Genomic DNA, 115470 nt, shown 5'->3' with positions numbered 1-115470 from the left:
GTATGGCCACGCCCACACAGCCCTGAGGTGAAGGCTGCTCATCAGACAGAATTCAAAACACCTGTGTGGTTTACACTGGCTGTGCAGGACCTTTACCTGGTTATGGATGTCAGCAGGACTTCCTGCTCCCGGACTCAGACAGAAAGTATCTGTGAACAGGACATGAAACTGATAATTGATCCTCAACTGAATAACAAGGCTAATAAGTTACTTTAAAACTAAGCTAAATGGAAAAAGGAGTAGATGAAGAGGATGCTCGTTAACAAGACCTGTGTCCTCTTTACTGTCTTCGTCATTTGTTAGTTTGACAGTAGCAGCTCCTCTCTTACATAAGGGTGAGGACACAGTGTAGCATTTTTATCAATACATCATCAGCACATGGTGATTTATTTCTTTGGGTTTTACATATGAAGACATTAGGATGATTTGTGTGAACAAATGAAAGCATCACCGAGATAAATCAGCCACCTCTGACTCAGACAGCAGAGCAGGGCAGATAAGCTTCTCAGTTCATTCAGTGGACACTTCATCAGCATCACCTCTAATACTGAGTCTGAGACGCCTCCCTCAGATCAGAATCAGAATCAGAATCAGAATCAGTTTTATTGCCAAGTATGTTTTCACATACAAGGAATTTTTTCTGGTGATTGGTGCAATTGATCAGCAACAGTGGGGCTCTCTAGCCTTGTTGATGAGGCTAATAGCAGATGGGAAGAAGCTATTTTTGTGGCGAGAGGTTTTGGTCCTGAAGGACCGCAGCCTCCTGCCAGAGGGGAGTGTCTCAAAGAGTTTGTGTCCAGGGTGGGAGGAGTCAGCTACAATCTTCCCTGCACGCCTCAGAGTCCTTGAGGTGTACAGGTCCTGGAGGGATGGAAGATTGCAGCCAATCACCTTCTCAGCAGAGTGGATGATACGCTGCAGTCTGTTATTGTCCCTCTCCGTGGCAGCAGCGTACCAGATGGTGATGGAGGAGGTGAGGATGGACTCGATGGTGGAGGTGTAGAAGTTCACCATCATAGTCCTTGGCAGGTTGAACTTCTTCAATTGCCTCAGGAAATACATCCTCTGCTGAGCTTTTTTGATGAGGGAGCTGATGTTTAGCTCCCATTTGAGATCCTGTGTGATGGTGGTTCCCAAGAAGCGAAAATGCTCCACGGTAGCCACGGGGGAGTCACACAGGGTGATGGGGGTGGGTGGGGCTGGGCTCTTCCTGAAGTCCACTATCATTTCCACTGTCTTCAGAGCGTTTAGCTCCAGGTTGTTCTGCCTGCACCAGGTCACCAGACGCTCAGTCTCCCACCTGTAGGCAGACTCATCGCCATCAGAGATGAGTCCAATGAGAGTGGTGTCGTCTGCAAACTTCAGGAGCTTGACAGACTGATGGCTGGAGGTGCAGGTGTTGGTGTACAGGGAGAAGAGCAGAGGAGAAAGAACGCAGCCTTGTGGGGATCCAGTGCTGATGGTCTGGGAGTCAGACACGTGCTTTCCTAGCTTCACGTGCTGCCTCCTGTCAGACAGGAAGTCGGTGATCCACCTGCAGGTGGAGTCAGGCACGCTCAGCTGGGAGAGCTTGTCCTGCAGCAGAGCCGGGATGATGGTTTCTGACTGAAGATCAGCCTGGTTTCTGACTGAACTCATGTCATGTTCATGAAACCAGTCAAAGACGAATTTTGCATCACTACCTTTATGATATCTGGTCATATTTGCTGTTTTCTTCATGTGTGTGTTTCCTGTTCAGCATTCAACAGCTGATCAGTGTTGTATCACTGAGTATAAATCAATTAGACTTCAACATGTGGTTATAAAAACAAATGCAGGAGCTTTTGGAGCAGAGGGAGCTGGTGTTGGTACTGGTCTCACTGGGAGCTGGTGTTTGACTGGACTCACTGGGAGATGTGGTCCTGAACTCACTCTGCTGATGCATAGATGATTGTGGAGCCTTTTCTCTGGATTTTTCAGCCACAGTCGTCAACAGTTCACTGCTGCCTCAGTGTTTAAACTGTGATAAAGACACCAACACATGAACTGAACAGAACAAACTGTGGTTAACTGGGGAAGGAGTTGGACATGAGATGATGACCATACATCACTTCCACACAGCCACTTATCTTGCCTTCAAGCAGCAGTTTAACAGAGAATACTTTGATGTATCGTATGGGAGACAAAGCTGGTGATGCTTTGAGGCTTGAAGCTCAGTGATGAAGACCAGCAACAATTCACTAAAGTGAGGAAGGGCTTCAGCCGCTCTTTGTAGTGAAAAAGAACATTGTTTACGAATGTGCATGGTTTAATAAGTAGGAAGTAAATGAGGCTGTTGATGCATCTGTCACCACTCTGGATACTGTAGCAGAGCTATGGAGCATTGCATGATGAGCAGATCAGGGACAGAGGGCCGACTGATTTGTTGGTGATTGTACCCAAGAGAGAGTAAGTACAGTTGTGTGTGTACCTGATTGGCCTGAAGTTTGTGTAAGAAAAGTACATTCTGCTGTCTGTAGAACAGAACCTTGAACTCTTTCCAGAGAAAAAAATGTTCATCAAACATGGGGGCAACATGGGGGTTTGATTCCACTTACATAAGAATCAGCCAAGTACACATTGATGGCACCCAGCAGATGGTTCCATCTGGGACTGGCTCAGCACCCAAACACTTTCAGTGCCCGATGGCCGAGATCACAGAGAGGCTGGATGGAGCGGTCTGCCACATCGATGACGTATTGGTGCCGTGTGGGATCAGGAATGACGCTTGACTCCACATTGTGCTACAAAGACTGGAAAACGCCAGTGTTACCCTGAATGTGGACAAGTGAGAACTCCCCATGAGCAAGGTGGTCTACTTGGGTCACATCATCACAGCTGCAGGGATCCACCCTGACCCAAGGAAGATAGAGGCTCCGCTGATGTTGGTGAGTTGAGGAGTTTTCTCTGTCAACCCTCTGGTAAACCCTCAGCGATGTAGGTCTAGGTGTAGATTAGGTTGATAAAGGAGAGTGTGTAGTTTTGGGTGGTGACTGGAACTGTTGCACTGATTTTACCTTTGACTGGACTGGAGAGGAGCCACACTCTCAGTCACCCCTTCTGTCTCATGTCTGAAGGAAAACTGACTTGGTTGATGTGAAGAGGATGAAACAAACATGGTAGCGTTAGTGTAGCCAGATTAGACTGGTTTAGTGTGTGTGGATCCTTTATTAATTAACTGTCAGTTGTGTTAGGATGTAAAACAGAAGAAAACATAAAACTCAAGCTCCAATTTTTATCTTATTTTTCTTTAATTTCACTCTTAATTTATTTACATTTATTTTCTTTAATAGGACAGGGAGAGGGAGAGCTAACGTTAGCCAGCTAGCTAATTAAGTTACCTAAGGAGACAATAAGAAACCATTAAAACAGCTGTGGTGCGATGGGACCGTTAAGTTCAAGGGATGGGACATGAGAACTCAACCATATTCCACTGGCTCCCACATTACTACCAAATGCTATCAACGCTAACAACAGCTTGTTAGCACATTTTAAATGCTAAATAGTTCAAACATAGATACTCTGGACTTACTTGCCAAATAGTGTCAAATTCCCAAAGCTCGTCGATATCAATATAAAAGGAAAATGAACAGTATATTTACACTTTGAGGGCAGGCTCAGACTGGCAATCAGCACAGGCAGACAACCAGTGAGCCACAAGGCCACAAGCAATGTGGGAAAAAATGATTGTGGGAAAAATATCCCACAATAAGTGGCTCACAGATTACACAACCCATAATGAAAGGCAGGTGCAGGACCGCCGTCACCTCCCCCAACCCATCAAACCTTTTTATATACAGTCTGTGCTTCAAACATGTAATGTCAGAGCGCAGGAGGGAAACAATCAAACAAAGACAGAAAAAGGCTAAGATAACAAATCAAAAATACAAATGAAATGGTTAAAGGTCCCAAAAAAAGCAAACATGGAATAGAAAAGGTTAAAGGAAAAAACAATGCCTTAAAATATTTTTAAATACCCAGTTTATTCAAAAATAATGTTAACATTAACAGTGTCAGTGTCAGTGATAGCTGCAGTAACATTTACTGTGCACTGGTGTCAAATGAGGAGGAGGAAAACCTCTGGACACAGGCTGAAGGAGACACTGATACCAGCCTCACAGGAACTGCTGCATGTAGTGACGGTGACAACAGAGCCAGTGGAGATCACAACTGAGCTAACAAAGAAGCTAATGACGGAGCTAATGTTAACAGGGCTGGTTCTAGTGGGAGCTGATGGTGCTACGCCAGAAAGGATTCGTGATATTGAGCCTCGTAAATTTTATCCAAGAGTGGTTTGTTTTCATAAAATGAAATTCAGTTATTTTAACCGTGCCACACTCTCACAAAGACTCAATGACAACAACAGTTGATCAGTGGGGTCAAAAGTCTTAGACCACTTTCCTGAGACTTTTGGAGCCCACTGTGAGGCCTAGGGTCCAACACCAAAAACATATTTATTTATCAGAGCACTCGCGGATGTGGCACTAACAGGGCGCTAAATATTTTTCACATTTATGAACCATTGTCACATACTCGTTGCGCGCGTCCCCTTCACATTAAACACATATTTCCATGTTTCTAAAACAACTGCAGCGCTGCCAACTTGGTATCTGTTGTTTAACCTATATTATAAACAGCCTGATACTATGGTGCGTTTGTTGGGGTAAAATCAGGCCGGTCCATATGATGAACACACACACACATACCCCTGTGATGAATCAAAACAGCAGGTCCTCAAGCCCCAGGATCTATTGTATCTGAGTGTTATTGTCATTTTAATTTTTAAATAATTGTATTGAATAAACATAATTGGCATATTTTGAAATATAAACTACAAAACAAATGTGTAATATTTAAAACTGCAGAATGAATGAGTGTCTTGAGCTGCTGTGACTATTTGTCCTGAATGTTTTATCCTCTGGTCTGCACCTTTTTACACACCTGAAACCAGACAAGCTTCATGCTCATGGCGATGTCACAGTTCGAGTGACTGGAAATACATACTTCAATATGGTATTGACAAGACAACAGTGGGAAATAATGCAATGTGTGTAATAGTATGCATAGTGGGGTTTATTGCTGAGGGGTGAATCTTTTACTTCCTTTTATTCCCCCTACAGTTTGTATATCTGTCTTTCTGTCAGGTGGTGTCCACCTCAGATAAGTACAGATGTTAGTTCATCTGCTAAAATGTGGTGAGAGCAATTCATCCTGTTCCCTCTTCCATTTATCCACATCTTCATCTAGGCTTTGATCCTCATCTCATCATCTGTCCTTCCAGTGTCTTTGCATCCTCAAGTGTTGGGTCTGTCCACTGCTGTCAGCATCACTCCTGAAACACAAAGAGGACTGAGTCCATTAAAACAGTCCAGCCTGAAAGTTTTGAGACTGACTGCAAGGTTACTGTGGTCTCAGTTCAGACAGCCTCTGGTTTGAACGTCTGTTGGTAAAAGAATTCAGAAATCTTCACACACTGTGTTTTCTCAGTGTGTTGTGGTTATTACAAGGAGCTCATCAGACTATTCAGTGATGACTTTAGAACTTGAGTATAAGTTCACATTTCTGCAGTGAAACTAAAAAGATAAAAGTCATTATATGATTGTATATCAGTGACGTTTGGTGACTATTGCAGATAGGCAAGCAGAGCCGAACAACCGATGCTGTGTGATTCAGCTGTTTACTACACCAATAAGAGAAATATGGACCACACTAAAACAAACCTTCTCATGACAGTATCAGTATAAACCTCTCTTAAACTCAGGCCCTGTCCTGTCTCATGGTTTTGTGCTGTCTGTCTTTCCTGTGCTGAAAGTCTCGTTCTCCATCTTGCTGCTCTCTGTCTGGACATCTTCACCTTTCTGCACTTTTTTGAATTCATTCTTGAACTGACACTAAACATATTAAAGTGCAGTATAGAGTAAAATATCTAAAAATCACTTCTATGTTAATCTTCAACATATTTACCATTAACTGACACTAATGCACACAACTTACCCAAACTGATCTAATCCTGAAAGGAGCTGCTCTTCTCCTGCAACAATATTCTGTCTCAAACTTAAACTTACTGTGGATCTTGGCCAGAGATGATAAATCTGTGTAATTTGCTCATTTACTTGCTACTACTGCAAGCTTAACACTTAGGAAGAAAAGACTGTGGGAGTCATTTTCTAATGCACAAGATTAGTTTCCACATCCATCTGCACATGCGCATAATGCTGCAATATCATGATCTCAGAACATTAGAAGCTGAGTCAAGGACACATTGCCTATAGCCAGTCACCCGTCAAAGATCCCAGGATTATCCTCAATGCTGCAATCGTCCTAAAAATGCTGCTCCCCTCTCCTTGACAAGTCCCAGCTTTTGTCAAGAGGTCACGCCCAGGAAAAAGACAGAAACTATAGATACTACGACTGGTCGTCGAGCTGGGAGAGATATCACTTCACTTCAGTATTGTTCTACTTGATGTCTATTTATAGCTTTAACTGGGCAAACATTGCTTCCCTTGCTTGCCCTGATGACACGTCACTGCCGTGTACTTTATTGATACTGTATGAATGGACTCAGATGACTAAAGGTTTGGAGGATATTTGTTTGTTATGAGGTAGTTAAAGGTTTGAATGTACAACCCACACACTATACTTCAACCAAAGAGAAGATGTTTTAAAGGAAAGTTAGATCAAATATCCACAAGTAATCTAAAAGTATACACTCACTCACACACACACACGTTTTTTGTTATTGTGCCTCTTTTTACCCAGATTTAAATGGGATGGACAAAATAATAGACACACTTGTCCCTACCAACTTATAATCATTCAGTTTCCAGTCAAACAGAATTTTAGCACTGATCCCATAGTTCAAACATTCAAACATATCACCAAGATTAGAGGATGTTTACTTTTTAGTTGAATTCACGTTGTTGGACCTGCTGAAGATCCTATAGTTATCTCAGTGATCCATTTAACAACCATTTCAATACCACCATCAATTATATTTGAAATAACAGCAGTTATTCTAGATAATAAAAAATTATATTTGCTGACAATTTGGGAACAAACTAGCTGCTGTTTAATCTTCATTTTGTGACATACACGTGATCCATGGTTGTGGCTTCACAATGAGCACATCACTCCAGTAGTGTCCTCTGAAGTGATGGAAACAGGGCTGTGTGTGTTTGATCACATCAGTTTGTGTAATTTTAGGTTTTATATTGCTGTGATTTTACCAAATAAAGAGACCAAAGTTTATTGGACCAAAAAAGCACTAAGCTATGGACCTGCTCTGAGCTGGTGAGGAGCAGATTCAACAAGATGCACTCATTCTTTGCACCAAGACTGCAGTACGCCGCTGGGTTGACATCTCTAACCTCTGTTGTGTTTCTCCTCTCACTGAAGCGCATGGCGAGTCACCATCGGACTCCTACTTCCTTCAAGAGCTCGACAGTGGAGCTGGCAACAAAGGGCCTTCTGCATCTGCCAGAAGGTTAGCATTGCACTGTCAGCTCAATGATAAAGGTTCACTTCATGGCCCTGGACCAGAGACCTCTGGTAGGAGTCTAGTCCCTGGCTGCATTCTTTGGGCCTATGTTTGGACAGAGAGGCAGTTATCTTGAATTCCTCCTCTTGGTGGATGACAGGTGGTCAGTATGAGGTGGTTATCAGAGGCATCTCATTGGATGTTATCCTCACGCCTTCAAGCTCACAAGCCAGGTAGCTCAGTATTTGGTTGTGATGCCACATATACCTTCCTTGTGTTATGCTGGTGTTGTAGCTCACCACTGTATCTTTGAGGGTTGTTGGACTGGCACATAAGGAACATTCTGGTGATTCTCCTCCTCGCTGCTCCATCCCACAGCTGCTTCTTCCTGTCAGTCACTCCATGACCATATCCCGATGTTTGGGTTTCTTGATTCCCTCTGTCCTATTGGACATGGCCTACAATGTCTCCACATCTGAGGGCTGATATTACATGCAGCTAGAGTCAATTTCCTTCCTGTTGAAAATGCTGAAGCGGCCCGTCTTATCATCACTTCCCAGGATTCATGTCATTTACAGTCTTACTTTGGTGCACTCCTGGGCCAGGCATGGGCCATGGCGCCGCGGATGGCTGCCTCGGTGTGTTGGTGCGCACTTTTTTGCCTTATTTTCTTTGTAAATCCAGTTTTCTGCTTTGGTTTCCGGAGCTCTTTCACCAGAGAAGAGCTCATTAACATCAGAGAAACAACTCCAGTGGATTTTTTTCCTACTTTTCTCGACTCACCTGTGGAATTATTGGACATTTTGGTCAGAGGTCACTGACCGTTGCTCTCGCAGTGAAACGCCGGAGGAGAGGAAAACGTGCCGGTGCGCTTGCGCGTCTCCGCCGGCGCGCACTCCGCACACCGCTCCCAGGTATCTTTCTCTCCAAGGTGCGTTCACTGCCCAACAAGCTGGATGAACCTCAGCTACTGGTGCAGAAGAACAGAGACTTTTCCTCATCTGCCGTCCTGTGCTTCACGGAGACGTGGCTGTGTGGATCGATTCCGAACTCTGCGCTGGAGCTGGCCGGCTTCCAACTCTTCAGAGCGGATCGCGACACAGAGCTGTCCGGCAAAACCAAAGGTGGAGGAATCTGCTTTTATGCAAACAGTGGCTGGTGCAGAGACGTGACAGTGATCCTGCAGCACTGTTCTCCTGACCTGGAGACTTTCATCATAAACTGCAGGCCCTTCTACTCCCCCCGTGAGTTCACCTCATTCATCCTGGTCGGTGTTTACATCCCACCACAGGCCACAGCAGATACTGTGTGTGGAGCGGACCAACCCGGACTCCGTAGTTATTGTCCTTGGTGACTTTAACAAAGGTGACCTCAGTCATGAACTGCCCAAATACAGACAGTTTGTTAACTGCCCGACCAGAGAGGGGAACACTCTGGACCACTGTTACACCACAATCAGTGGTGCTTATCACACCGTCCCCCGGGCTGCACTGGGCCACTCTGACCATGTGATGGTCCACCTGATTCCCACATACAGGCAGAAACTAAAACTGTGTAAACCTGTTGCGAGGACATCGAAGCAGTGGAGCAGTGAAGCCATAGAGGATCTGCGGCATGTTTGGACTGCACTGACTGGGAGGTGTTCAGGACTGCTTCCAACAGTCTGGATGAGTTCACAGAGGCTGTGACGTCATACATCAGCTTCTGTGAGGACTGCTGTATCCCATCATGCACCAGGGTGAGTTATAACAATGACAAACCCTGGTTCACAGCTAAGCTCAGTCAGCTCAGGAGGCAAAAGGAGGAAGCTTTCAGGAGTGGGGACAGGGACAGGTTTAAAGAGTCCAAGTACAGGTTTAGCAAGGCGGTGAGAGAAGCTAAACGTCTGTACTCTGAGAAACTTCAGCTCCAGTTCTCAGCCAACGACTCTGCTTCTGTCTGGAAAGGGCTCAGACAGATCACTAACTACAAACCTAAACCCCCCCACTCCACTAACGACTTCCGTCTGGCCAACGATCTGAATGAGTTCTACTGCCGCTTTGAAAGACAGTGGGACAAGCCCCCCTCCTCCCCTACCAAAGGAACGTCTCTCTCTCTATTCTGGAGAGAGATGTCAACAGGCTTTTTAAGAAGCAGAACCCCCGCAAAGCAGCCGGTCCTGACTCTGTCTCTCCATCATCCCTGAAGCACTGTGCTGATCAGCTGTCTCCAGTGTTCACGGACATCTTCAACACCTCACTGGAGACCTGCCACGTGCCAGCCTGCTTCAAATCCTCCACCATCATCCCTGTCCCCAAAAAACCAAGGCCCACAGGACTAAATGACTACAGACCCATTGCCCTGACCTCTGTGGTCATGAAATCATTTGAGCGCCTTGTCCTGTCCCATCTCAAATCCATCACTGACCCACTCCTGGACCCCCTGCAGTTCGCCTACAGAGCCAACAGGTCTGTAGACGACGCCGTCAACATGGCTCTCCACTTCATCCTCCAGCACCTGGACTCCTCAGGGACCTATGCCAGGATCCTGTTTGTGGACTTCAGCTCTGCCTTCAGCACCATCATCCCGGCTCTGCTGCAGGACAAGCTCTCCCAGCTGAGCGTGCCTGACTCCACCTGCAGGTGGATCACCGACTTCCTGTCTGACAGGAGGCAGCACGTGAAGCTAGGAAAGCACGTGTCTGACTCCCAGACCATCAGCACTGGATCCCCGCAAGGCTGCGTTCTTTCTCCTCTGCTCTTCTCCCTGTACACCAACACCTGCACCTCCAGCCATCAGTCTGTCAAGCTCCTGAAGTTTGCAGACGACACCACCCTCATTGGACTCATCTCTGATGGCGATGAGTCTGCCTACAGGTGGAAGACTGACCGTCTGGTGACCTGGTGCAGGCAGAACAACTTAGAGCTAAACGCTCTGAAGACAGTGGAAATGATAGTGGACTTCAGGAAGAGCCCAGCCCCACCCACCCCCATCACCCTGTGTGACTCCCCCGTGGCCACCGTGGAGCATTTCCACTTCTTGGGAACCACCATCACACAGGACATTAAGTGGGAGCTGAACATCAGCTCCCTCATCAAAAAAGCTCAGCAGAGGATGTATTTCCTGAGGCAGTTGAAGAAGTTCAACCTGCCAAGGACTATGATGGTGAACTTCTACACCTCCATCATTGAGTCCATCCTCACCTCCTCCATCACCATCTGGTACGCTGCAAACACGACACAAACTCTTTGTGACACTCCCCTCTGGCAGGAGGCTGCGGTCCTTCAGGACCAAAACCTCTCGCCACAAAAACAGCTTCTTCCCATCTGCTATTAGCCTTATCAACAAGGCTAGAGAGCCCCACTGTTGCTGATCCCCCTGATCCTCAATTGCACCAATCACCATAAAAAATTCCTTGTATGTGAAAACATACTTGGCAATAAAACTGATTCTGATGAAGTTGGCAATGAAAGGATTTCAAATCTATTTTACTCTATGCTGCTGAGGCATCTGGTGAAGCCTGGCCACTTCCTCACTTGTGAGCTGATGAGCCCCTCCATTGCATTAGGAAGACTTCATAGAGGATACAGGACCATGTAAGTCAGGGTAGCAGGCTGGAATGGAGACACCAGAATTTCAGTTTCCCTGGTGTGTCTTCTTTGAGTTGTACCTGCTTAGTGTCTTTAAAATTTGCATCATTCCACTTGGCTAAGGGTTTTTATTAGTTTCCCCAGGACTGTTGGCATAGACGCTTCATCAGTGTAGAACTGTTCTTGCATGAGTCTGCCCCTGATGATGGACACATTGCGGGATTTTGCTGAGATTATCCAGAGGGTGCTTGGTGCATGCTTATGTTGCTGCTATTGTGGTCATGACATCAGTGTACGCTTTAATTAGGGGAAAGTGCACCACACTGTTGAGATGTCCTTCTTCTGTTACCCAGCATGATGCTGTGATGATGAGGTCCTTGTCCCAGTGGAGGCAGTGGTGGAGGCAGAAATCTCATAGAGACATCTAAAAGCTTGGACAAATAAAACCTTAAACTTTCTGCAGAAGAAAATGTGGTGTGAGTGAGTGAAGTGACCATTTAAACAACATCAGGTGATTCATTCATTTGACTTTTAGTCAGAGACATATTCAAGAGAAAACACTGGTCAAAGTATTTTTATTTGTGTTATTAGAGTTTATGTACTGTACATTCATCATCTAACAATGTCCATCATCAGTGTAACCAACTCAACGCTGTCAGCTGTAAAGAGTCTTCAATAGGGTCTTCAATGGGATGCAAGTGAATCACATCTCAAAGCATTATGGGATAGCAGGTGGCTTAACTTTATGCAAATGAGAAAAACACCACAATGACTTGATGTAATGATGCACACTTTACCAGGGGGCAGTTCTTCCTTCCATATAGGTCACATATCTACACCATGATTGATATAAAGCACTAGACGTTATAAAGGTGGTGTTGCACAATGAACTCATTTCCAATGGGTCCTCGCTCTTTAAGGTGTGTTCAGACTGAAGCAAAGCTCATTTTATGAAGTTGCACGATTGCATGTAAAGTCAGTGGGAGACCATGAGTGTACCCAAATTCAAAAACATGTCTGTGCAAAATGCAAGTTTGAATTTGAGAAAAAAACTTTGCGCCTATCCCCAGGCTCCACTGCTCCACAGCTCCACAGCTCTAAAGGCTCCATGGCGTGGACGTATGTAGGAAAATAACAGAGAGTTACTGCCATTTGAAGATGTGTGCGTGGCTTGTAGCTAACATCTGTAGAGTCAGTACTTTGGAAGTTTGGGACAGATAATGACGGACAGTGTGACAGTGGTGTTCAGTCTGAAAACACCTTTAGAACGTAAAGGTTCACAGTTCATTCTGAATCAGCATCAGGAGCCAAGACACGAGCTAGTATTTCTTAAAGAAAAATACAACAAACAAAATCATAAGATTGACATCCAAATGTACAGATACCAGTTAGAGATGAAGTTTCCACTGTGTTTACAATGTCTACAATTGGTTGTCATCATCGTTATCATCATCATCATCGTCATGATCACCAGCTGCCACTTCTACCCCAGCGGTGGAACAGGTATAATAAAAGCATAAAACAACATCAGCCATGTTTTTCAGTTAGTCTGTTACATCTGGCTCTTTTTCCATATCACTTGTTACTGTAGTGAACTTGTTATTTTTCTCCTTATTTGTTCAACCCACTACAACAGACGAGCTGAGCGCAGCGATGCATCAATAAGAAGAGGAGATTCTGGTAACAGTGGTCTGAAAACATCACACTTCCTCTGGCATCCTCACAACCTGTCAACAAAATGAAAGCACTTTAAAATAAAGAACACCATCACCCTGGACAGACAGGCCACACGCAGATACTCAGGTATCTGGTGTTTAATTCATTCATTCATTATGTTCAATATGAAACAAAATCAAAATCATGATTTGTAACAGAACTAAGTCACCATAACTAATCTATGTCCCGCAGAGGATGAGCTTGGCTTTGTCTCCCAGGACCTCAGAACAGAGGAGAGTCTGTGGGTCCATCCTGGAGGACCCCAGGGACCCCAGTGTAACAGCACCTTATACATGAGCCACACTGTCAGGAGATTCAGACCTGGAACAACCACCAGCAAACCTATTACTGTCACCACTAATTAATTATCACTATTCAAATCCACGGGGTAGAGTCACTGTCCCTCCTGGTGCGGAGTTTACTCTGAGCTGTTTTCTCTGATAACTTCAGATCCACACGTCCGATGATTAAAATCCTTCATCTGGTTCAAATGTACAGCTGAGAAACCACCAGGTGTAAAAAAAGTGGATCTTAAAATGTGACAGATCACCAATTTAAACCGAGCATTGCTGTGATTAAAATCACAGATTTCTCTGTTTGAGAACTGATGGAAACACTTGTGATGATGTAAGAACACAACTCAACAACACGTAGAACAGAGGTCCGGTTATTTTTAGACATTTTCATGTGGACTTACTTCAAGGCAAACAGACTGAAGCCATAAGCACTTCAAAGGATTGAGTACATTGAGACAATTTTTGATTGCTGTAACTATTCAGACAGAGATCAATAACTCTTTCAGTTGTACCAATGGGCTCATAATGGAAGAGATGAGGATGCTAAACCATCAGGAATAAGTAGAAGAGACAGGGATGATGTGACTAACATGGTGTGAACATGAGCAGTTTCACTCATGTATTGAAACGATAAATCAATCACGTGTTCTGGGCCATCTAAACATGATATGTACCAAGTTTGATGAAACTTGGATCAAGGATGTAGGACAGAGAGTCAAAAGTATGTCAAGCAAAAGAATCTGAATGGTGGAAAAACTGATATAGACGTGGCCTATATCAGTTCGTTCAGCATTATCCACTGAATTCACAGAGACACATTTCTTCTTCGCCTCACAGTTGCAGAAATATGAGCCACAACATTTTGCAACATTTGTTGGCTGATTTCTGACCACATGGTGGTGCTGTCACTACAGTTTTCATGTAGGTGAGGCATTGAAAGTTATTCAGCCTTTATCATGTTCAGTCATGTTCCATCATGTTTTGCTCATTCCCCATAGAAAACCATTTTTAAAAAGTTATGAAACAATTCATATAAAATCAGCTGTTACACATATCAGCACCTAAGGACATAAACATATCTCCTGAACAAACAAGTAGAACTTTTACAGTGCCAAAAAGCACAGGAAGAAGACAGAAGACAGAAGAATAAACAGAATGAGCATCTTCACAGAAATGTGTGTGACTGCTGCTGCAGCTCTAAGCTCCTTCCTGCAGTAAAGATGAAATATCAACAGAGGTCCCTCAAAGACCACCAATGACTACCATAACACTTGTTTGTTTACAGGCAGATCTCTGTGAGGGACATGAAATGCCACCTACTGGGGGGCACCTCACGATCACAAACAGAACCTCTGGCACCCAGAAATGGACCCTTTATGGCAGATGAGTTACCAGCTGAGCCACAGACAAGAATCACTCTGAACTTCTCAGCCTCACATGAGAACATGTTTCCAAACACAGAGGAATGTGTTTTAAGTTTAAGAACTGGAACCTGAGGCGAAAGTGGGCCTGCAGTTTAGTGACCGAGAGCTGGACTGTGAGTTAGCTATCGACACAGGTTTAAACCTCAGGTGAGTTAGATGTTTACATTAGAGAGAGGGGCTTGTTGCTATGTTTTGTTACTTGCTGATGGAGATAAATATGACCAGAGACCTGCTCCTGGTCACATTTATCCACATTTATCCACTGCTCCACACTGAAATCTGCGAAAAGCTGCGTCTGTGGCTGTGGCTGAGTGACGAGTGAAGATCACTGCTGAAAGCAATCACATTATTAACATCATGTGCCAACTAGATTGTGTCTTTCCTGAAGAAAAAGCAGTGCGGTTGCTGAAAGCTCTTGCTGCTTGATGCTGCTGCAGCTTTCTTGCAGCTGTTAAAGCTGATAGCTCATAGACGCCACAGGTAAAAGACTTTTTCTTGTGCACCTCATGGAATATGATGATGAAAAATCTCAAATCAATAACTCATAAATTATAAGAGATCAACAAGCTGTTCACAAACTAATATGGCCTATGGAACCATGTTTCTAGCCATTACTGTCTGGGAGTGGTAATGATTTGTATTAAGCACTACATAGCGCCCTCTAGAGACAAAACCACATGCAACTCGGCAGTCTCTGTGTGATTACAGAGCGAAGATCACTGCTGAAAGCAATCACACAGCTAGACCCTGTCCTCCCGTCAGAAACAAGGCCACAGCTCGTCTGTCAGCAGTTTATTACAGCCCATGGTTATGTTTTATGGTAGACGCCCTCTAGTGGCCGTGGTCATTATAACAGGAACAGAGGAGGAAGTCAGATGACGCAGTGTAACGAGTGACAAAGTACTGTAGGAGGTCAGGGTGGATGGTGGGTCGACAGAACACAGGACTTTGCCTCCAAGTGTAATCAGTCGTTAACAATTACAATTACTATTATTGTAACCATGACGACAAAGGTCCTCCAACCTTACTTTAACTTTAACCCAAACCACAATCTTCACAATTCATAGATTCACAACGTTAACCACGCATTTATTACTGTTACCATGACGACAGGGGTCTGGTACACTGCTATGCTGTAATGGGTCATATCCTGGGTAGGAACACGTCACCTATGTGGTTGTTCAGGTGGGAGGACTTGGTGGCCAACAATCAAAGCTTGATTACCAACCAAGCAAACTGGGCCAATACCCAGGGGCCTCAGACCCTCAGGCGTCCTAGGGGCCCCAGGTTTACTTCATATCAAATTTGTTTGAAATTTACACAATATCAGCTGGATCAGGTCTTCCATCCTCTGTCTTGTGGTTCTGGTCTTGGAGAGGGACTCTAACATCTGGTTTTCAGACCTGAGCTGTTTTAGTTTACATTTGTTATAAAATTGTGTTTTATCACAACAAGAAATGTGAGGCTGCAACCAACAACTATTTTCATTATCAATACGCCTGAAAGTTATTTCATCAGTTATCAATCGACTTGTTGGTGAATTAAATGATGAAAATGGCCGTTAAAGCTAAAGTCTGACCAACATTAACAAACACAAAGACGTTGACATTACTGGAAACCTGCAAAGATTCACCTCTGAGAACCTAGTGCCAGAGAGGTTGTGATCATAGAGCAGGTCTAGGTTCTATATTAATACTGTGAAAGTGTCAAAGCCTCAGTCCACAGAGAAATGCACACAGCCTGTATTCAGAAACTGAGCCTTAAAACCAGCCGTCAGGACTTCTGGAACTTTGTGATGTCACAACAAAACAGTTACCGCCCTCAGCCACACCCCAAGCCCCGCCCACCCGGACCCACCAACCAACCTTGCAGCATTTAGTGTTTACCTGAAATCTGCTATATTTTTATTGGATCACTCACAAAACAGTCAGCAAATCAGAAGAGAGGCTCAGATCCTCTCTTCTGATTGGCTGACTGACCTGTTGTTACTTGAGGTCCAGAGAGAAGCCTGAGAGAGGAGATGTAAAACTACACTGAGATGGTTTTTGGTTCTTAAAACTACAAATATATCTTCTGATGGAGATCAACACTTCAGATAAAACACAGAAGAGTAAAACATGGAGCTTTAAACAATCAAAGTCATGTAGGTCACTCTGACTGCTGACAGTAATGTACGAGTCTATGTGCAGATTTAGTTTCAGTGAATACATTTCTTCCACTGCTGCTACTATGTGAGCAGTAGTGCTTGCAGATTAAACTCTTAGTGTCGACACGATTGTTAGATTGTTGAGATAAAAACATTTCCAGCTCACAGATTTACCATGTAATTGTGTGAAAGACACAAACAGCTTTCCTGATGTGACCTCAGGCTCAGTGTGGTGGAGCAAAATCACAATGAAGCAAAAAATGTCTGTTTTCCTCTGAACTGAGCGCACAGACTCAGTGGCTCTGAGAAAATAAAAAAGCATTTCGTTCCTGCCAGACCCCCCTCCACACACACACACACACACACACACACACACACACACACACACACACAAACACACACCCTCTCTCTCTCTCTGTCTTTCCACCAGCTGCTGCTGTCTGACAGGCTGATGATGACTGTGTTTTTTCCCCTCCTTGTTTCAAAGTATGTTGGAGCAGATGGCCTGGAGAGGCAGAGTGGGGGAATGTTGGAGAGACTGCTGGGGAATGTGCCAAGTGTGTGTGTGTGTGTGTGTGTGTGTGTGTGTGTGTGTGTGTGTGTGTGTGTGTGTGTGTGTGTGTGTGTGTGTGTGTGTGTGTGGTTTTAGTTCGCGTGCCTTCTCACTGCCCTCTGCCCTTCATGGCGCCAGCTCCACTTCCCCTCCACTCTAAACATCTGGTGTCTGGGACTTTGAGCACACACACACACACACACACACACACACACACACACACACACAGAGAGAGAGAGAGAGAAACAGCCAGCTAGCAGGGAAGAAGCCCTCAGCTAGTTTACATCTAAAAGAGCAGCCTGAGTGTGAAGCTGGAGCAGAGAGCTGTGAAAATCTTTTCTTACTAACTTTAAAACATTTATTTCACAACCATCACAGTGTTGAAAGTGTTGACCTGTTGTGTTGTGTTCCTGTGAGCTGTTGTCAAACTTAATAAATATATCTTGTGCGTTTCTGTGAATATTAATTCTTGATGTTCAAATTCTCATTTCCCACAGCATCACCTCTATACTAATGACATGACTCACACACACACACACACACACACACACACACACACACACACACACACACACACACACACACACAGCCCCTCCCCTCCCTGTGTCACTCACCACTTTGAAACAATCAGGTTCAGTGGTACAGAGTTAAACGGTGAACTGATTTCTCCTGCAAACAGGAGGTGATTGGCTGCTGATGCATCTATTAAACCACAGGAACAGTGAGCCATGAGCCAACAGCATCAACATATATTCACCTGGTGAGACGAGCATTAACTCTAAGTCAGGGTTTTAGATGTGTGTGGGCTGCTGTGTAAAAACCAGTAAGGACCCGCTTGTCTTTTTTCATGCAACATGTTTCCAGTGGGAATCAGAGTCCAGAGTCCTGCACTGAGCTCTCAGTCTGTTTCCTACAGACAGTCAGAGACAGTGACTTACCAGACGTCAGCACAAAACAGGGACTGTGGCTAACAAACCAAAACCTGGCTATTGTCTTTAAAAATTGAGAACCTGTGAGAGGAACCACAAGTCTGCACACACACACACACACACACACACACACACACACACACACAAGTACTTCTATCTTTGTGAGGACACTCATTGACATAATGCATTCCCTAGCCCCTTACCCTAACCTTAACCATCACAACTAAGTGCCTAACCCTGACCCTGACCCTAACCTTAACCTAAAGCTAATTCTAACCATAACTCTAAAACCAAGTCTTAACCCTCAAAATGTGATTTGAAGGTGTCTCAAAAAGTGAGGACCGGCCAAAATGTCCTCACTTTCCCAAAATGTCCTCACTCTGTTAGTAAAATACTTTTTTTGGTCCTTACTATGTAGCAAGTACAAGTACAAGTACAAGTACAAGTACAAGTACACACACACACACACACACACACACACACACACACACACACACACACACACACACACACACACACACACAACTCCTTCCTGCCACCATGGTCCTCCTCTCTCTGCCTGTATGAATCTGCTCTGCCGTTTCCTTCAATGAAACTCTAAATTTCCTGCAGATGTTTCACATTCAAAGCCTGGCTTTTAATGTGACACATCTGAGGAGGAAGTGCTAACTTTCACTGAGAGTAAGAAATGATTGGTGTTGCCAGGAGAGAGGTGAGGACAACATGACTGTGCTGTACTGACTCAACATAAAGACAACAGGTAAAAATGGAGAATGTGTTTGTGTGAACAGAAGCAGGAGGGCTCTGACGAACTATGACCTCATGTCATGATGAAGCAGGGACATTAGAAATAAAGGCCTGCGTCATGTGACTCTCTGTTTCCTCACCTTCCTCTTCTTGCTCCTGCCCTCGGCCTGCAGGGTCCTGGTGCACTGCTCCACACACTGAGAGAAGCTCAGGCTGCTGTGGTCGGAGCTATAGTCCAGCTCAGCCAACTGAGCCAGAGACAGGATGTAGTTGCAGGCGATGCGCAGTATAGCCAGCTTGGACAGCTTCTGCCCATATGAATAACATGGCACCTGGACAGAGAGGGGGGAGGGAGAGGAGGGAGATCTTTACATGTTTGACAGGCAAACTGAATAAAGTGGAGTGGAAGCGAGGAGGATGACGGAGAATCTAATCTACAAAACCTTAAGGTCACTTACAACAACCACAGAAAACTGTTAAAGTTCTGACAAATATTTCCTCCTTGATTAAAGCTTTATCGGATGTCTTCTTCACTGACGGATGTGAACTTTTAATATCAGTCCCTGCTGTTTTTGGCTCCTGCAGGATGCCGTTAGCAGGTATCTGTGTCCTGAAGCATCAGCAGTTGTTTTGTTATAGCAGCAAAAGCAAAGGTGGAATCAGTCACATTAATAACAGCTGCGTCCCATTAAGATCAGCCGGTGACTGCTCTGTTCACTGACTGGAACACTGGAACGTGGTTCTTGTTATTGGTTCCACCTGAGCTTCCTGCTGTGAGGAGAGGACACAGAGCTGTTACTGTGATCCATGTTGGACTGGAGAGTTTACCATCACAAAACATCATTATACAGGAAGTGAGAGGAAGAGTTCTGATAATCCTGGTACAGATATTACTCTGCACTGAGATGAGTGAGGACGGACGTTTTGTCTTCCTGTGTGATCGTCTGTGTAATCGTCCTCTGTCTCTGTCGTCTCTCAGTCTCACATCACTGTCACATTAAAAGTCTTTGTGCAGAGAAGAGGCTTCAGCTCAATTAATAATGAACAGTCTGAACTCTCATTAATGGCTTCAATTCATCATAAATTAAACTGGTTTAAAATCTTTAGCCACTTGAATAATACGGTTAATCATTAAGTTTTTAACTATTTTATTATTCTGTCATCTATTTAACTAATTAAAAGTATCTTATTAACCACAATTAAATGTATTATCTAATCAGTTTAATCTGTGGCAAGTAGTCTCAAACTCTGACTCTAACTGGTTGCTATGGAAACGGGGTACACATGGAGTCTGAGCTTTACAGAGGATCTGGACCTGGCTGACAGAGACACAGGATTTATTACACAAATGCCCGGTGTGGGCTACGCAGACAACTGGAGGAGCTTCTGGGGAAGACCTGTTCCAATCTGATCCAGCTCTCATCTCTAGAAGTGTCACAGTTAATCAGGAAGTCAAAGCTGTGACCAGGAGGCGGAGTTACAGCCCTGCTGCATTTTCCTTAGAGCTGTCACCCCTGTCAAACCAGCTGGTCCAGCTGCAGTTCATTATTGTATGAATTCTTCAGTTATGGCCACAGGTCAGTGTCCTTTGACCTTTAAGCACCAAAAACTTTGTGTGATTAAGATGATGATGACTGATTGACGGCTCAGTATGATGGATTTGAAACAAACACCTTGTTCATGTTTCAAAGCGTCGATGCAACGTCTGCAGAAAACCAGAGCAGCTTGTGTGTGTCTGTTTGCAGTGTTCATGTGTACAGTGTGTTTGTGTTTGTACACACTCCACTGTTTGTGTGTTTGCAGTGTGGACTGTCAGTCTGACCTGCTTCCTCAGGGCCTCGAACGCAGCACTGATGGTGTGGACGCGGGTCCTCTCCCTCGCGTTGGCGAGCAGCCTCCTGGTCTGCTGGATGGCTTTGACCTCTGGAAGACGCCCAGGTCCATCAGCACACACAGCCCGCTTCCTGGGAGACTCCTGAGAGCAGAGGACCAGAGGGGCCCAGATTATAGACCTGATCCAGTACTGAACTAAAGGGCAGCACACATCACTCAGTTCATCATTCTACCGAACCCTGGTGGATCAGCCTGAGGACCATGAAGAGGAAACACTGATTCATGCGTTTTATTGTATCCCTGTATCCAGAACACTGACAGTGACTGACCTGTCTGTGTCTCTGTCACAGAGGAGGCAGATCCTGACCACAGGAACTGATCACTTCAAACTCATCTGGGTTCAAAGCCACATCCAGCTCATAACTCAGATAGAGGCTCAGCAACAACACATTTCAAACTAACGATGATGATTCATTGATGTAAAGTGAGAGTGAACAGGTGAGTCTCATGGCAGCATTTGGACCATTTAACATACTCACCTTGGGGGACTGGACCTGGGGCTCCACGTGTTCCTGACACTGGGAGGTCTGGGAGGGTCTGGGGAGCGGCAGAGCTGCAGCCTGGTCTGACAGAGGAGGCTCCAGGGAGAAGGCCTGGTGGCTGGGTGAGTGGCTGCTGCTGGTTGAGGTGGACAGAGGGAATGTGGAGCGAAGGCCCAGTTTGAGTCTGTTGGACAGGGGCTGAGATATGGCCGTGGGCCAGTGGGAGATCTCCGGGAACTGGGACAGTTTGGAAGTGATGGCTGGCATGTTAATACCAATCCTCATGTCTATGGCACCACTCTGAGCTGGAGCCACGTTGGCTTCTGGTTGTCCTGACAGGGTCCCTGTGGTTCTAGGTGTCGCTTCCTGTGACATCATCAGCTGTCTCTGCAGTGGAGCCAACCTGCTGACATCACACGCCTCCATCTGGGTGTCATCCACTGAGTCCACATCCGACATGTCGGCCAGGGAGGTTTTCATCCTCTCAGGCTCGGGGCTGCTGAAGAGCCTTTTAGGCTCTCTGGACTTCCTCTTGAACTTCTTGTTGGTGCCCGGCACAGAGACCAGGACCGGGTCTTTGTTCATGGATCTGTTCCATGTGTCACTCAGTGGATGAGGATTCTTCATTTCTAGCCAAGAGTGTAACTAACCAGCTAAAAGAAACTTCAACAACTAACTGCAGAACAGAAGTGAGACTGAACAACCTGCATCAACAAAGAGTTTCACTCACAGTCAGAGGCAGTGTCATCTGTCTGCAGCTTCACCTGCTCACACTTTACAGCCCTGTCTTTTTGTCCCAGTCAGACTGTCCACTTTCTAACGTGCACACACTGAACCAGTGTGAATGTTGTTCAGTAATACTCCTGCCTTCCTGCCAGAGCTTCAGCTGCCAACTGTGTAACACAAGCTGTTCACTGCACTGACAGAAGTTGCACAGCCGTGTGTTACTTTAACTCCAGCAGCAGGTTTTCTGTGGCTCCACTCTGTCTGCATAGCAGCATCCTGAATAATCCACAGTAATACACAAAGCTGTGTAACATCTGCTGTTCCGTACAAGTCGTCCCCCCGGATCGAGACGTGCAGGGAGCTTTTCCTCAGCTGTGAAGGTTTCTCTGTGTGTGAGCAGAGCCAGGGTTACAGTGGAGCTGTCTGAGCGTGGCTCCAGCCAGTCTGCATAGCAGCACTGTGAATAACCCACACTGATACACACACGGAGCGGGCGGGCTGCAGAGGAGCCGCAGCTACTGGACAGACTGAGGGGAACAGCACATGAACAGGATGTCAGCTCTTCACGCTGACACACACAGACACACACTGACACAGAGCAGCTGTGAAACAGCCTCACAAAACCTGTGAGCGTCAACACATCCCACACACACACACACACACACACACACGCTCCACTAAACCTCGGGGTTCGGGTGACAGTGGTGCGGGGAGATCTGGCGCTGGTCGCGACTAGTCCAAGTTCACAATGTCCCCTTCACGCCGCCTCGGTACCGGGACATCCCCCCGGGAGAAAGCTCCGGTATCGCGCTGCCACTTGAGGGTGTGCAGCGGGAGGTCTGGCTCCACGGCGCTGGGTGGCTACAGTAAGTCACTTGTTATGAACATACGGTATCAGCTGATGAGTCCAGCAGCTGGTCCTCCTGAGCAGGCACGGTGGATCCTCCAGGTCCGTGTCCTCCGCGTCTGTCTCTGCTGGTCTGGAAACATTAGAGGACGGAGCAGAGGGGGCTCCCTCTCTGACTGCTGGCGTCTGACTGGCTGGGGCTGTCTCAAGCGCGCGCGCGCGCACACACACACACACACACACACACACACACACACTCCGCAGCGTCACGTCCTGGCCTACAACAGGAACTCACATGCTCGATTGAATTTGTCCAATTACAGATTTTCACAGTTGTGAGCCTCATGTCTCTGAGCGCCTCACTCTTTGCTCGACTCTTCATCTAACGTCCAACATGCTCTGAAAGAACCTAAGACTTGATCCAGATCTCAGGATCGAGTCTGGGACCAGGGTCTCTCAATAAAAGGACCCTGTCCTTCAGAACACAGAGGCAACGGGCTGCATCACAACATGGTCACTAGCTGCTTTGCAGCTGCTTTGATTCATTTGATTTGATTTTTATATGAACCAAGATTTAATTAGCTGAAGAAGAAGCAGAGGAGCAGCTCCGCAGCCTCACAGTGTTTGTTTCAGCATCAATCAGATGCTGAAACAGCTTCAGATTTTCCTAAAATCAGTCCAGTTATGCAACACAAACTACACTGACCAGAAATATAAACAAAACACTTTTGTTTTTGTTTCAATTTTTCATGAGTTGAAATAAAAGATGTAAGATTTTTTCTAGAGGTTTATGTCTCTCCAGTTTTCTTCACAAATGTGTTTAAATCCATGTTAGCAAGCACTTCTCCTTTGTCTGGATCCTCCCTCTACCTGACAGGTGTGATCCTGTCACTGATTACACAGCATCATTATCACACAGGTGTGCCTCACAATAAAAGGCCACTTTAAAATGTGCAGTTTTATTTTGATAAAAGACATTTATTATGCAGTCAACAGTGGATTTTGGGGAGAAGGGAGAATCTGGTGTGACCACCATTTGCCTCACGCAGTGCAACACATCTATGTACAGAGCTGATCAGGGTGTTGACTTTGGCCCAGTCTCCTCAAGGGCTGTGTGAAGCTGCAGGATATTGACAGGAAGTGGAACATGCTGTCGTACATGCAGATCCAGAGCATCTCAGATACGTTCAGTCACATGGTGTGTGTGCAGGCGATGCCAGAACTGGGATGTTTTCAACTTCAAGGAACACAACAGAGCTGCTCATCCTCTGTCCTCTCCACAGTCCACCTGGATCCGTCCTCACGGTCTCCTGAGGACGGATCCACACATCAAGCATTATTGTGTCCAACAGGGACGTCTGATCTCAGTCTGTCCACCTCCATGAGGGGACGAGGACCCTCTGTGAGGTCCCTGTGTCTGTCTGGGTCAAGGCAGACACAGAGGGTCAAAGTAAAGTGATCCACAGTCACAGAGATGCTGCTGTGAAGGAACAATGGCTGCTACCGTAAAATAAAACTGTAAACATACAGTACAACATAATAAAACCTCATGGTCCATAATCACAGAAGTGTCCCACATCCTTTTTATACTAAAAACAAGGTCCTACAGCCCAGGAAGGTCTCTGCTCAGCTCAGGGTGAGTTTTCTGTGTCCATCCAGACACTGAGGGACGTGGAGCAGACATGCTGTCGTCGCTCATGTAGTTACACTTGGTGCAGTTACAGTCCTGCTGCCTCCAGACCTGTGATGCTGAATGGGACTGACGAGGACTGAGAGGAGAGACAGCAGAGAACATGGGAAGACCTTATAAATACATCTGAACTTGGTACTGTCCCCATGTACGTCACCTGGTCGGCAACAGCGCCCTCAAGTGATGACATCAGGTAACAGCAAGACACGTTGAGGCATCCGATCATCAGGAATAAATAAGAAACAGAAGAAAACAGATCAATAAATGAATTGATTTGGTTATAGCGACATGTGAAATCTAAATCTAACCTTTATCATCATGAAGTATTGTATAATATTTACTATGAAGGTGAAAATGTTTGATTGTGATAATAAAAACTTAGACAGGTTGTTAGTTGGAAAACTGACATTGGGATAGAACATTTCAGACCACCCGGGTTGGATTTAATTACAGAGACTGTGCTGTCAATACAGTTTCATTCATAATATTCCAGTCAAAAAACGGTTCATATCTGGTTTTCTACAGACCTGACTCTGAGAACTGAGACCAAACAGTTCAGTCCTGGTTTCATCAGACCAGAGAATCTGGTTCCTCTCAGTCTCAAGAGTGCAGAGACTACATCAGTGGAGCTGCAGTGATGGTCGTCCTTCTGGAGGGTTCTCTGAAGCTCAGAGACCATCAGGTTCTTGGTCTCCTCTCTTCTCCTTGATGTCTCAGTTAGTCCATGTCCAGGTCTTGATGAGTCCTTTTGTTCCAGACTTCTTCATGTCAGAATGATGGAAACCACTGAGCTCTTGAACCTTCCCTGAGCTTCGACACAATCCTGTGTCTGAGCTCTGCAGCAGCTCCTTCCTCCTCATGGTTTCTGCTCTGATCTGCATCATATATAGACAGGTGTGTGTCCAATCAGCTGATCGACCACAGGTGGACTCCAGTCCAGGTGTAGAAACATCTCAGAGATGATCGGATAGATGGAGGAACCTGAGCTGAAGTGTCTGAAAACTTCTGTCAATGTGATGTTTTTTACTTTATAATAAATTGTTTTCACTTATTTGCAGACTGACGAGGGGGAAACGATTTTAAATGATTTTAACATGAGACTATAATATAATGGAAATGTGAAAAAACTGAAGGGTCTGACGACTTTATGAATATTTCCCTTATCTCTCCATCTTTATCTCTCTGTCAGGGTTCTGGTCTCCCTCTCCTCTTCCTCCTCCAGCTCCTTCATTCAGATCGTTGTCTGGTTTGTCTGCTGCATGTTGTCCTCACTTCTGTTTCTCTTTTAATAAAAATGAAGTTCTAAGTTACAGCTTGTGTGTAACTGCGGGACGTGTGTGTTAGCTTTAGCTTTTGGACCAACATGTACATTACTACTGCTGTGAACTGTGTAGTTGTATCATAATGGATGTGACTTTAAATGTAGCAAAGTTCATTTAAAATACAATTAAAATGACTGATTTAAAAAAATACTCAAATGTACACAGCAGAAGCTTTTCCTTCGTTACAGGAGGGAGAGTAAATGTAATTAGTCACTTCCACCACTGTTTATTTTATCCTTTTGATTTAATGAGCCTTTAATGGGTGAACCCTGTTCACTGCTCTGTGTGCATTTCATTCATCCACTGAGGCCTTTACCTGCTTCAATATCAGTTGTTATAAAACTCAAACTTTCCCTCCTCACACCTCATTTCACCTGCAGAAGAAAAAAACAGGAGACCAACAGAAGAAACACACCTCCTCCTGTAGAGGAGGTCTGACTGGAGGTTCTCCTCACTGCCAGAGGTCAGGTGGAGAACACAGGCATTGTCAGGCCTGGGGGGCTTCAGCCCCGGATCTCAAAGATTTATTCATTTAATACAAAAATAAGAAAAAATAAAAAGTTGCCTCAAATCTACTCATTAGTCATTATGATCATGCTTTAAAATACTGTTGTTGATCAAAAACACAGGTAGGCTAGGTTTAGGATCCTCTGTCATTCAAGCAGCAGATCTACTTGACACTACTAGGCAGTGTTAGAGCGAGAGAGAGAGACAGAGAGAGAGACAGAGAGAGAGAGCACAGCGGTTACAGGGCTGTTGTTGTTGGCAGCTAACGAGCTGAGTCTGTTGATATAAACAAGGAGGATGAGGAGGCGACAAGGTGCAGGTGAAGCTGAGGAGGTGGAGGTAGAGTCACCTGTTGCTGTAGCAGCAGGTGTGTCAGGATGTCAGAATGACACTGACTCACCCAAAAGCTCAGGTTGGTGAAGAAGAGGGCCCCCCCCCACCCCTCAGGTTAAGCCCCCCATGTTTCAAGATCCTAACAATGCCTCTGGCCTAAAATACAATTCCATCACATTCACTATATCTAAAAACCACTGGAATCAGAAACACCAGAGGATCTACCGTGTTGTTTTTAGTAGAAACATTTACTAAACTTGGTAAAACCTCCAAAATGCACAGAGATAAAAACAGCTGCTCTGTGTCTTCACACACAGCAGGATGACAACACAACACAATGCCACACAGGTCTGAAACACTTGTTTATTTCTGGGTAAGTGTTACTGCTCTACTTATAATTCTATGTTCTTGCCCTTCACACACGGACAGAGGACAGGAATGAGCTGAAAGTTACGGTTAAGCACCTTAAACGTTGATAAATTACAGTTAGTTTTGGACATTTCAGATCAGGGTAAAGAATCAGCAGCTCCACAGGTCAGACTGGAGGCAGAATGAAATCATCAGCAAAGCGTGTGTGAGTGTCAGAGGTGACCTGGAACCTAAACCTCAGGCAAATACAACACAGAGGATATGCTTCATAGCTTACTGGGGTTTCCTGCGTCAGCCAGAGGGAGGGAGCAACAGGACGACCCCGTCATACTCTACTATCAGCAAGTCATCTCTACTGGACAGATCGGTTAAGGTAAGGTCCTACAAAAACCTCCAGCTCCGAATATCCCTTCATTACTCTGGATACACTGAGAAATCATTGTTAAATATGAGCAGCAGACAGAGGTGAGAGCGGCTCGGCCCCAGCTCAGAGGGAAAAGTCATGTGTGTGAAAGTCATTTTAAAAAGAGGTTTGTTTCTTTTATTGAGACTTTTAGAGTTAAAAGGGTCCAGTCAACAGAGGGTTTCTCTTTTCTGCTCTGTCCCGCTGAGCATCAGTGTGGACCCTGATCAGGACAATGACACATGATCACAACTGAAAGCTGCCTGTGAGCAAGGCATCAGACCCCCGGCGAACTCGTGCTGCAGCAGGAGCCTGAAGGTCAAACTGGAGGTTCATGAAGGAGAAATAAAAGCATGCACGCAGAGCACAGGCTCTGTGACTGAGGAGGGGTGATCCACCTTCATACATGATACCCACCATAAAACTCACACATGTCCATTCTTGGTAAAGGCAAGGGTCAGGCAATAACAGCCACCATGACACACACCTCCTGATGAGTCTCCGTCTGTTAGCTCTGTGTTTGGTCTCCACCAGCTGCTCTGTCTGTCTGTCTGTCTGTCTGTCTGCTGCTGAGCAGGACGAGGACAGAGGCTCTGTCCTCAGCTGTGAGAGGAGGATGATGAGGGCAGAGATGAAATTAAAGATGCTGTGAGGAGCTGCTGAGGTGGAGGTCAGTGTTCATCCTCTGACTCACTGTTAATATAAAGTACTGATTAGAGTGTTGTACTTAGATTTGGTTTAGTGATGTTAGCTGCAGCTGATCCCAGTCACATAAACAGGATGATTTAATGTAAATGTGACCTCAGGCTGGTGGGGGAGGTCATATACATGATGAGAGCTCCCTGGTTACAGTATGGACCCCCTCTGTGGGTTTCTGTGGGAGCTCACTGGTACCATAACCACACTGTGATGACCAGGCTTCACCCTGCATCATCATCTGCATGTGTTTAGGTGCTGAGTGATGAATTACAGCTGAGGTGCTGCTCTGAGATGTGATTAGTCAGAATTAAAGTAGAAGCTAATGACAGTGGTGGGAAAGAATCAAAATAAAGAGCTGTGTAAAGATGAAGGTAGTGAGGAGGAGGAGTCAGGTCAACACCTTCAGAAGCAGAGGGATGAGAGTCTGTAGAGTTGGTGTTGGTGCTGTGCTGACCGACAGTGTGAGGGGTCAACAGGAGCTTTCCACTTCGCTCCAGTCTTCAACCAAATGCTAATTACACTGCAAACACACACATCATGGAGGTTTTTTGCATCAGTGGTGAGTCATGATCCAGGACGGAGAGGACCAGGTGACCACTCTACCGTCCTCTCCGTCCTGCAAACACTCAAACAGGAAGTAGGTTTTTATTGCACTATGTAGTTTAACCATGACTACCCCTGCGGTTGGTGTGTGACTGTGGCGTCTCTATGGTGACCGGCCTCTCATGACCAGTATGTTGCCTTCAACAGGAATGGAAAGAGGCTGATTGATGGTTCATGACAACCGTAGCCCTGATCACACCCTGTGATGATGACCAACACAGAGCCTGGTGCCTGTGAGCAGTGAAAGCAGAGCAGAGCTGTGGGGATGAGGATGAGGATGAAGAGGGCTCAGTCAGACCTGTCCATCAGTCCTGCAGGGTGGTGTCAGCGGCGCTGCTCTGTGCTCCTCTCTGTGTCTTCTTCTTGTAGCTGGGCCAGCGACACACGGGGCAGCAGTGTCTGCCCGCTGCCAGCCACACCACGATGCACTGCTGGTGGAAGGCGTGGCCACAGGGCAGACCCATCAGCAGCTCCTCGCTCACAAAGTTCTCCAGACACACCACACACTCTGAGCACTGAAGCACGCCCCAGGGCCACGCCGACCAATCACTGTGCTGCCGGGCAGAGACGCCCTCAGGTGTGAGGCGGCCATCCTCCATTGCCAAGTCAGCTGATGGTGAGCTTCCGTTCCCATGACAACAGCAGAAGGATGCAGCAGCAGCAGCAGCAGCAGCAGCACACTCACAGGTGCTGGGGTCCATGCTGCTGGACACACTCAGCTGTGTGCTGCTGTCCTCACTGCACACACACCTCCGGTGCCATCTGCAGCTGTGTGGAGGTGAGCTGGGACCTGAACCCCCTTGGTCCCTGCTCTCTGTGTCTGAATGTGAACTCTCTGTTTCTTCAGCAGCGGGTCCACCAGAGCTGCCCCCCCTGCTCTGACCCAAAGCTCTGAACCTCCAGGTCGGCAGGGCTTTGATGTAGTCCACATTTACCAGCGGGCGAAGCCAGAGGTCAGGGAAAGCCAAACGCTCAAACAAGAGGTTGGGATCATCCTCCCAGTCCGACTGGTCCGACGGGACCTGCTGCAGTGACGCGATTGGGTGGAGCAGATAGGAAGTGTACCAGTCCCACAGACTGGCCAGCCACTCAAGGTTGGTGGTGCTGTCCTCTCTGCTCCTGATGCCACAGCGGCGCTTCTTCTCAAAGTAGTCGACCAGCAGACCGTGGGCCAGGTAGGTGGACAGGAAGAGAGCAGGGTGGGATGAGTAGAAGGTCCAATCAGCTCTCACCAGGCTGGCCAGTGTGGTGGTGTCAGCGTAACGAAGCAGCTTCAGACTGTAGCCATACAGAGCGTCCAGATAGGGCAGCTGGAGCAGAGCCTGGAGGGAGGGAGGAGTGATCAGTGATCAGTCATGACCACTCAGTCATGATCACATTGGCCAGTGGCCACTTTATTAGGTACACCTTTGTAAACTCCTTCCTGTCTGAGCGCTCTCACTAACAGCCCTGTTCACACAGACTAACTGGAGCTGTTTGTTCACTGTTCCTTCAGGTCCTCAAACTACACCCAGTCTCCCTGCACTGAAACCTGATGAACCTCTTCATCGTGTCAGCAGGCTGCCACACGATTGGCTGATCAGATGCTAGCGTTACTGAGCAGGTGTACAGGTGTTCCTAATAAAGTGGCCAGTGAGTGTATATTTGACTTCAGAGAGCTGGACTCATTTAAATCAATCAAGGCTGAGTGTGTATCAGTATTATCTTTTCACTGCTCCCCTTTATTTTAACACTAACTTTCGTAAGAATTGACAACCATTCAGACTCATGTCATGTGGTTTCTCTGTCCTCATGAAACATTTGTGAAACTACATTTCTTAACATTTTAAAACCAGCATTGATTACTAGCTTGCGATCTTCTTCTTCTTCTTCACTGCCTTGCACTGCTGCATGTTCAGGTGCTTTAGTGCCACCTGTGGGTCAGTGGTGTGAAGTGAAACCACTGGCGAGATGTGTATTGTGTCAACTGAGTAGTGCAGGCCTGGCAAACAAAATGGGGACCCAGTCAGGAGAAAGCAGCTCCACAGGAACCTTGACCTCAACCTTCAGGATCAGGTTCAGGATTTGTTAACCCAAACCACACCGAGGTCCTGACAGGACAAAAATGTCCGCCTCAACAAACTGACATAAAAACTATTTTCCACTGTAACTTTCAATTAAATTTTTTTTTTTACCAACATCAGTCCTGATCATTAAGATCAATTATTCATTCACTCTCAGGATTTTAACCCTTTAATTCTCAGCTTGTTCACACAAAGCCACACACACACACACACACACACACACACACACACACACACACACACACCATTTTAGTTTCATACATTTATTGCACTGGCCTGCAGCGCTCCATAACAGAGCAACAGGGCCCCTTGTGGACAGGTTTTTGTCCCGAAAGCTAAATAGGGCTCCATTTCCTGGAAAATAATAAAAACTACAATTCTGGAGCCGGGACTTCAGAATAAAAGCCTAATATAATAGAATACATTACTTTATGCTGTGATGACAGAGGGATCAAAAAACAGTTTTCATGGGTTTCAACATTTTTGTCTTTAAAGGTCCTGGGTGTAACTATGATGCGTTCATAGTGTGTTAGAGACTAGCTAAAATGAAAACAACTGGGCTCCTGCAGTGACAGTGAAGGCCACTAAAGGAGACAGCTGCTTGTTCAACACAAAGAGAGTTAGTGGCTGGAGTCAGGTGTGAGTGCAGATGATCTCCTACCAGAACAGGAAGCCAGGACACCAGCAGTATGGAGTTGTAGGTTCCCAGTGTTCGGATCAGAACTACAAATCGTTTCACTGTTGCTCCCTGTTCATGACAATGAACACGTATTAAAAACAACAATTCATAAGGAACTGAGCATGCGTCTCTGTCCTCTCTCTCTCTGTGGTTAATGAAGCAGTCAGATCCTTCAGTGTATTCTAAACTTTACTTCAGAACATTATCCTCAGACTGTACTGATATCATGTTGAAGCTGGTCAGGATGGAGCTAAATGTTAATACTGCCTCTGCTGTTGGGTTGAAAATCTTGTTTAAAATCTGATCTGTTGCATGCTCCCTGCAGCGACCCATGTGAAATCTCCTCTGTGGGCGTGTGCACACAGTCTGCAACAATTCACAGTTTCACACTTGCAGAAGCTGAGCTCTCGTTTGTGTGGGAGTTACTGTTGCTCCCCATCACTGTAGTGGACCCCGCTGACACATCGACCCCAGCACATAGGAGGGACGGGTCCATTCTCATCTAAAACACTTACAGTAGAACTTTCTCAGGTCTCACATCACAGTCACATCAAGACCAGCTCAGTCCAGCTGAACAGGTCCGACTCGTTAGGAGTCCACTCTGTGGACATGGGTTAGATGGGTATCCCGGAATGCATTTCACACAAACCGGTGATGGTGGAGATTCTGAGCTGAGATGGTTTTCATCCTGCAGCTCTTTCTGTGTCACTTCATTAAATGTGGATATTATTTCAGCAGCTAACAGCTGACTCCTGATGTGACAGCCAATCTCCACTGTGGTCTCAGGAGACCAATGCTTTGGTCATTTATCACATTTCAAAAGAATCAATAAATACATATCAATGAAAATGAAGCGAGACAGTTTCTTTGCACAGGCGTTTCATCTGACTGAGTCTCGGAACAGTCCGGTGCAGGTGTGTCATCACCAGAGTCCAGCTGAGCTCCTGGTGTTCCACACTCCCTCCTGGTGTTTGAACTTGCTGTGCTCTGTATTGAGAAAGGCCTGGTCACTGTACAGCACACGTGCTGGTTGTACTCCTACTTCTACTGTTTATATGTCGGTTATGTCATTATCTGTGTGTTCTGGATGCAGGTAGAAAAGGAGGTTCCAATCATCAACTAGGAGCCTCGTGTAATGAAATCAGTCACGGGTCGGGTCATGAGGTCACTGTAAGAAGCATGCAGCCACTTTTATCACAGCTCAGTGTTCCCCTTTTGAAATGAGTGTAATGGAAGTAGAGGTGACCTGTGTGATGAAGAGGTCCATCCAGGCCAGCAGGTTGATGAGGACCAGACTGAGGACAAACAGGTCATTGACCTCTGGCTGGACCGAACGCAGGAAAGTGTCCATGGCAGCCAGAGACAGGAACTCCCCCGTACTGCAGGGAAGAGACAAAGCAGAAATCAGTGTTGTATGAAAGAACAATAACCCCTTATTATTTCCATGCTCAATCATCACCTGTTGCCATAGCGATAGATGCCCTCAGGCATCTTGAGGATGTAGGCGGGGCTCTGTGTCACACCGATCTCTGTTAGGCTGCTGTGGTTGTCCCAGTGACGCACGTCCACGAAGATGAACTCGATCCTGCCAGTGAACTTGACAGACAGCGAGGAGAAGAAGGCCGGGGGCTGGGACAGGTGGGCAAACAGAAACATCTTCACCGGGTGGGCCAGGTCAGGACGCCACTCCTCCACCAGCTGCTCAGATTGACGCAGGGTTTTGATTCGATGAGCCACATGTGAGGTCATCCAGCGGAAGATGTGCTCGGTTTCAATGCGGCGGCCGTTATATTCCTTTAGCATGACTTTCCCCTTCGATGCTGATGTCTGAGGAACAGACATGATGAGGGTGGAGTGCTGCCAGCCGCGCTTGATACATGACCTGGTGGACAGAACACAGAGGCGCCCATCAGACACGTACATCTTCTCTACAGGGTTCATCAGAGGTTAAAGAGGCTCTAGGCCTCTCCTCTGATTGGCTGACTGTTTTCTGAGTGATCTAGTAAAAATATAGCAGATTTCAGGTAAACACACAGAGAAACCAAATCCTGCAAAGTTGAATGGTGGGTACAGGTGGGCGGGGCTTGGGGTGTGGATGAGGGCAGTGACTGCTTTGTTGTGACATCACAAAGTTCCAGAAGTCCACACAGGCTGTGTGTTTCTCTGTGGACTGAGGCTTTGATACTTTCACAGTATTAATATAGAACCTAGACCTGCTTTATAATCACAAACACATGGACATCTACCTTTAGACTGGATGGAGCTTTAAACCACAGAGAATATAGAAATCTCATCAAATTGTTGTCAGGACTTCTCAGCTCTATAAAGCAATCATTCTTAGTAATCATGTGACCTGGACATAGGCCAGAGACCCCCTGACCCCTCAGGCTCCTGGTTCAGAGTGTTTGTATAACGTGACAGAAAGTCACAGAGCTAAGTTATAAAACCACACAGAAACAGAGAGGGATTACATCCACCACAAACAGCCTGTGTTTTTCTATGTACTCTGTCCCATGGTCTCAATCTCTCCATGCCTCGACCAGGATTGGTTTTTGCTGAAACTGACACTTGTCAACCATGAGTGGATCAGCTTCCTAACTGTCTCCTGCAGGATAGAAAAAATATGAAACACCTTTGTCATTCAATTCAAGACTTTTCAAGGGATGCAGGTACCCTGTGTTTAACTAGACCGTCTAGACCACCAGCACACTGTCCCCATGTGCTGCGGCACTCCGACACACTGTTCACTCGGCTCAACATTGATTTATTACCCAAAGTGAAACAGTGACATCACATCCTTCTTCAGTCTGGAGAGTGTACCTGAAACAGTGGCTGGTGCTGTTTATTGCTTGTGATGCTTTTATAAATAATTCACAGTCAATGTGGTCTAACTCTAACCCCTGTGAAGTCAGTCTGGTTTATTGACGAACATCATTTCTCAGGTTCACCACAACCTCTCAGGTTTCGTTCATCACTTGTGTCACTAAGTTGATTGTCAGCTCTCCTCAGGTTGTCCTTCTCATTTTCTACTGGCAACACTGAACATTAGACAGAGCATCACAGGAACATAAAGGCTGAATAACTTTCTGACATTGCTCCACATTCATAGGTAAACATATGTTTTAATATCTGTTGGTCAAACTGGAGCTGCAGTCAGTTCCTCCCTGACAGGAAACAGTACTTTCACTCCACAGATGCATAGTAATAAATTTATAGCAGTCTGACTGTTTTCAAACGCTTCATTAGCTGAACATGATCTATCACATGTCTGTTCCTGGACATCAGTGTCAGGCTCAGGTAGATTCAGTCACTTCATCAGGTAAATCTCACTCATTTTTGGTCACACACCTGTCTGAGCTGCCGAGCTATCATCTCCTGTCTGCATGTGAGGTGTTTAGGGGACATCTGTAAACTATAGCCACAGAAAATCCTGGGTTACACTCTCCCCCTCTGTGAGTCTCTGCATGCACATCAGTCACACACTGCACCACAAGGAGATTCTCAGCCTGTGGGAAACACTGGACCTGAATAAAAGGTGCAGGACCCCGCTGCCCACCTGTAGTCATTAGAGCAGTTGAAGGTCCCCGTTCTGATCCCAAACTGAGACACTTTCTGCACCATCTTCCCCCAGTTAGACTGACTGAGCAGAGCTTCCCGGTCCTGGGCAATGACCTGCAAGTACACACCGGGACAGGACAGGGCCAGTCAGGTAACACAGAACACATCACAGTCAATGGAGCAGAAACTCCTGACAGTGCAGGTGAAGTCACACCTTCACCCACAGGCTCTGTTGTGGTTTGTGCTCCATGTTCATATAAAAACATGCAGCGAGGATGTGAACTGCTCACTAGTCAGGTAGCTTTGCGGGTGTTTTATGAAGAAGGAAATACATTCAACACATTTATTAGAGCTCAAGGATGAATAGAAACCCCACACACCACTGCAACACCACTGTACCACTGTATAGGAAACATGACTCCCTCCATCCATATCACATCATGAGAAACCAAATAATGATGATGATGATGATGGCTTCCTCTACTGTCATGCTGCCACCTCCAAACTGACATCAAGTAATGTGAGGGTTGGCTGGCGGCTCGCTGTGGGATTCAAAAGGTATGGAATGCAGGGTTGTTTCACCTGATGTCTCAGCCTGGAGCTGCAAGTTTACACAAATGAACAAACTTTTCCTTTTAGCTCGTTCACAACAGTTCACCAGTAGCTTAACGTTAGTGCGCTGCACCTGTGTAAAACAAAGCGCGGTGGATGAGAGCAGTTGAACAGGTGGAGTGATGAAGGCTGCTGATTGGCTCTTTACTGGCAGAGGTTTTGATGACAATGGCAGAGCTAGGACTGTCAGCTCCCGTAAAAAGTCTCCACTGTCACCTCTGTGGTGTCCAGTGTGTGTGTGTGTGTGTGTGTCAGAGAGGAGAGGCTGAAGCCCGACCATAAGAACACCAGAATGCAGGAAAGAACATTAAACATAGTTTTTTCTTGGTTCATTTGGCTCAGGCGTTGTGCCCTGAAAACTCTGGAGCCTGTTCATGAAATATTTTTTTTCCAATTCATTGTGTTTCACTCAGATCAATCACAACAAGCTCATTTACAAGAGACATCAGAGTCTGGTAAAGAAAGGATGAGCATTTGACCAGGTCCACGTCAGCTGAACGTGCCCAGAACAGCTCTGATACTGATCCTCAGGAGCAGCTGCTCCTCTTCCTGTGTCAGTAAATACAGTCTGCATTAAAGAGGTTCTCCAGGGGCCCAGTGGGTCCCCGCCATGAAGCCTGGGGACTTCAGAGAAATATTAACACAACAACATCAGGACAGGAGACAGAGAGATGTCAGAGCAGGAGATATCATAGCTCGTCTCCTGAGCAACAAAGATGTTTACACTGTCACGTCCACATTCACTGTGACTCAGTGTGTTTACCTGAACCAGCCAGATCCCATCTTTAGTGTCCTCCACTAGCTCATAGAAGTGCATCTCTCCACTGAAGTGTGTGGTGCTGGAGTCTCCTGCCTCCGTCTGCTCCTTCTCCTTCTTGATGGCTGAATACAGCTCCCCTTGTGTCAGCTCTCCTGTGGGGTGGGGGGGGTGGGGGGGTTGGGTGGGGTGGGGGGTGGGGGGTGGGGGGGGGGGGGGGGGTTCCTCAAGTTTAGTTATATTTTCTACCAAAACTAAAGGGAAATGCAAACACTTCCTCACATTCACCATCCACACGGTGCCTCTATATTGTTTAAACTTTTCATTTGTGCTCATGGAAAACTGAAAAATGGAGGTAATTTGAATTCTCACTTGGTATCAGACTGAATCCTGAATATGTGGTACTGCCCACACCTTACATTTACACAACAGAGGCTTTTATCCAAAGCGTTATTTAATGATTAAATAAGCAGAAGAGCTGGTTCACGACTGTCAGCTGGAAAAGAGTGAATGAAGACCAGACCCTTGTTGGACACCAACACTGTCTGAGATTCTATTACATCTACATCGTGTGTGACACTAATGCAGGACTCATCACTGTGATCTACAAAGTGAGGCTGCCACCAAAACTTATTGTCATGATCGACTAATCTGACTGTTGACTTCTTCATCGTTGATCTGTGAAACATCAGAAAATATTAAAAAATGACTAACAGTTTCTTGCAGACCATGATGATGTCATCACATGTCAGAATGTTTCCAGATGTTCAGGTTCTTAATAATAATAAAAATAATAATAATAACAATAAATCAGTGTCATTAAGTTAAGTAAATTAACCCCTAAACATCCGATTAGTCTCATTTGTTAACATACAGAAAGTGAAACTGTCTGCTTTTCATGAGAGTTCAGATTTATATTTATATACAGTCTATGGTTCAGACATCAGAACTTTGTTTTTGTTTCTTTACATATCCCATGATGCCTTTCATAAACTGCATAGGTTTGTTCTGTGACCCCCAGGTTGGGAATCACTGACACAAAACAGTTTTTGTTTATAAACGGACAGAGTTAATTAATCGATGATTATTGGTCTGGTGATCAACTAATTGATGAACCGCTTCAGCTTCAGTCCAGGTCTGGATGAGGTTTCTGGGGCCCTGATCGTTACCTGACTTCTCCACCAACTCGCTGACGTCCTTCTTCTCGGCCAGTCCGGAGTAGCCCAGCCCCCGACACTCCAGGATGGTCTTGAGCCTCTTGTAGCTCAGAGTGACTGGATCCACCAGCTGAGTGGCGAACACACCGGTCTCGTACCAGACCACCGCCTCAAAGATCCGAGCCACCATGAACAGGACCACGAAGTACAGCAGCAGGAAGAACAGTTTGAGCCACATCTTCCAGCTGGACCGAGCTGGACCGAGTTGGACTGAGCTGGAGCTGGACTGAGCCGGGTCAGGAGAGGCTGTCAGTCTTTGTCTACTCTCTGCCTGAGTCCGTCAGACCGTCATGTTTGAGCGGGCGGTGCTGCGGACGCTCCCTGACCGTCTACCTGCGGGTTACGGTCATGGATCCTGCTGATGGTGACAGCTAGCCACTTAGCTTAGCATCGCAGGTAGGGCCGCTGCTGCTGCACCCGCCACAACACAGAGGCCTCGTGCTCAACTCGAGTGTCAGCTCCACGCGCTGCTCTTTCCCGCCGCGGGGGTCCGGGGGTCCAGGGGTCCAGGGGTCCGGGGGTCCAGATGACAGCCAGGTCTTCTTCTCACCGCTGGAAAACAACAGGGATGACGATCCGACCCGCTCCGATCAGCTGCTCTACACAGAGGCAATGACGTCACATCCGGCTCCACCTCGCACTTGTAAACAAGCTACAAAGTAAAAGTCTCTTCCTGTTCTGTCAGAACACAAACACGGCTCAGTGACAGCACAGGAGCCGTGAACACGGATCAACACACACGATACATGTGGAGAACATGTTAGCTGCAGGTGTGAAGACAGGATAAACATGTCGAGAAGAAGGAGGAGTTAGGAAGATGCACATGACCTCTGGTCCTGTAATGTAAGCGACCCTTCTTCTCCATCATTATCTTCTAAAGAAAAGACACATTTTGCTCCTGTCATTATATACAGTCAAATATACAACTAAAGACCTACCGTGGTAAGAAAAAGTCATAATGAGTTGGTTTTCTTGGTTTTCTCTCTGATCTTTATCTAAGTCACAGATGTAGAAGTGGCATATATTCACTGCTGGCTGCATTATTTTACAAATAACAGCTGCTTTATTTTGTATGTCTACAGATACTCCCATTCAGTTTAATGTGTTTTTAATTTCAGTACACACACAAGAGCAACTGGGAGTATATAATCCATGGGCTCGTGCTGCGATCTTCATTTGTCACAACATTTTTTGTAACAAAATCATGCCATGTTTCTTAAAAATGTACAAATGAGCTTCTGTTGGTGGAGGAAACTTGAAGGATGAAAGCTGCACTGGTCCAGGCCAAAACCAGCCTGGAACAGCCTGGATGCCAGTGGGAGGAGGACAGGTCCTGTCTCCTGACTGAGCAGCTGCAGGAAAGATATATGGTTGCAACATCTTATACCATCTCAAAAATGATTATATAGATATGTTTTATATATGCTCACCTACCAATTTTACCGTGTATGTTATAAACTTATATCTTCATATATATATATATATATATATATATATATATCAGGCATCAGATCCTTTTTGGACAGAAGGCTGCTCTGAGATCAGCTGTAAGGAGAGAGATCACTTCCACTTTGTTCTTTCTGATGTGTATTTTAGCTTTAACTGGTCGAGCGCTGCTCGTCTCTCCCGTCCTGACCACACTGACCTACTGAATCCACATGTGGTGCCGTAGTGGGTATTTGGGGCAGTGGACGGTGTGTGTGGGACTGAGTCAGAATAAACCACAGTTTGTGTGTTCAAGGTGATGAAGGAACATGTCACTGATTTGTTTTAACAGGTCAGCATTTTATTTTTTCCAAACTAATGATGTTAAAACCAGATACATCAGGTTGTGATACAAACACACACACACACAAACAATCAGAAATATAGAGATTTGTCTTACTCTAATTTTAAGAAGGGGCATTTTACAGATGTGAACAGCAGTGTGCTCTGGGTTCCGACATCACTTCATTAATGTAGTTAAGGTTTTAAAATCCACAGAAACCTGAGCACCTGATTTAAAAAACACAAACTATTTAGGTCCTAAAAACAACATTTTAAATCAGCAGGAGTAAAATCATTAGATTCTTACTTACAAAAATTGTACAAATGTGTAAAAAATAATCAAGCTGCTGAGACTGAATCATGTCTTTACTGGAGCTGTGGTCAAGACAGAGGGTCGGCTGTGTCAGTGGCGCAAACATCATGGAAATGGAACAACAACATGGCACAGTTAACTGGAGGATGGTTGTGGGTCCAATAACAAACAATACTGCATTTTTTTTTTTAACAAAAACAAAATCCAAACTAAACTAGAAGAGAGCAGACTTCCACCAAGGCCAATGTCAAACAACATACACCAGACTCCAAAGAAAAAACATCAAATTCAGAGTAAGTGATCTGGATCTGGCATGGGCTCTTCCCTGGTCCATGAGCCCCCCGCCCTCAGTCCAGGACTTTGGTGTAATCAGCTGACAGGTGAAAACAGAACCTGTTTGGTGGAGTGATGACAAACTGACTGAAGCTCTGTTCCAACTGGGTTTCTGTCTGTAGGGAGGAGGGGTGGTTTCCAAATGACCGGCGCTGGTCAGTGATTTTAACGCCATCACATGTGGGTCATTTGTCACCCCCACCTGTGAACTGGCTCCTCCTGTGTTTGAATCTCTCCCTGGATCTCTGGTCTGTCTGTACTACTGTGTGAACATGGAGGACGTGAGAAATGTTTGTGTTGGTCTGACAGATGGAAACATGCTCACACTGACACACAGACCTGTTTGAGACCCAACATGAACAGATGAAGCCACCAGGAGAACAAGCGCCTGTAAAAGCTCCTCAGATGGTCTGTCGTAATGTCAGCTACAGGTCGGTCCTACTCCTCTGTTTTTATGTTTATATTTGTTCACATTCAGTCAGACTGTCTTATTACAGCAGCTGACTGAGCTTTATGTGTCATGATGTTCAGACATGTGTCACTGGATCACTGTGATACTGAAGGAAACTCAAAAACAGGAGGATTCTGAATGAAGTTCTGTAGCCTCTGTTTTCTCTGGTTTCTAAGTGGATTTCTGGAGCTTTACTCTGGAGGGACATCAGAGATGATGACATCCTCAGGAAGTGAAGTCACACTGAGTCAGATCAACATGTGTTTCATGTGTGTCTTCAGGTCTGACTCAGGTAGGACTCTGAGTAGGAGGATGGTGACTTTTGACTTTCACTTACTTTAATATCTGAAACCAGCAGGGTTATTGTGTTTGTATTAATGAGCCTGAATTATTCCATTAGCATCTTTTTTTTGTAAAATATATCAACTCAAATTTCAAATCAAATTCTGATCAATATTTCATCAGTGCTGTCTCTGTGATATTAAGGAGTTTCACCTGAACCAGGTTAACTGATGAAAAGATTATCATCCACAATAACATGAAAGAACAGGAGAACAGTGTCCTGTGTACACCACAACAGCTGCTGTAGCTTTGAGCCTCTCAGTCTGTAACACTGCCTCCATCTCCATAGCAACAACATGTAGATCAATATTCAGCATTGATTTAATTATGAGTGCACAGGTTCCTAAATCTGATTACTTTTGTGCAAACGTGGATCTTACAGTGTTTCATAAATGAGGCCCCTGATCCTGTCACCACGGTTACCATGACGTCTAGATTTAGGAGTTTAATTACTGAGGACACAGTGAAGACCCCACCCCCCACCCCCCATTTGTGCAGCAGACTGTTTGTTACTGCAGGAAAATATGGTGGCCCAGAGAGCTCAACTCACTGCAGCTTAGAAAACATATGCAAACTGACAAAACACAAACACATTCAGAAAACATCTACATCAACTTAACAACACATATGCAATTCCTCACAACAACCTCAAGACGTTTTCTGAATGTGTTTTCTAAGCTGCAGTGAGTTGAGCTCTTAGGGCCACCGTAGAAGAAGCACAGGTGGAATCAACACTAATAACAGCTGCGTTCCATTTAGGCCGCGTTCAGACTGCAGGCGAATCTGATTCAAATCAGATTCCTACTCAAATCCGATTTTTAGGGCTGACTGTCCACACTGTTTTTAGCAAGTGTCCAAATCGGATATGGCTCTGTTCAGACTGTGCCACATTATTGACTGATCTGACAGGTTGCTGTAGTAACAGAGCGTCTGACGTCATATAATTGCGACAGTGACGACAACAACAACAACAACAACAACAAACATGATGGAGGCAGGTCACCTCAGTATATTGGCCTTATCACTGTCCAGTAGAGGTGCAGAACATCTCAGACGCACTAGACCAGGGGAGCCCAATACGTCGCTCGCGGCATTAGAAGTAGAATCTACTTCTTTTAATGCCGTGCGATCTACATGTTTTCCTCAACTTCATTGGGAGTTCCGTGCGATCTACCTGCACTCCTCTTGCGATCGACCAGTAGATCGCGATCGATGTATTGGGCACCCCTGCACTAGACATTTGCAACGCCGCAGGAGGCTGGTAGGATTATACACAACAGTGCTTCGTGCTGCGCTCACTGCCGGAGTTTCTGTGCAGTGACGAGTGTGGTGCCACCCGAGGAGCTATGACTGGTGGGAAAATGTAGTCCTAGGCAGTTTTGACGATGACCAATGGCTGGCGAATTTCACAATGTGCCGAGCAACGTTTAATATGCTCACTGATCGCCTACGACCACGGCTCACATGCCTGGACACGGACCTCAGGCCGGCAATAGTGGTGGAGAAACGCGTCGCAGTTGCCCTGTGGTGGTTGGCCACAGGGTCAGGGTACCGCACCGTTGTGCACCTTTTTGGCATCGGTAAGGCAACGGTGTGCGTGGTCGTCCGTGAGGTGTGTACCGCCCTGACTGCTCTGCAAAAAGAGCACATCAAGATCCCTGTGGGAGATCACCTGCAGCGCATCGTCCGGGGCTTCCTAACACACTGGGTCTGGCGTCGCGTAGAGTGACGTCACGGACAGTCAAAACCGATCTGAGTGTTTGCAGCTCTTCAGACTGAGACGCATCTGTCCAAATGCGATCTGAAACTACCTCCCCAAGGTGGTTTCGATCTGGTTTCCAAAAATCGGATTTCATGTGATTTGTGACTGTTCAGACTTCCAGTTCCAATCTGGATGGGTTAAAAATGGGATTTTGGCTGGCAGTCTGAACGCGGCCTAAGATGTGTGTGTTCACTGCCATGGCTTCATGGAAAACAGCCATCCTTATTGTTACCTGTTCCACCTGAGCTTCCTGCTGTGACAGGTCCAAATGTCTGCTGTGAAAAAGGACAATAGTTTCAGATGGTGTACAACAGCTGCAGAAAGCAGCTTCAGCAGGTTTTTACAGAACTGTCCCACTGGTGTCACACCTCTAAATCCAGTTCACTTCAACCCACTGACATGTTACATCACAGCTGACCAAACCACGCTGCTCTGTTTTAGAAATGTTGCGTAGCCACTGACTTCCATGCATTCCTGTATAGAATGAAAAAATGTGTTATGCATTCTGCACCAACTGTTGTCAGTTTGCCTGTGATCATAAGGTGATTTAGTGCAGTTATCTGCAGTTCACAGACCAAGAGTCTGACTTTTCAGAACATCTTCCAAAAACCTACAACATGTAGAGAATGCTCTGAACAATGGTCAGGAAAACGTGAAGCGTACAGTGGGGGCAAAAACCCAAAAGACTGTCTACAGATCAGGCGCTAAAAGCTGAAACTCAGTGTTGTGGTCCTGTAAAGACAAAATACATATTCTGTGAAGAAGAGCCCTGAGCAGAGTCAGGACAGAGCCGAGTCAAAGTCTACTGACTGTGTCTCTGTGACTGTCCACACCAGCCTCCACGTCGAGAGCAACCATCACTGAAAGGAAATACAATCAAAAATCTTCAGGATGATAAATTTAAGCAGGGCCACCTCCATCACTGTGAGATCTGTTAGAATCATTTATTATCATGTTTCTCTGTGGCTTTACAGTGAGTCTAACTGATGTCACATCTGTAATATTTTACAATTTTCCTTACATGTCATCATCACTGTACAAATGTGCATCACACACTGCATTCATCTGCTCTGTAGTAATGGCTCAGTGTGATGTCATGTGAGGGGAGACAGGTGAAATATTCATGACTCAGCCACATCAGGATGAATGTGTCCAGGCTGCTGGTGTGGACCAATGAAAACCACCAGTTTACCAGTGAACCTAGAGGAACCGTCACAACATTTCTGACACTGCTACAGTCGTTCATGTTTGTGTGAGGGCACCAAGGCACAGAGGCCTCCCTCTGCAGAGATACAAAGAACCAGACAGTGACTGTGCTCAGCTGACCTTTATCTAAGGAGAGCATTATGTTTCAGCAGGAGACTTCTTCACTGCCATACTTGCTGCTGATGCCTCTGGTCTGTGGACAGGCTGGTCCCAGCTAATGCGGGTTGGGATACTTGAGGCAGAATCTGTTGAATGCATCGTATATGGCCTGTCTGGAAATGAAACAGATCTGCAGTCAGCTCTGAAACGATGACACATCAGAGATGATCATGTCCAACACTGACTATAGTTTGTGAATTGACCACAAGTTAAAATCTGTTCTCCACCCACATTCATGAAAATGAAGGTAGACAGGAGACGTTGACTCAACAAAACCAAACAGAAACATCTTCATAAGTTTTATCATACAATCCAATACAAAGCGGGTTTGAAATGAAATGTACAACTTTTCATAGTTTTCAAGATTTCAAGTAGAAAGTCTGCATCCTAAACCTGAGTCTAATCACAATTCACAGAAATAATGAATCATTTCAAATATGTGGAATTATTATTTCTAAAGAGCCTCTGATGAAGACCAGTTGTTTCACCTGGTTCACGTCCACATGATGTTTTTCTATAATAAAGACATATGATGAGTGAAATAATCAGTCAACACCATGACTGAGTGTTTCCACCTTGAACTGCAGTGAACCAATGACAGTCTCATAAAAACAGATTCAGACAGCCAGGGATTCATACATCATAGAACCTAAGGAACCAATCTTGTCAACTTGTGGGGATGGGGGGCGGGGCTAAATACATCTGAAACCTTGTCAGTACAGTTAGCCAGAGTTAGCATTTGAACAACCACAAACACTGTTTCAGCCACTGCCAGTTACAAGCTAACAAACAACATAAACAACTGTTCTGATCCGTCTGCTAGTCTCACAGGCCAAGCTCATTATTGTACTGATCATTTACTCCTACAAAACAACACACCTTCAAGACTGAAAGCCTCACTACAATGGAACCAAACCCGTAGTGTGTGTCCCTGAGAACAAACAGTGTCCATTATTACCTCACACACCTGACCTCACACATGTTTTGCTCTGCTTTGAGTCAGTCTACTTACCTGAAGACGTTCTGCTTAAACAGGTACGCACTGATGTGTCCTCCGTTCAGATATCTGACTTCACACCCAGGCCAGATCTCCTGCAGACTGAGGACCCCTGTACGAGGGATGTAGGCGTCCTCTTTGGCCTGGACCACGATGATGAGACTTGTGTCTACAGGGACTGGGACAGAGCGAAGGACAGACACCATTTATCATACCTGCTGACACTGAGAAACTTCAGTCACAAACCAATGTTCAGATCCATCGATATGTGGGTCACATGCAAATTTATGTTCCATTAAAAACCAGTGAGAAAGGCAGATCTCATCAGTTTCTATCTGGTCTGTCAGAATGAAGGTGCTAGATGTCCCTGTAGATGAGGCCTGATGAAGCTCTCTGTGATGGAAGCAGTGCTGTCTGTCTGCTGAGCCAGGTTTACCTTTGTTATGACACTTATCACAAACGCTGCCTGTAAAAAACTCACCAGAGAAGTTGGCCATGTGAGTACATTCATCCATCACTCCCTTCATGAAGCCGATAGACTCTCTGTGCAGTGATGGCCGAGAGCATTTGGCTGAATCTGTCCTCTTCCTGTGCAGTGTGTTGTCTGCATGAAGGCTTCTGAGAAAACAGTGTCACTAGAGCATCAGGTAACAGCAGGTAAAAGTAGGATCATCAAAATAAAAAAAAAACAAGCAAACAAAAAACAACTACACTGTATTGTACCTTATCATAGATTTGATTGTGATAGAAAACTATTTATAAGCTTCAACATATTTTATCAAATAAGTGACAATAGTGTGGGATACACACTATTAAATTAAACATCTCACACACACACACACATACACACACACACACACACACACACACACACACAGACACACACCTTTTCTATACACACAGAAAAGGGATTTTTTTTCTGTACCATATTTGCCAAGCAGGTAATTTTTTTCAATCTTCAGTCATACAAAAAATGTGTTAACAAATTTTTATTTGTGGAAAACAAATATCTATCGGTTGTTGGTAAACAGAATTCCTTTGTCGGATGAAATTTCTGGATTGTAATTAAATGGTGTCCTGTAACATTATGTCCATAGTTGCACATTCTGGTACAGGTTTGTATGACAAACAGGTTTTAGATGACTTGATACAGTTTCTGCCACTGCAGCTACACTACATTTATTGAACTGAACCTGAACTGAGGCAATGCAAGTGAGACCTGATGATTCATACAAAGATTCAAGCAGATCACACTTTAAACCTGAGATGAGTTTGGAAAAGTTATTTTCACATATCTCATGATTTTGCAAGAGAGGCCCCACCCAGTGGTCGACTGGTGCCAGACGTTGCACAGAGCCTCAGCAGAGCATTAGAAACTACAGAGTGACTGTTGTCTTAATAGACAACACTTCCTGTTTCGACTGCAACCTGTCGGAGGGTTGTTCCTTTATAACTGACGTCTCGGCATAAATGTACCTGGTCCATATACTGAGATTAAACTAAAGTCAGGGAACACTTGCATGTGAGGTGTTTGATTGTGTAATGTATTATATGGGAGTAACCAGCTGATGTGTGCACTGTTCTATATCTTCGTTCAAAATTTCACTTGTATAACTTTGAAGGCGTATACTGCAGGAACACTTTTACCAACTAAAGAACATACCTAAATAAAAATGCCACAAGTGGCAATTATCAAGGACAAAGTAGTTAAATTGTTGCCAGAGTAGGATTTTGGTTGTCTAAGGTTTCAAACCCTTGAGGTTCTGATGCCCAGAAAAGGTGACCATCTGACTGCACAGCTGGGGAAACATGCACACACCTCACAAGTTGTCATGTGTACAAGACTGGGGTATTTTTGTCTGTTTAACATTAAAAGACGTAAAAACAGCCAACATGCATAACATTAACATGAAAAATCAGCTGGTTTCAGGAGTGTCATCAAATATTTTGATGACTTTGAATCCAGCAGTGAGCAAAAGATGTGCTCACTGTACAAATGCAAACAGTACAAATTACATCTATTTGATGAATCAATGACGATTCAGCATTTCACCAATCTCAACGCCATTTGAAAGACTTGATATCTACTTTCTAGAGACTTCTTGTGTCATTTTTGGCATTTGCATTTAGAGTTGTGGAGATATTGGTGTTAATTGATTTTGCAAGCAAATTTTCACCACTTTCATATAAACTTTTTTAAGTTTGGAAGGTGAAATGTAAGGAAATTTAAAAATGTAATAAGCCACACCCACTTGAATCAATCATTACCTAATTTTAAGCATGGACTGAGGAATGACCATATAACAGGTGAATAGAATTTAGTACAAATCCATTCAGCCAATTCCAAGATATAAACCTTTCACATTTGTGGCCCCTAGAAGCAGAACATCTTAAAACTGTGTCACAAAGCAAGCACGCAGTGTCCAAGTCCGAGTTTAGTCACAACAGCTTTAACCAATGTGGATTAATGAGCATTTATGTAAAATTGATCTTAATGACACAGGTATAAAACATTACGTGTCATTTAAAAACATATTAATATATCAAAATTCCTTTGATAACTTTTGTCAGTATTGTCCGTCGATGATATATTCTAAATTAGTGAAATCAGTGAACAGACTTGGACTAATCTGCTTTAGATTTTTTGAAAATGGCTGAAAAAATAACATTGTTAGAGCAGAAGACTAATGGAGAAAAGATGCAGATAAACTGAGAGACTAAAATGGTGAAAGACGTCTGACTCTAGGCCAAGCAATTCTTGAGATTGTTAAGAATTGTGAAATCTTAACCTTGATTATTACAGTGCAGCCCTGGGGACGATTAGGTAATTTTTTGTGCCTGAGTAGCAGGTGTTTGCAACCCACCTGCTGATTCTGGTGAGTTTTTGCTGCACTTAAAATAACTAAAAAATATATAAACTAAAAATAATGAGACCAAACAGCTTTGCTGCTTGGATATAAAGATGAAAACCTAACCCCCTGAGCCCTAACTAGGCCTGCAGGCAGGTATTAAGGGGGGCCAAGCCCCCCACACAATTGCGCCCATCGAGGTGATGCAAGTCAGACCTGCAGGCCCACAGGTGCAATGATTTTACCATGGTGTGAATATATGCAGAGGATATTGTAATTTATGTCTGTGCAAAAACCAAAGACCATGCAGCTTCCAAACTCAAACCAACAATGACAAACTGTTTCTACATGTTAAAAAGACAGTTTACACATTTTTCACAAGGACCCCCTCTGCAACTGACTGTGCTCCCAAAGCTTGTGTCAGGAGACAGTGGCACCAGCAGCCATAATCCTGTAACACACTATGTGTGCATTTTGTCATGATTTTGTTTGTTTCTTTAGCTAAAGAGGGAATCTGTTTCCTGCTTAATGCCGAGCACTACTGCACGTTTCTCTGGGTTAGGGTTAGGGTTAGCCTACTACTCAATTGGGTGTTGTTGTTTTTCAGGCCTGTAGGTTGGTCTTTGAAATGCTTGTGGTAGGCTAATTAGACTTTTATGGTGGTGTTGTGTTATAACTTAAGCACTAACACAACTTGAAAAATAAAAACAAAAAACATGACTCAGTCTCTCTCACTCTCTCTTGCTCGCTCACTTGTTCAATGTGCAGACATTTGTGCGTGTGTGGGAAATCTAACAGTAGCCTACAAGTGGACAGGTGGTTCTTATGCGTACTATGAAATATAATCCTGTGTGTAGAGATTGTTCGTCTCATGATAAATATCTTGGTATTCTTCTTGATTTCACCTTATAATTCAAAAACAAGTGAAGAAAGTATTTGCAAATAACCAAATACAACCCAGAAAATTTAAGATATCTAAGAAATTTATACACTTACACATATAATACTGTGTGACAAGCTGGAACCAGCACTGAAGCCCATTCTCTGTCTGTACAAGCAGGCTCCAGTGTTAGTCAGTCTCCATAGAAAGCCCTACACTTACCACCACTGTAAAGACATCCTGAGCTGGGCAAACATTACGAAATACAATGACATCTACCTGGTGTTTACTGAATGCTGAAGGCGAGGCTCCTCCATTGGTGGATACATTTATTCATGAGAAAAGATCTGTTCTTGGAGGGGACTGTGTAATCCCTCTGAGGTCCAGCTCCTTCAGCCAATCATCTTTTTTCTGTCAGAGCCTCTCCATCATGGAACAGCCTACCTACTAAAGTAAGGAACTGTACCTCTTACCACGCACTCACTCAGCATCTGGCTTTTTGTGTTTTACAACTCTCACGTGTTGCATGGCATGTATGTCTGGTGTATGATACCATTTCACTAACTTTTAACTGCATTTTTCAACATTTTACCAACATCAACATGTTGATTACTCAACTCAGTTTTGATTATTGCTGCTCTGCATGTCAGCATGTGAAGATGGTTGTTGTCTGTGTTTTGTTGCCACGTGCTGTATGTACCAAAATAGTGCTTGGTGTTACTGCGTTATTGTCCTAATGTTTTGCTGCTTCCAGTTGCTTTGCATGGCCTGTGTTGTTGGCGCCCGTGTAAATTTCTTGCATAAAGACGAGTTGAAAATCAGCCAGCTGGCTAACACTGACACATTTACAGTACTGTTGAATAATGTGCAATAAGGACAACAATTTATGCAGATTGTACTTCAACCTCAGAAGAGTTCAAAAAAGTAGTTTTTGCGCATTTTTTAGCTCTATGTGAGAGCGCCACCTTGTGGCCATTGTGCACCACATTTTGTACAGAAGCCCAGTGTGGCACAGCAAACTACTGGATACAACCTTCTTTTTACACCACTGGTAAATCCCACCTTGACTTTGACCCCTAATTTTAAAAAATGAAATAAAAACAAACAAACAAAAACAATGACAATAATAATGATGATAACAACAAATGTGAAAAAAATGGCGTGCAAGAAATTACTGTAACACTAGCGTCTATCAGCACAATGTGCTAGAAGCCCTAATTATAGACTATGTACATTAAATCAAACAATACATACAGTATACACATAATGACTAGGTGCTGAAACCTTACCAATGTAATGCTTAGAATGTGTTGTGTCACTGGAAGCATGTGGAACATGTCCAGAAACAAAAAAGGGAAAGTCACAGATGCATTTTTGAGAAACACATGAAGATGCTATTTGACAAAAGTGCAAATGAGACATTTCGTAGCTTCTATTCACAAGAACCTAACTTGTTTACCTTGGTAGAGAGTCCAGGCTTGTCCCACTGCTGTTCACTGATGATAATAAATGGCCCCCACCAAACAACAGGCCTTGTCCCCCTTCAGCTTCCCCCCCAGCTTTGGAGTATTGGTCCACTGATGCTCTGTCCCCCCCAGACAGACCCAGCAGATGCTCTATGGAGTCCACATTCCTTCCAAAGTCTTGACCCATCTTAAAGGAATCAGCCTGATAGATGTGGACACACAGACCAAGAGACACATACAGTATACTTACTGATGGTCATGAGAGCTTCCTCAACTATTTATCATCAGTGGACAATTCCCTGATGCACTCATCACATTACCAGAGGATAAAGATTTGTAATGTGGTCTGATTACACACAAATCATTTTTCTATCATTTTTCTTTTGATTATTAGTCAACTAATTGATTTGATAGTTCAGTACGAAGTGATTACCAATTCTTAACACCCATCTCAAATCTTATATTTAGTTGTTCCATCGTCATCTATGATGACGTGATCTGTAAAAACCGCTGCATATGATAACGTACCCCACAGTACTCCAACAGGTTAATGATCTCCTCTTCATACACTGAGTTAATGGCATACTGCTTCTCCAGCTCTGCCCAGTTCACTGCTTTACTCAGCACACCCTACACACACACACACACACACACACACACACACACACACACACACACACACACACACAGTAACATTACTGGAGGACAATAACTGATGGAGAACACATATATAAAGGACCACCAGGCTGCAGTCTTACTCATACAGAAAACTAGAATTACTGTCTCATGGTTGTCCCCCACTCAGACTAGTTTCAGATTACAAACCTGTTTATCCAGAGTCATACAAATATGAAACATTTGTGTGAAATTTTGTCATAATTGCTGTGAGAAGTGTTTTATGAGGACCTTGACCTTTGACCACCAAAATCTAATCAGTTTGTCCTTGAGTCCTACTGAATATTTGTACCAAGTTAGAAGACATTCCCTCAAGGTGTTACTGAGATACTACGTTTAAAGGGCCAGAACCACGTTTTGTGAGGTCACGACTTTACACTTGACCTTTGACCACCAAAATCTAGTCAAATCATCCTTGAGTCCAAGTTAATGTTTGTGCCAAATTTGAAGAGGTTCTGTTAAGGTGTTACTGGAATATTGAGTCCACAACAATGGGACGGAGGGACAACCTGAAAACAATACGCCAGCCCTGGCTGACGCTGAGGCAGAAAACAGAAGGAAGTCACTGCTGCATTTCAACTAATTCTTTCCCACATTAAAGGATAGGTTCACATTTCTTCAAGCCAGTCATAAAACAATACTAAGGCCCAGGTATTAAGATCCGTCCTGGCTCATCCGATCACAAAAAGTCACAGGAACTAGCTGAACCAATAAGATATTGTTCCTTCTTCTTATGACATGATTACACATACTGTAGACAGTCTGTCATTTAAACTGATAACATGAAGCCTGAGCATCAGACTCAGTGTCATTGTTTAGACTGAATTCACAAAGACCAATTCAAAGCTGTTTGATTTAAAGGCACGAGCAAGAAAACAGAAATATGGATTAGCATAAAACCACATTAAACCTGTTACAGTGTCACAGCTTCCATCAACCAGAGAGGAGGGAAAACAATTACAGCACCTCCATGACAATGTTTGGCTATAATGTCGACTTTATGCTGCTCTGGTAACAGAACGTCTTCTCACTGATCTGCTGTATGTCAGCTACAGAGAGTGTGTTACCGTGGTGAAGACACTGGAGGCAGTGGACCAGGACAAACAGGGAATCAGAGGGATGGGCTTGGGCCAGTTAGTCACTGCCAGGGATGCCATCTGGAGCAAGGACAACAGAATGTTTGGGTAGAGACAAGTACAATATTAAGCTGAACCCACCTGTATTTTTATGTGGACCTGCATGTAGTTTATTTACTTTAAAATTTATAGTATGGTGCTGGTGAGTAGGGGTGACCAGCATGTCTGATAAAGGGTGGAATGACAGACTGTGCTGTTCTGGTGACTCACATATCCTCCCATGGAGATCCCAGTCATTCCCAGGGGCCAGTATCCCTCCCCATGCAGCCAGCGGAGCAGCACCGTTGACTCCAGGATCAGAGCCCCTCCCATGACAAACAGGTCTGACACATTCTTCAGACAGGACCTCCTAAAAAAACTCACACAGAATGCCCCTGTTTACTTGACTCTGAATGAATTCCAGCTCTAAGAAGAGTCCATGAAAACCGTGGTGTGGCAGGTGGCTCTGAGCAGGTTTGTAGCTTCACAGAGGATTGGCAGCTGGAACTATCCTGAATTTATGGCATTACGGCATTTGATTCAAACCATCAAACTAAAAAACCTTCACTCTGTACACATCTATTTCCTGTCTGTCCTGGAGACAAAACAGATCCCTCCTCTGCTGCTCTTCCTGAGGTTTTACCCCTGCCTGAAGGGTTTAGGAAAGATTTTCTTTCTGACTTGAGGGTTTTCTCTGCTGCTGACCCTGGTTTCTCGTCAGCAGCAGTTGGTGGTGATGGTCACCTCACAACAGTTTCAGTCAGTGTTGTCTTTCTAAGACCAGAGATTATAACAAGTCCTCTGAGCAGCTATGGAGGCTGGAGGCTACAGGGAGGAGACAGTGAGGAGACGGGCTGGAGCTAGCTGTTAGCATGCTAACTTCAGCAGAGTTAACATTGATGTTTGTTTCCACCTCTGGAGACAGATGTTGGTGAGTAGAGGATGAAGTTTGATGCTGAACTCACGTTTCCTCTAGACTAGTGAGTAAACAGCTGCTAATGCTAATGTTAGCTATGTAGCAGTAGCAACAACTTAAAAATAGCTGCTTGAAATAAACTACTTGCAGCGGTGAGACGAGGAGCTGACAGAACAACAGTGGGGTTGTGGTTTTAGTTTTGTGGTTTGTTGTGTGGGTCTCCTTGAGGATCCACAACAAAAAGCCAGACAGCTGCTGTCCGCACACTACAAACACATCACCACGAAGACAGGGTTTTCCATCTCAATACAGTCTTGTATGGTGGCCCCTAAGGACAAAGTACATACAACAGAGGAAGCACAAACATTAAAGGAAACATGCTCTGAATCTAGAAATGCAACAAATGAATACACATATAAACAGGGAAAACACAAGTGATGGGCTCTGGGATAAACATTAACTTTACAGATATGTCCATCAGACTTCATGTACCTAACCCGAACAACTGCATAGCTTGATATGTTTTCAGACCATTTAAACTTCTAATATGTGGTCAGTTTATCAAATAACATCTGTTTGGAAATCTGCTCTGGTGTCAGGTGAGACTGGCAGTCTCCTCAGCAGCTCGCAGTCCCCCTCCAGAGATGACCGGCTGGTCTATGTGCACCTTCTCCCAGAAAGAACAGTCTCATCTCAGAGCCCTCTGGTTATTTACCACTGACTCTGTTGTCTGCAGTGATTTGAAACACAAGACCATTCAAAACCTAGAATATGGTTGGGCCAGTGGACTGGTGTCAGCTGGTTTAATCTCTTTATCTGTTTGCTTCTCTCCTCCTCTCTGTGCTCACATATGCAGTATTTTAATACACCTGAATTTTTAAAAAGTCACTAAAGGATCTGAAAAGTCAGTTAATCCATCAACAAAGGTGCCAAGTTGGCAACACTGCTTGTTTGCACCAAATCATTTTGAAAGAGTAACGACCAATGATGTAATGTCATCACTTTGTCTGTGACAGTCACATTCTGGATAAAGTTTGGTCTCAGAATTGAGGTGTATTCTTTGACCAACTCACTGTAAATTACATTTTTTAGAAGGAAATCTACCAGTGATGTTGCTGTTCATCCAAACGGAGCCCATCACTCCTCCTGGCGTCCTGGAGCATCTCCTCTGGACCAGGTCTTGTCTCATTTGTTTTCATATTTGTTTCATTTCTGGATTTGTACCACATTTCCCTTAGTGTTTGTGCTTTCTCTTTTGTACATGCTTTATTCTTAGGGGTCACCTTAGTTTTGGTACTGACTGACAAGTATTCAATACTGTCAAACGCTGAAAGCTGAAATTTACATTCATGGTTAGTAATGCAGAAATGACATGTGGGGCCAGATGCATAAAGCTCTGTGTAGATTCATGACTCCAACTATGTGAATGCACAAAACCAGAAATATTCCCACATTCCTTTGGTCAGAGTTTTAAAGGCATGTGCACATGATTCTGTTTTATAAATCTCACTCAATGAGAAATTGGATGCACATACAAATAATTTAAATAATGAGGATATAACATTAACAATGCTAAAGGAAACACTGAGTGCACAGATACAATCACATCTTTTTGTGAACTGTCAAATTGTTTTTTCTGTATAAAAAAAAATGAATGAAGCTCAGTGAAGTTGGCCCCTTTGTTTTATGTTAAATTCTGTGTCTGTTTTTCATTTTCCCTTCACTGTATCTAATATGGCTGCTCTAAAAAGACATGTGTACACATGTTCAGAAGAATGAGGTGATCACAGTCTCAACACACCACACAGTTCATGTGGGAAATGACTTACACATGGTTCCTGTGTGTCGGCATCATTTATGCATCTGTCCCCAGGTCTGACTGACAGTCATGTTCATAATTGTTTTTGATTAGGATTTTTTTTTTATTAAATGATTGAAAATTTATTTTTAATTTTTAACTATATTTTAGGAAAAGGTTTCTTCTACACTTGCTTGTCATATTTAAAAAGGGAAGCTCACTTTTATCTACTTCTGTCTGAAAATACACAACAAAGTGTCAAAATGATAATAAAATCAATAGTGTGTGACAGGAAGTTAACTTACAGTTGGTCTTTGGGTTTGCGATAGCCATGTAAAAGGTCAGTCAAGGAATAAACAGATGTTCACAGACAGCACACAACAAGTATAACACAAACATCTGACCAGAGGATGGAATTCAGTCCCTTTGTGCAGACAGAGCATTTTGTTCTTCATACCTACTGACTAATGTCCTGGTTTCATCAACACACACTCCCACACTCCTGTCGTCTTCAGGGTTTGTCTCCAACACCAGGCTAACCTGTTAGCCTGGCCTCTTCTGGGTCTACAGGAGTTTATCTGCTGCCACATGATAGGCTGGTTGGATCATTGCATGGATGAGCAGGTGCACATGTGTTCCTAACAAAATGCTTTAAGTGCATGTGTTGATCCCACATCTACATGTCTTTCATCTACAAGCCTTTTAACTGTCTTTTTACAGAAGAGTTTCATGCCGAATTCTTGAAAAGCAGAAGGATATAATACGGGTTCTCCAGAAGAAGTGAAGCCATTCCTGCCTCTTTGATCATGGGCCTGGCCATCAGGGTCCGCCGACGCCAGAAAAACTACACACATACACAAAAACCCACACACATACACAAAGGATCAGGTTGGGAGAATTTGCCTGAGTGCATGCTGATGTTGACGTTATGTTGAGGTTAAGAGGTTCAGAGCCTTACATGGTCTCCAGTACCAGCCAAGTGGATACATACTGGTCTGTTCTTCTGCCACCTCTTAGGAACGATGAACTGGAACCTGAAACAGCAGACACACTGTGAGGACCACAGTACACAAACACATCATGAGTGACCACCTGTAACTTATTTGGCTCAAACTCAACAGACACAGACAGATGTGGCTTTGAGTTATGTTCTTGTTGTTGCGCAATATATTTAATGCAACACATTTTATGACACTGTTATTTCATAAGGCTCAGTGTTTCCTATGCACTGATTTCTTTTTTACTACTTCAAATGGGTAAAATCTTATTTCATTGTAGAGCTGTAAGCATCACATTGATTTGCTCTGCCCCTCTTTGCCTTGTCATAGTCAGAGCGGCCGTTGGAGGACCAGGAGACATTATTTCTGAGCCTGAGCATCTCTTAACCGGCCCTCTCTGTGTGCCTGTCATTCAGGGTGTACAGAGCTGCTGTTTGTGTATGCCAGGCCTGGCCTCATTGGCCAATCATAATATGTATTCTGTTCAGACTGACAACTACAGGGAACATCATCATCACATGCAGTTACAGCGCACACAGACACACACAAATAGCAGGGGGGGGATATCTTCCCAGAGTCAGAGTGAGCTACTAGCTGCCGCTCAGACTGGTAAAATGCTTCTGTCTGTGATTGTGTGTTTTTACAACTTATTTCAGGGCTGCAGCTCACTCTCAGCTGAAGGTGTAGCTGCAGTGTTTCTGGTTAAACAGCACCATGTTGGGCAGGTGACAGGTGTGTCTGAAAGATGTCATACCACAGAAATAGGTGAATAGAATTATCGTGTTCAGCCAGGTGTCATGTTTACGTCACTGCTGATTGAGGATGGAGCAGATAAATACCTGTGACTGCAGCAGGGTCATTTAACCTGGAGGTGAGTGCTGATTGTTCCCTTTAGCAGGTTTTTGAACAGGGTAAAAAGTGTAAAAGGGGCTTTTGACACAAGGTGAAGCAATAGAACTGTGTATATTACATTCTTTCCTCCACCCACCATTTCACACTGTGAAGACCTGACATTCATGTTATCCTTCCATTCCTTTGTGTCTATTCTTTTGCTTGAATGTATTTTATTTGAATTTCTTTTTAATGGATTCACTGCATCAGCATACTTCCTCATATAATCCTACTTCTGGAGTAAACTCACTTTAAAATTAATATATATTTTAGTAACTGTTGCAACAATCTGTTCAGGTATTTAAAAGTCCATTTTCCTATGCTCATATTTCAGTAGAAAGAGAACGAGTCCTTCAGAGCTTCCAGAGACCACAGGGCTCATGTCACCTTCTGTGTGACCATCACATTAGCAATGTAAACAGAGTAGACAAAATCATGTTGTGTACCTGGCTTTGACAGCCTCCTGTGGCAGGATTCCAGGAACTAAGTGCTCCAGAGGAGAGATGAAGAACCCATTGTGGACCTGACAGTCAGAGTGCTCCTCTGTCTGGACACAAACACACATATCTGTGAGAACACAAAACTAAATGGTTCCTGTATACTGGTGAGGAGAGAGGACACATGGAGTACCTTGGTTATGTAAACTGGGTAGTCCTCAGGCACCAGAGACTTGCATTTCTCTCTGTCTCCAATGATTTTACGGAACTCAAAGATTCTGAAAAACAAACAAGGGTGAACATGAGTTCAACATCCACAGTCAATAACTACGTTTACCTCTTCTGCAAAACCTTCAACATTCAGACAGATCAACAAGCCACAACAGCAATGCAAATTAAGCAACAACAGAAGTGAGCAGCGGTCGGTCTATACTATTACTATAAAAATAAATATGAAAATGAAAAAGTACACTGTCCTGTCAAATAAAGGCATATAACACCCAAAAAATAACTAAATAACAATTTAAGTTGCTTAGATGTTCATGGAATTTGGTGGGACATATCATATGTATTAAGAATTTATTCTTTAATCTTTCAATTGAGTCAGAAAATTTTACTTTCAACAGTTTGATTAAAAAACAAACAAACAAAAAAAGCTGGCTCTGGAGGAGACCAGAGACCAGACCCAGGTCATGCTGGAGTGATAACATCTCCCAGGTGCACAAAGAGCACAAGTGCTCTGTTTCCTTCCTTCTTATTAAATTCTTCTGTATATGCTGACATGCTTCTCAACACCCCTGATATGTCTAACTGTCTCTTGTGTTCCCTGTTTTCTGCACCTCTTGAGGTCTTCAGGCTTTCCCCATCCCCCTATGAAGAGTTTGGTGAGGAGCAGCCGTCTGTAAAATACATCCAGTCGGCTCACACCCATGGACCAGCACCTGGCATCTACAGAGAGAGACACACTTCATTCAGAATGTGCAGAAAACACTTTCTCTAGCATCATCTATTGAAGAAGTTAGACTCAATGTGTCAGTGTGTCAGGTGTTCATTGCCTCCGCAGCATGGAAACTGAAGCAAACAAGTGGCTTACACAGAGCTCTGAGCACTGCAAGCAGCTGTACTTTTGTCAGGGCTTGTTGACAATCCCTGCAGCTAAAGAACACCCCACCTATCTGCTGGTCTATAACTTGAAATCTGGGACCAGGACCCAGGCAGAACTAAGAAATGCAGGCCTGGCTGAGAGACAAAGACTCACTGATTTCATAGCTGATTGCTAGGCTACAAGTTAATGTTAAATTTATTTCCTTCTTGCTGTGTGAAAAAGCATGGCTAGTTCACTCATTATTCAGCTTAAGTCTACTTATCGGATAACAAATGTGACTCATTTAGAATCAGCTTTGTTGCATCTAATATAATAATGATAACTTCAACTGTTTATAATAATTAAACAGGGTAACTGCAGATTAAACAAGCTAAATTCAAGACTTTTTAATACCACTTTAAATGAAATTTAAGCCCAAACCTGCAATGGATATATACACCAAAACTGAAAATATACTCCTTCCATGTAAATACCTTACTGCCTCTGATGTAGTAGTTATTCACTGGGCAACTATATGATACACTAATGTATACAGGTTTTCTGCAAACACACTGAAACACTGAGCTGACAGTTGAAAATGTACACAGTCTGGAGGCCTGTTTAGCTCCTGCTCTGAGGGGAGAAAAACACCATTTATCAGTCTGGACTGAGGGCAGAGAAGGAGAGATAAAGATGCGAGGAAATTTTAGAAATTAGAAATAGAACCCAGCCATTGGACAGTCATGTTGTGTTCCTGACCAAAACTCAATGTATTACTATGCACATTGACACTGGAGGCAACTTACCCATAATTTTTGCAATAATAGCAGCATGAGTTCACATTTCTGTGGACACAGTTGGCCGTACAGATGTTCATGCTCAGTAGGAATCCATTAGAGCTTTCAGAGAAGAGAGGCAGAAATGAGTCAACTAGTTTTCAATGCCTACTGACAGTAGAAGTGACTGGCCCGCCCATGGTCCAATGCTACATCCCCAAATGTCCACAACTGACTGCCTGACTGATAAAGTTGTACCACTGGTCAGCTGAATGTCACCTGACTGAGTGATGAAGTAACACCACTGGTCAGCCTACCCAGAGCTCTTGAAAGAGAGCGTCGTGTCATCTCCGTTCACTCCAATGGGCCATTCTTTTGCAGCAATCATGGAGCATCTCAATAGTTCCTGGAAGTTAGCAGCAAACACTAGCAGCACATCGGAGTAGCAACAGAATATGCTGTTTAGGACGCCTGTTTAAAAAGGTAAGATGCTTAAAGAAAAGCTGGATCAAGTTAACATGTGCATTAAAGCAGGTTAGTGGATTTCCCCACTAAATCAGAAGATTTAGGGACGTTAAAAGATAAGACTGAGATACTGGATATGGATAAGGTCAGCAACACACAACATTAGCCAGGAGAAGCCTATTAATTTTAAAATCAATTCTTGTAATGTCATTTCATCCAACTCTGTGGAATTAGAGTAACATGTTTCTAAATGTGATTTTTAGGGGGGTTAGTTAAATCTTAGTTAAATACATACAGTATATTAGTATAGTTAAATGGGGCCTGTGTGAATATCCATTTTGGAGAACAAGCTACTGTTAGACAATAATAAAGAAGGGAGCTACAGGGGTTGGACAATGAAACTGAAACACCTGCCAATTTAGTGTTGGAGGTTTCATGGCTAAATTTGACCAGCCTGGTGGCCAGTCTTCATTGATTGCACATTGCACCAGTAAGAGCAGAGCAGAGTGTGAAGGTTCAATTAGCAGAGTAATGGCACAGTTTTGCTCAAAATATTGCAATGCACACAACATTATGGGTGACATATCAGCGTTCAAAAGAGGACAAATTGTTGGTGCATGTCTTGCTGGCGCATCTGTGACCAAGACAGCAAGTCTTTGTGATGTATCAAAAGCCACGGTATCCAGGGTAATGTCAGCATACCACCAAGAAGGACGAACCACATCCAACAGGAGTAACTGTGGACGCAAGAGGAAGCTGTCTGAAAGGGATGTCCGGGTGCTAACCCGGATTCTATCCAAAAAACATAAAACCACAGCTGCCCAACTCACTGCAGAATTAAATGTGCACCTCAACTCTCCTGTTTCCACCAAAACTGTCCGTCGGGAGATCCACAGGGTCAATATACACGGCCGGGCTGCTATAGCCAAACCTTTGGTCACTCGTGCCAATGCCAAACGTCGGATTCAATGGTGCCAGCAGCGCAAATCTTGGGCTGTGGACAGGATCTAAATATTATTGAGCCACTTTGGGGTGTTTTGGAGGAGAGAGTCAGGAAACGTTTTCCTCCACCAGCATAACGTAGTGACCTGGCCACTATTCTGCAAGAAGAATGGCTCAAAAGTGCAGGACTTGTATCTGTCATTGCCAAGACGAATTGATGCTGCATTGGCCGCAAAAGGAGGCCCTACACCATACTAATGAATTATTGTGTCTAAAACCAGGCGTTTCAGTTTCATTGTCCAACCCCTGTATTTTTGTGATACATCATAAAACTGCATATTTGAGACTAAAAGGTAAGGAAATAAATGGAGATTTACACTTAATAAAAGTGTTATACTAACCTAATATAAAAGTAATCTTCACACATGTATTCTATTACTGTATTGTATGAGGAATCTTGTTGGTGAGTATTAGTAACTTGCTGTAGGAGCACTAGGTGTGCGTGGTGGAGGAGCAGTGATGCAGCAGGTCAGGAGTGCTGAGTGGAACACGGTGAGAGTGAAAACTAAATATGTTTCAAATAAGCCAGCAATAAGGAATCACAGTAAATGCCTATAATACTGCCATATCATACAAGGAATCAGACTTAAAATTGTGTATTAATTGATTCTATTGAGTAATCATACTGAATACAGAATGTATATTATCAGGACTCGTACTGCTGGATTCTGCATCCTGTATGTCAGGGGTGCTATGGGATGAGGAGCAGTGATGTTACAGGTCAGGAGCGGTGAGGGGACAAATGATGGATGACCACTGGATGACTGAGAATCTTCACAGATGTAGAGTTTGTTGAACCCTTTCTCTCTGCCTTTTTCTACCTCTCTTAGCACATGAACCAGAGGGGGACTCAGTGGAGCCTGAACATTTTCTGCAGTCAGACAGCACTCTCACTCAGTCTCAACTCCCTGGGTTTTACAAGCCTGTTCCTTGTTTTTAATAAACCAAACATGAAGCCAATGATATGTTCTTTGACCTCACATATTTTTTGTTGTTAGCCTCTTTAGTGATGTAAGGTAGCTCCTGCTGACCTGAGTTAAATCCTCATTGTTCTGACTGAATGTAGCATCCCCACGCAGCACAATAAACCATGGTGCAGACTTTATGTAAGACAGAAGACAGACACAAACCACTTCACATACTATTCATGTTTCTGAGTTTACTGGAGATTTATGAAATGAATATGTGATAATCATTGATATTCACCTGTCAATCTCCTGCTATCCTATCTGAAAGTCATAAAGATGACATTAGTCATCAAGATCAATTAACCCTCAGTTACCTTGGGATTACTGAAAGGAATATTAGAAAATTAAATCTGATCTGAATTTTGAAACATTCTGTTTTCCAACAGGAACACACTTTTTAACCAAGGTGAGGTTAGCCTAAAAATGTCAACAAGGTAGCTGATGCTAACTGTTATCCTCAAACATAGTCTGTATGTCCTCAAAATTTTCTTCTTAAAAAAATATAGTGATGTAACTATATACATGTGTCAGTGTGCTGTATAAATATTATAAATCTATATTTATTGTCTATTAATTACCAAAAAATGTTTAAAAATCACAGTTCTGTCTCTTCTCTCATTTGTTTTCAAATTGCCCACTAAGAGCTTCCGGGAACTATGTGAGGTCTCCATGAATCACGTGACAATCAAGCATTTTGGCCGCCCGCTGACGCACCTCTTTTTATTTCAAGAGCTCTGAGCCTCCCAAGTGTTGAAGGTTCCCTATTGGTCGTTGCTCTTTCAAAATGCAAACACTGTCTATGATGTCATTAAGGGGCAGTGCTGCCAACTTTATCGCTACATTTACCAACTTTCCAGACCCCTTTAATGAAGTACCTAACAATAAATCTAGCTTTTGCCTCAGCAACTTTCCATAAAAGAGCGTTGCCAGTTTCATTACAGCAGCGTGGCGTCTGGTTTTCCCTCCACAGTGCAGCGCAGCAGCTTGGAAATGACTTGGGAGTGACTGCTGGTTAACATGTCTTAAAGAGCCGTGTTTCAGTTGCTCTTTCAAACTTGTCTGACAACAGAAAAACACGTCAATGAGAACAGCTTTATTGTGTATTAAAATACTGTATATGTGAGCACAGAAAGGAGGAGAGAAGCAAACAGATGAAGGGCTGAGACATTAGGGAGAATGCAATGACGACATAATGATGTCATGAATATGCTTGTAGCAGGTGGCACTAAGTAGAGAAAGTGTGCCATTTAATAATATATAGGAGACAGAACTGCAGACAGAACTGATCGTTTTCTTGTATTTTAGACCCGTTTCCCTCGGGGGTTGAGGGTGTTGGTGGTCGGTAGGAAATGAGATCGATGTACCAGATATTTTTAAGTTTAGCCATGGAGTTTTAATATTAATTGGTATGCATTTTAATCTATATAAACAAATAAATGAAGTGTTTTTAAGATTTTTATGTGTTTCCCTGCAGAGCATCAGAGGTCCATTAGCAGCTCTTGCTGTGGACCTGTTATGTTTGCTTTTGGGGTTTTCTTTTTTTTTGTCTAGTCCGTCCTTGCAATTTTCTGGCAGCAGGCAAACAAATGTGGGTATTGCCCTTGGGGCAGACCAATTTCTTTTTCTCTTTTTGTTTGTTAGTTCTTTTTAGTAATCTGTTAATTTCCTCCATCAGTTGTTAAACCTTGCTCAGGCAGTCAGGGCAGGCTTAAGGTGTGACGTGGGTTGTTCCTTGAAAATCATCACATGTGTAAACTTTGGAATGTGTTCACTTAATTGAGTGTGCACAATCTAGTGATTGCAGTGTATACCGGTGCGTAGTGGAGCCTAACCCCTGCCCTGTTAGCTTTAGCTGGGAGGTAACTGTGAGGAGGTTGCGGTGGGTGAATATGAATTGTAAAGTTGAACTTCTGTAATACCTTTACTAAAAACGCTTTACTTCCTGGGTTGTCATACCTTAAGATGGTTACCTGTTGTGGGTGTAACATGCCAATTAGTAAGTAAGTCATCTTGCAACATTCGGCAACTTTTTGAGCAGAGTTTAGCTACTTTGCATCTAAAATAGTAGTTTACAGCAGATTAACAACAGTTTTCAATCATGTCAGATTAGCACAAAGTCCAGTCATAATCCAGGTTCTGATCTGGTCTTGTCACAGATGTGCAGCACACTGAGGTCATTGTATGTGTGAACGGTGCAGACGTGAAGTTCCGGGAAGCTCCAGCAGAACTAAACGACCTCACCACATTTCAAACATCACGTGAGAGGCTGACGTGACCGTTTCCCTCCCCATAATGTCCACCTCCCCCCGCTGCACCTCGCCCCTGCACCGGGACAAGACCGGAGCAGAGGCGCAGCAGTCGGCTTCACTTCGCTCACATCTCGCCCGGAAAGATTAGAAGAAGGAAGAGAGCAAAAAGCTATGAGTCATCCTTTCCAAGGATGGAGCCCCGTCAGTGGGGCTTTAGCTTGTGGTAGCAGCCAGACACAATGAAGTCAATGTGAGGACTGATACGCACTCAGCTATGTTTAGCTCCTGATGGACCATGTACACAGCTGTTAACAATGCCAGTGATCAGACTGATCCAAATGACCAAGCGACCTTTCTACCATTAACTACCATTATATTCTGACGACTCTCTCACGGTGTGTGTGGAAATATGAAAACCATGACATTACAGCACACATCGGCTCTGAGACGAGCTGTCAAACGATTACTGTCCGAAGTTCAACTTCAGTTAGCTAACGTAGCCTCGTTCATTCATCACAGACAACAGACACACAGACAGACACAGTGGTGGGCAGTGACACACACACACACACACACACACACACACACACACACACACACACACACACACACACACACACACACAGACAGACAGAAACGGTAAGCGTACTCTACCTCACACTGCACACACGCGGCTTTTAGCCTCGTTTTAGACTTGTCTGCACGGTTAGCTACCAGCTGCCGTCCTCAGAAGGTCGTTAGTCAAGTTGCTGTATCCGGTGTGTATGGACTTCCGGTGCATTCAAAATAAAACTGTTTTCTATGTGAAGGTATCGTGGAGTGATGGTGTCCTGATAAGTGTCCCCTGTGTGTGTTGTAATCTGACTTTCTCTGTTCCCTGTTTTGATAACCGGGCTGGAAATAAAGGATGTTCATGCATTTGGGTTTGACTCCCTCCCGTTGAACTGTTGGCCTTTCCCATGTTAAAACACACACGCACCACGCCTGAGTTGACTCAGTGCAGTGTGCAGCCTTCAGGTGAAAGTGAGAACTTCCAGAATTTTCTCCTCTAAAGAAACCATTATTTCATCTAAAGGGCTTCAACAAATAGAAATGAGACCCGAGCAATGTCAACTGTCCAAGGGGATTACTGGCTCAAAAACCAGTCATCTAGTGGACTGTCAAAACATCCAGAACGTTTTGGGGTTTTTTGCCAGCTCCATCAGTGTCTTTACCCACCAGCAATGTCAGGGTCTTTACTGGCTTCATCAGTGTCATTTGTGCAAAAGTTCAAGGCTGAATTTCTTCCTCAGTCCAACCATGGAGCCAATACTGCTCTGTCCTTCTGGAAATGGAGAACCCTACGAGCTGCTGATGGGCTCCAGCTTTGGTGCTCTGGTTTTCCTTCTCCTCCATGTGTAAGTAACTTAATGTCTGTTTTCACTAGTGACGATTACAGTAGCATGATGATGTTGGCTGACTTGCTGTTACTAATACCATGAATTTGTTCAGCAAATGTTGCTATCACTAACTGGCTATTTGTTAGCATTGCTGTAGAGCATATTATGGCAATACTAGCGTGGGGTTAATGAGGTTGTGAGATAGTTTTTTGTTGCCTCTGAGAGAACTAGTACAAGATAGCTATTAAACATTCAGGTAAACAAAAATCCCAAATCATTTTGGTTGAAATAACTGTTTTCAGGATGGTATTAATGTCAGTGCAGAAAGTGTCCACAGAGGGGTAACTCTAAAATATATATGAAAATGATTTGCATCTTTGTTTCCATAAGATCTCCAGTCCGTTTGATTTGAATAAGACTTCTTTTGGGCAGGGGTACAGAAATAATATCTAATGTCTTCCATGATGAGGAACTTGTTTTTACTTTTTGGGCAGAAGTAAAAAAAAAAATTGCTTGCTGAAAATGATAAATGTAATTTGAGGGTTTTGAATGATGAACAGTAGTCAGTCCACATACAATGTCAGTAGAGTTTATCAAATCAATTGACAGGTTCCATTTTTCAATTGACATCCATTTTTATTGCTTCATTTTCCAATTCACTTGCATATACATCACCTCCATCTTTCTAAATTATTATTTTTTACTTGCAACCCTCATAAACAACAGGCTACTGTAGAGAAAAGTAACAGACAAAAATACAGTATTACATGTTTTAAAGATAGTAGAGGTATTGTAGTAAAGACTGGGTCAAACTGATTTACATAATTTATAGCCAAAATATTAATACTAATACACAAACACTAACAGCATCTCACCACAATATTACATTTGTGTACCAAGTACATTTATATCTCATTTCAGCCTTAGAGGTGAACCCACTTCAACTTTCAAATTTCAACTGGTACCTACATGTACAGGTATTAAAACAAGAGTTCCTTCCACACTGAGTCACTAAGCTTCAAGTCAGAAGTTCTTGGTTCTGACATAAGTCCAACCAAAACCAAAACCAAATCACTCATTGGCCAATAAAACCTGTTAATCGCAACCCTGTGCATTGCTTTGACTAAAGGACAACCCTCTGTATCAACATCTTGAATGATGCCTAGACAAGGATCATTGTCATACAGAGTGATTTACAATTTACCTATCAGCTCCTTGTTGAGATCAGGAATTGGTTATATCCCCTTGGTCTCCTGGACTAGGAGGATGCTGATGTAGGGCTCCCATGGAGGGCTCTGATGCAGGAGCAAAGGTGGGATGAATCTGGGTTTCCGCAGATGCAGCTCAGCACCCTTCACGTATTTACCCAGAGACTGATGTGTGGATCTGAAAAAATGTGATACACTGTAAACCTTTGATGTAAATTTACAGTGTGCTATATTAGTGTCATACAGTGCATAAACTGCAATGCAACCTGGGAGGAAAAAAAACGTGATTACAGCACTTTCACAGAATGCCATTATCTACAGTAATTTACTGTCATCTTTACTGTAAACAGCTGAGCATCTTGACAAGGTGAAAAATGGGTGGATTTAAGATTTAAAAATTAACAGACAAAACAAGATTTTGCAAAAGACTTTGGGCTGTTTTTGGAGTTTGCATTTGACTTTTCTGAATTTCACCCTTGGAGCACATTCACCAACCGGTCTGTCACCACAAAGACCCAGCCTCACTACAACCTACTCAGCCTTTTGTCACTGATGTCCAGAGCTGCATTGATAAGGCAACCTCGACTGAGTAAGGTATGTCACCATTTTTATTCTGCCTCAGAGTGTCAAAATGTTAGCGAATGTCAGAACATTATTTTTTACATTATATGGTATTAAAAAATCAGTGTGAGACTTTCTCCAGTTGAATTTTCTGCCATTTAGGACAGTCTCATTTAAAAGCTTCATGCAGTTTTTTTTTAGCTTCAGCTAAAATTAACATGTCAGTATTTTGTCTCAGTTTACAATAACATTAAACAACACTGTTGCTTCTGCTGAAGGATAATTTAACTGAACTAATGTAGTGAGGCTGTAAGTCTAACCTAATGCTTAGTTTTCCACTTTGCAGAATGAGTTACACAAGACTTTATTCAGACATTTCTAGAACCACGCTCTAAGTTCACTGTTTTGTTGTTTGTGCCAAACTGTTGCAAAGATGCATTGTTGATGAAAAGAGATATTTCAAGATGAATATTTATTTTGTTCTAAATGTTTTTTCAGAACATGGTCAAAGAGAAGACAACAGCAGTGAACCTACATGTTTACACTCATCAAGAAGCTCAGTCACTTCAAGTGGGACTTTTTGATCTTTCGCGCACACACACACACACACACACACACACACACACACACACACACACACACACAAAATTGTTCTGGCCTCTGAGGTGGGAAAACCGCTGTAAAAAAAGGTAACACTCTTCTGTATTCCTCCTTTGTCCGGGTCGTTAGTCAGTCAGTCAGTTTTGAAAGGAAAGCTGGGGGTGAAAGTCGGGTGTAGTTGTAGTGTTGGCTCTGCAGAGGGCGGTAATTCTCCTTTAAGAACTGCGCTGCGGAAAAATATAAGACAAAGAAGACGGAACCCGGAAATATGACAAGATGGCGGAATGTGAAAATAGCAGCGATGTCAGACAGACACCAAGTTCAGACACAGAACCTCCTAAATTATCCGACCTGCTAGATCGTGGGTGGAAGACGTTTGAAGAGGTGGACGGTACAGACGAGGCCCTGGGCTCGAACAGCGTCCAGGTGAAGGTGAAACGCGGTATCGGTATGTTAGAAGACGCGTCCAGAATGGCGGCTCAGCTCGACCTGTTCAGTCGGAACGAGGAGCTGGAGGAGATCGCCACGGCGGACCTGAAGTACCTGCTGCTGCCCGCTCTCCTAGGAGCGCTGACCATGAAGCAGACCAGCAGAGAGAAACGGCTAGAGGTAGTCCAGACAGCCCGGGCTTACTTCATGGACTTCCTGAGGAGGTGTAAAGAGTATAACATTTCGCAGTTTGAGCTGCCGGCATCGACGGGTGAAGACACAAGTGGTCCAGACGAAGGTTCAGAAAACGGATGTGCAGCCAAGGTGAGTGGTTTAAAGGTTACACAGCATCCAGGACGGAGACCCGCTTGAGTCCGGAACCATCCCATCATGTGCAGGCAGCCAGGTTTGTGCCAGGGCAGCTGTGAGCATCACAATCAGCGGCAGCAGAGGCCTCACTGCTGTAAAAGAAACAACACATGATCTAATGAAAATATTTAACTACATGGCACATGTGTTTGGATCAAATTGCAGGAGAAAGATAATCTCCACCCAGCTCATACAGAACAATAACCCCGTGGTTATTTCTTCACTGCAGATGTGCAGCCCAACAGGAAACAGCTGAAACGGTAAAATCGTTCATACATGACTCAGGATTTCGAGCTGGTAGACATTACAAAAAGGTTGGGCCTCCAGTGGGCTCGCAGAAGATTACATGATGCGAAACAAAATGATGCTACTTGTGTCGTAATCATACTCGAGGCTTTGACTACTCACCAAAGAAAAACACATTCAGTGTTAAAATGGGAAAAAGACACAAAATCACACCCAGTATTCAGACCAGAGACGACAAGCTCTCCTCCCTGGAGTGAATTTCTCAGGGAATTGTTATTCCTTATTCCAGAGACTGCTCTGTGGAGCAGAGTTGATCCCCTGTGGCTACAGTTTGTTTTGGACTAAACTGTCTTAGTTTTGTGTTGATGTACCTGATTAACCTGGAAGAGGCTGAATGAAGGAAGAAGGACAGTTATTTGTTGAGAATACTATTAATGGTTTGTAATAAATCCTGGACAGAATGGCTGATAAAAGAAATACCCAGTGTTGATGATGGTCTGTTTTTTACTATTCATTCATGTAGTTGAATTCAGCATATCTGTTGGCAGTGCTGCCCTGGGTGTTACCAGGTACTTCATATTGTGACTATGCACCTAAACAGAAAGCAGCTGTGACAGTTTGAATTGATACTGATTTATGAAAAATGTTCCTTTAAATTATTGTGGAGCTGGCAGAGGATTCACCTGTATAATGTTGAATAAGTAGAAGTCATAAAGTTATTTAGTCAACAGATTTTTAGCCTCCCGATTTGAGACCAGATGCTCCGTCACATCAGATTTGTGTAGCACGTGTTACTCCTGGTATAGTGTGAGGATACAGACCTGCTATAAACTCGTAACAGGAAGAAAGACTCAGAATCAGATTCAGTAGATGATTGAAGTTGGGTAACAAGTTGTCAACCACATGAGCAGCTTTGTGAGAACGAGCTAATGCTGACAGTGGCAACACTGTTGGTCAGATGACAGTGATGAGACAATGATCCTGACAGAACCACAGACAGACAGAGGTCAATAAACACTCTGAGGGTCATACAACAAAAGCAGACGTAGAAGCAGATGTACCTAATAAACTGATAACTGTCTGTACACTGGGAAATATGAGTAATGAAAAGCAGCAGTGTACAGGTGAGTGACTGACAGATGACTGACAGATGACTGACAGGTGATTGACAGGTGACAGAGGGGGGTTGAAACAGACTGAACAGAGCAGGGATCACTCTTTGTTTTCCAGTCTGGCTTCATTGTGCAGCAGAGACATAAAATCTGCTCTGCCTCGGAATATTTTTAGTTCTTACCAACAGAAAGTCCTGAACAAGTCAAATCATCGTTTTCAACGGATCCTTTGATGATATGAACTGTCACTGCCTGCAAACACTATGGGGGGAGTCTGCAGGAAGTATGAGCCGGTATCAACAGTAGTTTTAGATATATGAGCAGAGAGTGTTGGAGTTCCTGGTGGGACAGTGCTGGTGATTAATCACACACAGACAGAAGGAGCACTGTGACTTCAGTTGACGAGTCAGTGTCTGTCCAGCTTTGCCCCCCACCATTGGAGAAACAATTGACTTCTAAATACATGAGCCTGTATCAGTGTCACTTAGACCTTAGTCTGAACTATGATGTATGCTTCTCGTTCCAGTCCGCCCCCTGCCCGCCAGACCTGGTTTCCATGGCAGCACAGAGACAATCGAAGATTGAACGATACCGTCAGAAGAAGGAGCTGGAGGCCAGACTGTCGGACGTACGGAGAGCAGTGGACAGCGGGAAGGCCGATGATGAGGTCAGCAGAGATTTTTACCTCCTGAACGTGCGGCGGTGGGTCACTGTGTGTCTGGAGGAAATTGAGAGCATCGACCAGGAGGTGGAGATTCTCAAGAAGATGGATGTTCTGAAGCACAGTGCCACCAGGCAGTCGGCTCAGCCAGCCAGGCCTCCCATGAAACCGTTCATCCTCACCAAGGACGCCGTACAGGTGAGACTGTGAGGGTGGCACTGTGGGCGCTGCTGCTCTACCAGCTACATGATATCATTTACTAGTCCCTCTTACACAGACTGTTCAAGGCAGTGTAAGAGGAGCAGGAAAGCTGCTCCTTTATTCTGTTCTGTTTAAAAGGATGGGGCTGGGGTCTTTGTTGTTCTGCCTTTAAGCTGACAGTGAAAGAAGATCCAGAGCAGGATCCTCAGCTGTGTAAAAGGGAAAGCTGGCATGCTCTCTCTCTTCAGGTCATTGAAGAACAGGGGGTCCATTACAGAGTTTGTCCACCAGAGAGCACTGACGAGTTGATTCTGATTGTTTGGCTGGACAGCAGGCAGAACACTGTCCTCTCAGAGGAGGCAGGTTCCATTTCAGAGGTGCAGGCTCTCATGTGATGGTGTGTTTGTTTGGTCCACAGGCTCGAGTCTTCGGGGCTGGTTACCCAAGCCTTCCAACCATGACTGTAGATGACTGGTATGAACAGCACAGGAAACATGGAGCCCTGCCTGACCAGGGGATACCCAGGAGGGTCGCCGTGGAAGACGATGCTGATGCAAAGGAGAGGGAAGAAGAAGAAAAAGAGAGAAAGGCTGAACAGGATGATGAGGAGGCTCTGATGAAAGCCAGGAACTGGGACGACTGGAAGGACAGTCATCGCAGGGGTTATGGAAACCGGCAGAATATGGGTTAACTGATGTTAGCAGAGCGTGTGTCCTTCACACTTCACAGTTCTGATCCCTGAAGCCGTGGGTATGAGAAGGAAACCCACCATAGCATCACCTGGCCAGCTGGCTTACTTCTGATTGGGTTATGTGCAGGTTGACACTACAGTTGATTCTCTCATGTTACAGTCATTTACAGCACATAACCCTCTGTAGTATCGTTGTTCTAACACTCACTGGAGAATAAAGACTGATGAAAAATGTGCACTATCACAACACCAACTTCTATTCTTTGAAACGAATAACACTAACACGTGGTCAGGCCTCACAAACATCTCAAATCAGGACGGAAGATCACTTCCTCCTTTAGTGTAAACGGTCCAATGATCACTAATCAGGAGTTCAGTTGACCGAGTGTCCTATGGGTCATTTACTGAACTCATCAGATGAAGTTATGAAGAAATATTGGATGCTTACTTGCATATACTACCCAGCATGCATTGCATTAAAGTTTAAATTCTCTATTGTATGAAAAAAGTTCAGTGATGAAGGTTTGATATGTTTCTCAGAGGAGTCAGATGATCATTGTCATCAACATCATTTGATTAAAAGAAAATATGTCAGAAATTTTCACTCATGGATTTATAATATCAGCTGGATCAGGTCTTCCATCCTCCGTCTTGTGGTTCTGGTCTTGGAGAGGGACTCTGACATCTGATTTTCAGACCTGCGCTGTTTTAGTTTATATTTGTTATAAAGTTGTGTTTTATCACATCGCTTTAATTTTTCCTATTTCATGATCTGACACAAAAGCTCAGGTAAGGTGGAGTTATTACATCACAGGAGAAATGTGAGGCTGCAACCAACAACTATTTTCATTATCAATACGTCTGAAAGTTATTTCTTCAGTTATCAATCGACTGGTCTGTGAATTAAATGATGAAAATGCCCGTTAAAGCTAAAGTCTGACCAACACAAAGATGTTGACTTTTCTTTACTTCAGTCAGGGAATCATACGTCATAGAACCTAAGGAACCAATCCTGTCAACTTGTGGGGGCGGGGCTAAATACATCTGAAACCTTGTCAGTACCATAGACTGTATATAAAAATGGACGTTGATGCCAATGAAGCCAATGAAGCCAATGCCGAAGTGTCTTAAACCTGCATTCTATCGAATGACCATCAGGGGGCGACTCCACTGGTTGCAAAAAGAAGTCCGATTGTATGGAAGTCGATGAGAAAATGACCCTACTTCTCACCTGGTTTATGACCCCAGTAAACGTTTTCATAACGAGTTTATGGTCTCAATCGCTAGTTTCAAGTCTTCTTCAATACAACATGATTTTTTAAATTATTGTCCCATTTAATTTAGAATAGACGATAAAGTAGGGTATGCATTGGGGCGTGGTTAATGTATGATTGACACATTTTGGCTTGTCAATCAAGAGCAGACCCTTTTAACTATTAACTATTAAAAGTACTTTAACACTTTGTAATAAAGTTTACCTCGACTTATGGAAAATGACTTCAGATTCAGCAGCGCTGCGTAGCCGAAAGATTGATGCAGTTGTCAGGTCGACAGTTTAGGTGGGCGGGCATAGTGACCTCGGCTCTCAGGTCAGCCCCACCCCTCGCTCCTCCTCAGCTCCACCCTCTTCTCCAAATATGGTTTCTTCTGGTTTCAAAAAATCAAGATGGCGGCGGCCAAATTGCAAACTCGAGGCTTCAAAACGGCAATTCGCAAACCAATGGGTGACGTCACGGTGGGTTGCCACCTGGTCAGTACAGAGAGCCAGTGTTAGCATGAGCACAACCACTAACACTGTGTCAGACACTGCCAGTTACAAGCTAACAAACAACAAATAAAAGATGCTAACTACGCTAACCGTTCTGATCCGTCTGCTAATCTCTGATCCTTGTCTCAACAGACTCCTCATCTGAGTCTGGTCTGACTGAGTCTCTCTGAAGTTTCCTCCTCTAACCATCTTCATACTCTCTGCTCTTTCACCTGGACACCTGGAGCCAGCAGGTGGTGGGCGGGGCCAAGGCCTGTTCCAGGTGTATCAATCAGGAGGTCAGAGTAGATGAGCTTCAAACGAGGTTTTTTTTTTTTTTTTTTTTTTACATTTTATGTGGGAAACGTCACGGTGAGGCCAGCTGACATCACAGTGGTGGCTCACCTGGAAAGACGAGGGAGTTAGGTCCAGAGCAGGAAATCTTGTCCTGGGCCAATCATCACCATCTCCCTGAGGACCCTGCACACTTCCAGGTCCCTCAGTGTGGGAGCTGACACTGTGTTAGGGGATGTCAGTAGTCTCCTCTCTCCTCCCCCCACCCCCCCTTTTTTTTTTTTATCTTCTCCTAAACCCAACCGGTCGAGGCAGACGGCCGCCCACCCTGAGCCCGGTTCTGTTGGAGGTTTCTTCCTGTTAAAAGGGAGTTTTTCCTCCCCCCTGTCGCCAAGCGCTGCTCTTTGTGGGAACTGTTGGGTTTTTCTCTGTAACAAAGTAAGGTCTTGACCTCACCCTGTAAAGTGCCTTGAGATAATGTATATTATGATTTGGCGCTATACAAATAAAATTGAATTGAAGTAGGTGGTCCTTCAATGAGTATTCACACTGCTGAAAGACTGTGGCCACATGTGGCAAAGACCACCTCTGAATGTGGTCTGAGTGATCGGATCTCAAATGTGTCTTTGGTGCGTTCACACCTGAACATGGAGCTGTCCACTTGTGATCACATCACCAAGATATATGTTAATACCAGGTCATAACAGGGACATAATCTCCAGACCAGGTGCACCTGAGGATGATCGCCCCCATCCAGTCACCTGGGTGTGACTCCAGTTTTATGAGTATGTGAGTACTACTTTCCTTTGAGAAGGTTCTTAAATGAAGGTGAAGACATTTGCTCTCCAGCTGGCTGCTGTGGGTGGTGAAGCAGTTGTAAACCAGCAGAACATTCACAACACACACACACACAGGAACGTCACACTGACACTCAGAGTTCAGTACAACACAGTGATGAGGCAGACTGAGTCATCACTGACTGCATACATATACTGTGGTCTACACTGAGGAATCACAGAGTCAGCATATTCAACTTTCATGCTGAAATATGATCCTACACTGAATGTCCAGACAAGAGGAAGAGTCAAACACTGAGCAGCAGTTAAGGCACTTTAATATCAGAGATAACCTCAGATCAAATATTTTGTCCTGGTACAACCTGATGAGGCACCACACACGTTTAAAGCACTTCAGTGTTTTACACAACAGAAAAAAAGGACTTCAGATGACAGAACTCTCATCATCTCTGGGGTTAAGAGACAAAAATCATTCTTAAACAACAGTTAGAGGGAAAAGTTAACTTTCTCATTTATCATTTGGCAAGTTGAAGATGGAGTGGGGGATACTGGTGATACTGTAACTACTCTAACTCTGAACAACCTCCATCTACAAGGACTTTATACCATTCAATTCAGAACAGGTTGATAGAAACGCTGTGGGAGGCTGCAGCAATGTTCAAACATTCATCTGAACGCTGTCACGTGTCACTGTAGTGATGAGTCATCAACCTCCAAACTGCTTCCACATAGAAATTACTAGACCATGACTCCTATTATAATCCGTCATGTGATCAGACTGTCCAGTGGCTCAGCAGTGTAAGGACCACAGCTATAGAGCAGCACTCTCTCACACGCGCGCACGCGCACACGCACGCACACACGCACGCACACACACACACACACACACACACACACACACAGGGGGCAAGAATAGACATGGAAAATTAGATGCATACATACACTTATGTGATTATTTACTAAAAGCCATGTATATGTGTGTGTGTGTGTGTGAGATCAGTAAAATCAGTTCATGATTTTTCATAAAATAACTTTTAATGTGTGTTTAAAGTCAGCGAATGAGTCTGTTGATCTGTGATTGAATGTGAGTGACAAAACAAGCAAAAACAGGCACGTTAGTGCACGTAGTTTGACAAGACACACGTGCGCATGCCTGTGTGTGTATGTGTGTGCAACTGTAGTCACAGGATGTGCACACAGATGTGCATGTGTCTGGTTGAGTTGTACTGATCACACACAAACGCACATACAGACACACACATGTGGGACTCTTAGTAAATAATCACAGGTATGTAAACGCTTCATGTCCCCAGTACACACACGCACACACACTAACACACACTAACACACACACACACACACACTTCTATCTTTGTGAGGACACTCTTTGACATAATGCATTCCCTAGACCCTGACCCCCCCAAGACCAGGTCTGAACCCTGAAACAGCCCTGTGTTAGGAAAATACTTTCTCACTACGTAGCATTTACAAGTACACACACACACACACACACACACACACACACACACACACACCACTGAGGCCAGAACCTCACTATGGTCCCGACAGTTTAAACAGTCTTTAGTACAAATTATTTGATATTATGAGGATGAATGAAATTCAGATTGTGATGTAGAAAACAGATTTTGGCACCAGACGGTTCAGGATGCACACCAGTGATGAGGGTCCTGTTGTTGTAAAGGCACAGTGTGTGTCTGTGTGTGTGTGTTGACACACACTCACTCCGTAGATCAGAAGACAAATCATGGCTTCGCAAACAGTCATGTGGCATCGTCACCATGGACACCACCCTGCTTGTTGACAGAACTTCCTGTTGACGTGGTCAGCTCTAACTTATCAGGAAGCTGCAACACAGACAACAAGACTTTTAGCCAATAGGAAACAAGGCTTTGTGTCAGCCAATCACAGCAGGTGAAACAAGACAAACAGACATAAAGGTGAGTCTGTACCTGTATGGATATCCATGGTACTTCGCTCTGAAAATGGACAACAGACAGCTGAAGAACAGCACCACCAGACCGATACCTGCAACACACATGACTGACAGACAGACAGACAGACAGACAGACAGACAGACAGACAGACAGACAGACAGACACACACACACACACAGTTCATATTCGTCATCATATTTCCACATCAGTGATAAACTGAGCTGCTCTTTCTCAGCTCTAAATATTAAAGCTCATTGACTCTGTATTTTAGCGTTGACTGTTGTGTCTTTGTGTGTGTGCGTGCACATACTCTTCCTCTTTCCAATGTCTATGTCAGAGGTGGCAGCCTCACACAGCAGCACGATTCCCATGGTAACAGCAGCGTCTGACGGTGAGGTCAAGGTTCAGACAGCAAGTATGATGCATGACATCAGACAGGTTAACAGCTCCAACCATGAGTCACTTTAGAGGTTTAACAGTGTGAAGCTCATGGACTGAAGCGTGAGGTGCTTCCCTGCAGCTCCTTGTGCATCATGGATGTGCAAGAGACATGACACATGGCAACATCGTGCATCACACAACAGGAGATAAAGAAGGCTCCGACCTGGTGCACCTGACTTATCCAAACGTGAAGCATGTTATCAGCTCACTCTGCTTGTGTGATGTATATAGAGCATATGACTCTCTGGACAATCAGTCTCAAAATAAGAGTGAAATACTGCACCACTGACTTCAGACCATGTTTTTATTCTCAATCACTTACTGCTGATAACAGAAGACAACGATGCACCAACAATGACTCCGACCACACCTCATTTTAAGACGAACACACCCATGGGTGCTCAGATGGGCTCAAGTTTATTTGCTACGTATACAAAGTGAGTGCTGGACGGGAAAAGGACAACTGTGTCGGTCTGAAACTAACAAAGACAATTGTGTTGCACTTTGTGCCGGGTGTAAGATGCAAGATGTAACACGCAGTGTGAAACTGGTGATATGATTTAAATATTTAAATCAACACCACAGCAAAGCTGGAGGAGGAGCACAGCTGACACCAGCAGGCTGACACTAACTTCATTTGGTTTTCTGGTTTTTGTCTGTGTGTGGTAAAGTGTCTCAGTTCAGTGCATTGTGAGTCAGTGTGTGTGAGTCAGCTGAAGGATACTGAAGAGCAGGACGATGTGAGTCTCAGCCACAAACTGGGCCTGACTGCTGCCGTGGATGTAGCTCTGAGAACAACAGGACAGTTAAACATCACAGAGAGTCATGGCAAACATCACACTATCCAGGGTCTGTTGTGTTTCTGACTTACAACTTGTCCAGTGCTGGGGTTCTTGTGTGCATATGGTGGTCCTCTGATGTGGTTCCACATCTGGCCAGAAGTCATGATCAGGACAAAGCACTGACACACACAGAGAAACACAAAAGGTCAGGATGTATTCCAGACAACCTGGGCTGGAGACTTCACAAATTCAATATGTGCAATTTTTTATCAGAATCAGAATCAGAATCAGAATCAGTTTTATTGCCAAGTATGTTTTCACATACAAGGAATTTTTTCTGGTGATTGGTGCAATTGATCAGCAACAGTGGGGCTCTCTAGCCTTGTTGATGAGGCTAATAGCAGATGGGAAGAAGCTATTTTTGTGGCGAGAGGTTTTGGTCCTGAAGGACCGCAGCCTCCTGCCAGAGGGGAGTGTCTCAAAGAGTTTGTGTCCAGGGTGGGAGGAGTCAGCTACAATCTTCCCTGCACGCCTCAGAGTCCTTGAGGTGTACAGGTCCTGGAGGGACGGAAGATTGCAGCCAATCACCTTCTCAGCAGAGTGGATGATACGCTGCAGTCTGTTATTGTCCCTCTCCGTGGCAGCAGCGTACCAGATGGTGATGGAGGAGGTGAGGATGGACTCAATGATGGAGGTGTAGAAGTTCACCATCATAGTCCTTGGCAGGTTGAACTTCTTCAATTGCCTCAGGAAATACATCCTCTGCTGAGCTTTTTTGATGAGGGAGCTGATGTTTAGCTCCCATTTGAGATCCTGTGTGATGGTGGTTCCCAAGAAGCGAAAATGCTCCACGGTAGCCACGGGGGAGTCACACAGGGAGATGGGGGTGGGTGGGGCTGGGCTCTTCCTGAAGTCCACTATCATCTCCACTGTCTTCAGAGCGTTTAGCTCTAGGTTGTTCTGCCTGCACCAGGTCACCAGACGCTCAGTCTCCCACCTGTAGGCAGACTCATCGCCATCAGAGATGAGTCCAATGAGAGTGGTGTCGTCTGCAAACTTCAGGAGCTTGACAGACTGATGGCTGGAGGTGCAGGTGTTGGTGTACAGGGAGAAGAGCAGAGGAGAAAGAACGCAGCCTTGTGGGGATCCAGTGCTGATGGTCTGGGAGTCAGACACGTGCTTTCCTAGCTTCACGTGCTGCCTCCTGTCAGACAGGAAGTCAGTGATCCACCTGCAGGTGGAGTCAGGCACGCTCAGCTGGGAGAGCTTGTCCTGCAGCAGAGCCGGGATGATGGTGTTGAAGGCAGAGCTGAAGTCCACAAACAGGATCCTGGCATAGGTCCCTGAGGAGTCCAGGTGCTGGAGGATGAAATGGAGAGCCACGTTGACGGCGTCGTCTACAGACCTGTTGGCTCTGTAGGCGAACTGCAGGGGGTCCAGGAGTGGGTCAGTGATGGATTTGAGGTGGGACAGGACAAGGCGCTCAAATGATTTCATGACCACAGAGGTCAGGGCAATGGGTCTGTAGTCATTTAGTCCTGTGGGCCTTGGTTTTTTGGGGACAGGGATGATGGTGGAGGATTTGAAGCAGGCTGGCACGTGGCAGGTCTCCAGTGAGGTGTTGAAGATGTCCGTGAACACCGGAGACAGCTGATCAGCACAGTGCTTCAGGGATGATGGAGAGACAGAGTCAGGACCGGCTGCTTTGCGGGGGTTCTGCTTCTTAAAAAGCCTGTTGACATCTCTCTCCAGGATAGAGAGAGACGTTCCTTTGGTAGGGGAGGAGGGGGGTTCTGATGTGGCTCTGATGTGGAGGTTAGTGTCAGGCTTGTCCCACTGTCTTTCAAAGCGGCAGTAGAACTCATTCAGATCGTTGGCCAGACGGAAGTCATTAATGGAGTGGGGGGGTTTAGGTTTGTAGTTTGTGATCTTTCTTTATTTCATTCACCGTGTCATACACCTGCCTGTCTGTGAATTATATTCATTAATTCACTTATTATACTAATAGTATACAAAGAGTTCATCTCTCTTTACTGTTCCTCTACACTTTTTCATTATGTGCCTGTAACAGCAGTTTCACCAGAGGTTCCAGATGTTAATGTCATTACATAATCCCAGTCTGTTGAGCAGCAGCTGCTCATCTGTGTGTAACACTGAGCTAAATGAGCAGTGGAGAGCCTCAGCCAGCAGCTGAGTTTCCATGCTTTTATTCTGAAATGAAACCAAATGTTGTTCTGTATTTGAATTGCTTTAATATGTTAAATATGATCACATATTGTATCTGTTGTGTTCATTCTTGTAAACAAATCAAACAATCATTACTCATTTGTGGGAAAGTTATTCATTTGTGCTGTTGAACTTTGGTCATGTGACCAGGAACAAGCTCAGAGAGACGATGGCTGCTGCTGCATTAACCACACACTTAGAATCAACAGCACAACAGGGTGTCAACTCTTAATGAAGTAAACGATCCCTTGATTACCATCGTTTGTAGGGGTCGACCAATTATCGGCCTGGCTGATTATTGGAGTGTGAAACACCACGTAGCTCCTGTGAGCTATTTCCATCATGAAAAGCCCGGTTTCCCAGTTACACTGCTGACAGTGTCTGAATAACAAACCTTACTATGGTGATAACGTGAGCGTGCAGTATTACCTGTAATGACCAAGTGTTAATAACATGATGTAGCGGCAACAGCTTATGTTGCAACAGGGACTTATTTGCGCTTCCATGCTGCTTATCTTACTTAGTTACATTACAGTACTTACATTACTCATCCCTATGAAATGGTGTTTTCACATGTTACATGTAATGTTAGCTGACAACAACGTGGAGTCTCTTACTGCTAATTGAATGTGTTACCAAATGTCCATATAAATGACCAGAGAAAAAAGAATAAAAGGCTGTGCCGTTATTTCTTGCACTTAGCTCATAAGAGGGCAGTTCCAGAATCCTCAGGGAGCTCATTTTATTTATTCACATTTAAATATTGATAAACATTAAAGACATTTAAACAAAGTTTTGTGTTTGAGTTTGTAAAATTCCAAATTTTTACAGATTTTCATTTTTACTGTAAATGCATATTGGTTCCAAATATTGGTTATTGGCCTCATTAACTTGTAACAATTGGTATCGATATCGGCCCTGAAAAACCAATATTGGTCGACCTCTTATCGTTTCTGTGCTTCTCTTCATCTATCTCAGCTTTTGCTGCCACAGACAGACTACATGCTGTCCTGGCTTCTGACAGATGTGTGTGTTTCCTATAATAACACAATCAGTCTTTTCTGATGTGAACTATGGTGTTCTAGGTCCACTGCCTTTCTTTTTTTATATGTCACCTCTTGGTCATTCACTCCTGGTGATTCATTTGAGCAGGTGTGAAAATAGTAATTGCATTCAGGTGTGGACCAAAACAAGCGTGGAGGTGGTCTCGGTCCGTTCTCAAACAAACTCTGGATCAGTTTGTTTTTGGTGTGATAGGGTTCTGAACTCGTTCTGAACTCACTCTGACCCCGCCAGCAGGTGAACTTGCAGGTTTGAGCTGGACGATCAGACGTGATGTTAACATGTCATTGTACATCCTCAACATCAGCTCCATCTTTCTCAAACGTCTCCCAGCAGGGAGTCCTCACAGAGTCACAGTCTGTGCAGCATCATGACGACGTACTGAAGTGAATCTATGTTCTGGTGTTAGATAGTCTGTAGACAAACTCCTCAGATACACATTAGAGCTGTGAAGAAATGTCATTTCTGACACTGAGCTATGTTGCATAGGACGTCACAGTCCAGACTGCAGGACCTTCTTCCTGTGTTTACTTCCTGCTCCTGCCAGACCTCCTACCAGAAAACAAACTGAACCAAGAGGAAATTTACAAGTTTACAGACTCATCAACTGAATCAGACCAGAGCAAATAAACTTCAGGTGTGGAAACACCCTTAATCTCCACTGCTACACTGCCGATACTTCGCGGATGATGTCATAGTCAGCTGTACCTGTTAGGTCAGACAACCTTAATGATGTCACATCATTTCCTGCTCCCTCACTCAGACAAAACTAAGCTCCTGGTCTGGCCCGACACAGATGTTTGATCCCTCCCTCTCCTCCAATCAGCACATTAAAGACCACCTTATGTAATATTTGTGCACCATATTTAGCTTCCAGACTTTAAGGTCTAACAACGCTCTCAGAACACAGGGCTCCTGTCTGTCATCAGGCTGTAGGGTCTTTTCCCATCAGACCCCTCTCCTCTGTGAGGCTCAGCTCCTGTCTGCCTTTTATATTCATCATGTACATTCATAGGTGAAATATAAAGAGAGAAAGCAGTGGACCTAATTTTATCATCCTGGTTGTTCGCTCTGTAAGGTTGCCATTTTGCTCTACAACGTTTCTTCCACCTTTTTTATCCTGAGGTGTTTTTGGAGAATTTTTCCTGAGTCAGGGTCTAAGGACAGAGGAAGCCGTGTCCTGTACATATCGTTAAGACTTGGAGGAAAATTTGTGATATTGGGCAACATAAATAAAACTGACTTACCTTAACACACAAACTACACACTGAAGTTAGTGCTAGCTGGCACTGTTGCTAACACGTCTACCCCAGTCTTTGCAGACCCAAAGAAAGAATGAAAAAACATTTGTCATCAGTCAACTGTCTCCAGTGTTGTAAATGAGAGTTTGACCCCAGAGCTTCTGTAAATCCTGTTTCCCTGTGCTACCAGTGATTCATACTGAGCACTAAGTGCATCAATGTACACATGTATGTGTGTTGGCTGTTGTTACCAGAGCAGAGAAGGCCCAGACATTCTTGTTGAAGAGAAACTCCAGATTGTGTCTTCGTAGGTACGCCAGTCCTCCAATCACAGCCAGGAGGAAGCCCAGCAGCAGAGGCCCAGCGTAGTTGGGAGGACGGATGACACGGATCTGAAACAGACAAACAAGACCGTAATCATCAGAGGCTCCGATTATCCTGGTCACTCGGACACAGGCTTCATGATGTGGTTCACACCAACCTGCACGTCGGTCCTGTCTGCCACCCATCTGGCCAGCTGCTCGGCTGCGAAGCCTCTGACCTGCAGCTCATAGGTATCAGACCTGCGAGGTTTCCCTTTGGATGGGAAGTGGAGGAAGGTCGGAGCAGAGTTCATATTCAGCTGCAACACAAACACAATGAAAACACTCAGGATGCATCACAGTGACATCAGTAGTTCTTCATCTGATCCTGTCTCACAGAGTCGACTTTCAACATCTGGAAGTAACTAAAGTTAAAAATAACCAGGAGCTGTTTACTGACAATTCCTTTGACTTAGGGTGACATACATCGACAGTATCTTTCACCATTCATCAAAAGATCCTCTGAGCACCTGGACTGTAGCACTGCGCCTCCAGCTGCACCTGCACTTACTGAGGATGAATCCAGTGAACCTGAACCTCCATTTTCATTTAGTGATATGTTTCATTCAAACTCTGGTCTGTGTCAGTGAGCATGTTTGTGTCCCTGCCAGGAAACGTATCCTGGTTATGATCATATTCAGGATGTGATTATCCTGTCTCCTCACTGTCAGCTTTGTACTGAGCTGTAGGTTTTACTCCTGTCTAATCCATTATCTTTTCTGATTCTACTTACATTACTCATCTTGGAGTACACTCAGCCACAATGCACCTGCATTTAAGTTAATAAATCAGCTCAGATATGTCTGACAATTACAAAGCTCTGCATTAAAACAATATAACCTGCATCACAGTTTCCGTTTATAGTTTCCTACACGGTGTTCCACAGTGTTTAATATCTTATCCAAACAGGATGTTGATATGACTTTTGAGCCCTCAGCAGAAACGTGTGGTTCACCTGCAAAATGTCACTGAAATAGATGCAAAACATCAGTTGGTGAAACTAAAGGCAGTTGTCCCTGCTTTAGGGGGTGGTGGGGTCACTTCTCTTCCTTGTGCACAGTATTCTACCTAATGTGCTACAGCACTGTCATATCGAAGTCGAGCTTCCTTCCCTGTTTTTCATTGCAGATTTTTGAACGTATTTGAAAATGTCAGCAGCAGTGAGCTCTACATATGAAAATCTCTGGTATGGTTCTATAAAGTGCAGAAAAACTAACACTTTCACTTCAAAGCAAGACTTTTTCATTGCTGTGTAAGGTTCTGCAGGTTTTCAGTCCAACACACTAGCAGCTCAGTTTAGAGAACCTGCTGACCAGTGAGAACAGCTGCTCTTAGACCTCAGTCACACACTCTCTGTTTTCTGGTGTTAATGTGTGACTGGCAGACTTTCAGACAACAATCTGTTGTCTCACCATCTGAAAGACGTCTGAGCCTTCATCAAAATCGACAGATGCAAAGAAGACTTTGTTGGTAAAGGCAGAGGAATAACGCCAGGAGTTAGCCAGCACCTGGAACTCCTCGTCTGCTTGTCTGAAATGAAAAAACACATTTAAATTCTTCCTTTGAACAGACAACAGCAGCAGCAGTGCTGTTCCTCCTGCTCCTGCCTCTTACCTGCAGACCCCACACTGTCTCTGCGGCTGCAGTGCTGTGAACATGATGACCACCGAGTAGTTTCTGGGAGGAGCCTTGACGAAGCGACGGAACTTATCTCCATTCATCCTGATGACTGAACGCTTGGAGGCCCACTCCATCATCTGAGTCACCTTCTCCGACAGCAGAGTCTACACAGGACAGACAGTGTGTTAGGCACAGAAACAGGGGGACAGATGGGAAAACCCAGGAGCCGTCGTCAGACTGCTGGCTCCCTACAGTGAAGACAGAAACAACACAGATATGTCAGATAAGAGACTAAGTGTAATGTAAAATACCTGACTCCACACAGCAAACAATTCACTCATACACATAAGAACAAACCAAAATACATCCATGTAAAGATTGTTTAAAAACGTCACCTGAGCAGATGTTCTACAGCCACTGGAATAAAACCACATCTGTTTTACAGTCAGTAAAACAGTCTGAATCATAATCCTGACTTCCTGTCCTTAATGTCTTTAAATAGTCTTTGACTTAAATTAGTCATTAAAGTCCTGTGTAGGGTCAGTGATAATAGGGCTGGGCGATATGGACCAAAATTCATATCTCGATATTTTTTAGCTGAATGGCGATATACGATATATATCTCGACATTTTTTTCCGTGTAATAACAAAGCAGACAGTCCTAGTTTGAAGCCACATGGGCCAGCCACTTTTAATAACATTCAGCAGCTGCACAGGATTAACATGCACATTAAATGGTGCAGAAAAAAACAGCATATATTAAATTAAGAAACTTCTTGAATAAAATAAAAAAAACGCGTCTTTCTGTTCCACATCTGCCACTTTAAATCCAAACCACCTCCAAATTACCGAGCCAGTTGTTTTTCTTTTGCTAACCAGTTCTTCATCGTCCCCTGCGTCCGTTTTGCTCTTCTCCGTCTCCATCTCGTTTACGCCGCCATCCGTCTACTCAGTGTGCGGGGGGTGGGGGTGGGGCCATGTAGGTAGTGAAGAGGTGAGGGGTCGTGGCATGTGTTGTGAGGGGTGGGGCGTCATGGCATGCGCGTAGAGAGAGGCCGGGAGAAGCTGAGTTTGACAGTGATGAACTCACGTCTTGCTTTATGGCATAATAAGCGCTGTATCGATATAAACGATATGACATCATTCTCTATCGCGCATGAAAAAATATCGATATAAATTAAAAACTCGACATATCGCCCAGCCCTAAGTGATAATCATGTCTAGCAACCTGCACTACAAAGTACTGATCGTCCTTTCAACAAAACATTCTTCACGAAAGATAGCAATAAGGGATAAACGTCATTCTGAAGTGCTGGTTTTATACCTACGTAAAGAAGGTTTGGTAGTTTGTCAACTGAGTCATGTGAGGAAAGTATGGATGATTACTGATAAGAGCCAAAACACTAATTATTCTCTAATTACAGTTTTTCAAACTGAAAATTCACACGATAAATCTGAGGTGTCCATGAGATGCATTGTGAGATATGTTAAGAAACAAACAAAAAAGCAAACAAGCAAAAACAAAGTTCTGCTATCTGAACTCCTATGTCCAGTTTCTGCTTCTGTTGTGAAAAAAAACCTTCTCTGGGCCTGAAACATTCAAATGGAACAAATGTGAAACTAAGGTGAATGAATCTGATGTCAGGAGGGAAATTAAACAAGACTTCACTATAGTGCTGGCCTACATTTGACTAAAATCCAACACGGATCCTGGATTTTTTTTTTTTTATTAGTTGCTTCCTCTATCATTGTTAGTGATTGATTATTATTGTGGGGTGGGGGGCGTTAACTTCTTCCGGTTAGTGAAAGGGGGGTGTCAGAAACAGTCCGAGAACCACTGGGTTAGTTGATCATGAGAATAATGGTTAGCTGCAGCCCTGATAGCTACGTTTATCAGTCTGTGGAGCATGGTTTCACCTGCTGTGTTTAGTTGACGTTAGCTAACGTGACCTGAGCGGGTACCGGACTCGCGGTCTCACCTGGACAAGTTCAGCGGCACAACTTCTGCTTCACGAACGTCGTCAGCCTCTGTGGCTAACACATGTCATTTGTCTAACTCTAGTTCTTTACTTTGTACCATCCGCAGCCACACGCTAGCTCATCTCTGCTCAGTTAGCTTAGCTCCTCAGACTCACACGGCTCACAGACAACTTTGAAAGCGTCTCAGACTTTTCATCCAGGGTTTGTGAATTTTATGAGCTTGGTGTTGCTAAAGGTGTGTTACCTCCTTCTTCTTCTGAGCGTCGGCGGGGTCATGGTAGAAAACGAAGAGGACAAACAGCGAAATGAAAAGTTTTCCAAACATTCTGCAACAGCTCCGACTACACACGACACATCCTCCTGTCAGCTCGCTATTGGTCCGCTGTCAGCCAATCACAGCGAGCTGTCACTCTGCTGCGGCTTTTTTCTGTCAAACTTTATTCACATAGCCTGTGCAGAGCATTGACACAGCAACAAGATGCTAATGAAGAAAACAGACATTTGATGTGAAGCTCAAAATAACAACTGAGACACAAGGTCATGAAGTTTCTGGGCTTTTTGTTTAACTTAAAACTTTAAAGTTTAAAGTGAAGTGAAGTGAAGTCTATGAGTGCAAAGCACTGGTTGGATTTCTTCACATTTATGCACATGATTTGAATATTTACCTAGTAATACTACTAAACTGATTGACTGAGATATTTAACTGTAATTTATCATAGTACCATTGAAATCATTGGACCTGAGCTTCCAAAGGAGCACAAAACAGAAGCACAAAAGCTACTGGTAAATGCTCTGAGTACCAGAGAGGAAGCACTGCTGGCCTTGAAATCCATACCACCAAGAAGGCCCCAGGACCAAAATACTAGTCATGCATTTGGAAAAAAGTGCTAACTTACATTTTTAAGGAGGACCACATTGCTTTTATTGAGGGTCATAAATCATGTGATAGTGCTTTCACTCACCTTCACCTTACAAGGGTTTCCTAAACCAGCCTCTGTACCTCGGTTATTGCAAAACCAGTTTTCTTGTAACCTTGATATTTGTTTCCATATTCATTTACTTGTGATGTTACCTTTCTCTGTTGTAGGGGGTGCTGCAGGTTGGGGATGGAGATAATGCCCATTATCTGCCCCCACGCCACTGACAGCTGGGGTCAGAGGTACTATGTCTTCAGGTTGTCTGTCTGTCCATCCCATTCTCCTGAACGAGATATCTCTGTAACGCCTTCAGGGAAATTTTTCAAGTTTAGCACAAACACAAAAACCGATTAGATTTTGGTGGTCAAAGGTCAAAGTTCAAGGTCACAGTGATCTAACATTCTTGTGAATATGATATATCAGGAACACCCAGAAGGAATTTCATTACATCTTGAGCAACAAGATGTATGTTGCTGTAACATTTCATTACATCACACATACACTTGGACTTAAGGATGAACTAATTAGAATTTGGTCAAAGGTCAAGGCCACTGTGACTTCACAAAACATTTTGGCCATAATTCACAAATTCATACACTAATTATGACACAATTGTCAAATAGGATAAAATGAAGCAGTGACATTCTGTAGCCAAAATGTCAAAGGTCAACTTCACTGTGACTTCATTATGTTTTGCAAAAACACTTCTGGCCATTATTCACTGCTGTAACTCAGGCACTCATATTTGTGACTCATATGTCCTGCACATTGGTTGATTGGTGGAGTAAACAACCAGGAGGTGGTGATTCTAGTTTTTATTTATTCTTTTTTTGACGTGTCGTGTCTCAGCCCTTTTGTTCCCTGATGTATATGAAAAATGTACAAAATATATGTTTAAGTCTTGATGTCTTGTGGCCACCTTCCTTAAAAAAAGGGCAAATCTGAATCGAATAAATTCAGACTCAGAAATGAGAACAAAAGTTGTTTCCTGTTATTTTATTTTTCAGTATGTGAAATAGTCTGCTCTTTCTTTATAAACATATAAACACCATGGAAGCAGATCGACATCCATGACACCTGTACAGTCGTCAATACACAAACAGATGGATGGACTCGCATCATATTCAGTCCAACCTGCACACTGAATACTGATCACCTGATAGTGAACATTCACTGTTAGTTTTTAACAAAGTTGTTCAACTTTCTCATCACAAACCTTTTTCCATCTCTGAGCAAACTGAACCTCAGCTGTGTCCACTGCAGCACTGAGCCGTCCACATACCTGACCTGTCAAATCCTCTATCAGACAACCAGTTCTCTGATTCCTGCAAAACACAAGAGGGAAACACATCTAGTCCCTAAAAAGGCTTTAAACAGTTTGATGGTTCAGTTCATGTCCCAACTCCTTTTAGGCATCACAGGCTGAGAGCTGAGCCAGAAACATGTCAGAGACAGGAACATCTCATCGGTCATAACATACAGTCTGAATTTGATTTCTCTCTGAGGTGGAAAAAGGTCTGAATATCCATTCTCACAATTCAAAATTCAGAACTCAGATCTGTTTCCACATGGTCCTGCTCCTCTTTTAAACTTGTCATAGGTCAAAAACAAAAAAGCTAAAGTGTCAAGAACAAAATAAAGCTGCATCATCTGCACAAGCGGCCAACAGGGAGGATCATATCAGACACACACCGTCCTGTGAGTGTGACTGGACACTGCTAAGACCTCACCTGCAAAACCAACACCTCTTAATTGATGATGGTGATAATGATTTAGAGAACAGAGTAGCTCAGCGTAGGTTCTGCTCTGTTCATTCTTGTATTTGTGGACATTCTATTCTTAGTTTTGTGAGCAGGGTTGAACCAGCTGCCTTAATGCTGCTGATTAATGTCATGTCAACATGACAGAGCCATGTAGGTCACATTATATTTTCATAGCTGAGTGAGACTGAGCTGCATGATGGAGTTGATCTGATCCACCACTATCAGTGGACAGGAGTGAGTTATAAAGTCTAGTTCCCTGATCTCTGTCCAATGAACTAAACGTGCAGAGACGACTGATCCCAGCTGCTGGGAGGTTGATCTACAGCTGTTCAGCTCCATCTGGACTGAACATCTGTCTCTTTTTCATTCAGTGCTGAGGTAAACAAACCATCCTCCACCCAGAGCCACCAACATGTCCACATGTTGAAAGATAAAAAATAAACAAAACTTAAAACTGAAATAAAAAGCATAGTTTCTTTGACATTTGTGTCTAAGGCCATTTCAGTCTGTGGGACAGAGGTAGGCAGCCTGAGGACAGGAAGAGATCAGACCATTACTGCAGCACAGCCCCTCACTGCCAGCATGACCAACACCAGCTACGCAGACAGACGGGTCATCACTGTATCAGAGACATGTTCATGATGAGAGCCACTGTTGTCATTCACCAACTGAAAACAGACATTAAGCTGAATCTACCACAGGAGCTGTCATTTCCACCACCTCAGTACTTTTCTTCTTTAACTCAGCTTTTATTAGAGAAGGTGCTGCGACGCTCATACAGGCCTAAAGCATCACGTCATAAACCTCATTCAAATCTTCCAAACACACAGATCATCAGTTTATTTTCCCTGCAACTGATCTTCAGTCTGTCCTAATGAACCAAGTCACAAAAGTGAACTTTCTTTGGAGGAGTTTTGTCAACATGCTCTTGTGTCCAGTTCAGGTTTAGAAGCACCCTCCACTGTAGTTATTCCTCCTCCTGTCCCTTCTCTGAGTTCTCCTGTGAGTGGCAGTGTGTGAGGACACAGCTCTGATCACGGCAAACAGACAGACTGTTTCTCTCAGGCTGTGCTGGAGCACGCCGCTCAGTACTGGGCTCTTCTGTTGTGGTAGACAGGAGTGTTTTGTGCTGTCTAGATGTAGTCATCATCCACAGGTTCTCCTGGTGTGTCACAGTGATGAAGGAAGAGGACCACCACTCTCTGAAACACTCCTCTTTTGCTCTGTCGGCGCTCTGAGATCTCCTCCCCGATGGTCTCCATGCAGATGTCAGCTGACAACTGGCCTTTACGCCGCGGGGCGTAGATGGTGGCTAACACATAACACAGAGGAAAACATTTCATTTCAGGTGTGTACACGCAGAGAACCGCTGACAGACAGGTGGATGCACTGACTGCACTCACTGCTTTCATCGTCCTCAAAGTCGTAGCGGGCGTAGCTGTTGGGGTCAGCCGCTCTCAAAGTTCTCAGCCAGGGGAAGTCTGTTATCATGCTGTAGGGGGCGCCGTCCACCACTCCTGAACACAACATGACAGGGGACAGTTAACAGCCTGCAGCTTCCAGGCTGGTTCTGTCTGGACTGAGGACCAGGGGCTGGTCGCACAAAACACCTCAAGTTAAGATTTTCCTTAAGTCCTAGTTAAGGTTTCTTAAAATATAAAAGCAGCAGAAAACACCCTTAAGTCTTGTCCTTAAATTGAACACACAAGTATTTAAGGTTTTCTCCTTATCTTAGTCTTATACTTAAGGAATCAGAGTCAGTTAAACTGTTGCACGAAAGACCTTAGTGACCAAAGTGAAGGAAAAAAAATAAAGGTTCCTCTGTCTGAACCCAACATGATGAGTTTATGGTGACCAGGAGACACCTGTGCTGGGTCACATGATCATTGGCGTGCTGGGTCACTCAGAGTCTAAACTCTCTGACCATCTGATCAACAGTGTGAAGTTACCGTCAGAACAACATGAGGAGACAGCAGTTCACTTCTATACTGTTACCTGCTTCACAAAAGTGAAAACGAGTATCACAAGTGCTAATGGCAGCAAATCAACGGTCTCCATGGAAACAGTAGGATTTTACCGCTGTGAAATCTTTTTTACTGCTGCAAATGCCTCAACTTTTTTCCTTAGCTAAGAAAACTTTGAGAGATTTTGTGCAGCACCCTTAGTACCACCCTTAGCTAAGGAGAAATTAAACCATTAGTGTCATACTTAAGTAAAAGACTTAAGGTGTTTTGTGCAACCGATTCTTCGTCATCCTCCCTTTTTCTTCCACAGGTCATTTATTACTGCTCAGTGTGTCCTGCCTGCTGTTACTGAGGGAGGAGGGAGGAAGACCGTGACCACACAGACGAGCAGGAAGTGAAGCTGACTGCACTACAGGTCTGGTGGAGCATCAACGTCGGGCCCAATGTTGAGGATGTGTCTGATGTGGACATCACACTGACCTGCTCCTTCAAGGTCAGTTAGTAGCTACAGAGAACAGCCATGTGTGGTTGATGTGTGTGTACAAGTCTTCATGTACTCATGTAGGTGTGGCTGTGTTACCCTCCAGTGTATAGATGTCCCTGCCCCAGGGGTATCTAGGATACTTCTTGACATCCTCCTCTGTCCTGGTGGCCTCTGGGAAGAACTCGTACTTGATTAACTCTCTGAGAGAGAGAGAGAGAGAGAGAGAGAGAGAGAGAGAGAGAGAGAGAGAGAGAGAGAGAGAGAGAGAGAGAGAGAGAGAGAGAGAGAGAGAGAGAGAGAGAGAGAGAAAGAAAGAAAGAAAGAAAGAAAGAGAGAGAGAGAGAGAGAGAGAAAGAGAAAGAGAAAGAGAGAGAGAGAGAGAGAGAGAGAGAGAGAGAGAGAGAGAGAGAGAGAGAGAGTTATTTCATTTAATTGAATGAAACCACATAGGTTTAATGCATTCTTAAATAAATTTCTTCATTGTCAGTAAGAGACTCAAGAGTTTGTCTCATTTCAACATAGGAAACAACTTTTTGAGTTTGGAGCTGAGTAAAATCTAAATTGAACCCAGACTTTACCAGAGAGTTAGGAGATGCAGATGTGTTTGTTTTACAAGAGACGTGGAGCAGAGGAGACATTTCCACTGGTTGCCCTCTAGGCTACAGAGAGATCGTGTCCCCATCCACCAAACTGAGAGAGTAACCCAGGGCAGGGACTCAGGAGGAATGTTGATCTGGTACAAGGCAAACCTCATACACTTAACAGGATTAATCAAAAAAGGCCAATTTTCAATTTGGATGAAAATAAACAAAGAAGTTGTCCCCACAGATAAAGACATATTCATGTGTGCAGCATATATCCCCCCATTAGAGTCCACCTATTATAATGACACTGTTTCTCCATTCTTGAAGATGAGATCAACCACTACCAGGCCCAGGGAAGTGTACTGATCTGTGGGGACCTTCATGCCAGGACAGGCAAAGAACCAGACTCTATTAACCCACAGGGAGACAAACATAGACCTTGCCAAATCAGGATTCCCGTCCCTTCAGACCCCCACAGGAATAACTTTGACAAAACAATCAACAAACACAGGAACCAACTACTACAGCTCTGTGGAACTCTGGGCGTGGACATGGTCATCAGTCGGCTTCGAGGAGACTCGTCTGGTCACTGCACCCACAGCTGTCCTCTCTGCAGCAGCACAGTAGATTATATCGTCACAGACAGACCCCTTCAGTCTGAGAGCCTTCACAGTCAGGCCCCCCAACACCCTGATCTGATCACTGTAAAACTACACTCTACATTAGACAGACAGCTACAGAACCCAGCAAACGATGTGAAACAACCTTATAGATGGACAAACAGCAAGGACGACTATCAGAGAGCAATCAGACATCAAACCATCCCGTCTCAGTTAGACCACTGTCTGTCCACTTCAGAATGAATCAGGCTGTACGACACATTAACAACAGATCTGAAAACATGCCAGATGTATTCAATCTGAACAAGCCTCAGCAGCACAGATCTAAACAGTCAACCAATGGAAAGTAGTTTGATACAGACTTCAGACATCTGAGAAAAACACTCTGCAATGTATCCAATCAGAAACAACCTGAGAACACTGAGCTCCGCCTCCAGTCAGAGCTAAAAGAGAGCAGCATGAGCAGCAACAAGTGGACATCATAGAAGAATCCACCGACTCAAATCATTTCTCTGTCAGAAAACCACACCAAGAAGAACTGGCCGTTCAAAATGGTGAAATATGGAAAAACACTTTGAAAACCTGTATAGTTCAATCAAACTGAATACAGCCCAAAATGATCAGCTCAGAAAACAACAAACTCTGGTGGTTGAAGACCAGATCACTGAAGAAGAGCTGCTGGCTGAAGTCCAGGCTCTACAACCAGGAAGACCAGTGGTTCTGATGGGAGCTTAAACAACATGATTAAATTTACCAACCATAAGTTTGACATCACCAACTTAAAATTATTCTGCAGCATCTTAAACAGCCGACTGCAGGACTTTCTCAGGGAACATAAAGTCCTGATTCACACCAGGACATGGAACTACAGACCACACCTACACCCTCCACACCTTCATCAACAAGCACATCCACCAAGACAAGAACAACAGCTTCTCTTGTTTTGGAGATTTCAAAAAAGCCTTTGACTCAATCTGGCACAATGGTCTGTTCCTGAAACTGATGGAGAAGCCATCCAGCCCCACCCTGTTCAACATCTGCAAAACTTCTGTCAGACCTGGACCTGACAGTTCTGGAAAAGACCAGAATCATGGTCTTCCGGAAATGAGCCAGATGTCAGGGAAACACAAACAGGTTCCTGCTGGGCTCCACTGACACACACACACAGCTACACTAGGGCTGGGCGATATGTCGAGTTTTTAATTTATATCGATATTTTTTCATGCGCGATAGAGAATGATGTCATATCGTTTATATCGATACAGCGCTTATTATGCCATAAAGCAAGACGTAAGTTCATCACTGTCAAACTCAGCTTCTCCCGGCCTCTCTCTACGCGCATGCCATGACGCCCCACCCCTCACAACACATGCCACGACCCCTCACCTCTTCACTACCTACATGGCCCCACCCCCACCCCCTGCACACTGAGTAGACGGATGGCGGCGTAAACGAGATGGAGACGGAGAAGAGCAAAACGGACGCAGGGGACGACGAAGAACTGGTTAGCAAAAGAAAAACAACTGGCTCGGTAATTTGGAGGTGGTTTGGATTTAAAGTGGCAGATGTGGAACAGAAAGACGCGTTTTTTTTAATTTTATTCAAGAAGTTTCTTAATTTAATATATGCTGTTTTTTTCTGCACCATTTAATGTGCATGTTAATCCTGTGCAGCTGCTGAATGTTATTAAAAGCTTCTCAAACTTCTACAAACACTTAAAAAGCAGTGAGCCCAGCTCCTCCCAGCATAAAGCTGTCCACTACCCAGAGAAGATCACAGAGAGGAGTCAGCTGATCCTGATGCTCAGCTCCTCCAGCAGCACCAGGCCTCAGCACAGCCTCACACTGTCTGCACCAACTACATGATCGCTCAACAAAAACACCAGGTACCAGAAAAACACAACACCAACTTCACTGGTACCTGGCTCTAAACAGACACACAACAGCAGACTGTCTGACCACTGCGAGGACCAGAGACTGAGAAAGACTCTGACCAGGTACAGACTTAGTGATCACAGCCTGGACACAGAGAAGGGCTGACACAGGTAGACCTGGCTGCCCAGAGAAGACCGGAGACAGGTGGAGACAGGTGGAATCAGGTGGAGACATATTGCCAATAAAGCATGCCATAATGCCACACTGTACCAGTGTGCAGCAGTGCGTCAGGATACTCTCTGTTGTGCATCCTGAGAAGTTTATCAGCAGTGTCCCCCGAAAACAGAGGGTCTGCTGGGCCTTGTGGACCAGGTGTGAGCTGTTCTGGCTCCACATCAGGTCCTGGTACGTAGAACCTGAAACTGGCCACTCGCTTCATGATGATTTCTTCTGTTTTTTATGTGTTGAGGTTCAGGTCGTGGTCCTTGCTCCTTGCAGACCGTGTCTGGACCTTCCCCTCGAAGGATTCTTGTTGTTGTTGGATGTCAGACCCACTGTGGTTGTGTCGTCTGCAAATTTGACGAAGGCGTTAGAGCTGTGGGTGGAACAGCAGTCATGAGTGAAGAGGGAGTAGAGTGGACTGAGGATGCAGGCTGGGAGGAGGCTGGTATTGAGGAGGGTGATGATGGAGGAGGTGCGACTGCCCAGCCTGACTGCTGGGGTCTGTTGGTTAAGGAGTCCCTGATCCACAGGGCTCCTCCACCTTGTGTTTGTCGACCAGTTTCTCCAGGCTTCTTCAGAGGATGCAGACCTCGATGTGAGCGGACACTCCCTGATCACTTGCGGTCACCACCAGGCCCAGCTGCCTTGCTGCTGTTGATGTTAGAGACTGAGCTTGTGCTGCTGAGAGGGAGCGGCTGGTCGCTCTCTAGTTGGAGGTTGTGGCAAGGAAGGTGCTGAGCGGGTCAGGGAAGGAGGGGTTGATTGATGTGGGGGTGTTGTGACGATCCCTATGCCTTACCATGTGGTGTGGGGGTCATTTTCCTTAAAGTCGTCCTCAGTGCATTGTTAAATTGAATAAAGGTAACTTGACAACAGCTGCCCACAGTTGAGTGTGTACATTCAGTGCACAACACGTTAAGAACTGTGACTCTTTCTCTCCATCTGTAGAGAGCTGTCACCATGGAAACAACACAACCTATCAACAGTTCTCTGAGGTTCAGGGATTACATGTGGCAAAGAGGGACAACAAACACTGTGTGAACAGCTGTGTGAAGTCCTACTCACTGGCTGATGTTGGCGATGGTGTCCATCCAGCTGCGGATGCGGACTTTGTTGCGAATGTTTGGAGGGTTGCTGAACTCGTGCACTATAGCAATGTGGTAGGGGTAGGGCCCCTGGAAGAGCTGACGCTCCAGTGCTACCGAGTCAATCTGAAGACAAGTACAGACACGGAGGGTCCAGAGAGGGCAGAGAGGGAGAGGGAGGAGAGGAGAGGCGGATCAGATAGAAGCCAGTACCATTATGAGAGCATGGGAAATGTTTGCCTCTGCTGACATCACAGATTACAAACCTGGTGCATAGGGCGCATGTAGATGATGCGATTCCTCTCTGGAGGCATCCTCAAAATCTGATCCAGGACCTGCTCCATGTCCAGCTTCTTACACTGAGCGTAATCAAACCTGTTGACAATGGGGGCGCTTTCTACTCTCAGCTGCTTCAACACTCGACACCTGGTGGCTGCAGAGACGGAGGACACAGAGACACAGCAGTAAGGGACTGGACTCTGAGTCTCTGACAATTTTAGTGGACAAAAGCACTTTCTGATTACATTGCAGGAGCTGTAGGAGTGGTTGCTAGGATACTGTTCCTGCTCAGTAGTGGGTTGATTTTTCTCCCCATCAATTATTCATATTAAAAACATGAGACCATAAAGCCCAGGTTGAAAAGGTTGACTTTGGTCGTGACTTACTCCTGTGGTACCTCCAATGTTACAAATCCCACATTTGTACCTTTCACAGATTGGGCCACAAAACCACTTAAAAATGTAATCTGTGGGAAGATAATGATCATGCACCAAACAGGGACTACAAGCAGGACTTTAGACTTCAGTCTCCTACATGATGTGTATGAGTCAAAACTTTTCTAAATAAACTGATGAAACATCATTTCCTCCTGTAAATGCAGAGAAATCAGACAAACATCGGTTGAGTCATCAGATGTCAGCGTCCATGTGTTACCGTGAATGAACATCATCTTGGGGCAGTCTTTGAGGACGAGGTCAGTGATTCCACAGTTGGTCATAGTGATGCCCACCAGGTTCTTGCTCTTCAGAGATAAAATCTGCACAAACAAAAGCATGACAGTGTGTCAGTCATACTAATAACACAGCACAGGATATCATCAGGACCATCTCCTGGATCAATCTACACCTCATGATGCCTGTGGTGGGCTCACAGTGTCATTAAAGATCCCTCCCACTCTGTCAACCTCTTGTCGTCTGGATGGAGATACAGAAACATTGTGGCTCTGACTTGGCTGACTGTTCTCTGACACAGGGTCAGACCAACCGCAGGTAAGAGACTATAGTCTCAGATTCACACTAAAATGCTTCAGCTGGATCTGGTGTGGAGCTAAACACCAGAGCCTTGGACCTGGTGTCAGTGCAAACTCTCCTCCTCATATCAATATGGAACCTATACTATAAGGACCTTTAAAACTGAAATGTCATTGTGGAAATAACTGTCTACATATTGTGTGAGTTTGTGTGTACCTGTACGTGGTCGTCCTCAGTGACTGGGTCTGAGGTGCTGGTTGACTTGTCAGCCATTCGTTTCCTCCTTACTGCTACTCGAGGTCTGGCTCTTGAAAGATCTACACAACACACACAGATATCACCTTAACCAATACAAACGTTCACATTTCACTGCCAACCAACAGGCCATATGTTCACAGCTGTAGACAAAAAAGTGATGGGTGTACTCCACTGATTGAGCACTGTCCCTCCATAAATCTGTTTAATCCTAACGGACAGTTAAAAAAATCCTCTGCATCTACACTGTCAGTGTGGGGGGTGTTCTTCCTCCCAGGACATCTTTACACCCATCTGGTTTCTGAGCTGTGTGTTCAGTGTGCTGTTTTTTTATTACTGGTCTTATACTGCAGTGGCTCTTGGATTTATTACAAAGTGATGATGAGATGTCATGACCTTTGTTTGGTTTTGGTTTAGGTCTAGTCTGCATTTCCTTTTTAAGTTTGTTCTACTTTGATACTGATGTTTAGATCAGGACAGGAGTCTTTTAAAAGTGGGTTAAATATCAACGTGTCGGTTTTATGTTCGTCTCAAAGTTTAGTTCAGAGCAGAGATGTTCAGATACCATGTTTTCTTCCAGGCTCCGATACCTGAATCTGTTTATCGGTCAATACCGAGCACTGATCTGATACTATACCAGCTGTGAACTACTGACCCTGTATGGATGTGATATGATTACTGTCATTGTTGTTAAAGCCTTTGTAAAACAAGAACATCTACATGAACAAGAACAGATACATGAAGCCATTGACTCCATTTTATCATCTAATTTGACTGTCAGTCATAAAACAATAAATCTTGAAATAAATAACTCTTCCTACACTAGTGCCACCCTCCAAACTAAAGCCTTACATACTGCACACTATGCCTTTTCACTGGTTGCTGATGTTTTGTAACATTACACTATTTACTAACTTCCTGTATCAGCTACTGTTTTAGAGCAGCGAAGAAGAACTGACCTCCAGGCAACTGGAAAGTTAAGTGAGTGTGAAACTATAAAGTTTATTAGTAAATTAGGTGCCATCAGGTCAGTGTAAGTCATTTCTGATACTAGTGTCAGTACAAGAACGACTTTACTTCAGAGACACAAAAACACTGACTGCACACAACTTACCAACACAACCAACACCTGACATGAAGGCGCAGACCTGAGCCTACAGCAGAACGCTCCTCCACAGTGGACAGATTACATGTGTTCTCTTTGTAACTTCAGCCTTACCTGCATCAGGTACCAGGGACACAGAGGACATACGGGTGCGAGACCGGGTCAAAGGTCGTCTAGGAACAAAGTCCTGGTCTCTGGCCTGACCATGATGTGAACCTGAACTAGTAGCAGAGGCGGGTCGTCTCTCTCCCTGTCCAGGCTGCAGTGCTGGTCTCCTGGGAGCATGGTTTACTGCGGCCCCTCTGGGATCCAGACTGTCCAAACTGGCAGGACTGGAGCTCGGCCTCCCCCCAGCCTCGCCTGTGTAACCGTCTCCAGTTTGTGCTCCAGAGGGTCCCTCTGAGCTGTCGATAGTCCTGCCAGTTCCTGTGGCTCTATCAGTGGTTGTAGTTGTTCTGTGGGTGGCGCCCGCCACCACCCTCCCACATCCACCTACTTGCCTGGATGTGGCTGCCCCAGGTCCAGTCCTGACCACAGAACCAGTCACTGGCCTCACTCCAGTCCTCACTGCCGTCCCAGCACTCCCTGTGCCCTGTGCTGTCCCGCTGTTGGCCCCCGGCCTGGTAGCGGTCCCCCCAGCCTCAGAAGTGTGACCTTTGCTGCTAGTCCTCCTGCTGGTCTCCCCAGCAGCCTTCATGTCTGCCTTGATCTGTTCACTGGTCACCTGACAGCTCTTCTCACAGCTGCTGTCTGACACCTGAGCCTTCGTCTGCTCCACTGCCACCGATACAGTGCCGTTGTTGCTCCGCCGCAGAGGAGTCTTCCCTTTACCTGGAAACACACACACGTTACACTGCATGTTACGAGGGCACTTCCTTGTCTTCACAAAATAAATTTGACTTCTGTCTCTGTTCTGCTGTCTGTTGTGTAACTGTGCCCAGTCTACACCCACAACCAAAAGTGACACACTATGCTACACTATCAAACACACTAAGTCAGTGTCCACTTGTTTTTATGCACATTTGTAATTTGCACATGAAGAAACAGAGGAATCATAAAAAAGTGAAAGAGACTGACAGAATGAATGATGTGATGAGATCAGGTGAGTGTGGAGCGATGATGAGGAGGCCGAACCTTCCTCACATTAAAACATGAAACAAACAGAAATGTCAGATCTCCATCGTCTGAGCTTTGACGAGATCTGTAATGACCTCATCTTCTTCTTCTGTGGTTTTAAGGCACAGACTGACTTGTGACTGCTGACTTTGTTGTGTGTTGTGCTGACACCTTCTGTACAGGAAGCTGGCTCCTGCAAACAGGAAGCTGGCATTAGCCTCGACACCAGGCCTTCCTCTTCCTCGCTATCCGAGTCTGAGATGACCAGTGGGGGTTTGGGAACGATGGCATTAGCTGGTCTGCACTGCTGGACTAAACCACTGGGACCTGGAGGTACAGAGGACACGTCAGTAACCTCATTCAGAAATGAGTCTCATTCTTTAACCTCTGAGATGAGCGGCTCCAGACCTGCTTGTTCCTCATCGGGAGGTTGTGGTGTTCCTGCTGGACGACTGGCCCCGGGGGCCACGTCAGCGCCCTCCACTCTCACCCTGCCCTCCGCTCCTTCCAGCTCTATCTGAGGCTCAGCCTCCATGTTCTCCTCCTCCAAGATCACCTCCTCCTCCTCCTCCTCTTCTTCCTCATCTTCCATCCCATTTACTTCAACTGGTGCTGTGAAAACAAACCAACGTCTTTAGATGATGTTCCTGCTCCTGTTGTTTGTCTGTTGTTGACATGTCTTATGTGACTGAACAAAATACAGTGATGTGTGTGTTTTTGATCGTTTGTAGCACAACAGTTCCATGTTGAGGTTAAACTGCCATAACTCAGTGTTCATGAGTCTGACTTCACATGTTGCTCATTTCAGCTTCAGTTTATGTTTGCACCGTTTCTAATAAAACTGTCAGTACAGCTCGGACCAAAGATAAAAGTTCATAACAAATGAAAATGTGAAAAAGTGAAGTGAACCACAATCCATGATGGTAATGAGCTGCTGTTGTGACAGCTGCTGCTCCTCTGGTGGAACTTGCCGTTACGCTGCTGCTGATGTTGTTGCTGTTGCTGTTGTTGTTGTTGTTGTCTCTGGTTGTTGTTGACAGGTGGAGGAGCAGGAGGCAGGTTGGCCTCATTGTTGTGGTGGTGGTGGTTGTTGTTGTTGTCGTTGTCATTGTTGGAGTTCTGGTTGCTGACCAGTGCTGAGGACACACCAATACCAGTTCCTGCACTCAGGCCCACCCTGGCACAGCCCTGACACACAGACACAGACACAGACACAGACACAGACACAGACACAGACACAGACACAGAATGTAAAACAGCATCAGTACATACATGAACAGCCACACATCAGTGATTCATATAACTTATATTTTCTTCTTCTGTTGTTAATGATAAGCTCAGTGTTTCAGTTGTGGCTGCTGTGGCTCCACAGCTGCTGATAACAACAAATCCAGCATCGTGCACCAGCTTCACACTAAATGCATGTGACTGAAGTTTCAGGCCTGTGCTGTGAAACTACAGCTCTCTGTGTAACATGTGATAATGCTGCAAACATGGAGTCATCAGAATGGATTTTTATTATTAATTTTAAAAACATTTTTAAAATGTTTTTATAGTTTGAGTTTTCTACCATTTCTGTTAAATAGTCTACACAGCGGTTAAGATTAGGAAAAGAAATGGAATGAATTAACCTTGACCTAGGTTTAGATGTGGAAGTTTGGCAGCTAAAACACTTCCAGGTCCAGACATAAACCAGTTCCAGCATAGTGAGCTGGTCTAACATGTCTAACTGGTGTTCAGTTAGTTGAGATCTGGTGACTGTAGAGGCCACATGATTCATATCATTTACATACTGGTCAGTGTCATTCAGTGGAAGCAGCTTTTTCTTGAGTTTGTCACCGCATCCATATCAGATAAAAGTACGTGCGTGCGTGCGTGGGTGCGTGCGCACCTACAAGCGTTTATGAACATGCTGTATACCTTGGGTGGTTCTCTAAACATCTGGTCCAGACAGATAAACTCCAGACTGGGCAGCAACTCTATGAACTGGGAGAATGATTCCAGTTTGATGGCGTGACAGCGAACAAGAGTGAGGTCAACGAGGCGGCTCCATCTGGACTGATCTGAGGACAGAGACTGGCAGAGTTAACAGAGCACTGCACTGACTCACTGCTCAGAGAGGTGACAGACAGCAGCTGAAGTGTCCACTACCCTCTTCATCATGTAGGCACACTGAACTCATACGTGTGGACATGTGACTGGAGCAGTGAGGACTCGGGTGCAGAGGTGGACTGTGTCCACAGCTCCATTACAGTCATGATCCTCTGGATCAAATATTACTCCAATAAAAGTGAAAGCTGTCCAAGTTTTTAGTCAAGTTTTTACTTCAGTTAAAGTACTGGACAACATGATTTTTTAAATACTTGAGTGTTCAAAAGTATTTTTTTAAGTCAACACATTTACAGAAGCTAATGACTCTGTAGAACCTGTGGAATAAGGAGCTTGTAGAATATGATGGCGAGTGTGTGTGTTTTACCTGTGATCCAGTGGTGAGGGTTATGCAGGTGAGGACAGTTGTAGATGAGCAGGTACTTAATGTTAGTGAACACCTCGTTCACCACCTTTATGCCGATATCAGTGATGATGCCTGGGTTCTCAATGACGTCAGCCAGACCGTACTTCACCAGCTCCGAGTGACTCATCTTACCTGCATTCAACACACACACACGTTTTTCAGAAACGACACCTATAAAATTTAGAAGTTGTAATTTTTACTGCAGATTTTTTGGGCATTTAAAAGCCTTTATAAGACAGGACAGTGAGGAGAGACAGGAAACACAGGAAGAGAGAGCAGGCGAATGACAGGCAGCAAAGAGGACAGGCCAGGAGTCAAACCAGGAACTCACTGCTTAGAGCATTTCTCCCCTGTGGTATGTGCCCTTACCACTCGGCTGTTGGGTCAGCCCAGACTTGAGAATTTTATCTATTGCTGTAATTTATCAAGTCACAAGCTTTAGTACAATGCTTAAGAAAAACTGATGTGAGTTCAGTCACAGCAAACTGTGAGAGTCTGGAGGACTGCCTAATGAATCACGCTGTGGCCTGAAGTGTTCCTCAGAAAATAAATATTAATAAAAAGGTCAGGGGGTAAAGTAAAGGAGGGGCTGGGAGAATCATGCTCTGAGCCTGGTGATAACATCAAAGAGGAGGAACTAACATTGCAGCAGGAACTCATCCACATATCCCAGATGAAGGGTCTCAAACTGTGGAAACTCTAGTTCAGCCATTTTGAGAGCTGAGAAGACTCCATCTTTAGTGAGCGAGGGCTGGATACGCAGCTCATGAAGCCTGTGGACACACAGAGGTCAGGTCATCACATGTCTGTTTTACCATATTCCAAGTTCCAAACACCTCGGTCAATGTTGACTTTTACATCGCATGAATATTAACAAATTCTTTGTTTTCAAATAACTCCAGAATATACCTTTAAAAGGTTCTGTAAACAAAATTATAGCAGTAAACAACTATTTTCTGTGTAAAGATGAAGAGGAGTGATGACGTCCTGAGCACAGAACCATGTCACATCCCCTCTGTGTGTGTTGTGATCCAAGTTTCTCTGATCTCTGTTTTGGTAGCCAGTCTGGCAGCATGTCCATGTCAGTGCATGTATGTGTGCATGATAGTGCACGTAAGCCCTCCCCACACATTTAGAAACAGACACAGTGCAGTAACGCAGCATTCAGGTGAGAATGACCTTCCAGAATCTGCTCCACTGAAGAGACAAAGAAAGAGCTGAGACCAGAGCACAGGAGGACTGGACTCAGAACTACAGGCTCAGACCTCGGTCAGCCGGTGGACCATCAAAACATCCAGAAAGTTTTTGCCGCCAGTGTCATTCATTCAGTCAGTCCCAGTGGATCAGTGGATCCAGCTGGACTCAGAACTGGTTTTCTTCTCCTCCATGTGTCAGTAACTTGATGCTACATAATGTTAATGTCTGTTTCCATAGTGATGGCTACAGTAGCATGATAACGTTAGCCGACTTGCTGTTAACCATATTACAAATGTGTTCAGCAAATGTTGCTATTGCTAGCTAGCTGTCAGCATGGATTGATGATTGTGATTAGGTTGTTTTTTTGTTGGCTCTTGTGTCCACAGGGTAACTTTGTTCAGTTAAGCTTCTTGTTGTGTGTTCAGTGGACATTTTCACTGAGCTTCATAACACCTTACTGACTGAGAACGTGAAGGGAGGGGGGTTGTGGCTGAGGATGCGTTTGTTTTGGTCTGAGATGCTGGTGGTCTAGTGCAACATCTAGTGGCATGAGGATGGTTCACAGAACCTTTGAGTAAAGATTATAAAAATAGACAGAGAGAAGATGGTGTGATAATTATTCTGACACCTTTCTGTGTCTCCAGATATTTAACATACTGAGAACATCACTGAGCTTCTTCACTTCCCTTTGTTACAGACTGAACAGAGATTAAACATCATCTCCAACATTTTACTTTAAAACATGAGTGTTTTTCTCTGTGTTAGTTTAACTGAATGAGCACCTGCGTGCAGCAGTGATGATCAGGTAACCCAAGTCCACCTCCAGAGCATTCTTACAGGCTCCAAACACAATGGTGTGGAGGTTCCGAAATCCTCCTGGAAACACGGAAACACACACACACACATACACACACCAGAATAAACCAGCTGATAGTGATAACGATCAAATACAGACGACAGAGGAAAATGACTGTGATACTGAATAACAGAGAAAAAAGAAGAGGAACAGGAATAAACTGATAACAGATAAAATCCTCACCCACATAAATTACTAACATTTCTTAGGTAGGACCTGAACTGTTTTCATACTGTGCCACAGAGAAGATACATGTAAACCATAGAGAAGGTCACATGCAGCGCGTTTCAGTATTAATCTGATTAAACTCCATGTGAACACGTAACAAATAACAGTGAATAAAAAGCAAAACCCTCAGTGAGTCCTACAGACCACTTTTATCCAGTCTGACAACATGTCACTGAAACACCTCCTCACCTGACCTCCAGCTGTCCTCCACCACATGTTGGATCAACCCTCCCAGGAAGGGAACCCTCACCAGCTCCAGCTGCTCCAGGTTCCGGGCTGATGCTAAACCAGTAACCAGGGGAACGTATTTGAGGGAGTTGGTTGGTCCTGCACAGTTCCGCATGACAAAGGTTCTCAGGCTCACACACAGGAAGTCCTTAAATGGCTGTGGTTTGGTGAGACGGACCCACTTCAGGTAAAGATGGCGCAGCATGGACACACAGGGGATCTCAGGGACATTCACACCTACAACAAACCAGTGCAAAGTGAAGTACGTCAGTGCATCAGCTGGAGCTGACACAGCATGCCCCCCAAATTAGAAGACTAAAACATGGGCTCAAATCATTGTCAGTAAGAGTTTGAGCTCATAAAGTGATGGTCACATGATTCCAAAGTTTGTGCGACCTTTGATTCTTCGGTGAACCAGATGGGTTTAATTATATTAGATGTTGCTGTAGAAAATAATGGTAAACATTTAATGTGCTGATGTGTGTGTGTGCAAACACAGCTGAGTCACAGACAAGCCTGCACCACCGTCCATATTAACATATAATATAACATATTAACATTTGCTTCACCTTTCAGGCAACAGGAAGCACCTGCCCCATGACTGGACTGTGCTTTGGGATTGGACTGCCATTGTCCAATCAGATTCAGATGTAAAAACGGGATCAAAATTTGTACCTGTAACTTCAGGGTTTAATACTGTGGGAACTGTTTTTACTGATTTTATTCTTTTTTTTTTTTTTTTTTGTGTTTGTGTTTCAGCCTTAAGGGGAAGTGTCGGTTTATTGTGGGATCCTACTCACCCACAAGATGCAGGGTCTGGATCTTTGCAGTTATGGGGATGGTCAGTTTGTTCTCAGCAGGAATGGGGAAAGCTCCGTTACGGTTGCGGAATTTCCCCAGTATGTGAACCTGAGGCATGTAGTTCCATATGGCTTCCACCAGCTCCAGATGGGACGTCTCCACACCCTGACATGAGTTCAAATAAGGTTATTTGACAACAAGAAGTCTTAGCTTCAGGTCCACTTAACAGCTTTTTCCCCCCCATTCAACCACATCTTGCAGTTTCCTCAGACTCCACCCACACTAACACATTTTTATTATTATTAATTATATAATAATTTGTACTATTGTAACTACAGTTGCAGTGTTAAAATGCAGAACTTAACTGAACAACAGCTGTGCGAGGGTGATGAGACCCCGACAGACTGGAAAATCATCACGTTTGCTGTGTGTGGTTTGTAACGGGACCAAACACTAAAGGTCATTTCACTTGGTTAAAAGGCCGACAACCTAAAACAATGAAGCCATCAGTGGAGCCTGGGGCTGCACAATTAATCGTAATAAAATCCAGATCTCGATTCACACCACTATGCGATCTCATTTCTAAATGACAACGGTTCTTCTGCATTTTATTACATCAGCTGCATCAAAACAAGCGCTCCTACTTTACCCCTGAGAATCTCAAGCGCTCCATAATCCTGCATTGTCTTTGCTTTCTCGCTCAACCAATGACATTGCGGCTTTACACCACGTGATGCAGTGTCGCAGAAAGTCGGCAGTAGAGGAGTAGACCGAATGAGAGAGGTAGCGGCGAGTGAGTATGAGATAAGCAGAGAAAAGTTTGTGGTAAGGAGATATGAATACGAAGAAAAATACGAAATGAATCCAGAGGAAAACCCATGTGATAGTGGTGGAAACCAGCTAACCGATCCCACCGTGCTCATACCGAAAAATTCAGTGGTGTGGAAGTATTTTTGATTCAGGCAAGACGATGAAAGTCTGTCTGAAGTACAGTGCAAGCAGTGTTTTGCCATAATAGCAGCACCGCAGGGTAACACCACCAATGTATCACCTTAAACCACAAAGCGCAATATGACGAAGCTGTAAAGGGCAAGAAAACAAATGAAAATGCCTGTCTCCCGACAGTTCAAGGTCTTCTAAAAAGATTGCTGTTTTTGTTACCCTAATTTAATGGTCAATTGAATGTTACTTTTCTGTTCTCAGAAGTTGATATAACGGTCCTGGATCAATCATATGTTTGGCACAATCATATGTTTTGTTGTGCTGACTTTTGCAGGTTAATGAGTGCAATAAACATTTACATTTGAAAAAAAAAAAAAAAAAAAAAAAATCATGCAAGAGAATCGTGATCTCAATTCTAAGCAAAAGAAATAGTGATTCAGATTTTTTCCAGAATTGTGCAACCCTAGTGGAGCCACTTGGTGCTGTTGGTTAGATTGAAGACCTGTGTACTCCTGGCTCTATGTAATGTGTTCCTGATGCCGTAAACACACTCCGTACTGACCAGCAGATTGGGACAGGCCTGTAGTGCCTCCAGGACTCCAGGTATACTGAAAGCCTCGTAGCCTCGGACTCGTCTCCTCTCCAGGTACCGAGGGTGGAGGCCATACAGCTGCTCCAAGTCTGGCATCTTCTTCAACAAGAGGAGGAAGCTGCTGTCTGTAAAACCTGAAGCAGGAAACACAGTAAACACCACCAAACTCTCAACATGTGAAAATAACATCTGATAAACCAGCAAAAACACGTTTTCATTTATAGTCCCACTCAAGTATAACGGAACAGCTGCTTGGTTTATGACCCGTTATGTGAAATGATGACATCTGTATTATACATACAGTTCACAAAGCTCTACAGGTGTATGAATTCTCTCACTGCTGTGTCATAACAACATTCCTAAATGCTGCTGCTGCTATATGCACCAGATCCAGATTATTAAACAGGAGCTGCAAACTGTACAAACTCAGATTAACACTATAAATACATCTGTTTTTTGTTTTTTTTTTTTACATCAAGATCCAAACATTATTTACAGAGAAACTGATGAAGATGTTGATAAATGTTCTCACATTGTTGAGGAAAGTGATAAAAAAAAAATCCTGGATCAGCTGAAGTTTGTCTGATGGACTGATGAGACTGAGGGTGAACTGTGAAGAACATGCAGCTCTGTGTGGTGTAAACAGGTCTCTGCAGACCAACATGAAAACCTCCTCCCACAGGTGGAGCAGGTGGATGTCTGCTTACACCAGACATCCTGAGAGTCTGTCTGAGCTGAAGCAGCTCTGTAAGAGGACTGGTCCAGACCTCCTCCTGAAGATGGAGCAGGTCTGATCAGCAGCTACTGAAGAACTGGTGTCAGGTTCAACAGTTATTAAATCCAAGCCTCACTGACTGTTTCCACAGCACTGAGGAGGTTTAATGGCTGAGTTCAACAAACACACAGATTGTAACTGTGTGTGATATCAGCTCAGAGACACTCATGAAGATCAGATCATTTAATAACCAGTTAATGCAGAAAGCCAGCTCATTCAGGGGTTCACTCACTTCACCTACTACTGTCTCATTTCTGCAGAAACCCCTCATGTACTGGTGAACTGCAGCATTGAACATACTCTCAGTTATTTGCTTAGTGATTACAATGGGGGTTTTTACCTGCAGGCATATACTCCCACCAGCGACCAGCACACAGATCCACCACTTTGACCACTCGCAGGTACAGAGTCACAGCTTCTCTGAGCTTCCTGGACAGACTCTCCATACACATGATGTCCTTCATGGGCAGGTACCTACAAAACAAAAAGGTGTTCAAACTTTAAAACCTTTTGCAGCCTACACTTAGGTCAAGGGGTCACACTTATTTCTGTGAAGTCACCTCTGTGATGACATGAATACTGAGAGATGATGTGTCAGGGTTGTTGGAATAGTGTTTATATTGTAGTATCTGTTGGTGCATTAGAGCAATGTCTCAACAACAGGACTGTTTTATGGCAGTGTTGATTTTTATATGAGTGTGATGAAGTACCTTGACTCTTCAGGTAGATATATTCATATTTCATTAAAAGAGAAAATTTACACACTGATATCACCAGCATGCCTACTTGTATATACAGTGTCACCCATAGTGCTGACATCCTTGTCATGGTAATAGTCATGCAAGATACATGACTATAAAAAGAAAGAAATTCTATATGAAGTACACAACAGAGTGGTGTCAGCGTACCTGAATATATGACAGAGGACTTCATGGGACAGCTCGTTGATGTAGTCCTTGGGCTCATTGGGACTCAGGACCAGTTCTCCTCCACTGCTGCCCCCTACAGGCTGGAGTTTAGAGGCCTTCCTCCTTGGACCCATCACTTCTACGTCACAGCTCAGGCCTTTACACACACACACCTCCTCCCTCCTGCAGTTTGGGGGCTCTATTTCCCAGCATGAACCTCAGTTCTAGAGACAGCATCACAAAGGAAGGCAAGTTAATGGGAGCATGGGAGGAGTATACAGAGACAGAAGCAGCTTCTCATTGGTCTTATTCCATGTGTCCCTCACTCATCAGGTGACCTAGAAACGGACTTATTTCTGTTCGCAGGCAGTAGGAAGAATAAACAAGGCCACACAGCCTTTTATTGTATCTGTTAGTGACTAGATACTGAAGCTCATCACCACAATATGCAGCTTTACTTTGGGACAAATAACACAACCAACTTGCACATAACACTTTAAACGTTGTGTGAAGTAATCATGCAAAGACTGGATTCAGTAAAACACACACCACATACAGACGGGTGATAAATGAAAGAACAAACCAACATCAAGTGTCTCAGTCAGGAGTTGTTCCACCAGAACAGCTTCACTGCTCCAGGTCTCTGATTCTACTGCAGGATGAAAACCATTCTTACTAAAGATATCCCCTCATGTGCTGTTTTGATGATGGTGGTGGAGAGCACTGTCTCACATCTCGCTCCAACATCTCCCATGGGTCTTCAACTGGACTGAGATCTGGTGACTTCAGGTCACGGCATATGATTCACATCATCTTCATCCTCATCAGACCAGTGTCAGTGACCCCTCATGTCCTGTGGACGGAGGCACTGTCATCCTGTTCCTTCATTCATTTCTCAATTTTTTAATTTGTCACCATCTGTCCATCACCATATTCACGATGGCATGTTGGCTCTTCCTGCTTATTCTTCTCCCTCTCTCCATAATTGTAATGACATTACTCAGGTTTTTGATCACTGTCTGTGCAGATTAGGGCTGGGCGATATGGACCAAAATTCATATCTCGATATTTTTTAGCTGAATGGCGATATACGATATATATCTCGACATTTTTTTCCGTGTAATAACAAAGCAGACAGTCCTAGTTTGAAGCCACATGGGCCAGCCACTTTTAATAACATTCAGCAGCTGCACAGGATTAACATGCACATTAAATGGTGCAGAAAAAAACAGCATATATTAAATTAAGAAACTTCTTGAATAAAATTAAAAAAAACGCGTCTTTCTGTTCCACATCTGCCACTTTAAATCCAAACCACCTCCAAATTACCGAGCCAGTTGTTTTTCTTTTGCTAACCAGTTCTTCATCGTCCCCTGCGTCCGTTTTGCTCTTCTCCGTCTCCATCTCGTTTACGCCGCCATCCGTCTACTCAGTGTGCAGGGGGTGGGGGTGGGGCCATGTAGGTAGTGAAGAGGTGAGGGGTCGTGGCATGTGTTGTGAGGGGTGGGGCGTCATGGCATGCGCGTAGAGAGAGGCCGGGAGAAGCTGAGTTTGACAGTGATGAACTCACGTCTTGCTTTATGGCATAATAAGCGCTGTATCGATATAAACGATATAACATCATTCTCTATCGCGCATGAAAAAATATCGATATAAATTAAAAACTCGACATATCGCCCAGCCCTAGTGCAGATATGACCTCTCCTCCAGGCTCTAGCAGTACTGTAGCAGTCCCATTAGTGGAATATGAGCTACCTTACTATCTGACTAATTGAACAATGCTGCACTATAACCCTCTCTGCTAGAGTTGATTTCTCCATCTGCTCCCCAGAAACGGAAGATGAGAGCAACAAGCAAAAACCAAACGATCCTCCACATGAGCAGTTTTAGCTCTGTTTAGATCTCTACCAGCTCCACAGATGATCACCTGACTCCCGTCAGCTATGTTTACCAGGCACTTTGTAACTCTGTCAGCCACATGGTTCTTGGCCTTGAACTGCAGCGAACCAATGACAGTCTCATAAAAACAGATTCATACGTCATAGAACCTCAGGAACCAATCCTGTCAACTTGTGGGGACGGGGGGCGGGGCTAAATACACCTGAAACCTTGTCAGCACAGAGAGCCAGAGTTAGCATTAGCACAACCACTAACACTACAAGCTAACAAACAACATAAACAAATAAAGGATGCTAACTACACTAACTGTTCTGATCTGTCTGCTAATCTCTGATCCTTTTCTCAACAGACTCCTCATCTGAGTCTGGTCTGACTGAGTCTCTCTGAAGTTTCCTCCTCTAACCATCTTCATACTCTCTGCTCTTTCACCTGGACACCTGGAGCCAGCAGGTGGTGGGCGGGGCCAAGGCCTGATGCAAGTTTTTCAGTCAGGAAGTCAGAGTAGATGAGCTTCAGACCAGTTTTCTTTTTTTCACTTTTTATGTGGGAAACCAGGTTAACTAAATATTAATCATAGCAGAGGATTTTTTACATAGTTTAAAACATGTCTGGAGGAATTTTAAAGGCACTCTTTGTAAATTTTCTCTTTCCAGGAGCAGATGGAAGTGATGGTGACTGATGAAGAGCTTCAGCCATTTTTGTATTAAAAACACAAGAGGTTATAATACGTCCTCAGAACAGCTACGTCTTCAGGGCAGACACTACAGTGACTCAATATTGAAAAGTAATGAGGTGGTCCGGCCAGACCACTGCTAGCTGGTGAGCATGCTAACTTCAGTAGAAGACAAAGAAATGACAAAAAGAGAAACAAAACAAGGGTTAAAATTGCCGTTACTTTCCACCTCTTAGTGAGTAAAGGAATAAAGTTTGATTCTGAGTTCCTTCTATACTGGTTAGTAAAAAGCTGTTAATGCTAATGCTGACTACGTGACAATAGCAAAACTTACAAATAGCTTTAATTCCAACTGAAGGTGTGGGGTTTGAATGATGTATAATATTATCCAGTTTTACACTCTTTAAATGAAAAGATTTTTCTCTATCATCACTATTGTCTCATTAGTCCCAGATTCATTCTGCAGCCGGACAACTATCTTCAGACACCAGAGGAACTAGTCCTGCCACAGATGGTCTGGCCCCCACAGAGCCCTGATCTCAACAGCATGGAGTCAGTGTGTGATCACATGAACAGACAGAGACACTGTGACTGAACTGTTACTGGTTTAAAGGCAAAGCAGGGTCAGAGCAGAAACTGCTGGTTTTTACTCTGCACTCTCGATGAAGCTCACTGAGAAGTAAAACTATTCACAACTTTATTTTTAAAAAATGCTCACTTTACTGTAAATGTGTAAAACTTTGGTACAGTGCTATAAATGCAGTAATAAGTCAATAGAGTACACCTTTAAATTAAGTATTGCATCATGATCAGGGATATTTCTAGTGATGATATAATATTAAACCCAGAGGGATTTGGCTGATGTGAAGTCCCAGCACCTTTCTCCTGACAGCTCCACCTGCTCCGTCAGTACCGATGCGTTACCGGACACTACGCTGCTGAGGCTGCGTCCACACACCAGGTGTGTCCCAGCAGCCAGCCCCGGTGGAAGTTTTGTGCCTGGAGTTTGTGCCAGTCACGTTAGGTTGGTTTTAGGACCACAGTGTGCAGGTGGAGTGTAAAAGGAAAACAGCTCAGTAACGACAGGTTAACGGAAACACTCTGTCACTGCAGCTACAAGACAAACAGCCTTAATCATGTCTGTTAGCCCGAAACCAGCGGCTCTCCACCGGTTTACAGTCCGCTGACAGTTACACCTTCATTTACAGCAGGACAACTGGCGTTAAACTGAAGAAACACACCTGTCACACTCGTCTCACGTCTTCATGCTGCAAACTTTAGCCTGCTCTTTGTCAAAGCTAGCTTAGTTAGCATAGCCACAGCTAACACTGTACACAAAGACAGCCCCCACAAGTAAACACACGGACTGAAAGTGTTCGGCCTTTAGCGGGGCCTTTAGCACTGCTGCTAACGTACCGGTTTGTTTCTATCACAGCCACTGTGATGTTGCTCTGCGTCCATCCTGCAGCTTTACTGCTAAACACGGAGCTGCCTTCATCACTTCTCCCTCTTCTTCCTCTGATTTCATGACGGAGGCAAAAGACCAAACGGTGCTTTAGCGCCACCGTCTGGTGCGGAGTGTGACGCAAACTACACTGTGGCTAATTGAAATAATGCCTAGAATCCAAATTGGTCCAAAGTAACTGGCTCATGAGGACGTATGTAACTCCTGAAAAATTCAGTAAATTCAATCCTGGTATCCCAGACAGTTGTATAAAATGTAGAACAGAGAACGGTGCATTATTTCATTATGTGGAGGTGTAAATACTTAGGCCCCAAAGAGATTTGTATTCTTGGCCTCATTTCATTCTCATGGGCCTCATTTCCTCAAAGCATTTGTCCTTAAGAAATCGTGACAGTATTTACCAAATGAGACTGTAGTCCTATATTTTTTCTATAATTCGTGGAAGGGATTGAGTGAAGTTGTTTCAAGATCGACTCGAAAGATACAACCGTACCTCTCTGGAAAAGTGATGTATAATGTTCAAAATCATTAAGTGATACAAAAATAAAATATAAAAAATAAAAAATAAAGTGGAATAAAAATGATTAAGAAAACAATCATGACTTATTCTCTTTAGGATGTTGTTTCCCCTTAGACACAGAAACAGATAACATGGAGGCCTGTGTCCACAACATCTGTGTAAAACAAGTTTATTTCTCTAAGGTTCTTTTTGGACAGTCAATCATAAAGTGTCTTCACACCCTCCTGAATTATGCTTTTCCATTTTAAATGCTGCTCTGTTTCACACTAAGTTCCATCATCATAATGTTTGCTGTATTTCTAATTAAACCATGTGGTACCAGCATCTCCTCAGTGTACAGCACTGTGCCATCACTGATTCTTTGACACCATTTCATGTTGAAATGTGGAACAATGAATCAAATAACAACTTTGTCAGCTGAGCCTCTGTATTAATGTGACATGACTGTAGTAGTTACTTTCTGTACAGGTCTCTGTTGTTTGTGGATGTGATTCAAACTCCTTATCTTTGTTCTTATTGTCACTTAATGTGATAATCTACTGTAGGATCAGGACGTATCTGCCCCAACAGGGGAGAGGACCCAAAGGCAGTCACACAGAGAGGCAGGTGCAGTGAAGAGATTTGAATTAAACAGTGACCAAAGCTTACAGCAGGTAGATATCTGCTACAGACAAGGAGGCAGATTCAGGAGTCCACATCATGAAAAGCAACGACCAATAACAATCCAGGACTTGGCTGGCTGACCATTAGTGTAACCTGATATGTGTGTGTGTGTGTGTGTGTGTGTGTGTGTGTGTGTGTGTGTGTGTATTTGTCAGTTTATTAGGAACACCTAGCTAATGTAAATCAGTCTAATACAGTAGTCCTGCAATAAATCTTCCTTCATGAAGGTGATAATGTTCAGTTTTTCTTGAAACTTTGTTAAAGAGGTGTTGAGTCAACTGTGTGATCATGTTTCACACTACTGTAGAATTCAATTTATTTCTCACAATCGTTTCTCTCTTATTCCCCAAAGTCTTGTTGTCTTCCACTCTACCTGCAGTGAGTGGGGTCCAAAAGTGTGACATCAAGTCCCAGGAGGAACCAGTCAGGATTTTAATGCTACCTGATTCATGAAATTAAATGAAAATCAAAGGTGGATTATAATGTGTCACGTAGGATTCTCTACCTATAAATCCATCTAACTGATGGGGTATTCTCATGGGCAAAGGTATGGACGGTATAGTTTTACTTGGACATGAATACTGATCTTATATCTTGATAAACATTTGGCTGACAGCAGTAAAGTCCTCTTTGTTTTGGGTGGGTGGTGGGGTTGTATTGTCCTAGTATAGGCCAAACCTATATCCTTGGGTATTCTTATCAAATCATCTGCATCCCTGTTCACTTGTGATGTCTTTCCTGACTAAATGTTGAGGTTTAAATGTCAAACTGCTTTAACCTGCTGCGAGGGTACTGCTCATGATGAAGCTGCTGGAGCTGACAGAAAGCAGACGAAAGCAACAGGACTGTGGCAGCTGCAGAGACAGAGCAGGTCCACCTATACACACTGTTCTAATTCTGGCTCCACTAATCTCTGCTCTTCCTGCTTTGACAAGTTGGAGTACAGCAAGATGGAGTCACACTCTCAGTGTCTGTGTCTCTCTCTCACACACACACACACACACACACACACTGTTCCAGTGAATCTGACCGGTGTGGCGCTGTCAGTGAATGTAAACAGAGTGAAACTGCCCACAGCCTCCTGCTGCTCTACTGGACTTCCTGTGACACTAAACAGCCTCTGCTAGGTCCTCACACTCTCTCAACACAATAGATGTTTACTGTGTATTAGTCATAGGGTTGGTCATATAAGAGTCGTGTGATGATGAAAGTAAAGAACAGGTGGAGGTCAGAGGCGATGTCAGAAAATGTGTTGTGAATGACCATTCAGCATGCTGCAGCTGAGCTCAGAGCCTGCCTGAGATTTATCAGGAGTGAACAGGTTCAATTTAATGCCAGCAGCTACAGAGTTAGCATTGAGCGGCTAACTCTGTAGGGAGGGGGAGTACCCAGTGACCTCCTCAGAGACACAGAAGCCACACAGCCAGACAGGCCTGCAACTCTCTGGACTTTACACAGCAGCACACCAGAAGGACCTCTCTCTCAATGGACTAGGTAATGCTAACTGGGCCTAACCTGGCATAGCATAGCATAACACAGCACAGGACTGCTTAGCTTTTGTCAATGTACATGTGATGATTTGGTTTATATCCACCAAGCTTTACTGTTATGATGTCTGTTTATATTTAGGTTGTTGGTTAGCCACACAGCTAAATTGATGCTAGTGTTTCCTATGGGGCGTCAGCTGCAAAGTGCCAATTTTGAAATTAACAGCAACATTTTGCTACATTTAGCTTCAAATGTTTTTTAAAAAAAGGTGGCATGGATTTTTAAAGTCACTTTATAAATTTCATGTTAAATTTAAATCTAAACATCTAAATCTAAATATTAAATCTAAATCTTTAAATGTTAAATGTTAATCTACTCTGCTACTCTATTCTGCTGCAGAATACACCATCACTGCCACCAGGGCCATTTAGGAAGGAGGACATACGCTCGCCGCAGGTGGAGGAAAAGTTCAGTATATATCTGATTCGTTCTGGAAATCTGCAGGATTGACAGAAAAGGCCTAGTATGATGCTACCTCACGCCAGGAGACACTGTGATCATCATGGATCATTCTCAGAACTGCAGGCTAACTGGACAAACTGTTGAGATACTGGACAAAAGAACAGACCCATCAACAAACTCTGCCCTCTACTGGAGGTAGGGGACCTTTGACACTTTGACCTTGCCCACTTCACACGTTCAGCTACAGACTTTACTGATCCAGACTGGTAGTAAAGATCACTCCTTTATGGAGGCTATGTAGTAGTAAACTCTGGACTTAGATCTACATAAAATTCGAATATACTGTGTTTGATTGTCATTTGTAATTGTGTGTAATTATACAATACAATAATATGGTGCCATTGTTGTAGGAACCAAAATGTGTACTTAGCCTGTGTTGTGTGTTATTTTTCTGTTTTTATTTTTGGCTACTATGACCTCCAGTAATGGACGCACATGGGTATGGTTTCACATCATCTACC

The 115470-nt window shown here is 44.2% G+C and overlaps 6 protein-coding genes and 1 long non-coding RNA gene across 15 annotated transcripts in view; 2 read left to right on the top strand and 5 right to left on the bottom strand.

Annotated features, from left to right (window-relative positions):
• Positions 1 to 3247: 3247 nt before the first annotated feature.
• atoh8 (atonal bHLH transcription factor 8) lies at positions 3248 to 26870 on the bottom strand. Of its 2 annotated transcripts, none has more exons than XM_071506916.1 (5): positions 25041 to 26870; positions 21248 to 24592; positions 20698 to 20850; positions 19016 to 19207; positions 3248 to 5350 (listed from the first exon to the last, which is right to left on the bottom strand). In XM_071506916.1, exons 2-5 carry the CDS (start codon positions 21875 to 21877, stop codon positions 5345 to 5347), a joined length of 981 nt encoding a protein of 326 aa, XP_071363017.1. In that variant the 5' UTR covers positions 21878 to 24592; positions 25041 to 26870; the 3' UTR covers positions 3248 to 5344. The 2 variants fall into 2 exon arrangements, with proteins under 2 accessions (XP_071363017.1, XP_071363016.1); XM_071506915.1 differs by lacking the exon at positions 3248 to 5350 and adding an exon at positions 11624 to 12791.
• A 154-nt stretch (positions 26871 to 27024) lies between these two features.
• Positions 27025 to 38255, bottom strand: rnf103 (ring finger protein 103). The gene is made up of 7 exons (XM_071506911.1): positions 37588 to 38255; positions 36425 to 36573; positions 35048 to 35163; positions 32951 to 33373; positions 32738 to 32870; positions 31474 to 31560; positions 27025 to 30071 (listed from the first exon to the last, which is right to left on the bottom strand). Exons 1-7 carry the CDS (start codon positions 37811 to 37813, stop codon positions 29055 to 29057), a joined length of 2151 nt encoding a protein of 716 aa, XP_071363012.1. The 5' UTR covers positions 37814 to 38255; the 3' UTR covers positions 27025 to 29054.
• Positions 38256 to 39399: 1144 nt separating this feature from the next.
• On the bottom strand, positions 39400 to 64323 carry abhd18 (abhydrolase domain containing 18). Of its 2 annotated transcripts, XM_071506912.1 has the most exons (15): positions 64189 to 64300; positions 58881 to 58973; positions 57830 to 57938; positions 57184 to 57268; positions 57000 to 57100; positions 55623 to 55698; positions 55424 to 55508; positions 54970 to 54997; positions 52182 to 52320; positions 51903 to 51992; positions 50689 to 50790; positions 50154 to 50362; positions 45447 to 45583; positions 44981 to 45143; positions 39400 to 44081 (listed from the first exon to the last, which is right to left on the bottom strand). In XM_071506912.1, exons 2-15 carry the CDS (start codon positions 58882 to 58884, stop codon positions 44024 to 44026), a joined length of 1386 nt encoding a protein of 461 aa, XP_071363013.1. In that variant the 5' UTR covers positions 58885 to 58973; positions 64189 to 64300; the 3' UTR covers positions 39400 to 44023. The 2 variants fall into 2 exon arrangements, with proteins under 2 accessions (XP_071363013.1, XP_071363014.1); XM_071506913.1 differs by lacking the exon at positions 58881 to 58973 and having other exon boundaries at positions 64189 to 64323.
• A 3197-nt stretch (positions 64324 to 67520) lies between these two features.
• igbp1 (immunoglobulin (CD79A) binding protein 1) lies at positions 67521 to 71227 on the top strand. Its single transcript, XM_071506914.1, has 3 exons — positions 67521 to 68035; positions 69965 to 70297; positions 70719 to 71227. The coding sequence occupies exons 1-3, from the start codon at positions 67559 to 67561 to the stop codon at positions 70989 to 70991; spliced, it is 1083 nt and encodes a 360-aa protein (XP_071363015.1). The 5' UTR covers positions 67521 to 67558; the 3' UTR covers positions 70992 to 71227.
• A 2902-nt stretch (positions 71228 to 74129) lies between these two features.
• Positions 74130 to 85898, bottom strand: magt1 (magnesium transporter 1). Of its 3 annotated transcripts, none has more exons than XM_071506917.1 (10): positions 85743 to 85898; positions 83513 to 83682; positions 83311 to 83428; positions 82018 to 82158; positions 81788 to 81928; positions 77097 to 77186; positions 76950 to 77013; positions 76095 to 76169; positions 75800 to 75890; positions 74130 to 75694 (listed from the first exon to the last, which is right to left on the bottom strand). In XM_071506917.1, the coding sequence occupies exons 1-10, from the start codon at positions 85821 to 85823 to the stop codon at positions 75679 to 75681; spliced, it is 987 nt and encodes a 328-aa protein (XP_071363018.1). In that variant the 5' UTR covers positions 85824 to 85898; the 3' UTR covers positions 74130 to 75678. The 3 variants fall into 3 exon arrangements, with proteins under 3 accessions (XP_071363018.1, XP_071363020.1, XP_071363019.1); XM_071506919.1 differs by lacking the exon at positions 85743 to 85898 and adding an exon at positions 85498 to 85655; XM_071506918.1 differs by lacking the exon at positions 85743 to 85898 and adding an exon at positions 84368 to 84491.
• Positions 85899 to 87396: 1498 nt separating this feature from the next.
• Positions 87397 to 111917, bottom strand: fbxo38 (F-box protein 38). 5 transcript variants are annotated; one of them, XM_071506906.1, is made up of 22 exons: positions 111768 to 111893; positions 108363 to 108632; positions 107780 to 108003; positions 107212 to 107345; positions 106067 to 106230; positions 104562 to 104727; positions 103723 to 103998; positions 103232 to 103325; positions 101895 to 102025; positions 101214 to 101384; positions 100658 to 100800; positions 99709 to 99925; positions 99146 to 99349; positions 98909 to 99064; positions 97736 to 98452; positions 96478 to 96578; positions 95945 to 96047; positions 95278 to 95444; positions 94992 to 95137; positions 90723 to 90826; positions 89582 to 89695; positions 87397 to 89490 (listed from the first exon to the last, which is right to left on the bottom strand). In XM_071506906.1, exons 3-22 carry the CDS (start codon positions 107911 to 107913, stop codon positions 89312 to 89314), a joined length of 3621 nt encoding a protein of 1206 aa, XP_071363007.1. In that variant the 5' UTR covers positions 107914 to 108003; positions 108363 to 108632; positions 111768 to 111893; the 3' UTR covers positions 87397 to 89311. The 5 variants fall into 5 exon arrangements, with proteins under 5 accessions (XP_071363007.1, XP_071363009.1, XP_071363008.1 ...); XM_071506908.1 differs by having other exon boundaries at positions 108456 to 108632; XM_071506907.1 differs by lacking the exon at positions 111768 to 111893 and adding an exon at positions 109109 to 109184.
• Positions 111918 to 114900: 2983 nt separating this feature from the next.
• Positions 114901 to 115470, top strand: part of LOC139605511 (uncharacterized) — a 1996-nt gene continuing 1426 nt past the window's right edge. Inside the window, exon 1 of the long non-coding RNA XR_011684427.1 lies at positions 114901 to 115144. This is a non-coding gene — a long non-coding RNA (uncharacterized lncRNA). The remainder of the gene's footprint in view (positions 115145 to 115470) is intronic.

This window comes from Trachinotus anak, unplaced genomic scaffold (assembly GCF_046630095.1).
Source record: "Trachinotus anak isolate AG129_WGS33_773 ecotype Australia unplaced genomic scaffold, CSIRO_AGI_Tana_v1 ptg000021l, whole genome shotgun sequence".
Lineage (NCBI taxonomy): Eukaryota > Metazoa > Chordata > Actinopteri > Carangiformes > Carangidae > Trachinotus > Trachinotus anak.
The sequence above is the reverse complement of the archived record's forward strand: the minus strand, read 5'-3'. Positions and strand labels throughout refer to the sequence as shown.

What these genes read in the sequence shown, in the direction of transcription:
- atoh8 (XM_071506915.1), bottom strand. Translation starts at nt 21,877, where the DNA reads ATGAAGAATCCTCATCCACTGAGTGACACATGGAACAGATCCATGAAC. An exon ending in TCGAGGCCCTGAGGAAGCAG is followed by an intron (nt 19,208 to 20,697) that starts GTCAGACTGACA and finishes CTCTCTGTCCAG; the next exon opens with GTGCCATGTTATTCATATGG. An exon ending in GCAGGAGCAAGAAGAGGAAG is followed by an intron (nt 12,792 to 19,015) that starts GTGAGGAAACAG and finishes TTTTGTTGACAG; the next exon opens with GTTGTGAGGATGCCAGAGGA.
- rnf103 (XM_071506911.1), bottom strand. Translation starts at nt 37,813, where the DNA reads ATGTGGCTCAAACTGTTCTTCCTGCTGCTGTACTTCGTGGTCCTGTTC. An exon ending in ATGGGATCTGGCTGGTTCAG is followed by an intron (nt 35,164 to 36,424) that starts GTAAACACACTG and finishes GTGTACTTGCAG; the next exon opens with GTCATTGCCCAGGACCGGGA. An exon ending in AACTGCTCTAATGACTACAG is followed by an intron (nt 33,374 to 35,047) that starts GTGGGCAGCGGG and finishes TCTGTCCACCAG; the next exon opens with GTCATGTATCAAGCGCGGCT.
- abhd18 (XM_071506912.1), bottom strand. An exon ending in TCTTCTGGAGAACCCGTATT is followed by an intron (nt 54,998 to 55,423) that starts ATATCCTTCTGC and finishes CTGACCTTTTAC; the next exon opens with ATGGCTATCGCAAACCCAAA. An exon ending in GGATCTCCATGGGAGGATAT is followed by an intron (nt 51,993 to 52,181) that starts GTGAGTCACCAG and finishes TCCTTGCTCCAG; the next exon opens with ATGGCATCCCTGGCAGTGAC.
- igbp1 (XM_071506914.1), top strand. Translation starts at nt 67,559, where the DNA reads ATGGCGGAATGTGAAAATAGCAGCGATGTCAGACAGACACCAAGTTCA. An exon ending in AAAACGGATGTGCAGCCAAG is followed by an intron (nt 68,036 to 69,964) that starts GTGAGTGGTTTA and finishes TTCTCGTTCCAG; the next exon opens with TCCGCCCCCTGCCCGCCAGA. An exon ending in TCACCAAGGACGCCGTACAG is followed by an intron (nt 70,298 to 70,718) that starts GTGAGACTGTGA and finishes TTTGGTCCACAG; the next exon opens with GCTCGAGTCTTCGGGGCTGG.
- magt1 (XM_071506917.1), bottom strand. Translation starts at nt 85,823, where the DNA reads ATGTTTGGAAAACTTTTCATTTCGCTGTTTGTCCTCTTCGTTTTCTAC. An exon ending in CAGACAGGACCGACGTGCAG is followed by an intron (nt 81,929 to 82,017) that starts GTTGGTGTGAAC and finishes TGTCTGTTTCAG; the next exon opens with ATCCGTGTCATCCGTCCTCC. An exon ending in TCTGGGCCTTCTCTGCTCTG is followed by an intron (nt 77,187 to 81,787) that starts GTAACAACAGCC and finishes TGTGTGTGTCAG; the next exon opens with TGCTTTGTCCTGATCATGAC.
- fbxo38 (XM_071506905.1), bottom strand. Translation starts at nt 107,913, where the DNA reads ATGGGTCCAAGGAGGAAGGCCTCTAAACTCCAGCCTGTAGGGGGCAGC. An exon ending in ACATCAGCAGCAGCGTAACG is followed by an intron (nt 99,350 to 99,708) that starts GCAAGTTCCACC and finishes TTGTTTTCACAG; the next exon opens with CACCAGTTGAAGTAAATGGG. An exon ending in CAAGATGATGTTCATTCACG is followed by an intron (nt 95,445 to 95,944) that starts GTAACACATGGA and finishes CCGTCTCTGCAG; the next exon opens with CCACCAGGTGTCGAGTGTTG.